General features: G+C 47.1%; 5 protein-coding genes and 1 pseudogene across 9 annotated transcripts in view; 2 read left to right on the top strand and 4 right to left on the bottom strand.

The window, feature by feature from the left end:
• Window positions 1-1,162, top strand: part of CDC20 (cell division cycle 20) — a 3,963-nt gene extending 2,801 nt beyond the window's left edge. Inside the window, exons 10-11 of the mRNA XM_059689837.1 lie at window positions 401-518; window positions 909-1,162. Coding sequence (XP_059545820.1) covers window positions 401-518; window positions 909-1,087 — 297 coding nt within the window. The 3' untranslated portion in view covers window positions 1,088-1,162. The remainder of the gene's footprint in view (window positions 1-400; window positions 519-908) is intronic.
• Window positions 1,163-1,307: 145 nt separating this feature from the next.
• ELOVL1 (ELOVL fatty acid elongase 1) lies at window positions 1,308-3,582 on the bottom strand. 2 transcript variants are annotated; one of them, XM_059689839.1, is made up of 7 exons: window positions 3,452-3,582; window positions 3,083-3,273; window positions 2,825-2,905; window positions 2,606-2,662; window positions 2,413-2,518; window positions 2,186-2,322; window positions 1,308-2,012 (listed from the first exon to the last, which is right to left on the bottom strand). In XM_059689839.1, exons 1-7 carry the CDS (start codon window positions 3,495-3,497, stop codon window positions 1,791-1,793), a joined length of 840 nt encoding a protein of 279 aa, XP_059545822.1. In that variant the 5' UTR covers window positions 3,498-3,582; the 3' UTR covers window positions 1,308-1,790. The 2 variants fall into 2 exon arrangements, with proteins under 2 accessions (XP_059545822.1, XP_059545823.1); XM_059689840.1 differs by lacking the exon at window positions 3,083-3,273 and having other exon boundaries at window positions 3,452-3,525.
• Window positions 3,583-17,170: 13,588 nt separating this feature from the next.
• Window positions 17,171-23,459, bottom strand: MED8 (mediator complex subunit 8). The gene is made up of 7 exons (XM_059689841.1): window positions 23,380-23,459; window positions 21,439-21,557; window positions 20,247-20,391; window positions 19,607-19,747; window positions 19,335-19,416; window positions 18,327-18,575; window positions 17,171-17,501 (listed from the first exon to the last, which is right to left on the bottom strand). The coding sequence occupies exons 1-7, from the start codon at window positions 23,383-23,385 to the stop codon at window positions 17,437-17,439; spliced, it is 807 nt and encodes a 268-aa protein (XP_059545824.1). The 5' UTR covers window positions 23,386-23,459; the 3' UTR covers window positions 17,171-17,436.
• A 52-nt stretch (window positions 23,460-23,511) lies between these two features.
• Window positions 23,512-80,978, top strand: SZT2 (SZT2 subunit of KICSTOR complex). Of its 4 annotated transcripts, none has more exons than XM_059689843.1 (72): window positions 23,512-23,617; window positions 37,464-37,589; window positions 37,888-38,061; window positions 38,362-38,532; window positions 42,865-42,996; window positions 43,766-43,907; window positions 44,553-44,659; window positions 48,296-48,506; window positions 48,724-48,894; window positions 49,338-49,572; window positions 49,757-49,886; window positions 50,580-50,722; window positions 50,955-51,107; window positions 51,250-51,364; window positions 51,546-51,763; window positions 51,864-52,079; window positions 52,459-52,537; window positions 52,753-52,847; window positions 53,121-53,289; window positions 53,487-53,601; window positions 53,705-53,818; window positions 54,031-54,201; window positions 54,367-54,461; window positions 54,688-54,811; window positions 54,916-55,080; window positions 55,169-55,373; window positions 55,636-55,751; window positions 55,866-56,112; window positions 56,588-56,729; window positions 56,870-56,962; window positions 57,329-57,407; window positions 57,511-57,804; window positions 57,967-58,108; window positions 58,266-58,373; window positions 58,460-58,523; window positions 58,756-58,941; window positions 59,247-59,414; window positions 59,501-59,588; window positions 59,728-59,799; window positions 59,895-60,096; window positions 60,984-61,083; window positions 62,558-62,687; window positions 64,704-64,856; window positions 64,939-65,041; window positions 65,131-65,236; window positions 65,322-65,433; window positions 66,068-66,186; window positions 66,295-66,459; window positions 66,723-66,807; window positions 66,959-67,123; window positions 67,210-67,377; window positions 67,736-67,869; window positions 68,294-68,460; window positions 68,579-68,676; window positions 68,764-68,896; window positions 69,015-69,145; window positions 69,274-69,374; window positions 69,448-69,624; window positions 69,817-70,084; window positions 70,185-70,264; window positions 70,351-70,476; window positions 70,593-70,792; window positions 72,747-72,837; window positions 73,079-73,159; window positions 73,240-73,314; window positions 77,185-77,398; window positions 77,788-77,941; window positions 78,091-78,213; window positions 78,317-78,722; window positions 78,842-78,958; window positions 79,945-80,013; window positions 80,147-80,978. In XM_059689843.1, the coding sequence occupies exons 1-72, from the start codon at window positions 23,591-23,593 to the stop codon at window positions 80,288-80,290; spliced, it is 10,299 nt and encodes a 3,432-aa protein (XP_059545826.1). In that variant the 5' UTR covers window positions 23,512-23,590; the 3' UTR covers window positions 80,291-80,978. The 4 variants fall into 4 exon arrangements, with proteins under 4 accessions (XP_059545826.1, XP_059545825.1, XP_059545827.1 ...); XM_059689842.1 differs by lacking the exon at window positions 23,512-23,617 and adding an exon at window positions 30,503-30,583; XM_059689844.1 differs by lacking the exon at window positions 23,512-23,617 and adding an exon at window positions 30,503-30,583 and having other exon boundaries at window positions 80,124-80,248.
• On the bottom strand, window positions 31,500-32,291 carry LOC132231926 (DNA replication complex GINS protein PSF1-like; annotated as a pseudogene).
• On the bottom strand, window positions 80,967-83,666 carry HYI (hydroxypyruvate isomerase (putative)). The gene is made up of 8 exons (XM_059689846.1): window positions 83,422-83,666; window positions 83,234-83,345; window positions 82,110-82,224; window positions 81,829-81,907; window positions 81,690-81,739; window positions 81,522-81,591; window positions 81,252-81,386; window positions 80,967-81,133 (listed from the first exon to the last, which is right to left on the bottom strand). Exons 1-8 carry the CDS (start codon window positions 83,618-83,620, stop codon window positions 81,060-81,062), a joined length of 834 nt encoding a protein of 277 aa, XP_059545829.1. The 5' UTR covers window positions 83,621-83,666; the 3' UTR covers window positions 80,967-81,059.
• Between the last annotated feature and the right edge of the window lie 57,465 nt (window positions 83,667-141,131).

Consider the following 141,131-nt stretch of genomic DNA (forward strand, 5'->3'; position numbering starts at 1 on the left):
CTTAAATCCTGCAATGGTCCCCCATCACCTACAGCATATAACCCAAATCCATTAGAATTTGATGACTTGCTGGCGAGTCTCCCTGCAACGACTCCAGCTTCTCCTTCCATTCAACACCCATTCTGCCCACCTTCATTCTAGATTTGGGCTTTTGAGCCAGAGTTCAAATTCTGGCTGTCACCTACTAACTTAACTTGCTTGTAATCTTGGGCAACTTGCTGAACTTCCTTCTGCTCGATTACTCATCTGTAAATGGATAACAGTTATAATTCTCAAAAGGCTTTTGTTAGGATCATCGCCACTCAAGTCTCAGTGACCTGGCAATGTTCCTAACTCTAGAATGGACTTCTGATTTGAGTAGTCGGCTCTATGCTGTATCTACACCATCCCCTCTCCACAGGTGTGCTCCATCCTCTGGTCTTCCCACTACAAGGAACTTATCTCAGGTCATGGCTTTGCCCAGAACCAGCTGGTTATTTGGAAGTACCCAACCATGGTCAAGGTGGCTGAGCTCAAAGGTATGTGCTAAATGACAGAAGCCAGACACAAAAGACTACATATTGTATGATTATTTATATGGACTATCCAGAAGAGGCAAATGCAGAAAGATAAAACAGACTAATGGTTACCAGGGGCTGGAGGGAAAGGGTAATGTGTGCTTTTCTTTATGGAGTGATGAAAATGGTCTGGAATTATAGTTGTGATGATTACACAACTTTGTGACTATACTAAAAAGCAATGAATTGTACAATTTAAAAGAATAAATTTTATGGCATGTAAATTATTATTATCTCAAAGCTGTTACAAAAAACAAAACCCCAAAAAAGGTAGGTTTGCTCTTAAAATTGGAGAGTTGTAGTATGTCTCCATTCATGTGCTGCTCTTACTTTTTCCTTTCTCATGCCCAGGTCACACAGCCCGGGTCCTAAGTTTGGCCATGAGTCCAGATGGAGCCACGGTGGCATCAGCAGCAGCAGATGAGACCCTACGCATGTGGCGCTGCTTTGAGTTGGACCCTGCACGGCGGCGGGAGCGGGAAAAGGCTAGTGCAACCAAGAGCAGCCTTATCCATCAAGGCATCCGTTGAGGACCAACTCATCACTTCAGTTTTTATGTTTGCTTTTTTTATTTTTCTAATAAAGTCATGTCTCTCTTCTCCTTGCATGACCTCTGTCTCTGGCTTTCTCAAGGGGCTCCTCTCCTGTGTTTGAGAGCTAGAAATGTCCATCCTGTGGGAGCCTTGACAGAGATAGCAGGCTCTGTACCCCACCTCCTCCACCTACATATACGTACACACACAGCCTCAGTAGTTTCCTCTGTCACTTTTAATGAAGACATGAGTGAGCAGCCTCCACAGGCTATATTCTCAGGCCTCCCACCCACTCGGACGTATGGGTGGGAAGGAGGGAGCCTGGGTCCGTAGTGACAGATTATTGCTGACCTCTTCAGTGTGAGGAAAAAGGCCACAAGACCCTGGTGGGGGCCAGTCCTGAGTGCTTCTCTCCCAAGTTTAAGGCAGGGAGGGGGAAGTAAGCGTCCAGCCCTTTCAGCCCCCAGCTCGAGTGGCAGAGGGCAACGAGGCCACGTCCCTGGGGCTGGCTGGGACAAGTGGGTGAGGAACGGAAGCTGTGGTCCCTGTGTACCAGCTGTGGGGAGGGGAAGGCTTGTCCCCTGCTCAGTCCTGACCACACAATCCCTGGTCACAGGTGTAGTTGGGGAGGACAATGATGGATGCTGCCCAAGGTGCAGTCCTGAGGCACTTAGGTGGGCGCCTAGCAAGAGCATGGTTCTCAGTTGGCCTTGACTTTGGCAGTACCTGGAGCTCCATTTTGCTGAACTACACGGGGCAGCCGTTTGCCTTTGGTGTAAGAATGATACCAGAAATTGGAGAAGAGCACGAAGAAGATGGTGCCGTACATCCAGATGAGGTGGATGATGACTGGGTACTGGTAGTTACAGCTGGGCATGAAGTAGTACTGGGAGATGTGCAGCGAGACCAGGACAAACTGGATCTAGGATAGAGAAAGGCAAGGGTCAGAGGGAATACTGAGAGGGCTGGAGGGAAGGGGTAGAGAAAGACTGAACACTGAGTGGGGGGATAGTGTCAAAGGTGAGACAGGTTGGATAAAGGAAGGATCCAGACTAGGAGTATTGGGATGGTACAGACCAGGTCCAGGCCCCTCACCAGCTGGATGGCTGTCATGTGCTTTTTCCACCAAAGGTAGGGCTGAGCCACAGGGCCAAGGGCAGATAGTCCATAGTACAGGTACATGATGACATGCACAGAGGAGTTTATCATGGCATGGAAAGAGCCCATTCCTCCTGTGGACGGACAATGAACAGGGTCAGGAGAGTCGAGCCTCTAATCCCCAGTGCCTGCCCCTTTTTCCCCCAAAGGCGTTCACCACTCACCTGGGGCAATTTTCACTCCCCACCACCAGCTCCAGGGAAGCACTGAGTGATGGAAGACATGTAGGAAGGTCACCTGTCCATCTTTTTTCCGGAGAATAAAGATCACCTGAGCAGAGTAGGGAAAGGAGTTTCAGAGTCAGGGCCTCTCACTCCTTTCTCCCCCACCTCAAGTTCTCATTTCATACACTCTCACCGTGTCCATGAGTTCAATGAACTTGGAGAAGAGGAAGAGCCAGGCCACTCGAACCATCTGCAAGAAGTCAGGGCAGCCTTAGGACCCCGCCCCTCACTACTAACTAGAGCCTCCCTAAACTGGCCCATGAACACAGGTCACACCCAAATGGCTATCCCCAGGTTGTTTACGATGTAGGCACCCCCCAACACCCCCACCCCCCAACTCCCTCCTACTTACCCTCAGTGCCTCTGGGTTGTTGGAAAAGTCCACAGGGTCACAGCGCCAGGTGTAGCTACTCAGCCAGCCAGACATCAGGAACTAGAAATGGGATGTGGATTAGACCACCAGAATGCCCTCCCTCCCCCCATTCCCTCCCGTTTTCTAGTTGAAGAGATGGATCTGAGCCTTTCTGGAAAGGAGATGCATGCTCTGGCTCTAAGGCCTGCCCCTTACCCTGCCAGCAGAAATTAAGGCCTAGGCATCCCAGGGTCCCACCTCATAGACAATGTAGAGGGAGAGCGCCACCAGTGAGAAGTTGTAGACAACCATGAAACCACGCAGTTGGAAGGGCTTCCGATTGGCCATGATTCGAGGCCCAAGTGAGAGAACGAAGTACACATAAGTCAGGAGAATGGAGGTCATTAGCAAGGGGGACCCCATCAAAGGGTAGCCCTGTATCCGGGGATCTGCAAATAAGGATCAAAGGAGTCAGGAAGTGCCACAGGGTTCAAAGGGTCCCAATCAGGTGTACAGATATGAGTGAGGTCAGGTCACAAGGGTCAAAGGGGTTGGGAGGGCTTTCCATTAGGTGGCAGCCCTAGACCTCAGGACAGGAGGGAGGTAGGCAGGTGGAGAGCATCTTACCCCCATGCTTCATCATGCTCTGGTACACGTTCACAAGAGCTTCCATCCTAGTTGACTCTGGGGAGGTATGGAAGGCGGGTGTCAGCCAGGGCTGTGTTCTCCCATCTTACCCCTGACCCACAGACAGGACAGAGACCAGACAACCCCCGATACTCATTGCAAAAGGATATAACAGAGAGAGGAAGGAATTGCTGGGGACTAGGGGTAGGAGGAGACAGTCTGGCGGGGGCATCTGCTTCCCACACATCCTGCCTGCCTGGGAAGGGCTGTTCCACCCTTCCTCTCCACACCTTCCTCTCTTCCCTTCACTCTCTGCTCTTCTCTGGTGGTTTTTACTTCATGACCTCCCCTCCCCTCTTCCTCCACAAGAAAACTCTCAATTTTGATCTCTTTCTAGAAAGTCTTACCTCTCACTTACAGAAAATTCATCTCCCGAATAAACTGCCTCTCCCTTCCTCACCAAAGTCTCTGGCCTCTCCAGCTCTGGGTCGTTCTTCTCTCCAGGGATCCTCCCCTTCAACCTCTCCTGGCCCATTTCGGGATGCCCTTCTCCTGGGATTGTCCTTTCCAGGACTCTCCTCTCCCGAGGGTCCCTCCTTTGCCCTGCCGGGACTCTCATTTCCCAGCCCTTCCTGCCCACCCTGTCCCTTCTTGGTTGGTCCCTCCTGTCCCTTCCGGGACTCTCACCTCCCAATCCCCGCCTGCCCCTTCCTCCTCTCCCCTGCTGAGACATTCCCAGGCTCTTCTGGGCCCTCCAGAGCTCTCACCTCCAGCCTCTCGGCTCCTCTCCGGTGCTCTCCTCTTGCCCTTCCTCTCTGGGAGCCTGGCTCTTTGAGACTCCTGCCCTGGCAGCTCCACCTGTCTGACTAGATCTGGCGGCAGCCCCGCCCTCCACCCACCCCCGCTGCACTGCACATGGGGTGGAGGGTGGGTCCAGGCCACAGGTCAGTGCCTGGAGGAGCAGGACCCACGAGGATTGAGAAAGCCAAGTAAAGCTGGGACTCACTGTCTACCCACCCTCTCTAGATCAGCCAGATGGTCTAAGGTTTTAGGTTTTGAATCACAAACCTGCTGAGGCTCCAGTCCCAGCCCAAACCTTGGAGCAAAGAAAACTGCAGAAAACTCACACCCAGCATCTGCTAAACTAGCCATAAATTCTCAGTTTGTCCTACTTTAAATGGGTACTATCACCCTTCTCTCCCAGGGAGGGGCAGGGAAGCCAGTGGCATGTGAGGAGGTGGGGACGTGGGGGAGGTCTCAGGAATCTTCCCCTCCCTCAGGGAGGAGTCTAATGATCTAGGCCCTCTCCCCCTCAGGACCTCAAGGAATGACGGAGGAGGGCTCACTGGGACACAAAAGCCAGACCCAGGGGAGCCTGGGGCTCTGAAGAAGTCCCGGAGGGATAATGCAGTCCCTGAACAGCCCGGGCAGCAGATGCTCTGAGAGCAACCTGCGCAGGTACTGAGTGAAGAACACACCTGGCACATCCACCGAGGCTGCACACGCACCCCTCACACACACATACTGGGCCCCCACCCCACAGACGCTCCCCCAACCTCCATGTCAACCCCCAACTGCCCCACCGTCAGGCCCAAGTCCTTCCATACACACATGGTCTCACACACACCTGCCTCTCACACAGCTCTCCCCTCACCCACCCAAGGACCATATCACCAAGGGCTAGCACACATATGCACACATGGAGCCTACACAACTCCTGCCGGCAACAACTGCCCTCCTCTGACACACCAGCCAAACAAGCCTCCGTGGATGCTGACATGCATAGTTTCTAATACTCAGACCTGCTCCAAAAATACATTCACTCTAGTGAACACACCCTAAGCACTCACACATCCTCCTAGGTCCTGCATTACCATGTGCAAATGCTTATGCTCACACATACATGAGTCACAGATAAATGTGGTCACATCCATAAGCTCATACAGCCCACTTAGCAGGGAATGCATATAAAATCACCCATACCACATGCTGACACACACCTGTCCTCGGCAAGCATACAGATCTCTTTTCACAGATGACGATCATTCATTCATCCATTCATTCACAACCATATTTTTGCAGTTTGCCTATTCTGTGGGAGGGCCGACCAGGAGAGGATCACATGTGCTCTAACACACAGTTCCTTCCTGACCCGTGAGTTTGCCAGCTTGTTATCTCTCTCAACCACCACGCTCGCATGCACCCTGGAGGTCAGGAGTGGCTCAAGGTTCTGGAAAGGACCTCTCTCCAAGCGAGAGAGGAATCTGGGTGTGTCCCCGCAGGGGAACTCGGTCCTTCCTTTTAAGATGGATGGAAGGGAAAAGGAAACAGGCAGAGGAAGGGGGAGGGGAAAAGAGGAGGGAAGAGAAGGGAGGAGGGAGGGAGGGGACAAGAGGGAAGAGGGCTAAGACCTAGAGGTGGTGGAGGAAGGCCTAGGTTTGAGTAAATGGGGTCCACGCACGGGAGGGCGGTTGCTGGAGAGGCCCAGCCCCAGAGAGCTGGGACCTCCCACTCACTCTCCCCAGGAACAGCCTCGCCCACAGCCAGGGCAGGGCAGGGCTGGGCCGGGCGAGCCAGGCAGGGGGCCCGGGCACGTGGAGCGCCCGCCCAGGAAAGGTCCAGACTCACCAGTGGGGGGCCAGGCAGGCAGCAGTGGAGGGCTCGGAGGGAGCAGGGCCAGAGAGAAGTCCCCAGGGCCAGCCTGCCTGCCACTTCCTCATCTGCTGGGCCGACTTTCTGTCACCAGAGGGGAAGGGGGCGGGCCGGGTGGGGGGCGCTTGCTGATTGGGTCTTCGGCTGAGGCAGGAGGGGCAGTCCAGCCTCAACTGGGCTCGGCCCGCAGGGCGGGAGCAGGGGCGGGCCGCCCGATCCCGGGCAGGAAGCACGCCCAGCCCCGACTCCCCACCCCTTCCCTCGGCATCACTCAGCCCGCCGCTGTCAGCTCGCGCGGCCTGGGTAGGGCCGCCAGAGTCGTAACCTGCTTCTGCCTGACATTCAGCCCATGAATGGCCTTATTCTGGGCCTTCGGGTGATTAATCCGCCAACACGACCAACACATCTGCGTGGGCAGGTGGGCCCACCCAGCTTAGGACCCTGGGAAAAGTTCCAGGGCTCAGCCCTTCCTCAAAGAGCCCCCTCTAGAAAGGGGGAGACCTGGGCGGCCATGAGCCACAGTAGCAGGGAGGGCTCTGTAGGAGGGAGCAGCTGGGCATGCAAGCCTTCCCTCCGAGCCCATACGTCTGGATGAGCCCTAGCATTAGGAGTCGCTGAGGATGTCCTGTCATGGAGGTGGGAAAATACAAGTGGCTGGGGTACAGCCCCTCTGCCCTGTACCGGCCCGGCGGCAGGTGGTGTGGTCGGAAATGCATCGAGTGAAACCCTTGTGACATGCTATGCACATGTGTGTTTTGTGCCTCACAGTGTTTGATATTATATGATATTTATTTAAGAAAGCACTAAACTGTAATAAAGCATTTAATTTGCTTTTTATTTAAACACACACACACACATACACACACACAAGTGGCCTGGGGCAGGAACAGGGAGTGAGTCACTGGCCGGCTACACTGGCCGCCAGGCAGTGAAAGGGAAAGGAAAGTGAAGCTGGCTGTGGCTGTGGCTGAGTGTAGATCTTGAAGGTCGAACCGGGCACTTTGACTTTATTCTGGAAGCAGTGGAGAAACAGTGAAGATTTTTGAGGAGGCTATAATCAAATAATTCATCAAATGTTTATAGACAACCTGCCATCTGCAAGGTGCTGGTGACACATCCGAGAATAAGGCAGAGCTGTCCCTGCAGGGGTTTACCATCCAGTTGAATCACTTCACTCTGGCAGCCAGTATGAAGAGGGCATTGGAGAGACCAGTGAGAGATACAGCCTGACCTAAGAAGATCTGGAAATTGATGGGAATGGAGAGGCAGACACCTTGAGATTTCCCCGAGTCAACTGTCTATCCAGCTTTCCCTCTTCCACCCTCAACTGGACTGAATTCTTGGGGGTGACTAGGTTTTAGTGAAATGAAATCTTTATCTTCAGTAGCTCCTGGAATAGTGCCTTGCATATAATGATCTAATAACTGCTTACAGGATTGGATGGTGCAAATGCAGATAGAATAAGGAATTCAGAGGAGACAGTGGTTTGGAAGAAATAATATGTTCCTAAATGGTTGGATGTAGCTATACAGTGGGGCCTTGACTTACGAGTTTAATTCGTTCCGAGACCGAGCTCGTTAAGGAGCTCATTAACTCAAATTACTCTATCAACTCAATGCAAAAAATCAGCCGAGACACAGCTGGCATCTCAAAAAACTCGTTAGTCGGGACACTCGTAAGTCAAGGCCCCACTGTATAGAAGTTCAGTCTTAGAGGGAAGAGGTCAGAACCAAAGTATACCTATGACCCAGCCCATTAGTACCTGCCCTTAACAGGAAATGGCAGAAGAATTCAACTATTCAAAAGGCTCAAACTTCAAATTGTACACTAAGGCATAACTGATCTGGCTCTCAGTCTCCCGTTCCACCTATGCCATTCTCCTGGGCCACATCCTATGCTTTAACCATTCCCCAAAGATGTCAGCATCTTTCATACTCCCCACTTCTCCAAGCCTTGTTGCCTGGCTCAACACAAGATACAAGGAGTCTCCTAGGCAATAAATCATTCCTCTCCCCTTTCTCATAACCTTACCGCAATGGAATTATTTGTATCACCCTTCCCCCACCCCAAGTTCTTCTCAGCAGGGGCTATGTTTTAGTTGTCTCTGTCTCCAGCCTCCAGTCCAGCACGTGGCTCATTTGACCCTCCATGTTTGTTGAGTGAATATTAGAGTGAATGAAACAATGTGAGAAAGGGAAGGAGGTCGAGGGACCAAGAGTCAAGGAGGGGAGGATAGTAAGAATTCGAAAGCCTTTCTACTTCCTTGGAGTAGCGGTATTCATTGAGTCAATAAATGTTTATTGAAATCCTAATGTGTTCCAGGCATACTTCAGTGGCTTCAGGATCAGAACTGTCTCCAAAGGCTTGAGTTAAAATCTTCCAGTTAGTACCTGTGTGACTTTCTGTAAGCTGCTGACCTTCTAGAAAATGGGGACAACAGTACCTGTCTCATTGGATTGTTGTGAAGATTAAAGAGCCCGGCCAGTGTGGCTCAGTGGTTGAGCATCGACCTATGAACCAGAAGATTACGGTTTGATTCCCAGTCCGGGCATATGCTCGAGTTGCAGGCTCAATCCCTAGCTGGGGGCATGCAGGAGGCAGCTGATCAATGATTATCTCTAATCATTGATGTTTCTCTCTCTCCTTCTCCCTCTCTGAAATAAAAAATATATATATTAAAAAAAATAAGATTAAAGGAGATAACCCACGTGAAGTGCTTAGCATTGTTCCTATCTCAACATTTAGTAGACAAGGTGGGGGGTAACCAGTATATCAAGAAGGTATACATGTGTATGTAGATTCATGAGCATTCATTTAACAAATATTTCCTAAATGCTTACTGTACAAAGCACTTTTCTGAGAGTGCTATTGAGAGGTTTTGGATTAAGTGTCCATCTAGAGATGAACTAGAGAAGAACAAAGCAGACCATTATTGACAACGAAACTATCCCAGAGGCCAATCATGGTAATAGGGAACTTCAACTACCCATGTATTCACCTGGACCACATTGGCAAAAAGACCATGGTAAGCCCTCAGTAAATGCTGATTTATTACATGAATGAACATGCTGAAAGACTCACTTCATTTGATTTTTGTCCTCATCCTGGGAGAAAGTATCTTCAAATATCTGATATGGACCACTTAACCCCAAGTTCTACCAAATGGCATCCCCATGGCTGTGGGATTCCTGTAAAATACTCACAGTCTAGTGGGGAAGAAAGACACATAAATGAATAATTTGAGTAGCAAGTGTTACGTATTCCCACAGAGATAAATCCAGAGATTATGAAAGCACACGGGTAGGGGTGGGGGACACTGTACTCTAAGGTGGGAGTTAGTTCTTGAAGGTTTCACAGAAATGACACCTTTGCTGAGCATTAAAGGACACTTTATAGAAGGGAGGGAAAGACATTACAGGCAGAGGGAAGCAGGTGTTTAAAGGCATAGAAGCTAGACATGTGGCAGGTTTGGGGAGCTCTAGGTAGTTTGGTGTGGCTCTAGCTCAGAGGGCATATGGGTAAGGGCAGGAAATCTAAGCTGGAGTCAGTTTACGAAGAGCCCTATATTCCATGGTTTGAATTTTATTGTTTCTCTTTTTCAGTCCTAGAATCACCTGGGGAGCTTTTAAAATAGCAATGCCTGGCTCTCGCCTCCAGATCGATTCTGATGATTTTTTCATGGGAAGAGGCTTGAGTGTGTTTATGTACTGTGTGGAAGGAAACAATGGGCTCCAGCATACACCTCACAGACTGAGATGTGTGAAAAAGAAGAGTAAGTTTGTCAATGGACCGGGAGGAAATGGAAGAGTTTGGGACCTGTGGGGAGGTGGAAGGCCTAGGTGGAAGGCCTTGGAGGTCAGAGGTTTCAGTGAAGGTTCCCACACCAGGGCAGGCTGATAAACTGGAGGGGTCTAGGAACTCACAGTTTTGTTTTGTTTTTTTAATTTTAAAAATTTATTGATTGATTTGAGAGAGAGAGGGAGAAAAAAGAAAGGCAGAAAAATCAATCTATTGTTCCACTTATTTATGCATCCATTGATTGATTCTTGTATATGCCCTAACCAAAGATAGAACCTGCAACCTTGGCATATCAGGACAACACTAACCAACTGAGCGACCCAGCCAAGGCCAGGAACTCACAATATTGATAAGGATGACAGGAAATCGGGTGACAATTTCCCCTGGGTCCCATCCTGTCTGACTGCCTCCTCACTCACTGCTCTCTAAGGGGCCCTTCTCCATCCTCTTTCCCCAGAAAGCATGGATTTACTTTCTCCATGGGTTTAGTCTGAAAACTGTCACCTGTATAAACTCTAACAACTCTATCATTATTTTAGGCTTTATATTTCAGCAGAAAAATTAAAGGAAAGTGGAATCAAACAAACAGGAATGGCAATAAGTAAAAAATAAGGTATATCTATATGGGAGTGAGTGAGTGAGTGAGCAGGTGGAGCAGTGGAATAGAGTATGGGAGAGGCAGAGGGGGTGCGGGGGAGTAGTGGTGGTGGCGGCGATGGGGCTGTTGTCATGTAAGAACAATAGAAACTAAGGGTCACTCTAGGCTGAGGGACAACAGGAGTGTCAGGTAGCCTCCTAGGGGCTGTGTCAAGCTTCCCCATGCCCATCTTGTAAAGGACAAAGGGCACTTTCCACACAGCACTCACACGGGGGAGTTGAGGGGAGTGCTGAGTCTGTGAGGACAAGGGAGCCAAGATGAGGGTGAAGGGTTTGTAGGTTAATCATTCTACATGTCCCTGGGCCTTAGCCAGATAGAAGGTATACACTGCCTAAGGCTGGGACCTTGGCTGAGGAAAATGGAGCTGGAAAGACATCTGGCTGGCAGAAGGGAGAGGCTGTTTACAAACACTCATATCATCTGGAATTTGGGGGTTTGCCTGGACTCTTGAGAGGTCAGGGACAAGAGTAGGTAGCCAATGCCATGGGTATCAAAGAGTGTTCCCTGAACTGATCATTGAAAAAGAAACTCAGAAGGAAGAGGGCTGTGATAAAACCTGCAGGAAGAGCTCTGGAAAGAGAAAAGGGGAAGCTTTGGGGTAGGAGACAAACTCGGGGAGATTCTTAAAATGGAAGAGTTAGCAAGATCTGGAAGATGTGTGAGAAGAGCCAAGAGGGTAAAAGAGAAAATGTAGCTTACTATTCAGTACTTTCTCTGGCAAGCATGGGGCCAGTTGCTTTCCAGGTGTTCTTATGGTTCAGCCTTGTAAGGTACTGTTATCACTGCTTACCAGATGAAAAGAATGGGATCAGAAAGGGTGAAGGATCTTTTCAAGGTCACATAGCAAGGTGGAAGCAAATAGGTATTCTAGGCTGAGGAAAAGTGCGGATGAAGGGATGGATGGAGGAAAGCACAGTGATTCTGTTTGGTTAAAGAATAAGGTGAATGAAAGGCCTACTTATGATGGAAGGTTGAAAAGTCGGGTGGCCCCCTATCATGAAGTGTTTTGAATGAAAGAATGAGGCCTTTTTCCTGGCCAGTGTGGCTCAGTGGTTGAATATCGAACTATGAAACAGGAAGTCACGGTTCAATTACTGGTTGGAGGAGGCAGCCAATCGATGATTCTCTCTCATCACTGATGTTTCTATCTCTCTCTCCCTCTCCCTTCCTCTCTGAAATCAATAACAATACAAAAAAATTTTTTTAAAGAATGAGGAGTTTCATTTGTATTGGGTGTGTCCCTGATTTTTAAGAAAGGGGGTTGGTATGATCCCCATTGCTCTTTACGAAGATAAACCTGATGACAGTAAGCTATATTATCAAGAGAAAAATGAGGAATGGAGACCATCTGAGAGAACAGCTGAGAGGCACAGATGTGACACAATGAAGGCCTGAACCAGAGCAATCAGAGTGAGAAGGAAGAAGAGAGAGGAACCAGAACTGACAGCAATGCTAAGCTGATAACCCAGGTGAAGCAGGATGGAGGCCAGGGCAAATAAGTAAGGACAATCAAGGAGAGAACTGATCATAGCTGCAGAGAGATCTCTGAGTGACGCAGGCCCTGTTTAAAAACAGAATGTAGGCAGACAATGGAACTAAGTCTTTACCTGGTTTGGACAGGGAAGAGACATAGTGTAGGAGGGATGAAATAGAACATTTCAGGTGAGGGAGTTTGTCATTTGGTCTCAAATAAAAATGATGCAATTTAAGAGACCAAACTGGGCTCATTAGGAAGAGTATAGATGACAACTAAGTAGGAGAAAAAAAATTCACAAAACTAGATTTGAAAATGTCTTATCACATCAGATAAGTCAGTGATTTGTCTGCATGAGGTGCTAAGGAGACACCATGGGAAATGAAATGAGCATAAAGGGTGTCTCTGAGGCCAAACTCCTGAGATGTGAGCACAGACAAGCTGCAGTGGAAAGAAAAGGTTACTTCCTCAGAAATATTGGTCAATCATTGATTTAAGCAACAAATACTGAGAGCAGAGTTCTAGACACTACCTTGAGGATAGGTAATATTTATGGAACTTCTACTATTGTCAGGCACTATTCTAAGCACTCTCTCTATATTAATCTATTTAAACTTCATAGCAAACCAATGAAATAGCCACTATTATTATCATCCCCATGGATTTAAAAAAAACTGAGGCAGAGAAGTAAATTAACTTGCCCAAAACCACACAGTGTCACAGCTGGGATTCAAACCCAAGCAGTCTGGCACTAGAACCCACTCTTAACCCAAATGCTACATTACAGATGCTGTAATACAAGACACATTGTCTTGCCAAAGATCACACAATTCCTAGGTGGAAAAACTGGGATTCAAACCCTGAAAGTTTAATGTGCTTGAACTTGGGGGACAGTAAAGGACAGCAAGAGCTAGACTTAGTATGTACAAGGTACAAATGTGGAGCATAAAAGAGGAGGTAATTGACCTTACCAGTGGGAGTGGCAAGGAATTGAGAACAGATTGGGTTGTTGGAAAGGTTCACAGAGGAATGACTCATGAGCTGAATTTTGAAGGATCATTGGGTATTCATCAGACAGAATGATGGGGCAAAGTGTTTCATGCAGAGGGACCAGTGGGAATAAAGAAATGAAGGCTGGACCGGCCAGTGTCGCTCAGTGGTTGAGCATTGACCCATGAACCAGGAGGTCAAAATTCGATTGCCAGTCAGGGCACGTGCTGGGGTTGCAGGCTTGATCCTCAGTAGGGGGCATGCAGGAAGCAGCCGATGGATGATTCTCTCTCAATACTGATGTTTCTCTCTCTCCCTCCCTCTCTCTGATATCAATAAAGACATTTTAATTTTAAAGAAATGGAGGCTGAAAAAAGTCTGTATACCTGGGGAATAGAGTGAGTGATAGGATAATATAGAAAATAAGTCAGGGGCTAGATCACACAGAATCTTATTTGCCTTTCCAAGAAATTTGAGCTGTTTTCCAAACTTTTCCAGTGAAGTAAATGTAATGGCAAAAAAATAAAAATAAAATAAAGATCCCTAGGGAATCCGGTGGCTTACTCCGAAGCCCTTCAGACTACAGTCATGCGCCACACGGCATTTTGGTAAACAGACTGCATAGACAACGATGGTCCCATAAGATTAATAGCGCTGAAAACCTCCCTCTGCCTAGTAATGTCACAGCCATCATGTCGTGGTGCAATGCATTACTCGTGTGCTTGTGGTGATGCTGGTGTCGTGTTGGTAAAGTCTACAGTAGTGCAGTCATGTCCTAGGCCTTCACATTCACTCGCCACGCACTCACTGACTCACTCAGCAAATCCAAGCTCCATTCATGGTAAGTGCCCTATACATTTTTTATACTATTTTTACTGTGCCTTTTCTATGTTTAGATACAAGTGCCTACCATATTTAGTATAGTAACATGCTGTACAGGCTTGTAGCCATACAGGGTGGCAAATCCCTTCCAAATGTTAGCCCCTATGTGTTCAAGGCTGTAAGGCCAGAGTCATATCAAGCCTCCCCAGTTAGGCACAATGAACTGTGAGGACTGATTAAAAAAAGGGGGGGGGGGGGCAAAGCCCCTGGCCCTACTTCTGGCCTGTTGCTAAAATTCAGTAAGTTATCCCCGCAAATCTGAAGCAGATGAAAGAAAATGTACATCCCTCAGTAGTTTCTCTGGACAGTAATCAGGAGTTGACCCAGGGTGGGCGTTTGGAAGGATTCAGCCTCCGTCCTGCCTGGTGCTGGGATCAGCTCATACGGCTCCTGTGTCCACAGGGCACAGAGAACACATTGTCCATAGGAGGATTATTCCGGACAAGAAGCTCAGACAAAGGGAGAAGTTGTTCCCAGCTGCCTGGGGGAGGTGAAATGGGGGTGGGAAAAGGGACCAGCCTTGCACTAGGGCATTCCTACAGAGTTCAGCTTCTTCCCCCAGCAGCAGGATAGGAGGTGGGCACTACACAACCTCTCCATCTCAGTTCTAATGCCAGGACCCCTTATGGAGTTGGAAGGAGCACTTAGCTACAACCTACCTATCTTGGCTGTTTCCCAAGAAAGTACAAGGTTAACTAAAGTAAGCTAGCTAGGTAAGACAACAATAAACATCAGAAGGGGAAGAAAATGGGGTGACTGGGGCAAAGATCAAAAGGGAGGCTCAACAATGACCCAATCCCAACCTTAGGACAGAGCTGGAGAAGGAGAGGTCCTAGGCAATGGGTGTCAGACAGTGATTCAGTGAGCTCCCACCTTCAGGATGAACTCAGTGCTGAGTAAGATCTTGAGATTTCACAGCTGCTGTTTTCTCCATGCTAGATATAAACCTGGAATACAATCTCATTCGCCAGGGGCCCCAAAGAGGAGAAAGCAGAGCAGTCAGAACCTGAGGAATATTACCAGAGTAGGGCAAGAGAGCCATCTTTTGCAAATCCTAAATTTGAGCACATCATGTCCTCTTCTTTTTTTTAAAAAAAAATATATTTTATTGATTTCAGAGAGGAAGGGAGAGGGAGAGATAGAATCATCAATGATGAGAGAGAATCATTGATCGGCTGCCTCCGCCACACACACACACACACACACACACACACACACACACACACTGGGTATTGAGCCCACAACCTAGGCATGTGCCCTTGACTAGAATCAAACCTGGAACCCTTCAGTTCACAGGCAGTTGCTCTACCCACTAGGATCATCATGGCCTCTTCTTCAAAGGAAGCTCCATATATATTACCCCCTGAGGGAATGAGTATGTTAGGAGTGGGAGATACATACCCTCCACTGAGGTGGTTACTGGGTTATATGTGCCCCATAGTTGGCGATGCTACATAGGTTGTGCGCTCCAGAGGATTTGGAGGTGGGAGCGGGCTTGGAAATGAGAGCATGTGCTTTCAAAGTTTAGAAGTTGGAGATGTGAATGCCTCCAGAATAAGGAGTATTTGTTTATGGGCACAAGATACAGGTCAGGTTACTGCATATGTTCCTGTTGGGGTAGAATATTTCCATTCTTGGAGGACAAGGAATCCATTTCAAATAGTAGAGTGGGAATAAAGTCAGTATTAACCATAGACAACGAAGAAACGTGGCTCTGGTGCCTTTCAGCAGGAAGGAATCTTTTGGTGGAATAAAGAATAGCAGTTACCAAAAGTTTGCTTCAGGGATTTTACAGAAGCACAGCATAAACCCTAGGCCGGTGATGGCGAACCTTTTGAGCTCGGCGTGTCAGCATTTTGAAAAACCCTAACTTAACTCTGGTGCCATGTCACATATAGAAATTTTTTGATATTTGCAACCATAGTAAAACAAAGACTTATATTTTTGATATTTATTTTATATATTTAAATGCCATTTAACAAAGAAAAATCAACCAAAAAATGAGTTCGCGTGTCACCTCTGACACGCGTGTCATAGGTTTGCCATCACTGCCCTAGGCAATATGAGAGTTAGCTTCGACAACACCAGTAGGAAGGGAAGGGATAAGAAGATAAAGAACACCTGAGTGAGCTGACAGAGTAGTAAGTGGGAGAAAGGTCTGGCTTTGCCTCAGAGCTAATGACATGACTCCCTGTGCTGCTGTGTGATATGGTCAGTGTACTTTGTGGATACCATTTCTTGTCTTGATGGAACAGAAATGAATGTGACATCTGGGACCACTTTTCCAGTCCTCTGCTGCCACAGCCTGGCAGAATTCTGCCTGGCACCGAACAAATGCCAAAGTACTAGATGTGACGAAAGAGAACAGAAAAAAGGCAGCTAGAAGGCTGTCCTCAAAACTCAGGACTTTTAGATCAAAGCTAATCAAAGATAAAACTTCTTAGGGAGAACAAATTACAATTACCTTGAAGCAACCTTGAAAGTCTCATAAATTGCTGTCAGATATGCCTGACATATGACCATCAAAATTTAAGTAACTTTATTCAGAGAAACCCTTTGGTCCACTTCTGCTGACCCAACCCTTGCCCTTGCCCAAAAGGAGTGAGAAAGGCAACTTAGACTAGAGACTCAAAATCACTCTGCTCTTCAACTTAAAAACGCAGGCAAAGGTACTGGTGGCTACCCATTCCCATGATTGATCCGGCTCTTCCTTGAAGCACAGGCTCATGGAGAGCAGAGCAGGCCCAAGCTTTACCAAAGCTTTAGGGAGATCGTTCACCCCAGCCCAGAAGCCTCACCGCCTAGCTTGAAGACATGGCCAGGAAGGAGCCGGGCAGAGACGTTGTGCCTCTAAGAACATAGAGGCTGCCACAGTGTCTAGCAGCACAAAATAAGCAGACTTTCCAACAGAACAGAGTGGTCCGTGATCCTGTGTTCATCAGCTCACCACTGACATGAAGCAGTATCAGATCAGGGTCAGTTCTGGATCAAGGACTGAGGAGGGCAGTAGGGAGAAGTGGCTGTAGAAACTATCATTTATTAAATACCAATTATTTCATACTAGAGGCCCGGTGCAAGAAATTCAGGCATAGGTAGGGTCCCTAGGCCTGGCTGGCAATCAGGGCCAATCGGGGCCTTCCTTCATTCCCTGCTACCCCCTGGTGGTCAGCGCATTTCATAGCGAGTGATCGAACTCCCAGTCTCTCGGTCGAACTCCCAAGGGGACACTTTATATATTAGCCTTTTATAGATATAGACACTGTGCTAAGTGTTTTACATTCATTTTCTCATTTAATCCTCACAACAGTCTTATGATGTAGAGATTACTATCGTTTACAAATAAGAAAACAGGCTCAGAAAAATTAGGTCACTTGCCCAAGGTCACACAGTTAGTCAGTGGCAAAGCTGGGATTTGTCTGTTGTTGAAAGCCATGTCCTTTTATTGTACCCATCTAGGTCAGTTTGGGCAAAAGGCAATTTCACTGCCTAGCTCTACAAAGAGCATCTGGGAGTCGAGGTCGCTGGCCACACTCACCGCTGGTAGGGATGCATTGAAGCTGACTTGATGTTGGTTTTTATTCCACTTGGCATTTTCCCTAAAAGGAACATAAAGAAAGACACTTGATGCATGGTAAGACTTTTATGATAATTCAGAAATGTGGTCTCTTAGGTTTCCTTCTGCCACCCTCTCTATCAACTCAGAACCTCTGTAGCATCTGAACCTGGACGCCAAAGCTCAGAGGCGTGGTTGCACACCAGCTCTCTCCCTAACGCTATCAAGGAGGAACGGGCTGTTTGTGGGGAGATGACGTGGTGGGAGGGATCAGACTCCTGCTCACCTATTCCTAGAAAAGATAGCTAAATCCGTGTGATCCCCATTCACAGGTAGAAGAATATACTTTTATTTTAATTGTCCCTTTTCTCAGACAGTGTAGAAAAAAATATCTCTTCTAGTTACTTGCATCTGAACTCCTCCAGACTGTTCTCATCATCACTAAAAGTGAGCAGGAGACAGAATATGGAGAAAAGAATACATGTAGCACTGGGAAACTTACTGCTTATCAATTCTCAACCCACCTATCAAATGGTCTTAATTAAGGTCTGACCATCGGTTTCTCTAAGAAAAAAACCCTACCATACCTGATATCCAGAGTAAATGGAACAGAAGGGTAGCTGAGAGACAGGTTTGAGATAGGGGTTGGAGGTGAGAGCAGTTTCTGCTATTCAAAGTTATTCTTCATTCTCTGGAGTTTGTTAGCGTCTCAAATGAGATTTTTACTCTCAAAAATTGTTTTCTGGATCACAATCCAGGAGAATGGGAGAAAATCTCCAGCTCTGGGGAGCCTGAAGGCTCAGACAACTCAGCTTATTCCCACTTCCTTGCTCAAGGTCTGTCACCATGTCAATCCCTGCCACCTTACCTGGTTGACCTGCCTGGGCCATTTGTACCCCACTGAGAATTGACTGCTGCTGGCTTGGAGCACCTGTCATCTGCACCTGCTGCAATCCTGAGGCTCCTGCAAGGATTGTTCCCGTTCCTGGCTGGCCTGGCTGGCCAGATCCACTGGTGCCTGAAGGTCTCCAATTGGACAGCCCCTTTCCAAAGGCAACAGCTGCCACCAAGGCACTGGTGTCTGCAGGGTTAAAGGTCTGCTTGTTTGGCCGGAGACCTGAAGAAAAAGGTGAGTGAGGACCCTGAAGTATTCCGCTGACCCTGGACGGAACCTAGCAGTAGGAAGACCAGTATGAGTACCAGGGCTTAGCGTTCTGACTTTAGCAGCATCTAGACTCCCTGGTAGCCCAGAGGAAGAGTCAAAGAACCTCCACAACTATCTCAGAATTCTCCCTTTTCACTTTGCCCATTTTCTCCATCTGTTCTAGGGCTGGACTTAAACAAAAAGCTAACAAAATGGATGTATACCCTTTCCTAAGCAGCTCATTCTTATATGTCCTCACTTCGCTACTAACCACCATTCCTACAAAAGTGATCTTATCCCTCTTTCCTTCTCCATTTTTTAAAAAATTTATTTTTATTTTAAATCCTCACCTGAGGATATTTTTTCCATTGATTTTTAGAGAGAGTGGAAGGGAAGGAGGGGGAGAAAAGAGGAAAAAGTGAGAAAAACGTCGATGTGAAAGAGACATCAATTGGTTGCCTCCCACATGTGCCCCGGTAGGGGCTGGTGATGAACCTGAAACCCAGGCACATGCCCTTGACTGGGAGTCGAACCTTCGACCCTTCAGTGATAGGGACTGATGTGCTAACCACTTAGCAACACCAGCTAGGGCACTCCACTACTTATTAGTATGGCTGGTGCCTTTGGGCAAGTTTCTAACCTTTTTCTATAAGAGGAAAGAGATCTGACTTATGGAAGTAAGGATTAAACTCAGGGCTTTCCTTCTCCATTTTGCCACCGATCCCTCCATACCTCCACTCTCTGATTCTCGTTCCTCTTTGCTGATTTTCTCCAAAAGGTTTGAGCACATTTTATTTAAACTCTGGATCTGCTTCTGTAACACACAAATTGGTAGAGAGATTAGGGCAAGCAAGAAATGATTGTGGGGAAGCTGCTTTCTTGTGCTCTTTCAGGGGCAACTTATATGCAATCAACTGTGCATCCTATGAAACAGCAATAGTAAAGCCTAGCTTCTCATGTGGGACTTGGGGGTGGGGGGCAGCAGGGCAGTGAATCAGTCCAACCTGAGCTACATCAGCACCGATGCGGGCAGCATCTGTTGTCAGTTGCTTCTCTTGCTCTTCAACCTCAGGGTCAGGCTTGGTTCTCAGATGGTCAGGGACTACCTCATGGCTGAAAACAGGTACTCGTCCTTCCGTCTGCCGCTGTTAAACACAGCTTTTATTAATCATCCTAGGCATTCCAAGAAGAGTCAATCTGGACCGATATATAGGTCCTGTCACAGGCAAACAGTGCATTTTCAGGAAAAACACAGCCTAAGATGTATGATACTTTGCTTCCTAGGACACCATACCCCTCACTCTATCATTCATCTCTGTTTCCTCACACTCCTATCTGTACTAGACACAGGGGCAAATCTCTCTGCTACATTTTAATCAAAGACTAAAATATACAAAGTTACAATAGAAAATGCATTTTGCTCCAGACAGGTGTTGGATGAGAAAGGCCTTTGCCTTGGTGGCAAGGTCTTCAGGTTTATTTGGGAGCAGCTCCCCAACTCCAGGACAAAAAGCAAGGCCTCCAAAATGCAGCCTCACTTATTGCTCCACATTCAGAACCTCTACAATAACCAGCCAACGACTGTGCTCTAGGCCCTTACCAAAGAACTTAATTTCCCAAGTTGTACCCTTCTCCTCCTCTTACCATAAGATCTTCATCACGGTCTGGGGACAACACCAGAGGGATGATGACCTGGTTACGGAACAGTGGTGTCTTTTCATGCTTCAAGACCTTGTTCAGAGTGTTCAACTGTCCAGAGAGCAAGGCAAAGTTGTCCAGGACAGAGGGCCTGGTGGTAGTAAGAAGGTGTCAGAATATTCCCAGTACAGTAGCCTCAAAGGGGTCCTTCAGCCCTGACTGGTTTGGCTCAGTGGATAGAGCGTCGGTCTGCAGACCGAGAGGTCCCGGGTTCGATTCCGGTCAAGGGCATGTACCTTGGTTGCGGGCACATCCCAGTAGGAGGTGTGCAGGAGGCAGCTGATCGATGTTTCTCTCTCATCGGTGTTTCTAGCTCTCTGTCCCTCTCCCTTCCTCTCTGTAAAAAAAAAAATCAATAAAATATATATTTAAAAAAAAAAAAAAAAGGGGTCCTTCAGATTAGGAATACTCAGACTCACCCCCAAAAGACTCCTAGCCCTAGAGCTGGACTAGGTAGGAACCAGCGTGTCTTATAGGGATTGTGGGGTTAGAAAAGAGGGACACACTTTCAGTTTCTGACACAGATGGAGAAAAAAGTTCATTTCTTGAATGGGGTGAGGAACAGTGGCAAAATAGGAACCATGGGGGGGAGGTTGGGGGTTAATGGGGGGATGAGAACACATTTGTAATACCTTAACTAATAATAAAAAAAAAATCAATAATATATATATATATATATATATATATATATATTTAAAAAAAAAAAAAAGGAACCATGCCTACACTGTTATCACCAAAAGTTCAGAAACGGAGTAAAAGCCTCTTTTCTGGCCTGGAAATAAGATCTATATTTCCAGAGTAGGTTGGATTTAAAAGGCTCACCAATATCTATGGCAAGAGATCCAGTATGACCTTTGTGTTCCTACTGTAGTGGGAGGATTTCTTTTCAAAGAAGTCAAAGGGTGAGAATCAAAGCTAGAAAGAGCCTAGATTGGGAAACTGGGCATTTCTCTACTTCCTTGTCATGGAGGCCCTATATTATACTTCATTCGTTAAATGTTGGGAAACCTAGCTCTTACCAAATCATAAGATGTTTGCAAACTGATAAATGGTTCTATCACTGGAGGTGCCCTATTCACCAGGAGGCTTGGCCCCCCCACCCATGCAGCCCTCCCCAGATTACCCTGGCCATCCTTACCAGGTCAACCGGTCATACTCGTTCTCTAATTTGTAAATGAAACTCCCCAGTGAGTTCTTCAGATCAGCCACTTGACTCAGCAGTGCATCTAATGACGCTTCAAGCTGCTTCTCCTCCCTCTGCACCAATAGGAACAGGTTGGTTACTCAGATGAGGGTGAGTATGACGCATACAAAGGAAGGCTGAAAAGCCAGGATGACAGTATGCAACACTATTAAGTAACACAGGATCTCACTGGCATACGAGAGCCAGGTTGTTTTCTATCTTTGGTATTTGGGTTACAGACAGCATCAACTCTTAGACCTTTCAACTCATGCACCTGACCTCGATTCTTTCTACAACTGATTCCTTTCTCCATCATTTCCTAATTCATGCCTGGTTTTTCTCTGTACTAAGTATACTCTATTCCAGTGATGGCGAACCTTTTGAGCTCGGCATGTCAGCATTTTGAAAAACCCTAACTTAACTCTGGTGCCGTGTCACATATAGAAATTTTTTGATATTTGCAACCATAGTAAAACAAAGATTTATATTTATTTTATATATTTAAATGCCATTTAACAAAGAAAAATCAACCAAAAAAATGAGTTCGCGTGTCAGAGGTTCGCCATCACTGCTCTATTCTCTCATTGAGAACTTTTCTCGAGACCTAATGTCTGGGTTTATTCACTTTTGTGTACCTCTGCAGCATCGGTACGACTCTGTTCTAGAGCTTGCCTTGTGAGCCAGGCTGTTCTTGCCAATGGCACACAATCTCTGAGAAATCTACCTATACAGGAAGGTTTCTCTGACCACTGGCTGGCCTTGGACCACCACCGCAGCCCCTGCCTCAGCTCTTCATTTGCCCTCAGCACTTGATGTTTCAACCTTCTCCTTGCTGAATTAATCTGCACTCATTTTATCTCTGTGCCAACATTCCTGTGCCCCTTTCACAGGCTTATAAACATTTACTGACAGACGTCCAGGTGCAAGAAACTATGACAAATGAACAAAACAACATAATGAATGGGGAAGGCTTGGGGTGGGGGTTGGGCAAAAAGGGAGAAAATGGGAGACATCTGTAATACTGTCAGCAATTAAATAAAAATAAATTTTAAAAATGCAAATGTCGCCCCAGCTGGTTTGGTTCAGTGGACAGAGCATCGGCCCGCGGACTGAAGGGTCTCGGGATGATTCCAGTCAAGGGCACATGCCTGGGTTGCAAGCTTGATCCTCAGTAGGGGGCGTGCAGGAGGCAGCAGATCAATGATTCTCTCTCATCATTGATGTTTCTATCTCTCTCCCTCTCCCTTCCTCTCTGAAATCAATAAAACTATATTTTTAAAAAATGCACACGTCCTAAGCACCAGACAAAAAACTGTAAATGCTGGGGGGTGGGGGGAGTCCTGCAAAATAATTTTTTTTCTATCTATAGCCTCCGGTTTTACTTTGGGCACAGGTTGGGAAATCGTCTTGCAAACTCGCCAATGTGCAGGGCAGGAGCCACCCACGGCCTCAGATTATAATTAGTTTAGCTTTTGGCCACAGGGGTTCCACAATTTCTTCATCCCTCGGGCTTCTCTCCGATTGCAAATTCCCTGTTATTTCGGCATCCAACAGCCGGCCACCCCGGCACTTTCTTGAGTCGTCTTCCTTAAGATGCAGCTCAACCTTCCCAAATTACAACCTGGTCCTTTCCCATAACCTAGCAAATCAGTGATGCTTCCTCCCTCCCGATTTAGCCGTGGTTTCTCTCTGGTCAGCCGGGCTCCCAACCCATGTCATCTCCGCCTCTCTCCCCCGTAGGCCTCGCCCCTCCACCCCACGTTCCCTTAAGTGTCAGCCTCGGGCTCTGCCCCCTACTCTCAGCTTCAACTCCTCATTCTCTCCTCGGTCGGCCTACTCTCGGGCCGGTTAACCGAAACTAAGTGGCTATACCGATCGCCCCAACCAAATACTCACCTGCATAGCGGGGGCACTGTCTGCGGCAACCACCTCCTCTTCCGGTTTTCAAGTCAACGAGTCACGCGGAGAGGGTTGCTTCCACCAATCAGAGAGCGCATAAGTTGTCCCGCCTACTCACTTCCTGTTCCTGCCAGGTGCGCGGCAGCCGGGTCAGGGGTCACAAGCGGAACATCTTCCCTGGCCCGGGCCGGCGCGGGAGCGCTGTGTGATGGCTTCGGAACGCCCGGAGCCGGAGGTGAGGGGCGGGCGGGCGCAGCTCTGGGCCCCGAGATCCGAGGGCCCGGCGGCCTGGTCCGGCCGTGGCCTCCTCCGGGTCTTGGGGCGACCGGGCTGGCCCCGAAAGCCTGTCAGTTGAGCCTCCTCCCCGAGGTCCGCAATTTCCTCGAGGGGAAACTCGCTGCTTTGTGTTGTTTACTGAAATTTCATCCACGTCGCCGACTCTAAGGCTCTTGGGTGCTTTGACCTAATAATAGTATTAAACCCTTTATTTTGATTTTCTGTTGCAGTTTCAGGGGGCAACAGGGCGATGGACTTCCTTTTCCGATTTCTGCATTTCTTCAAACATTGGAATCCCATAAACAGCATGAGATAATTTATTTCTAGCGTTCATGCTTAGGGAAAGCAGTTTTGGTTTCGTGAAAATATTTTTGACTCGGAGTGAAACCTCGTTCCACTGTTGAGCTAACTTGGGGCAAGTTTTGACATCCCAGATGTTGTTTCCTTCATAAAATACCTATCTCATGGTGTGTTGTGAGGATCACAAGTATTAAACCAGAAAAAATGCATTTGAGGTATCAATTAGGTGGTAAGGACCTCGAAAGGAACGTCATATACCTTGTGTTATTCAAACTCGTGCGAGGAAGGTGGCAACACCCATTCTCGTTTACAGATAAAGGAAATTGGGACGTGAGGGAGGTTAAGTACCTTACCCAAGTGCCACTCAGCTGGCGGGTAGCAGAATTCTGCAGTTAGAAGCTCCCCGCATAAATCGCTCAGATCTGGAAGGAACAACATCACTCGGGGCGGTGTCCAATATCACAAGAGAATATGAGTAGGTGGGAAGGGTGAGGGGTGTGTATGATGACACAGATAGTAGTCATTACTAAATGGTTACTGCATACCAGGCATCATCCTAAGCACTTTACCAATACCAATGAATGCTCTCAACCCTATGAAGTCGACACTATTACCATCCCCATTTTTCAGTTGTGGAAACAGGCACAGAGAAATTCAGAGAAACAGTTGCACAGCTAGTAAGTAGTAGAGCCAGGACTCCAAAAACAGGGGGCCTGGCTCCAGATCTTACGTTCTTAACCATTATGTTTAATAATAATAAATACTTATAAATAATAAAGCAGCCATGGGATGGTAAATCTCCAGTTCACTGGGATTGGATGTGATGAGACTCAGGATTAAGTAGGAAATTATGCCTTATTTAAAATAATCAGACATATTCACAGGAAGAGCCCATGCATCAGAAATACCAGTATTGAGAAAAACCATGAAATAATTTATAGTCTATTTTGTTATGGATTAAAACAAGGAAATAAAATGGGGAAATACAACATACTTTCTAGGCAGATAGTCTTAAACAGCATTGTCCAGTAGAAACCTAATGCAAACCATCTATGTAAATTTCCTAGTAGCCACATTTAAAAAGGTAAAAAGAAATGGAGAAAAATTAGTCATATATTTATTTAATCCTATATTTCCAAAATATTACTTTAACTTATAATAAATATTTTTAAATTATGAGATATTAATATTCTTTTTTTGTACCAAATCTTTTTATATATATATATATATTTTATTGATTTTTTACAGAGAGGAAGGGAGAGGGATAGAGAGTTAGAAACATCGATGAGAGAGAAACATCAATCAGCTGCCTCCTGCACACACTCCCACTGGGGATGTGCCTGCAACCAAGGTACATGCCCTTGACTGGAATCGAACCTGGGACCCTTCAGTCCAAAGGCCGATGCTCTATCCACTGAGCCAAACCAGTTAGGGCTGTACTAAATCTTTAAAGTCTAGCATGCATTTTACACTTCAGCACATATCATTTTATACTAGCAATAATACTTCAAGTGCTTAGTAGCCCCATGCAGTAGCAGCTACCATATTGAACAGTGCAGATCTAAAGTAAGAGTCAAAACACACTCCTGGGAATCTCATTCAGCCAAAGATTAAGCATTTGTTAAGTTCTTGATTTGCATTTCTGAAAATGTTATCTCAGGAAGTAAAGGGGGTAAAGAATTCTTCCGCCACTGGGCAGAAAAGTGACTGACCTTTAGGGTTGATACCACGCCTAGAGAGAGCGTTTGGGCATAGGCAGATTTAAGAAATCATTCGTTCATCAAATACTTAAAATATTTTGAGTGCTGTTATGGATCCAGAATTGTACTAATTATCAGGGTGGATATGGGGCAGTGTAAGACATGTTCCTTATTTTAATGGCGTAAGCAAACATTGAATTATGATAATTAAGTGCTGCAAAGGAAAAATACAGAGCGAATGAGTATTTAACAGCAGTTTTTTGTTGTTTTTTTTTTTTTTGGAGGGACTGGTTCTTTATTTTAAAAAGATACTTGTTCAATTTTCAGTATCAAAACGTTGCACTATGGGTTTCTCTTTCTCCCAATTGGCCCCCAAAGGGACCACACCAAAAAAGAGTACATTTAAGCCAATAAGCTTTAACAACAGTTCTTAACCTACTTTGTTAAGAAATGGTGGGAGCTGAGGTGGATCAGGAAGTTGCTTCAGAGGAATAACATTTAAGCCTTAAGCATGAGAAGACTAAAGGAATAGTGAGAATTCTGAAGTGAGAAGGTTGAGCCTTTGGAGAACTGAGAGGAAGCAGCTGCTAGTGGCTACAGTGTGACAATGAGAATAGCTAACACAGGTGCTTGCTCAAGTCATATAATACTTCTAACCCCCCCCCCCCCCGAAATAGGTACTTTTATTATTCCCCTTTCACAGATAAGGAAACTAAGGCACAGAGAGTTTACATAACTTCACCAAGACCTTCCACCGATAAGCAGCAGAACAAGCATTTGATCCTAGGGACTCTAACTCAGGGGGAGATGGGTGAGAGATGAGGCTGGAGAAGATTCAGGTTGAGGCCATACTAGAGTTTCAGGACTATGTCATATGTATAGTGGTAAGGAGGCTTCAGACAGCTCAAGGCGGGGAGGTGGGGGGGAAAGTCTACATTTTTCATGGGACTCTTAACAGAAAACAGCACAAAGCTTGAATTATATCTCAACTACAAAGAGCCAGGTGCAAAAACAAGTTAATGAGATGGGAATGTTTCCTTTATACTGATATACATGATATGCAGTGCAGTATCTGATGATTTATTCATCTTGTTATAAATGGTATGTAGGCCTCAATAATTGTTCCAAAGAATGATAGGCTTCCTCTATCATTGTTCTGACTCTCGTGTTTAATTACAACAATATCTTTATGAAATAGATATTCTTATCCACGTTATCAATGAAGAAACTGAGGCCTGGAAAAATTATGTAACTTGTCCAAGCTCACCTAGATAGTAAGTAGTAGAACCAGATTTAATTTCAGATCGATCTCTTGACTCCAAAACCCTGCTTTCTCTTTGCCAGACTCCTCTAAGTATAATGCACTTTAGACTCAGGAGGATTAAGTATTAGGGACTTGAAGCTCTGTATGAGTGTAGGCACTGTGAGAACATCACAGATTCATGGATTCTCAAACATTAAAGTGGAAGAATCACTTGGGGAGCTTGTTAAGCGTAGATTCCTGAACCCTATCCACTCTAATTCAGTTGGTTTGGGGTGGTGCCCAGGAGTCTGCATTCTGATAAGAACCTCAGGTAATCCTGATGCAGCTGGCCCTTGGATCACACTTTGAAAAATACCATTGGAGCTGCTTAAATCTTTTTTTAAAATAAATATGCTTTTAGAGGGAGAGAAACATCATGGATAGGCTGCCTCCTGCACGCCCCCTACTGGGGATCGAGCCTGAAACCCAGGCATTTGCCCTGACTGTGAATCTAACCAGTAACCTCTTGGTTCATGGGTTGATACCCAACCGCTGAGTCACATGGCCGGACTGCCTAAATCTTTTTAAGTCCTCCGGTTCTGATAAATTACACCTTGAAAGTGAAGAAAACATAAGGATGTTTTGAAAACATGTTTGTTGACTTTGAAGGATCACATATAAGGGGGAATGTGAGAAAAATTGTTCCTGGTTTCAAGCTAGTGGATTCTGTAAGAACTGATTGATGAACTAGACTCCAGCTTGGCCTTGGACAGTCAGTCCATCATCCTAAATGACTTTAGAGACAAGGTGGAAAAATGGAAGCTGTATAGTAGTGTAATTAAGCAGCCTACTAACTAATAATCTAAAGGAAGTTTTCTAATAGCACAGTGATCATACCCTCCATCTGGTTTATCCCCCTATCCCTCCTCACTTAACAAACCCTGTTAACCTTCAGTGTCTCTTTCTCCTAAGATCCTAGCCTGGGACAGATTACTTAGTTACATGTTATCATAGAACCCCATTCTTATCCTTTGGTGAATATACTCAGTTTATATAATAAAATTATTAGAGTAGTGACTTGATTTTTTTTTCCATTGGGTAAATTTTGTGAGAATAGAGAATGCCAGTTTTTGCTTTCCATTGTATACTTAGGACCTAGTGCTGGTATGTGGCAGGCTTTTCATAAATTTGTTGGCTGATAAATGAATGCATGCTCACCTTGCCTTTGTCCTCTTTGGACTTGGATGAGGACAATGGCATCCTGATCAAATTAGCAGGGAAATTAAGCTGTAAAGCAGTGGTTCTCAACCTTCCTAATGCCGCAACCCTTTAATTTAATACAGTTCCTCATGTTGTGGTGACCCCCAACCATAAAATTATTTTCGTTGCTACTTCATAACTGTAATTTTGCAACTGTTATGAATCATAATGTAAATATCTGATATGCAGGATGTATTTTCATTGTTACAAATTGAACATAATTAAAGCATAGTGATTAATCACAAAAACAATATGTAATTATTTATGTGTTTACCTATGGTCTTAGGCGACCCCTGTGAAAAGGTCATTCGACCCCAAAGGGGTTGCAACCCACAGGTTGAGAACCGCTGCTGTAAAGAGACTTATTAGAAGAAAAAGGAGCCCTCTCCTAACTTCACAATAGAATAATAGACTGAATTTATCGAATATAATAGGACTAATTGAATAATTGTATGTGTCCCAAAACGCCAGCTACATGAGGACAGATCTGAACAGCAGCACAAGAGAGAAAGTCATGGAGGTTCCTGAGTATGGGATGATAAAGCTTTTAAATATGTAAATAGAACCTCGAGGGCTCTGAATGTGTGACCTCACCTGGGTATTGTGTTCCATATCAGCCTCCACATTTTAGGTTGAGAAGTTGATCAACCAGAGTTCATTCATAGGCATATGATATAAAATAAAATAATGAGGAAATTTGAAGTCATTCTGTTGGAGATGCACTTAGAGAACCTGGAGATACTTATTACGGAAAAGCAAAGACTCCAGGCGGTCATCAGATGTTTGATAGACTCAGAAGCAACTGATGTTGACTGACTTGTTATTGTACTGATGTGTGCGTTTATATTTTCATATTCATATTTTCATATTTATATTTTCATATTTGGGGTAGCTGGTGGTATTTTATAGAAGAGGACTAAAGCTGAAGCCCATAGTCTCGGCTATCAAATCACACTTTCTTTCAAAACAAATCTATTAGAATGCACACCAAAACCTTCTCCCCAGATTCCAAGAACAGCAAAAAAGAAGATAATACTGAAAAAGAACAGACTAGTAAAAAACTGGCTTAAAACAAACAAACAAAAAATACCACAGCTTTCATGAAAGCAAAGGAAAACCCCAAACAATAGATTTGCTAGTTTTTCCATAAAGTGGGTGATGAGGAAGGATGGAAACTCTTGAACAACAAAGAGCAGATGTTGATAAAAGTGGAAAAACTAAGAATAACTGGTAAATCGATTGTGAGAGCAATTTCTCTTTCATGCTTTTATTCAACAAACATTTCAATACTTAGTGTGCTTTGGCACTGTGCTAGTTTCTTAGGATACAGCAAAGAACAATATATAGACAAAGCCCTACTTCCCTGGAGCTTCTAGACCTGTAGGAGAAACAAACATTAAAAAGTACATAAAGCCCTGGCCAGTTTGGCTCAGTTGGTTGAATATCCTCCCATGTACTCAGAGGTTGTCTGTTCCACTCCTGGTCAGGACACATGCCCAGGTTGCTAGGTTGATCTCCAGTAGGGGGTATGTAGGAGGCAGCTAAAGGATGTTTTCTCCTCTCTCCCTCTCCCTTCCTCTCTCTAAAAAAAAATCAATTAAAAAATATTTTTAAAAGTGCATAAATAGCTTGCTCAGCACCTTTCCCTTCCCCCACTACCCTCCAGGCATGTTACCTTTGCCCTTCTCTCTCCGAGGCTCCAAGGGCCCTTCTTTTGCTTCTGCAACTTGTTTCCTGAGCCTACGCAGCCCAGCTGGCTCACCTCTACTACCTCTGTGACTCTCTAAATAAACTTTCTCGTATAACTTGAATAAATAAATAAGTAAAATAAAAAGTACATAAATTCTTTTATTGTAAATTGTGGTGGGTGCTATGAAGAATTATAGACTGCTTTGTGAATACCCAACAGAGATACCTAACAGTGCAGGAAATCATTGCCAAGATTTTAGTTCTAGAAGATAGAGTGACCAAATGTCCCGACTGTCCTTATAGTGTTGGCCCTTGGACATGTGCTCTGACTACCAAAGAACAAAAGGAAAATAGTATGGAGGCTAGTGTTAAGATTTTCTCACCCTGAGAACAATTGTACTGATTATGGTTAGTTTTAAATGTTAAGTTTACTTTGCTGAGAACATAGCGTGAATTCACTTACTTAGCAAAATTGTTTTGAGCATCTTATATGCCAGGCACTGCACTAGACCCTGGGGATAGGGTGATAAACATGAAGGACTGCTAAATTGGGATATTCTTCCTATTTTGTGTGTGTGTTTTTAATTTATTTCTCTATTTAAGGGGGAGAGAGACACATCTAGATTTGTTGCTCCACCCATCCATGCGTTCATTTGTTGATTCTTGTATGTGCCCCTACCAGGGATCAAACCTGCAACCTTGGTGCTCCAACCAACTAAGCTACTCAGCCAGGGTGGGATATTCTTCCTGTTCTGATAATACCCTGAGCCCCAGCCTATCCTTTTTCAGATAAGAAGCCTGGCAGGGATCCAGCATAGTCAACTCAAACACAAGCATGGTTACTAATATCACACCCACACCAGCTCGGTCAATCCTGAGGGAAAGGTTGCCCTTTCATGAGAGTCTCCCACTCTGAGACCGTGGATCAGAGAAAGAGAGGGCAAGTAATTGCTGCAGGTTCTTTCGTTGCCAGTAGACTCCTTTTCTGACTTTAGGGGCTTGGCAATAAGACTAATTTGATGGGACTTTTTTAGGAGGTTGTGCTTAGAAAGTGATGGTAAATATATTAATTTTTCCTAGCTAACTTGGAAATCTTTCTGCCACTTACTGGTTTCTGATGCTACCTTAGTCAACCTTGACACCTTCCTTTTTATCACTTTCTTTCTCACTTCCAATTAATCACCAGTTCTTGTCTGTCTTATTCTAAAAATATCTTAAAGTACAACTAAGCTCACTTGTCTCAAAGGTTAATTGAAGCTGACTTTTGTTTGTTTTTTCATAGCAAGGCTTTCTCAATGAAAGGCAGTGGTGATTTCACGTGGTACACAACTCCTTGTCTCCCCTGGAACATAGAATGGCTACTTTGAGTAGCTCTGGTCTAGATGACTGTCATTTCCCATGGTCATTAAGGAAACTTTCTGAATCACATGGTATCCAGAGGGAATTTTTTTTTTTTTGTAATTGTAGGAATGTTATAATTATAGATACAGATTACAAAAAAGAGAAGGAATCTTGTACAATAGGAGAACAAACCATCCTCAGCCAAGTATTGCTGGTTATATTAAAGAATGTCTGTAACTTTTAAAACCAAAGAGGCGTGGGGGCAAGGGAGGGTGGAGAAGGAAGTATAGAAGTTTGTGTAGATGGGTTCACCCTCGTGCCACAGGGAAGCTTGGCAGTGCCTCAGTATGAGGTTGCCACAGGACATGCTCCAGAATGCCTTGTCTAATCAGCTGCTTGCACTTCCACCCAGGTAGAAAGTGCTGTAGTTTTTTAAATAGGACTGAAGTGCCATCATCAACTGCAAATTCTTCAGTCTTTTAGACATCGTACTTCAGTATATAGGCATTGGGGAGGTTCATATTCCATGTAATATCCAAATCTTCATCTCCTCCCAATGACCTCACATAAGTAGCAAAGAACTTTTTATAATGATTGAGCCATGCTATTTCTTTAGCAGACATGTGAAATCGTAAAACATTTGGCAAAACACTGCTGTATTCCCACCTGAGTGGGTCATACAGGTATGCTGTCAATTTCCTAGCAAAGTACAGTGTTGAAATTTGGTGGTTGGTATCAAATTACTTCGTCCACCTAACTTCACTTCATTGGTTTTGTTCATATAAAGCTTTCATCTCCTCCAGAACTTGCCTGAGTTCATCCTCCTTTTTTTCTTATAAACCTTTTTAAGGACATTTCCAGGGAGTGATCCAGATTGGATTTCAAGCCTCAGAGGAAGGTCAGAAAGCCTAGGGTGGGAGTGGAGGGAACTTTCTGCTGCAATTCTGGCTTGGTGGGTGTTCCCTTTCTGGCCAGTGTCCTCTCCCCTCTCTAGTTGAGGCCACTGACCTGTGGGAAGGTGCCAGGAGAAGCCCCACTCCTGGGACCAAGCCCAGACCCCAGCGCAGTAAGCGTCAGCCACTCAGCCTCACTCTGACCATGACACAGTGCGGTGCTTCTTTCTCCAAGACCCAGAGGAATTTGTTTTATTAATCTTCACCCAAGGATATTTTTCCCATTGATTTTTTAGAGAGAGTGCGAAGGAGGGAAGGAGGGAGAGAGGGAGGGAAGGTAGATAGCTAGGGAGGGAAAGACAGAAACATCATTATGGAAGAGATACCTTGATCACTCGCCCTGGGGATCAAACCTGCAACCCAGGTATGTGACCTGGAATCGAACCCGTGACCCTTCAGTGTTCAGGCCAATGTTCAGTCCTCAGGCCAAGGTTAAATCCTCTGGCTAGGGCAGAAGGAACTTTTAAAATGTAGATATGTTTCTGCCCTGTTGGAAGAAAAGAGTTGGATAGCTTGGCCTAATTCAGGACAAAAGCCAGAGTCCTAGCCAGTGTCTACCTCAGCCCAGAGTAGAGAAGCAGTATAATAGAGAGTAGAATTTCCCAGACCTGTGATCCTAGATGGTATAGAGACAATACAAAATAATGCTGAATCACATAAAATCACTGTGTAAATTAGCATTTGTCTTTCTGATTATGTTAGAGTATCCTTTCTGCTTGTAAACTCCCATTTCCTTCATATAACCACTTTAAATCTTTTCTGCTCATAAGTTGCTACTTTAATCCATTTATCATTCTCAATAGAAGGGCTTTGCAGCTCATCAGGCCTGGGTTTGACTTCTGGCCCTGTACCTAAGCCACTTAACTTTTTTTGATCTCCGTTTTCTTCTGTTAAATGTTTTGTGTGAAGACTGAATGAGATTATCTATGTAAAGATCCTAGTGTGCATCTAGTAATAACTGCAATAGTTAAATTTTTAAAAAATATATTTTTATTGATTTCAGAGAGAAAGGAGAGGGAGAGAAACAGAGAAACAGAGAAACATCAATGATGAGAGAGAATCATTGACCGGCTGTCTCCTGCACGCCCCACACTGGGGATCTCAAGCCCAAAACTTGGACATGTGCCCTGACCAGGGAAATTGAATCGTGACCTCCTGGTTCATAGTTCGACACTCAACCACTGAGCCACACGGGCCGGGCGCAATAGTTAAATTTTATTCTTGCTAAGTGCTAGGCACTGTGTTGAGTATTTCATATGCACGATGTCACTTAATCTGCATAACAGAATTATTAGATTAGTATTAGGATTACCTCCATTTTACAAATGAGGCCACTGAAGTTTAAAGAGGTTAACTAATAAGGGGAAAATTGGGATTCAGTCCTAAGCTGTCTAAATCTGAAATTCTTGCACTTAACCTCTATAGTTTTATTATTGAATATATTTTAGGTCCTCAATATGAGTTTCTGTCTTCTTTTTGCCTTCTACTTTCATCTCTGCCATTTCCCAGTATCTGTTTCTATAGCTTTTGATGCTTGCCCTCTGTCTTAGAGAAGACTTTCTTCATCTTTAGTCATTGCACCTCTACTCTCCATGCTCTTCTCTGACTTTAGGCACCCTCTATTATTGCTTCTCCAGAACTATTTTGATCTATACTCCATTCATATTTCCCAATTTTAGAGGGACAAAAATCACTTCCTTTCAACACCACAGTTCTCAACAGGCAGTCATTGGCTTCTTTCTGTTCATTTCTCTACCACCTTCAATCCTCACAGCCTGGCATTTCCCCTTCACTAGTCAGGGACACAGGAAGAGAAATTTGCAATTTGTCTAGAACAGGAGAGTAATCTTTTCATCTGAGGCAAGAGTAAGGGAGTAAAGCAAGCATGTCAAACTCAAAGGCTAACACGGGCCAAATAAACAAGGTTTAAGTTTAGGTGGGCTGCAAAAAAACAAAAGCTTCAATTTTCATAGAAATGGAGGTTTATTTCGATAGAATCATGCTGAATACAAAAGCCTGAAATAAATGAGTAATCGTTAACATAAAATAATAGAACATTTTAATAAAAATTGATTTTTTTTCTTGAACATTAACTTACCAGACACTGAATAACTACACAAACTAATAAGTGTAACGCAAATAAACCTATTTTTCTTGTTCTCTGAAAGCGAAGTATTTCCTGTTGCGCACACCAAACAAGTCAGTCCAAGACTAATGACGTGGCAATTGGCTGCTAAAATATTCGCTGCTAATATTAGTGGAGAGAAATGGTGCGCCTGCGCATAAGGCAAGTAAGGGAAATGAATGCAACACTATTATAGTAATCCGTCGTTAGCGTTGTAGTTTATTATTAATAATTATGTATAACAGGATATTGTAAAACTTAAGTTACGAAATTTTTATTAACACATTTCTTACATACCGTCATATTGGCTGGGCTGCATGCGGCCTGTGGGCTGAGAGTTTGACATGCTTGGAGTAAAAGGAGTATTACATACCTAAAAGGATTAGTCAGGGAGAAATGTTTGGGGATTGACCCTATTTTCTCTGTGACACCGTAGGCACATTTATCTGTCAGGACTATGGTGGTGAGGGATTGGAAAACCCTCGAAGTGCTGACCAGGGAGAAGGAAAAGGATTGGTAAAGGCCTGCCAGAGGTGGCAACTTTCTTTCTGTCAAAGGGCAGGTGGTGTGGTACATGTATGGATGAGGGAGAATGTCAATACAGCCTGAGTCAGCATTTGGCAGGGCTTAGGTAGTAAGGACAAGGACATGGGCAAGGGAACTGATGCTTGTCAGGACATTGGACCAACTGTCCATAAGGCAATGGAGGGAAGGAACTAGAGCAGCCGTGGGCAAACTACGGCCCGCGGGCCAGATACGGCCCATTTGAAATGAATAAAACTAAAAAAAAAAAAAAAAAGACCGTACCCTTTTATGTAATGACTAGAGGCCCGGTGCACAAAAATTTGTGCACTGGAGGGGTGGGGTGGGGGGGGTCCCTCAGCTCGGCCTGTGCCCTCTCGCAGTCTGGGACCCCTCGGGAGATAACGACCTGCTGGCTTAGGCCTGCTCCCAGGTGGCAGAGGGCAGGCCCAATCCCTAGGTGCAGCCCCTGGTTGGGCTCAGAGCAGGGCTGATTGGGGAGTTGGAGTGCCGCCCCCTGTCATGCACAGAGCTGCAGGGGGATCAGGGGTTTGGTCGCTGCCCCCTGTCACGCTGATCCCGGTGCTGGGAGGTCTCCTTGCTCCGCTGATCCCGGGGCCAGGATCCCTCTCGCTTCACTGATCCCCGGCCAGGAGGCCTCTCGGCTCCGCTGATCCTGGGGTCCTGAGGCCTCGCGGCTCCACTGATCCCGGGCCGGGAGGCCTCTCGGCTCCGCTGATAACCGGGGCCAGGAGGCCTCTTGGCTCTGCTGATCCTGGGGTCCTGAGACCTCGCAGCTCAGCTGATCCCAGGCCTGGAGGCCTCTCGGCTCCGCTGATAACCGAGGCCAGGAGGCCTCTCGGCTCTGCTGATCCCCGGGCCAGGATGCCTCTCTGGCTCCGCTGATCCCGGGGTCCTGAGGCCTCCCGGCTCCACTGATCCCGGGGTCGGGAGGCCTCTAGGTTCTGCTGATCCTGGGGTCCTGAGGCCTCGCAGCTCCGCTGATCCTAGGCCAGGAGGCCTGTCTGCTCCACTGTTCCCGGGGCCCTGAGGCCTCTCTGCCCTGCCGCTTTAGGGCTGTTTGGCTTCGCTCCTTGGAGCCTGAGTATGCAAATTAACCGCCATCTTTTAGCTTCTATAATTGAAACATTGTATCTTTTGGAGTTGTTGCTTCAGGAGCTCAGAGCCCCCCCAGCTGCAGACGGGGAACCTTGGCTTCCTCATGCTGAGGCAAGCAAGCCTCCCTGTTCGCATCAGCTGCCTGGCTGCCGGCCGCCATCTTGGCTGCCAGTTAATTTGCATATCTCGCTGATTAGCCAATGGGAAGGGTAGCGGTCGTACGCCAATTACCATGTTTCTCTTTTATTATTGTAGATGTTTACTTTGAATTTATATTAGTTCACACAAACACTCCATCCATGCTTTTGTTCCGGCCCTCCGGTCCAGTTTAAGAACCCATTGTGGCCCTTGAGTCAAAAAGTTTGCCCACCCCTGAACTAGAGTGTTAATAACTGGCAGGTGTGGGGGTAGGAGATCGTGACCCACAGAGGTTTGATTTTGAGGTATTCAACAGGCTTACCATTTACCCAGTGATGATTTCATTAGTTCAGGGCTGGGAAACCTTTTTTTCTGCCAAGGGCCATTTGGATATTTATAACATCATTCACAGGCCATACAAAATTATCAACTTAAAAATTAGCCTGCTTGCCCTAGCCAGTTTGGCTCAGTGGATAGAGCGTCGGCCTGTGAACTGAAAGGGTTTGATTCTGGTCAAGGGTACATCCCCCGGTTGTGGGCTCGATCCCCAGTGGGGGACTTGCAGGAGGCAGCCGATCAATGATCTCTCCCATCATGGATGTTTCTGTCTTTCTCTCCTTCTTCCTTCCTCTCTGAAATCAATTAAAATATATATTTTTAAAAATTAGCCTGCTACATTTGGTCAAACATTTAATTAACTCATCCCTAATGCATTGGCAGGGCCAGACCAAATGATTTTTAGGGCCTTATACGGCCTGAGGGCTAGACGTTCCCCATCCCTGTTTTAGTTTCTGCTGTCATTGGGGTTATTAGGAGGAACTATCTGGCATTATTGAGCATCTGTTCTGTTTTAAGCAATTTGCCAAGCACAGGGACACCAAGCTCGAACAAGATACAATCCCTGCTTTCAAGGAGCTTATAGTTTATAGGAGAAACTCACATGAACATTTGATAATGTGTAAAGGTCACTTCATCTATATAGAGATCTGCAGGGGGAATGGGAGCAGAGAGCTGAGAATTGAATCTTTGGGTACACCTTGCATGGAGGTGGGAGTAAACTTTTCACCTCTGCTGACTTGCCTCTCCCTTATGCATTGTGAGATCCTCAAATTACGTGCACAGTGCCCTAGCCAGTTTGGCTCAGTGGTTAGAGTGTCAGCCTGTGGACTCAAGGGTCCCAGGTTCGATTCCAGTCAAGGGCATGTACCTTGGTTGTGGGCACATCCCCAGTAAGGAGCGTGCAGGAGGCAGCTGATCGATGTTTCTCTCTCATTGATGTTTCTAACTATCCCTCTCCTTTCCTCTCTGTAAAAATTGAATAAAATATATTTTTAATAAATTACTTGCACAGTGACCTGTATATAGGAGGAATACAGTGAATTTTTATAAATTTATTAATGTCTCTTTGTCCCCAGGTGGAAGAAGCTGGGCAGGTGTTTCTGTTGATGAAAAAAGATTATCGAATCTCCCGAAATGTTCGCCTGGCGTGGTTCCTCAATCACCTGCATCAAACTGTGCAGGCCACACCCCAGGAAATGTTGGTGAGGCCCAGAGACATACAGGATTTGAGGGGCCGGCTCAGAAAATCTGTTTTATTTAAGAGGGTACTGGAAAGAGGCAGGAGGGGAGACTAACTCTGGGAGGGGCAAGTGACTTTGCCCACAAGATGATTCTTCAGGGAAAATTTTGTTTCATAATTTTCCAGATAGGAAAAGTATGTGTTGGGTTGTGGGAGGTGGAGCCAGTGTTGTGTCATTTTGGCTCTAGAAGTTCAGGCCCTGGGACAAAAGGTGTGCCTCTTTCCTGACACTTTTCTTTCCTCTTCATCCTAATGGTCAGCTTCAATCTGAGCAGGAGTTGGAAGTCCTCAGTGTCTTGCCCCCTGGGTGGCAGCCAGATGAACCAGTGGTCCCAAGGCCATTCCTCCTCGTACCTTCCACTCAGGTCACCTTCTTGGCTTGGCAGTATCGATTTGTCATTGAGCTGGACCTTAGCCCATCTACTGGCATTGTGGTAAGGAGCTGGGGGAGATAGTGGAAGAAAGGATGGGGTGGGGGTGAGGAGGAGAGGGAAAGGCTTGGGAGAAATGAACAGTGGTCTCAGCCTACCATTGTGGAAGGAGACCGGCTAGGCTGTAAGGGAACGGTGGGTAAAGACAGATCCCATTCCAGTGGTGGCACTGTGTTTGGGGGTGCGATCAACCTGAAGATAAGAGGCCCACTGACCCATGAAAGCTCCTTGTCTCTGCCCTCCGTCCAGGGCTGCCTTTGCCCCCCGCCCCCCTTGAGAGATCTTTGTGTGCATTGCCCTCAGGATGATTCCACGGGGGAGATCTTGTTTGATGAAGTTTTCCACGCCCTCTCCCGCTGCCTCCGAGGGCTGCTTCGGCCCTTCCGAGTGCCTGGATCTTGCATCGACTTCCAGCCTGAGATCTACGTAACTATCCAGGCCTACTCCTCAATTATTGGCCTACAGTCCCACCAGGTATTGCATCCTTTCTCCAAGTTTGTACCCTCAGACCTCATTTCTGGTCGTCCTGTGACCAAGTCCTTATCCTGAGTCTACTACCTGTGCCCAAGTCCCCAGCTCTGCTAGCTTCTTAAACCTGTTTCTTAGTCATCTCTATGACTCTCTCTCCTCTTGGAAAGAATCCGTTTCCCTGGTCTTAAAGAGCCTTCCCATGCCCAGCCGGGTGTAGCTCAGCGGTAGAGCGTCGACCTAGGAGCCAGGAGGTCACCGGTTCGATTCCCAGTTAGGGCAGATGCCCAGGTTGCAGGCTCGATCCCCAGTGGGGGGCGTGCGGGTAGAGCAGCCGATCAGTGATTCTCTCTCATCATTGGTGTTCCTATCTCTTTCTCCCTTTCCCTTCCTCTCTGAAATCAATAAAATATATATTTTTTTAAAAAAAGAGCCATCCCATAAGCTTTAGGTCAGTTGGCATTGATTGGACAAATTTCTCTCTCACTCCTGTAAGTCTCTGGTCTGGCCACTGGAGTCTGTTTTTTCTGTGTGTCCTGACTCCTGGCATTAACCTTTGAAGATGGTCTTCAGGAATAGTTTTATGATTTTGAAATATAACCAATACTCAGAAACATAATTTCTTCCAAGGACAGAAGCGAGTCATTTTCTCAGAGCCCTGTAAAGGGTTGGGTGTAATGCTGACCAGATAATTACAGGGCTTATCCAACACCCAAGCAGGCTATCACAAGACACTCCTTTTGGAGAATGGTCAAGTCTGTTACTGGAATATCTGTTTTTGGCTTAGATAAGCATGACCCAGTTTCCCCTCATCTGCTCTTAACTACCCTCTCAACTCACTGGTAGGGGCTTACCCTGAAACTGTGCCTGATGGCTACATCGTCACCTTAGCTGGTTTTGAAAGACAGGGATGCAAGGAACAGCATCTGAGGGTTTTGAAATACGCAAAGCTTGCCTTAGCTGGTTTGCTCAGTGGATAGAGTGTCAGCCTAGGACTGAAGGGTCCCGGGTTCAATTCTGGTCAGGGCACATGCCCAGGTTGCAGGCTCAGTCCCCACTCGGAGGTGTGCAGGAGGCAGCCAATCAATGATTCTCTCTCATCATTGATGTTTCTCTCTCTCTCCCTCTCCCTTCCTCTCTGAAATCAATAAAAATATATTTAGAAAAAAAAAGAAATATGCAAGGCCATTGGTACACACCTGAATCCCAGCTCTCTGCCCTGGATTAAAGTGCTCTCCTAGTGCAGCTGTTAGGACTGTTGGTTGTGGGCTCCATCCCCAGAGGCCAGACTTGGTAGGTGTTGAAAGCCAAGGCAGGAAAAGCATAGGTATTAGGTAATCACTCAACACTTGGTTGGGTTTGGCAAACACTTACTGAAGCCTGTTCTATTCCAGGTCTGGATTGGGTCCTGAATACATAGCTGAATCAGACACTGTCCTTATCCTGATGGGAGGAGATAGGGTTAGGGTTTAATGGAGCATACTGATATTGAAGGAGATAATTTCAGTTGAATGTGATAAGGGCACTACTAAGTTATGATTCGGGGGCAATGAGAGCAAGGTAGGGGAGCATCCAACAAAGCCTGGATGTGTCTGCAGGAGTTAGAAGTCCTCATCTTGGGACAAAGAGGCATTTGAACTGTGTCATGAAGGAAGGATTGAAATTAACCATTCAAGAACAGGGAAACAGGCTTTCCAGACAGAGTGACCTGTGGAGCAAAGATATAGCTAGGAAACTGCTCTCATTACATGTTACTTAGTTTGACACAGTAAAGTTTGAATGTGGAGGTGAGGAGTTAAGGAGGAGACTGGTGAGATAAGGGCAGGATTATGAAAACCTTTGAATGTCATAGCTAAGAACTAGTACTTATTCTATTGGGGACTTTAGTGTGGTGGGTGGTGGTGAAGGGTGCTGGGTCTTGAATCACATTGCCTGTATTTGCTTCCTGACTGTACCACGTACTGGCTGTGTGCCCTTAGGCAAGTTACTTAACCTCTTTATGAATCTGGATCTTTTCTCCAAAATGGGGAGAAAAGAGCCTGGAAGGAAGCACAAGAACACAGATAAAAACATCTAGCAAAATTTGAGGTGTATTAATATTATGTGGTGATTAAATTAATACATGTCAAGCAGTGCCTGCCACATAGAAAACATGCAAATGAAAACTATTAGCCATAGGTAATAGGGAACCTGAGAAGGTTTTAAATGGATGGTAATAAAATCAGATTTGTGCTCTAGGAAGATCACACTTGTTTGTGGCCAATGAGGAAGATGGATTAGGGGACAAATTCTGGACTGGGGAGAACAGAAGATTATTATAGCATGGGAGAGGAGATGAGGCCTGAACAAGGGCAGCAACCGTGGAGAGGAGAGGACATATTTGAGCCCCAAGGGTCCCTGGGCCCTGAGCCAGCTTCCTCACCATCTCTACAGCTCTCTCAAGATGTATCCTGATATTCTTAAAAAAAAAAAAAAAAAATTAACTCACTTTACAATACATGTCCATTGAAGGAGAATTGAAAAATAATAGAATTAAAAAGAAAAACAAAACTCACCCATAATATACCACTCAAAAATAACTACTATTAGCATTTTATGGAGTTTCCTTCTTGACTTTGAGTATGTGTTTACCCTTCCTCACCACCAACCCTCATCCAAATAGAGGAGAAACATCAGGCTCATTCCAGACACACAATTTTACGTCCTGTTTTTTTTAAGTATAATATCGGTGTTTTTCTTCCTTTTTTTTTTTTTTTAAAAGATTTTTTATTGAGTTCAGAGAGGAAGGGAAAGACAGAGATAGAAACATCAATGATGAGGGAGTATCATTGATCAGCTGCCTCCTGCACACCCCCTACTGGGGATCGCGCCCGCAACCCAGGCATGTGCCCTTGACCAGAATTGAACCTGAGACCCTTCAATCCTCAGGCCGGTGCTCTATCCACTGAGCCAAACCAGCGAGGGCGGGTGTTTTTCCACATTACTAAATATTCTTTAGAAACATGACTTTTAATGGCTGCTTGACTTAATCATATTTTATCATTATGTATTTAGCCAAACCTTTATTGTTGGACCCTTAGGTTGACCCAATTTTCACTCTTCTAAACAATACAGCTGTGAGCATCTTTCTCATCTTTTTATATCCCCCTGATTCTATTTTGCTTCTCACAGTCTGGCGTGTAGAGTGGTATAGAGTGCCCCTCTCCCCTCTTTGGGCTGTGCTCACACACTTCCCAGTTCTGAATAGGGAACGAAGAGGGAGTTGTTGCACAGGAGAGCAGGGTTGGGGTATGTGAGACAGGTTGAAGGAGTCTGATAGGGAGAGAAAAAGGAGAGACCCAGGGCCACCAGGGGTCAACAGCCCGATGTAACATTTTTAGGATGGGGGCTTTTTTTTCTTTTTCTTTTTTCAAATTATAAGAGAAAGTTTATTTAGAAAGTTACAGAGGTAGTAGAAATAACCCAGTTGGGCTGTGTAGGCTCAGGAAACAAGTTACAGAAGCAAAAGAAGGGCCCTTTGGAGCTTAGGAGAGAGAAAGGGGGGAATAAAAGAGGTATGGGAAAAGCAGGGAGAGCCCTGGATGGGAGCACTTATTTATGTTGGAAGTAGAAGAAAAGAAACCCCATGGAGAGAAAATGAAGGTATTAGAAGGAGGACCCAAGATTAGATGGAGAGATTAGCTTTAGGGAAAAAGAGGAGGAGAAGAAATCTTTCCTTCAGAGCCTGGAAGGAAGCACAAGAACACAGATATAAACATCTAGCAAAATTTGAGGTGTTTTCTGTGGGTTGGAGAGTAGTATACCTTCATGGTTAGGGTAAGCTGGGAATTCCTATTGAGGGGGGAAGTTATTGAGAGTAAAGGGAAGGAAGGAGCATTCATTGGGGGAATAAGAAGATTTTTAACTTAAAAAGAAAATTTTCAGACAGCCTCTGTGTGCAGTGCTTAGGAATCAACAAGAATAAAAAATATATGAGGTAGAATGAAAAAGGCGTTGCTAAGCTGAGGTGGGGCAGTTTATGGACAAAGATGGAAGGAGTTGGAAGATCTTTTGTCGCCCCCATGCGGGGATATGGGGAAACCCAGTGTGGAGGACCTAAAGCGGAGGAAGGTTGTGAACCTAGATTAAGGTGACATGACCTGGGGGCAGTGAGCAGGAATACCTGGGCTGAGGAGTGATGGAGTAGATGATCCGGTGAGGGAGGAACTGGCTGTGGAATTAGCTTGCTTGGGTGGGAAGTCAGGGTTGCCTAGAGGGAAAGTAAATAGGGAGGTCAGGAGGGGTACTGCCCGGTATCCCCTGACCTTCATGTCTTGGTCTTTCCCTCATGCTTCTCAGGTACTGATCCAGGGCTGCCTTTTGGACCCTTCCCAGCAGGAAGTGTTCCTGCAGCAGGTATATGCACAGCTCTGTCTCTTTGAGGATAAGGTGGCCACCATGCTGCAGCAGCAGTATGACCCCCAGAGCCAGGTATGTGGGAGACAAAGTATGTGGGAGACAAAGCAATTGCCATTTAGAAAGAGCAGCTGTTAAGGAACAGAGGCGGGGGGGCGGGGGTAAGCCTAATACAGAGGGGACAGAGAGTAGAAAAAAAGAGCCAGAGGCAGAGTGAGCCAGGATTAGAAGTGCTAGTGAGTACCCATGACAGGTTCCCTATTGGGAGGAGGGCTCGGATACTCTTTCCAGGACACAGATTCTTGCTGGGAGAAAATGTGAAGGCTCTTTGCTATGTTTTTTTTTAGTCCTGGATCTTCTCCCTTGATGGATCTGAGAAGGTGATCATGGATAGCTTTGACTTCTAGTTAGTACTTTATACAGTCAAGGACAAAGCTCTTTGGGCTCACTAGAATGCATTTTCATTCCATTCAATGTCCTAGAAGTAGTCAGACAGTTGGCAGTTCTGTGTGTCTGAAACATGGTGTCAATTGATATATAAAATATTTCATAATGACAGTAGAAAAATATGGAAAGAGGGCCGTATTGGCAAAAGGTGAGGAAGCCCTGCTCCAGTACAATCTAGTGCTACATTTGGTGCTGGACTCCCTGTCCATCTGAGGGTTAGTATCTGAACACAGCTCGGGGAGGAAGCACTGTCAGGGTTTGGCTGCAGAGTTGGGGGTTTGGGGTCTTCATACGATTGGGCCTATATTGGCTTGGGCAGTGCTGCTGTAAATTCGGGCTTTGCTATGGATGTGGCAATGCTATCTGCCCCATTCTGTATTTTCTGTTACTGGGCCAGGCAGAGGACCAGTCCCCAGACTCAGGGGAGCTCCCTGGCCGGAAGATGGGAGTCTCCATGGTGACAGCTGATCTTGGACTGGTCAGTATGATTCGTCAGGGCATCTTGGCGCTGCAGTTGCTCCCCTCAAACTCTAGTGCAGGTCAGTAGAAGGAATGTTGGTGGGATTGGGGAAATAGAATTGAGGAAGGATTTGGGGGGAGCATTATCAGCAAAGCTAGTTTCCAGGGAATCAGTGGGCCCCAGAGGAGAGGGTCTGTTTCTTGTTTGTAAGAGTTAAGTGTGTGGCCGAAACCGGTTTGGCTCAGTGGATAGAGCGTTGGCCTGCGGACTGAAGGGTCCCGGGTTCGATTCCGGTCAAGGGCATGTACCTTGGTTGCGGGCACATCCCCAATAGGAGATGTGCAGGAGGCAGCTGATCGATGTTTCTCTCTCATCTGTTTCTAACTCTCTATCTCTCTCCCTTCCTCTCTGTAAAAAATCAATAAAATATATTAAAAAAAAAAAAAGAGTTAAGTGTGTGTTAGTGGATATCTCAGTACCCACAGCTCTGACAACCATCAGGGATCCTGTGGGAAGGAGTAGCACTCCAAGGACATCATTCAGGAAGAGACTGGGATCCAGCACTCACGAGAAAAAAGCAGGAGTGAAAGGGAAAAGAAAGGTGTTTGAATCTTATAAAACACATTTGTTGGCAGACACCAAGGTCTTCAGGGCTTCATCAGTTGAGTGCCTGGTTTTGACGGGTCAGTGTCCCTGGGCCTGAGTCTGATGTTTCCTGCTCCAGGTATCATTGTGATCACAGATGGGGTGACCAGCGTCCCTGATGTTGCTGTCTGTGAGACCTTGCTGAACCAGCTTCGCAGTGGCACTGTGGCGTGTTCCTTTGTACAGGTGAGGACTTTCTAGGATGACGGAGGGGGAAGTATGGCATCTCACAAAGTGGGATGTGATTAGTTACTTTCTTTGCAGGCGATGATTTCCCTAGGTAAAGCCAATAGCATAATTACATGTGTGTGGTGGGAAGAGGTGCCATGTCTAGAAAGAGGTAGGTGGCAGTGGTGGGAGAGGACTCTTGTCTTTGTCCTCTTTCCTTAGGATGTGGGAAACAGCATTTTATAGTAAAAAGAATGCAGAATTTGAACTCTGGCAGTCAGCACCAGCCTCATTAGATTAGTTACTACTGTTTTGTTTGTCAGGGTCAGAAAGCCCAGCTCTAACCAGCTTAGGAGAAAGTGGTATATTCAGGGAACTGCAGTCGATTTGGATTGATGAACTGTGGGGCAGGGGCAAAGAGCTATGGGAAACAAGGCTGGAGGCCAGAGCATGAAAAGCTGGTTCTGCTGTATTGAGTGTCAGCAAAATTCTGTGGGTGACACAGATAAATAGAAGGAAAGTCACTAGTTGGGTTTGTGTTTTATTAAGGTCACTCTTGATGCTGGGTAAAGGGCAGGGATGGAGGAAAGACCACTATTAATTGCAATGGTCAGGTGAGAGGATTAGGGCTTAAGTTAGGGGAATTAGGGTAAGAGAGAAAAGAATAGGATTGAGAAAACGAAAAGGTAGAATCAACATGAAATGATTAACAAGTGGTAAGGGGTGAGGGAGAAAGAAGTTAAGGATATCTTCAATGTACTGACTTCAGTGATGAATGTGTAGCTGGCAGAGCAAACAAAGAGAAGCAGTTGGGGTGTAGTGAGGACAAGATGATGAATCCAGGTTTGAGCATGCTGCATTTGATGGTTCAACAGGATGGCCTTTGGAGTTAGGCATGCCTGGCCTGAATCCTGGCTCCACTTACTAGCCTTGTGACCCTGGGCACATCACTTCTTGGTTGGATTTATTTGTAAATAGAGATTATAATAGTACCTTCCTCATTGGATGAGAGGATGCATTTAAAGTGCTTAATGTAAAAAAAAATAAATAAATAAAGTACTTAATGTTGAACATAACCTATGTATATCAAAGCCAAGTGACTGTCCGACTGGTAGCTATGAAGCACAATGACCACCAGGGGGCAGGCGCTCTGGCTGGTAGCTATGATGCACACTGACCATCAGAGAGCAGACATTCAATGCAGGAGCTGCCAAGCTGTGGTGACTTGGTAGCTGTGGTTCTCGGGTGATACACCGGGAACCAGAGAGGAGAAAGTCTGATTCCAGGGTGCGTTGCCCTCTCGCAATCCGGGACTCCTCGGGGGATGTTGGAGAGCCAGTTTTGCCCGATCCCCACAGGCCAGGCTGAGGGACCCCACCAGTGCATGAATCCGTGCACCAGGCTTCTAGTTACTTAAATAATGGCTGCTATTCATAGCAGTTAGCAGTTGGATATGTATATCTGATACTCAGGAGACTGCACTAGTTGAGAGATAGAGAGTGAAGAACCTGGGGAAACACTAATGTTTAAAGGTCCTTCATAGGTAGAGGGCTGGGCATACAATGAAGGGAAATAATCAGGTGAGAACCAGGAGATTCTGATGTCAGAGAATTTAGAGTTTGGGAAAGAAGAGACTAGTTAACAGTGTGAGATGCAGCAGAAAGATTATGTAAAATGAGGAATGAAAAGTGCCTTTTGGATTTGGTGATTAGGAGGTCATGGGGATCTTTTTCAGGCCATTTCAGTGAAGAGATGTTGAGGGAAATGATTGCAGTGGGTTGAAGAGTGGATAGACTAGAACAGCCGTGGGCAAACTACGGCCCGCGGGCTGGATTTGAAATGAATAAAACTATTGAAAAAAAAGACCGTACCCTTTTATGTAATGATGTTTACTTTGAATTTATATTAGTTCACACAAACACTCCATCCATGCTTTTGTTCCGGCCCTCCAGTCCAGTTTAAGAACCCATTGTGGCCCTCAAGTCAAAAAGTTTGCCCACCTCTGGACTAGAAGGAAGTAGAGACAAGTGTTGACATAAAGAATTTGGCTATTCGGATCAAGTGGAGAGTGAGACAAGAATAGCCAGAGGGAAGTACAGGGTGGAAGAAGAGGGGTGTTTTACTATTTTGTTTTGTTTGCTTTTTAAGCTAGAGGCTTAAGCATGTTCTAAGGATCCATGGTGAAACAACTTGAAACTAAAGGAAAGAAAAGGAAGCCTGATAGAGTAAATACCCTAAACTGACAGGAGGGCAATTGACTTAAGAAACATTTGAGGAGCAGAAGCTCAAGTCTTTCTTTGAAACCGGGAGGATAGAAGTGAAGACGTAGATAAATTCTACCAAGGGCCTGTGATTGATTTCTCTCTGAAATAGAAGGTGAAGATGAATACTGTAAGGGAAAGGAGGCCAGGGTGTGAGGAAGGAACAATATTGAGGACAGCATTGAAGGACTAGCTGGGTTGGGTGTCATATGTTTTGAGGTGGTATCAACCAACACAACTATGTGTTTTTCTCCATTTGGGATCCATTGGCATCCAACTTGGGTTTTTGAGGTAGAAGCAGAAAAAAAGTACAGAGGGCCAAGGAATTGAAAATTATGCTGATGAAGTTGCTTGAACATAGGGACCCGACTGGGTTGAGAAAGGAGGATGAGGAGGCTGGTGAACACTTGGAGAGAGCAGAGGTTCAAGGCCTTGCAGTCTTAGTAAAGTCAAAGAGCAGCAGGAGAAGGAGGATGGAAGATAAAGGGATAAGGTTGTGCCCTGCTGACTCAGTGGATGAGTGTCGACCTATGAACCAGAAGGTCACTATTCGAATCCCAGTTAGGTCACATGCCGGGGTTGCAGGCTCGATCCCCAGTGTGGGGCGTGCAGGAGGCAGCCAGTCAGTGATTCTCTCTTTTTTTTATATATATATTTTATTGATTTTTTTTAACAGAGAGGAAGGGAGAGGGATAGAGAGTTAGAAACATCGATGAGAGCGAAACATCGACCAGCTGCCTCCTGCACACCTCCTACTGGGCATGTGCCCGCAACCAAGGTACATGCCCCTGACCGGAATCGAACCCGGGACCCTTCAGTCCACAGGCCGACGCTCTATCCACTGAGACAAACCGGTTTTGGCTCTCTTTCATCATTGATGTTTCTGTCTCCCTCTCCCTTCCTCTCTGAAATCAATAAAAATATTTTTTAAAACAAAGTATGGCCTAGCAGCATTGGCTAGCCAGTAGCATTGGCATCACCAGGGAGCTTGTTAGAAATGCAGAATCTCAGGCCCCACCCCAGACCTACTGCATTTCAAGAAAATCCTCGGGTATTTTGTAGCACCCTAAAGTTTGAGGAGCACTTTGTTAAAGAGAGATTGAAGTCTCTCAGGATGGTGACAGAAGCCAGTGAGCCAGTTGCCAAAATCTTTAATGAATGGGGGCAGGCTGGTATTTGATTGAGGAAGAAGGGTATGACCTGATGGCACAGGCTTCAGGCAGAAGGGCTCAGGGAAGGAAAGTAACAGCCGTCTGTCCTGGGAGAACACTGGCCCACTCTCCACACCGTGGTCCAGGGGATGGGAGCAGCCACCAACCCATTTTCTTCCGCTTATACTTCATTCTCTGGTGCCTCTTTTTGAGCGAGGTCTCCAATTGTTTACTTTCTCCAGGTGGGAGGAGTTTACTCCTATGACTGCAGTTTTGGCCACGTGCCCAATGTGGAATTGATGAAGTTCATTGCAATGGCAACATTTGGCTCTTACCTGTCCACTTGTCCGGAGCCTGAGCCAGGCAACCTGGGTCTGACTGTCTACCACCGGGCATTTCTCCTCTACTCCTTCCTGCGCAGTGGGGAAGCCCTGAACCCTGAATATTATTGCGGTGAGAGGCCGACTGGGGCAGGTGCGGGAATGGGGAAGTGTAAGATGGGCTGAGATGATATGGGACTCTATCTAGGGTGTGGGTTTCTGGGGGACTGAAAATATAACTGGGGCTAACTACTCTGGTACTTTTCTCTCCCCATGATTTCAGCATAGCCCCTCTCCCATATCTCTCTCCACTAACTGGTAACCACTGTACCCTTCTCCATCCTCACTAGGCTCTCAGCACCGACTATTTAATGAGCACCTGGTCTCTGCCAGCAGCAACCCTGCCTTGGCCCTTCGACGGAAGAAGCACACTGAGAAGGAGGTGCCAGCCGACCTGGTCAGCACCGTGTCTGTACGGCTTCGAGAGGGCTACAGTGTTCGAGAGGTCACACTAGCCAAAGGTAAGTGTTACTAGGCCCTGCTGTACCCACAAGTCTCTCAGACTTTGAGTGTGAGAAGACCTGCCCAACAAAGCAGAGGACACACGTATCACACACGGAAGTGTCATATGAAGATTCTGCTTGTCATTTGAGACAAGTAGGTTCAGAACTGCCTTCAGGGCTTGGTTCTCTTAACATTTATCTGCCCAGCTCCATCTCCTTTTGCCCCAGGCGAGTCACCTGAGAGTGGTGTGATATCCTGAACTTGGCTTTGTTTCAGATTAATGCAAAATTTTGTTTGTGTCAGTTGGCAGGCTGTGGGGCCTGAAATTAGGGAACCATGCTTGGAACCTTTGGCCAGGCTAGAGTTCCATGAGGTAGGTGGGAGTTTCAGATAGGAATCAGTCCCAGGCCCGGAGTCCTGTGCCTGCTTCTCCTAAGTAGCCCTCCTGCTTCCCCTGCAGGAGGGTCCCAGCTGGAGGTGAAGCTGGTGCTCCTGTGGAAACACAACATGCGCATTGAGTACGTGGCTGTGGCGCCCTGGCCCCTGGAGCCTGAGGGCCCTCGAGGAACACGGGTAGAAGTCACAATGGAAGGTGGCTATGACATTTTACATGATGTGTCCTGTGCGCTGAGGCAACCCATTCGCTCACTGTATCGCACCCACGTTATTCGGCGGTTCTGGAACACGCTGCAGAGGTGAGTGAGGTCATTGCACCCTAAGTGATGCAATTTGTTGTGTGGAGGGGCAGATGTGTGAGCTTGAGGGGTGAAGAGAGATACCCTGAGCACCAGGCTTGTGTCCAGGGTCCCCTGTCCCTTGGGGCTCCCCTCTGTACCCACCAGAGTCAGTTGTGGCTCAGAATTGGCCCTTGACCTGCAGCATTAACCAGACGGACCAGATGCTGGCCCACCTCCAGTCCTTCTCTTCAGTCCCAGAACACTTCACGCTTCCGGACAGCACCAAGAGCGGAGTGCCACTCTTCTACATCCCTCCTGGCTCCACCACCCCGGTGAGTGCCTCTGATCTCATTACCCTCATTTTGTGCCCACCCTCTCAAGTCCGAGGCACCCAAACCAGAACCTCTTAAGCTTGAGAGCAATTCTCCTTCTTCCTTCCAAGCCCCTGGGGAAGGAGGAGGATCCGTAGAGAGAGACTGGTTGTCTAGGTGGTGGTATCCCAGGACTGCGAGCCCTCTTGCCCCACCTCCCTCTGGCTCCATCTGGCATACTCTAGCCTCCCCCTGCCGCCCATTTTTCACCATTAACAACTACTGTGAACTGTGCACTTCGTGAAGACCGTAGCCTCTTTGTCCTGTGCTTTCCTCACACTCGGCCCCGGGTGTCAGCCTGACACGGCTAGGCCAGGGGCCTTATGCTAGTGAGCAATTGCTTCATCTCAGGTCCTGCCAACACTCAGTGGCTTTGCTCCAGAGTCAGTGAGAGAAGCGTGGCAGGACTCATCTTTTGCCTGGAATTAGCTTTAAAAGGCTACATAGTCTGAACCTGGGCTCATTCATCCTAACCTAGCCTTCACATTAGAGGCAGTTTTTACATCCAGCCCAGGCTGGGTTATGTATGAGTCCCTTTAGCCTTAAACCACTGCTATCTCTGACCCTCTGAACTCCATGGTTCTGTGCACTGTGTGGAGGCTGTACCCTGGTTTTCTATGAATACTCACATAGGGCTTTCCTTCCCACCCCCAGGTGCTCTCCCTTCAACACAGTGGGTCCGACTCATCCCATGCTCAGTTTGCTGCCTACTGGAAGCCAGTGCTGTCTATGGATGCAAATTCATGGCAGCGCTGGCTGCACATGCATCGCCTAGTGCTAATCCTGGAGCATGACACGTGAGTAACCTCTTAGGCCCGTAGTTGGGATGGAGGAGCAGGGGTGAGGGAATAGGGAAGATGGGGAAGGGGAGCAGCAGCCGAGCCCTTACCAACCGAGGCCAAGAAAAACTATGGCCTTTCTTCCTGCTCATTAGCCCCATATACTCAAATAGGTCCTAGAAGAGAGAGGTAGTAATCTGTTCAGATTGGAGCTGGGGGGTCTGACCTCAACACTAACCCCTCTTCTCAGACCAATCCCCAAGCACTTGCACACCCCGGGCAGCAACGGCCGCTACAGCACTGTCCAGTGCAGGATCTCTCACTCCTCGCTGACCTCTCTGCTTCGGGACTGGAGCAGCTTCGTGCTAGTTGAGGGCTATTCCTATGTGAAGCTGCTCTCCAGGTGGGCAAAGTGATGTCCCTTCACTCCTCCCCAACCATCTCAACTCATGTCTCTTCCTCTAACCCCAGACTGTATCCCTACTTCCTCCTAAACTCAATTACAGCCAACCTAGGGCTGCCCACTGACTCCCATTTCTCCTCAGTGCCCCAGACCAGCCCCCCTCCTCCTTCTACATGGTCCGCATCATTTCCAAGGCCCCATGTATGGTTCTTCGCCTGGGTTTTCCCATCGGCACACCAGCACAGGCCCGGCACAAGGTGAGCTGGCCCCAAGGAGTCTGGAGTTTAGACTGGCTCCTTCTCCCCAAACCCACAGGGCCAGGGCATAGCGAGAGGAACCCCCAGATTGAGTAAGGTTCTCTCACCTTGTCTGTGGGCCCCTTCTACCAGATTTGTAGGATTTGGGAGTAGGAAAATCTAATTGCATTTTTTCCTCAAGATTGTGTCAGGCTTGCAAGAAGAGATCCTACGGCTGCGTTTCCCCCACCGAGTGCAAAGTAAGGAACCAACACCCAAGGTGAAACGAAAAGGGCTGGGGGGCATAGGTGGGGGCAACTCTCCCTCCAAGTCTCCCCCCTTGCTGGGGCCACAGCAGGCCCTCTCTGACCGGCCCTGCCTTGTGGTCCTGCATAAGCCACTGGACAAACTACTTATCAGGTTGGTACCGAGGGTGGGGTTGGGGCCTGGAGTACATGGGAAGGCTGTGGCTTAGCTGGGTATATGCAGCAATCGACTGAGAGTTGCCCCTTCTTCCCAGGTATGAGAAGCTTCCCCTGGACTACCGGGCACCCTTCTTGCTGACACTGGAGCCACCAGGCCCACTGCCCTTGGTGTCAGGCCGCTCAGCCTCTTCTAGCCTAGCTTCGCTGTCCCGCTACCTCTACCATCAGCGCTGGCTCTGGAGCGTCCCGTCAGGACTGGCCCCCGCACTGCCGCTCAGCGCCATTGCCCAGCTCCTCTCCATCCTCACTGAGTATGTCACCTGAACCTGCCAAACAACTGGGGGCAAGGGAGAGAGCCAGTGTAGACTCTGGGTCAGGACACTGGCAGAAAGTCTATGCCAGACACTGCCCATCTCTAAGCCTCAATCTCTTTGCTGCTGCTGTTATGCAGAGCATCCAGCACAGAGCAGGGCTTGCCACTGCCCTCCATCCGCCTCCTTCCACTCTTATTTAGGCCTAATTGGACTTCTTACATTAGAAGGACAACTAGTGTTAGCAAGGCCACCAGCACTGAAGTCTACCTAGATGGCTGCTAGAAAGTGGGTGCATAAGTGGCATGGGGTTGGGATGTATACTCTGACTGTGTCTCCCATCTCATCCTGTCCTGCCCCCACCTTTATGGGGCTTCAGAGTCCGACTCTCCGAAGGGTTCCACTTCGCCTGCAGTGGGGAAGGAATCATCAACATGGTGCTGGAGCTTCCCATTCAGGTAGGTGCTGTCCCTCATCATACCTCCCACCTAGGCTTGTCACCATCCCAGGGGCCCTGACCTCTGATCTGGGTTGGGACCGCTGGACCAGACCCGAGGCCAGTCCCAGGACAGTGTGGCAAGGGGCCTAAAGTTCTGAGGGCCAGAGCTGGGTGGGGCCAGATCTCTCTCTGGGCTGGGGTTTGCCCAGGATCTCCCATCCTATCTACCCTCAGAACGAGCCTCCGGGGCAGGCTGCAGTGGAAGAGAGGCACACATGTGTGGTCCAGTACATCCTCTTCCCCCCACACTCCACCTCCACCAAGGACAGGTGAGACCTGGCCCCTCAGAGGGTTGCCTCTCTCCACATTCCTCCTCCTCCCTGCTGTCCCCTGAAGTTCTGCCTCCCATACCTGAGGGAGTTGGGGCAGAGGGTGCTGTTTTTAGATGCTTCATCAGGCAGGCGCAGGTCTGGTAAGGCCACATGTGACTTGTGGCTGCCCTGTGTTTGCACCACCTTCCTGCCCTCTGTGGACTGACTCCAACCATGGGGTTGTGGATTGGACTCTCCTCAATCACAGGCTCAGGCCCCTTCCTCCTTTAGTTTCTCAACAGATGATGACAACGATGTGGAGGTGGAGGCCCTGGAGGGAGACTCGGAGCTCAATCTGGTCACCGAGGTGTGGGTGGAGCCTCAGTGTGGGCGAGTGGGACCCGGCCCTGATTGCTGGAAGCATCTCCAGGACTTGACATACTCTGAGATCCCAAGAGCTGTGAGTGACCTTAGCAATACCCCCACCCCTTATAGGTGGGGTGTCCTCCCTTTGGGAGCACCACAGCCATTGGGCTTTCTGATCCCTCTGAAACTGTGTGTTCTGAGTGTCTGACCGTGTGGGCTTCCTTGGGAGCTGGAGGCCCAGGTCTCTGGGACCAGAGGGGCTACCCCTGACCTCTGCTGTTCCTCCCCTAGCTCCATCCTCGGGATGCTGCCTGCATAGGCTCAATGCTGAGCTTTGAATACCTGATACAGCTGTGCCAGAGCAAGGAATGGAGTCCCCTGCCCCCAGAGCCAAGGGTCTCTGATGGTCAGTAGGGAAGGGGCTCCTGAGGGGAGTAGGTAGGGCGAAGGCAGCACAGACAGAAAATCTGGTCTCAACGTGGGTCTTGTCTTTCTTCCCTCCTCCTTAGGATTGGACCAGCGAGGAGATGCCTGTATCCATGAAATACCTTTCCATTTTGACCTAATGGGACTGTTGCCTCGGTGCCAGCAGCTCCAGATGTTCTTCCTTTTGCTTTCTAGAGGTGGGTGAACTTTGTACCACTCACCCACACCTTGAGGGCTAGCAAGCCTGGGTGAATCAGAGCATAGAGAGCAGATGAGTCTGCGAACCAGCAGATGAGTAATAGGGCCAGAGGAGGCTTGGGAACTGCTGGGGGGGTGTGCTGGTCGGGGCTGAGCTGGGGCACTGGGCAGCAGGAGGCTCTTGGTGCTGAGTGGAGTGTGTGTCGGGCAGAGCCAGAGGGCGTCCCTCTCGCCGAGGGGCCTTGTCCCGCCAACGACATGGTGCTGTGCCTGCTGCACAGCTGCCTGGGGCAGGAGCTGAGTGACCGGGAGATCCCCCTGAGCGCCGCTGACCAGGCTACCTTCTTGAGTGAGGTGCTGCGGCGGACCCGCTACAGTCCCGGTAAGTTCCCCACCTCTTCCCAAATATGACTCTGGCCCTGCCCCTTTACCCCCATCCCACAAGGTGGTTTCTGTCTTTGGGTTTTGGTCTCCGGCTCTCCTCACCTCAGAGCCTTGCCTCTCCGCTGGTACTGCCTTCTTCCACTCATCTCTGTCCTCATTGCAGGTCCAGAGGGGCCACCAGTGGGGGACCGCGGGATCCTGAAGGAACAGTCAGTCAGCAGCACTCAGACAACTGGAGACTTGGTGCTTCCTGCCATGGTCAGCACTGGTTCATGTCCTTGAGCCGTTTTCATACTGACCTCCTTCCATCACCACATATTCATCCCCCACTTTCTATCACGGGACAGTAGGCCTCCTGCCGATGACAGGATGCCGTCATTCAGCTTTGTTCTGGATCTTGCAAGCTATACCCTCCAGGGTGGAGGAAGGAAGAGGGGTTGTTTGCTCCCTGACAGGTTGCTCTAATTTTGTTTCTGTCTTACAGAATGTGGGCCCTCCTGAAACTCTCAAGCCTCTCATCTCGGCCCAGCCCCCTCAGTGGCGCTGCTATGCAAGGCTTGTGACCCCCCAACATGTATTTCTGACATTCCTCCCAGCTACCTTCTCAGGTACCAACCACTGACCTTCCTCACTAGCCCCTCAGATACAAACCCTGAGCTCCCTCACTGGGCCACCAGGCAGCTCTGATTGATACCCCTCTTTTACTTCTCAGATGTCCAGCATCTGGCCACCTATGGCCTAGAGGGGCCCTCTCAAGAAGAGACAAAGCCCAAGTTCGGGGATTGGAGTGGGGTCTCCAGTCTGAAAGTTCTGGGAGGGACTGGGGTCAGGGCTCCAAAGGCCCAGGTCCCTGTCCTCAGTGTCACCCCAGCCTATGGTAAGGTGCTGCCTCTTAAGTCAGTTAAGCTGGAGCAGAAGTGGGAACAAATAGAGGGCTTGAAGTCATGTGACACCTCTTCCCATAGACAGTACCTCAAATCCAGGAGAGCTGAGCCCGCCCTTCCATCGGGACTTCCAGGCTTACACTGGGCGTCAGGCTCCACAGACGGAGGGTGCCGATGGGCCCCGGGCCCGATGTCCTGTCTTCATCTATAGCTGTGCCCTGGAAGCGCTGAGGGAGCAAATGGTTGGCATGCAGCCCCCTCAGGCGCCCCGAGACCTCATCTTTCAGTGAGTGCCCTTAGCGTTGACCTAGGTCATCCCCAGTCAGGGCTCAGCTACACTCGGGTCTGGACAGGCAGGGTGGTGGTCAGCGGCAGGAGCTCGGCTGCTTAGCCACGTCCTGCCCGCTCCTTGCTGGGCTTCCTTCAGCAAATCGGTTGAACTTGCGGGGCCATGGGTACATTTGGCGGGGCCCGGTGGGTGACCCCCTGGAATGTGGGTGGACGGTGAGTCTGAAGTGGACAAACTCCCACTTCCCTCTCATTCTTAGGACTCAGTTTCTCGACCAGACCTCCCCCTCCTCAGCCTGGATGGAGCCCAGATACAAGGAGGCAGCCAACCATTGTGCCTTGTTGCAGGAGCATGCTCAGCGATGCTACGTCCGTGGTGAGCAGGAGGCCACTGGAGGGAGCATCAGGGAGGAGACATGAGGATTACAGGGCTTGGGACTGGGGAGGCGGTTCCAGAGCTTGACCCTCAAGGGCCCTTCCACTCTGTCAGGGCTGTTCCGGAGCTTGCAGCAAGCGCAGAGTGTGACCTCCCAGGACTTGCTGATGGCAGTGGATGCCTGTGAGGAGCTGCTACAGGAAGTAGACATCACCCCTTTTCTGCTTGCTCTCTGTGGACACACTCAGGGTTTGCCTCACGCACCCCCAAGTCCTGGTCCTCTCAGTCCTGGTCCCTTCAGCAGCAGCATGGAGGAGGCCCCTGAGCCTCGGGAACGAGCTATCCTGGCTTCTGAGTCCAGGTTAGGATTGTCCTGGAATAACGTGGAAGGGGGCACACAAAGTCCCAATAAACTGGGACCTATCGATCCCAGGGAATGGCCGAGCACCTGAGTGAGAGGCAGTAGTGCTTTGTTGCTGGTGTCCTGCCTCCTGCCCAGTCTTTCTCCCATTTGGCTTGGGGAGCATCCTCCCTTTTGGCTCTCCTGTCTCCTGTTCTGGGGTGGAGTGTTGAGCTGGGTTGGGGTAGGGAGTTGACAGTTGCTATCAGTGAAAGTAGAGGCTGTTCCGAGAACATTCATATAATAGCAGTGATCCCCGTGAACTACTTTGAGATTCCCAGGGGCAAAAACTTTATTGTGCCCACTGCTGAGTCCCCAGCTCACCCTTCCTAGAGACAGGCCGACACGTGTGTGCTGCTCCCAGTTGGGAAGGAGGCTCCTCCAGGAGATGGTTCTTAAAACTTCAATGCCCCCACCCCCCACCCCACCCGCTCAGCATAGAGACCGAGGACCTGAGTGAGCCTGAGTTTCAGAGCACCCGTGTGCCTGGCAATCCAGACCCTGGCCTGGAGATCTCTCTGACAGACGTCTGCCAGCTCAGAGGAGAGGCACATGATGTCCTTCATAGCCTCATCCAGGTAAGGGTAGAGGAGCGGAGTCCTGCCTGTGCAGCAGGTTAATACTCTCTCCTGCGTTGAGGGTGTGGGTGTCTGTTGTAGGGTAGGGCTGTGTTCTGAGGGATGGCTGACATTCTAGCCTCCTTCTAACCCCCAAACAGGAGAAGTTCCTGGAGATTAGTGGTCTCCACTTCCGCACAGTGCCCTCCAATCCCCACTACTTCTTCTACTGCCCTCCATCCAGCAGGCGAGAGGTGAGCAGCTTTCTCCTTTACCTTTCTCCTACCCCCAACCTCTAGCCCCAGAGGTTCTACTTGGCCCACTCAGATTCTCTCTTTTTAAAAAAATATGCTCTTATTGATTTTTTAGAGAGAGAGGAAGTGAGGAGAGAGGGATAGAAACATCAATGATGAGAATCGTTGATTGGCTGCCTCCTGCTCGTGCCCTGACCAGGAATCGAACCAGTGACCTCTTGGTTCTTGGGTTGATGCTCAACACTGAGCCACACAAGCCGGGCCCATTCAGATCCTCTTGACTCTGGGTTCCCTGAGTCCTGGATGTGGCGCTTGCTCTGCCTTGGATCAAGCTGTCTCTTCCTTTTTTTTTTTTTTTTGGCCCAGGATGAGGGACCCCGGGACACAATAGACAGAAAAGTCAGTGACCTGGAGTTTTCAGAGGCTGAACTCATGGGAGAAGAAGGTGTGTGGGGAAGTGGATCAAGGTGGGGAAGGCTGCTTCAAGCCAGGATTCAGGGGCCTCCACGGCTAGCCTTTCCTATTGACCATGAGACCTGCATCTCTAGGAGACACATCTGCCTGCTGTGTGGTCACCGAGAGCGACCCAGAGCTGGAGGTGGAATACTGCGAGAGCCGGGAGCCGGACCTGGGGCCTGCTGGGCTAGACTCCACCTCGCTGTCAGATGCAGACACCATGAACCCTGATGAAGACTCCTTCAGTATCCTTGGGGGCGACTCGCCCACTGGGCCTGAGAGCCTTGTGCATGACCTGCCACCGCTCTTCCTGCACCTCACGTGCTCTGTGCGGCTGCGTGGGCAGCACAGCTCAGTACCCGTGTGCAGCCTGCCCACCTGCCTGGGTGAGATGGGGGTGCCCAGGGGAGGGCCACAGGTCCCGGGACAGCCTGCCTGCCTGCCTGCTTGGGGAGAGTCTTTGGCTATAACTCTTTAGCACTGAGAATTTGGAATCTATGCTTGTCCTAGGGTTCTCAGTAACCCCTATCTTTCCCCCCCTCTCCCAGGCCAGGTGCTTTCCAGTCTGGAGGGCCCCCCAATTGGGGGCCGAGTACCCCTGAGGGACCTCAGTGTCACTTTGGATGTCTTTGTGCTGACTTTGCCGCTGGAAATAGAGCTCCCCCCGACCTCGGACCCTCAGCACCACCGGTGTGGCAGCATGTTTGGTGGGGGGGGGCCTGGGCCTTAGGGGAGGGGGACCATTACGGAATCTAGGGACACTTGAAATATTTCAAGAAAGGAGTGCTGAGGAGGTCTTGGGAGGATATTAGTTACTGACCTTTGACCTTTGCTCCTACCTGTTCAGGTCAACATCTGAGAGTAGTGTTTCATTCCCACGGTCCCCAGGGCAACCATCATCTTTAAGATCGGATGATGGCCTGGGGCCCCCACTGCCACCCCCAGAAGAAGATAGGTATTTCTTTTTCTCCTTTAAGAGTTTCTTGCTCCCCTTCAGTTTTATTTTCTGGAAACCAGTGTCTAACCCTTTCTTCCAATTAGGCACCCAGGACTATCCAATTTGGCCGCACCCCACAGATTGGCTATTGAGACCACTATGAGTGAGGTGAGGGCCTTCCCTCCCCCAACCTAAGGGACAGCCCCTCAACACTATGACTGATACCCTCTCCATCATGTCAGTGGGGTAAGGCACCCCCTTATCCTGGGATTGAAGTGAGAACGTCCTCCGTCTGTGAGGCAGAGTGTCTTCTGGGTATCTTCTAGTCTGGGAATGAGGTGATTTCCAGTCAGCAAGGGAGGTGCCCTTTGCCACTTCCGGGATTGTCCTCTTACTCTAGATCCGCTGGTTGCTGGAGGATGAGATGGTGGGGGCACTCCGAAGAGGGGGCATCCCCCAGAGCCCTGCCCTGCACCGAGCGGCTGCCCACATCCGCAGCTCTCCTGGACGCTCCACTTGCCTTCGCCAGACTCTGCCGCTGAGTTTTGTGTTTGGGCCAGAGCGCTCCCTCACACAGTTCAAGGAGGCATGTTACCCTCCGAATAGGCCCTGGACCCCAGAGACAGGACTGGAAAGCCCTCTCTTCGTTTGGTCCATTGACTTACCCTTCTGCCCACCTCCTCACCGCATTGTCTGTCCTTTACCCCATGCCTGGCAGCCCCAGTGGGACGAGACCTAGCTCCCAACCTTGCCACTGGCCCACTGGACTTTAAGCGAGTCATTGAACCTTTCATAGAGAGGTAGTTGTGAGGGTCTGGTAAGGAAGCGTGGGTGCCATGAAGAAGCAGGGCTGCGCCTGTCTAGATTGTAACTGTGGCTCCTGTTCCTCAGGAGTTCCGCCGCCTCCACCTTCCTGGTCATGTTCTTCTCGAGGACCCTGGCAGCGGCTTCTTCTTCGTGGCAGCTGGCCAACAGCCAGGTGGACCCCATGGGGTGCCCCCTTCTGTGGCCTGGGCTTGGCACAGCCATGAGGATAAGGCTGACAACAACGAAGGAGAGGTGAGTCTTTCCTGGGATGACCTGGGAATGGCAGGGGTGGTGGTGGTGTGTGGGGCCTGGACTCAGTCCTGACTTCCTCCCCTCAGGCCCTGACAGCTAACCCCCAAGCCCCTGGCTCCCCAGAGGATTCTGAGGGACCCTCCCTCATCAGTCTGCCCAGCCTGCCACAGGGAGGTAAGAAAAGACTTGGGCAGCTCAGTCTGAGGCCGGGACACAGGGCTTGTACATCCCTGGACCTGTTTCCATTTTTGGAAGGTGGTCCTAGGTGGGATTGAGGAGGTGCTCCAGGCCTTTCTTTTCCTTCTCTTCCCAGGGAGCCAGCCTGGGCCCAGCCAGGGACTAAGCCTCATGTCCAGTCAGGGCAGTGTGGACTCAGACCACCTAGGTAAGCGGGGGCAGGGGGATGGACTCTAGGCTGATGGGAAGCGGAGGCTCAGATGAGCATAAGGATGGGGTTGAACTTCAGCACATTTGACACAGGTTATGATGGTGGCAGCAGTGGCTCTGACAGTGAGGGTCCCAATGAGACCCTGGGTGAGAAGGCCCCCTTCACATTGCGGACCGCACCTGAGCCAACACCTGCACAGCCTTCGCTCTCAAGCCTCCCTGGGCCCTGCCTGCCTGACTTCTGGCTCATCGTCCGGATACTGCAGGACCGTGTGGAAGTGTATGCACATGCACGGTAAGGAGGAGCCAGGGCCGCACCCTGACTCTGATGGTAGCCTCTTCTGCCTGGTCCCACTTCACCCTTCTTGAATGTTATTAAAGGGTAAGACATGGGACTGAGAGTTTGGGTAGGGATCTGACTTTCATTCTAAGGTTGGGTGCTCCTGACCACTTCCCACATCTAATAGCAAAGCATGTCACTCTGCTTTCCTAAAGGAGTTGAAAAGCTGATGGAGATTTTGGCTCCTCGCTGAGCATTAAGAGCATCTACAGTTCAGAGGAGTTTCAGAAGTTGATCTATAAAAATAAGGAATAATAGACAATATTTAACAAGTGCTTACTAAGTGGCATGCACTGTTTAAGCTTATTTAATCTAGATAACATCCCTACAAAGTATTATTATTATAAGTGAAGAAACTCAAGCACAGATAAGTTAAGTACTTCCCTAAGGTCACAGTTAGTGGCAGAGCCAGGATTCACACCTAGGCCTCTGGTTAAATAAGTACTGCTCTAATCACAGAGGTGGAGGTGAGAGAAGGGAAGGCCAGCATTCGGATAAAGTGTTTCTAACTTCCCAAGGGACAAGTGTTCCTAGCTGGGGTCCATGCTCAGAACCCTGAGCCCAGTGACTTAGACACCATCTCTGACCTGCCAGTGATAAAAGGAGAGCTGTATGATAGAAGCCTCAGTGTGGTACCCATATGGAGGCTGGTGAGGCAAGCATGGAGCCTAGGCTTCCAGAATTGCCACTGAGAATTCCATCTTTCCCATTTCCCATCATGTTTCCTTTCCTTTGTTCAACCTACTTCCTTTTCATGGTTCCTCTTGGCCCAGCTCCCATGACGCTTCCCCACAATTTTCTCCCCACTGCAATTCTGTGTCTGATCCACCCCTCCTTGCTAGGAGCCTGATTCGGGAAGATGGGGGGCCAGGCACTGAGTGCCGCCACCTGCAGCAGCTCTTGGTGAGGCGAGTTGGGGAGATCTGCAGGGAGGTCAACCAGGTAAGGGCAACCAGGGACAGGGCTCTCCAGGCGTGGTCACAGCCCCAGTGAGGAAGGAATTTCCAAGACCTTGACTTTCAGAGGCTGCTGATCCATCTTGGATGTTTTCTTTGATACCTACTCATTTATTAGGATGACCCCCTCCCCAGACTCCCCACAAACTAGGGAGCTCTCCCTAACCCATCCCCAATACTGTGGGTTCCTCTCATCCCTCCAGGGACTATGAGATGTTCCTACTCATTGCACTGTGCTAGCATCTATACCAGTGTGGTTTTCAACCTTCCTAATGCCGCGACCCTTTAATACAGTTCCTCATGTTGTGGTGACCCCCAATTTCATTGTTACAAATTGAACATAATTAAAGCATAGTGATTAATCACAAAAACAATATGTAATTATATATGTGTTTTCCGATGGTCTTAGGTGACCCGTGTGAAAGAGTCATTCGACCCCCAAAGGGGTCGCGACCCACAGGTTGAGAACCGATGATCTATACTAATAAAAGGGTAATATGCTAATTAGACCTGGAGACCTTCCGGACAAAGCCATGGTGGTGGTGCCGAGGCAGAGGCTGTTAGGGTGATCAGGCTGGCAGGGGAGGGCAGTTGAGGGTGAGCAGGCCAGCAGGGGTGGCATTTGGGGGTGATCAGGCCGGCAGGCAGCGTGGTTAGGGGTGATTGGGCAGGCAGGCAGGTGAGCAGTTAGGAGCCAGCAGTCCCAGATTGCAAGAGGGATTTCCGACTGCCGGTTTAGTCGGACATTCCCTGAGGGGTCCCAGATTGGAGAGGGTGCAGACCAGACTGAGGGACACCGCCCCTCCATCCCTCCCCGCCCCCCCACTCATGCACAAATCTTGTGCACCGGCCACTATTAGGGATATAATGGTGAACAAGAGGGAAAGCGTGACTCTCTCGGGCTTGTGTTGAGTGGGGGAGATAAACATTGAACAACTAAATCACACAAATTATTTTCATTACAATTGTGAAGACCTCTACAGAGGAAAAGTAGAGACTGTTATGAGAGCATATAACTGGATCTGACCCTCTAAAGCAGTGGTTCTCAACCTTGGCTGCACATTAGAATCACCTGGGATGAGGCCCAGAAATCAGGATTTTAAAAAGATTCCCAGGTGATTCTAATGTGCAGCCAAGGTTGAGAACCACTGCTCTAAAGTGTCAAGGAAAGCTTCTTAGAAGAACTGATTTTTAAGCTGAGACCTGAAGGATGGTGAACAGACTCTGGCAATGAAGAAGGACAAGTATTTCTAACTGGGGACCAGTGCTCAGAGCCCTGAGCCCAGTGACTTAGATACCATCTCTGACCTGCCAGTGATCACTGATGCTCTTTTTGACCTCTGACCCTCCAACCCCTGAGATAATGGGCATTCTCTCTGGCCTTTGATTACCTCTCAGTACCACCACCGGTTTATGAGGGAATCCATTCCAGTTCCTTGATACCTTGCTCCCTCTCCTAGCGGCTGCTGCTTCAGGACCTTCATGACAGTCACGTGTGTAACTCTCTCCTGGTGGCTGAGAGTGAAGAGGATCTGTGGCGCAGCGAGACCCCCTTCCACTCCCGTCAGCGGGCACCCCTGCCCAGCGATGGTAAGGTCCCACCCAGGAGCCTTCCTTTCCTTTATCAAAGACTGGGAGAAGCCGGGGGCAGTCACCATTGCTTGCTCATTGGTGGCAAGTAGTACAGTGAGAGCGAGGAGAGGACACAAAGGATCACTAGACTTGGGTATTTCAGGTTCATCAGAGACTTCAGTGGAAGTACTTTCAGTGGAGAGACGGGAATAGAAACTAGAGGAAATTGAAAAGTGAAAGGATGTTAGGTCGAGCAGAGAGTAACTCATCTTTCAAGTGGCTTGGTAGTGAAGGGAGAGAGGAAATGGATGTGGCAGGAACTAACGGAAATGGAGGTCAAGGCAGCAATTTTAAACTATGGCAGAGACTGGAGCACACTTATGTTCCACAGCAAAAGAGCCAGGAGAGGGGGAAAGGTTGAAGAATACTGGAGAGGGGTCATTGAAGGGGCACTAGCTGTCACCTGTCTTCCTAAGGGCCTGGTCCTGTCTTGTTTTCCAAAATGATCGTCTTTCTCCTACAGGGTAATAGACTGGGCAAGCGGTGGGTGTGGGGGACAAGTAGGCCAGTTGACAGGTGAGAGAAGGTCAGCGGAGTGGAGCCTGAGACCCGGTAGGAGGTCTTTCTGATTGGCTGTCCCTCCAAACAGGCAGGCACAGGACCCCCTGGGGATTTCTGGTCATGGTTAAGGAACATGGTAATCTACTTGAGATGGTAATTGAGGTCTCCACACTTTTGCTCCCTTCCTTTATTCCTGATGACCTCTCACCCCAACTCAGAGCAGTGAGTTTTCAACCAGTGTGCCACAAGAATTTTTAAAACATGCAATACCTAAAAAGAGATTAGGACCACTAACCTCTTCTCCCTTAAATTGTCAAATTAATAAATGACAACAGCCAACACAATAGCTGTCCAGTGTGAATGAGTCAAAACTATACCTTTTTTGTTTTTTGATTTTTTGGTCAGGTCGGCAAAAAATATATTTTTTGGTGTGCTGCAGAATTTTAGCAATTAGTTTATGTGTCATGAGATGAAATGCCATTCCTTTGTAGTTCTCCCTTCTGGTTTAGAAGTAAAATCAGACCACTCCTTATTTTTAACATTCTCAGCAAGTCTGTAGACGAACCTTCCTGGCAGCTCCAGAGAGTGCATCTCTCGGCACTTCCTGGGATGTGTTCCATATCAAAGCAGAATCCCTGTAATTAGCGGGCTTCCCGGGGTTGTGATGGCATCTTCTGCAAATTGAGCGTGAGCGAGGACAGCCCAGCACTTTCACTTCACAATGACTCCCAGCAGCCTGAGGTGTAAGACCAGGCAGAAGCCAGACAGAGCCCTTCCTCATTTTAGTCTCTCCATGTGGTTTTGCTGAAACCCTTAGCAACCAGCATTCCATTCCAGACTCTGCAGCCTCCTGGGTTTTCTCTAACTGCTCACATCTGACAGCAGCTTCTCTGGGAAACCAAATTGCCACCTTTGGGCTACTGTAAGGTTCCACGTCAACCAGGAAAGGGTCAGACAAGGCATTGGACTGTGGCTGTGGACTCTCGCATATGTCACGCCACCCTCTGGGTTCTTTGGGATAGCTATCCACCAAAGCACAGGAGACAGCTCTCCCCACTCTGCAGTGGGTGTGTACAAGTAGTCTATCTTTTGTTTAAATGGGGTTATTGTTGTAACTCCCAGTGAGTACACAAATGGGGTGCATATTGCATCATGAGGTATATCGGGACAGGGTCAGGGTGCTGTGGCATTAACTTCAGGATTTTCTCATGCTTTGCCTCCCCTGACACCTCTTCTTGGCTCCTTTCCCACATCTCCCTAAGAGAGTTCTGAAAACCTTTGTGCTATGACCTGTCTTCCTAGGAGCATGGTCCTGCCTTATTTCCCAAAATGACCCTCTTTGCCCTGCAGAGTCATAGACAGGGCTGAGGAGCCTGGGGAGGGGGGATGGGTGGACCAGTTCACAGGTGAGAAGTCTGTGAGGGCAGAGGGCTGTGTGCCATTTCTGATCCACGTCTCCGTTCCCCCCATCAGATTATGCTGCTGATGAGAGCTGTGCACCCCGAGGATACCTAGCAGCCACAATGCAGTTTGTCCCTGGCCACTTCTCCTGTGACGTTGTGTGGGGAACCGTGATTCGAGTCCATTCACGCCTCAAAATGGGGCCCAGCATGGGGGTCTCTCGTGGTACATGATGGCATGAGAGGGCAGGTGGAGTGTGTAGGGGGTCTGGAGAAGGGAGTTCCCTGAGCCCCCGTCACTCCTACAGCCATCCAGGCCCTGCGCTCTGTGCTCAATGCCTTCTCCGTGGTGAACCGGAAGAATATGTTTGTTTATCAGGAGCGAGCAACGAAGGCTGTGTATTATCTTCGGTTCGTGAGTCCTGCAAAGATGGGGTAAAGCGTGGTCCCTGGATGGTGCAGGAGGCGGCATGTCCAAAGACCTTGCCACTCTTTCCCAGGCTCCTGGAGACGTCCTGCAGCGAGCGGCCGCCAGAAGGCGATGCTATGCCCCCCTCCCTCGCTCTGTCCCGAAGCCAGGAGCCCATCTACTCTGAGGAAGCCTCGGCATGTATCACCTTCACTCCCTGAGGCCCTGTTCTCCATCAGACTTTGCTCTCTAAAGCCGGGCCCTGACAGGGTTTTCTTACAGGGTCCTCGTTCTCCCCTCGACTTGGCTTCCAGCCGCAGTGCAGATGCTGCTCGTCCTGTGGGCCAAGTGGACAGACATATCCAGTTGCTGGTGCATGGTGTAGGGCAGGCTGGTAAGGACTGCAGGGAGAGGGTAGGGAGTGGCCAGATGAGGTTCCAGAATTCTCTGGGACTTCTCATGGAGCCTTCCTACTCCAGCTCATGCTATGCTCTGGGCTTCCTTCGAGTAGGGGCTGGGTGGAAAAGGACAGACTGCTGTGATATTTAGGGGCCAGGACCTAGAGCTGATTGAAATGCAGCTTGGGGAAGGGGTCATTAAAGTTGACATCAGGTATCTGTCCCAGGTAACTATGGGTAGATAGTGGTTCCACTGGCTGGATATCAGGGGTGAGTTGGGGTGAAGGTGATTGGTTCAATTTGAGATATGTTGAGCCTGAGGTGTCTATTGGGCAAATGGATTTTCCAGCTAAAGTTTATGGCCCAATTACTGTGTGTACTAGGTCTTCAGCTAAGATTGTTACATATGAGGTAGATACTGTTGCTATCCCCATTTTATGGCTAAGGGCACTGCGGCTTTGAGAGGTAAAACTCACTTGTCCACAGTCACACAGTGAGTAGCTTGGCAGAACTAAAACCTAGTGCTGGCTGCCTCTGGTGTGTGGGAGGATGTGAGTCGGGGGTTAAGGGCTGGTTGGGGTAGCTGGGTCCTCCGCAGGGTCTCCACCTTCCCACCACGGCTGTATCAAGGTCCCGAGATCACAGATGAGCTAGTGCGGGTTCTGCGTCGGCGCCTGGATGAGGCCACTCTGGACGTCATCACAGTCATGCTTGTTCGGAACTGCAAGCTGACGCCAGCTGATGTAGAGGTCAGCTCCCTCCCAGACTCCAACATCCTCCATGGCAGCCGCAGATCCAGGACAGTCTCGGCCACAACCTCTTCGTCCAGCTCTGACTCCCCTTCCCACTCTCTGCAGTTCATCCAGCCCCCTGGAAGTCTCCCCTCAGAGGTGTTGCATCTGGCCTTACCCCCCTCCTGCAGGCCCTGGCTTCCGGCCTTGGCCTGGTACCTACGGCAAAACCTGCTTATCTTCCTGCACTCTCCCAAGTACACAGACAGCAATGGCCGGAACCACTTCCAGGTGAGGTTTCACCCACCCCATTCAACACCCACACGCACCCAAATACCCCCCTCCCCCCCACACACACCCTTCCTGTATAATTTTTATACAGATGCCCCATGTATACCTTGTCCCATGGACCTGTGTACACCCCCTACCCCCACATATACCTTTATGATCCACCTGTGTCTTCCTGTGCTTCCCATTCCACACTGTGGACACCCATTCCCTGATGGCTTTTGTCCATTTGCCTAGTCTTAGTTCTCTGGCTCTTCTCTCTCCAGCATCCACTCCCACCACAGGGCAGCCTCCCCGACTTGGACATTTACTTGTATAACAAGCCTGGTGGACAGGGCACCGGTGGCAAAGGTACAGGATAGGGCACTGCCAGGTGTGGGAAAGCCTTTTCTGTGGTGGCTGCAAGGGCCTTTCCCAGCCTTGCAGCTAAGGGGGGTTTGGGGAGGTGAGGAAAGGGGATCTGGAAGTCCCAGACCTGAGTTTTCCTATGGATTCTATCTAGGAGTTGCCTGCATCACTCTATCCTTTGTGGATGAGGGAGGGGCCCCCATCTCACTGGCATCATGGCCCCCCTCTTCTCCGGGGCCCCCAGATCTACTGCGAGAGGAGGAATTTGAGCAGCTGACCACGGTCACTCGCTGCCCAGTCCTGCCGGACAGTTCTTCAGGTGGGGCAGCTTGGTGAGAGGAGGGGTGTTCGGTTATGCTGTAGGAATTAGGGGCACCCTTAAGTGACCCTCATTCTTTCCTCCAGCTCAGAGTGGGGCCCCACGGCTTCGACTAGATGTGTGGGAAAAAGGGAATATCAGTATCGTGCAACTGGAAGAGAAGCTCCGAGGAGCAGCTCGTCAGGCCTTGGCTGATGCTGTCATGGAGCTGCAGCTACTGCCAGCCCCCCTGTGCACAGAGGACATGTCCCCAGGTAGGTGGGGGCCAGAGAGCCTCACAGGTCCAGGCAAGATGGTGTTTCGGGTGAGGGTGCAAAGGTGGGATTCTGGAAGACCTCACAGAGGCCCCGTCTGAAATACACATTCTTAATTGTCCCTTACCTTCCTTGCATCGGCAAGTCCCTAGCAGAAATGTGCCCAGGCTTAGGGTCACCCGCCTAGAGTGGGAAATACAGCAACTCCACACAAAATCTGCAGCCACACTCAATTGCATATGCTGTCATTCACTAACCCACAGAGAAAGTGTGAAGTCACTGTCATACCCTGGGGCTAGGGTTTCTGGAATGGGGATTGATGGCCAGTGACAAAATTTGTATTGTCTGGTGTCCACAGGAAGTCTCAGGAGTGGGTCCTTGGAAACCAAGAGCCCTGCAGGCCGAGCTAGCACCTTTCCCCCTGGGCCTGCCCCTGGGGAGCCTGTGACTCCCCCCAGCAAAGCTGGCCGGCGTAGCTTCTGGGATATGCTGGTAAGGGGGGAATGGGAGGAGGTGATGAAGTTGGCATCTACTTTCCTGCCTGCCTCCTAGTTCTACCTGCACTCCCCTGCAGGCCTTGCCTCACATCTCCTGTTATATAAAACTACCCTGTCCCTTGGGTAGGAGCTTGCAGAATGTAGCAAGTTCTCACTGACAGAGAGAGCTTCAGCTTATTAAGTGCCCTCCCTTCCACTTTTCTTACCCTATCCTTACAACCTGCAGGATAAGCAGGGCTTTGACCAGTGAGACAACTGGGCTAGAAAGTTGAGTCGCTTGTCCGAGGCTGCTTAGTCAGCCTGCAGTGAAACCAGGGCCTGAACCTGAGCCTCCAAATCCTCCAGGCTCTTGTTACCATTCCATCCTCTACCCTGTTCCCCTTCCCAATAGCCCTCCTCATTCACTGCATTGCCTCCAGAATAAAACAGAATCTGGGGACTTGGGTTCCCCCAAAACAACTGATGACATTGTCCTGGATCGGCCGGAAGACACTCGGGGCCGGAGACGTCACAAAACTGAAAATGTTCGAACTCCAGGTGGAACCGAGCGGGCATCAGGCCCGGATTCTGGAGCCCAGAGACAGAGGTGTGTATGTGTGACGTGTCAGGAGGGTGTGGTGTGAAATCATAGTTGATAACGGATTTATGTAAACACATACATATCAAGTATCAGTGTGCAGTTCTTACTCCTGCTGTGTCTTCAGACGCCGGACCACGCAGCTGGAGGAGGGCGAGGTGGGGACCCTGCAGCCTGTGTTCGCTCGGGTTACTCAGCGCTGGATGGAATTCATGGTTCAGACTGGTGAGACCCCAGCCCCCCGCTCCTCTCCTTAACCTGCCCCCCCTTATACACACACACACACACCAGGACTTCTTTGCCCCGATCCAGGTTGCACCTCAGTGTCCAGGAGCTCCACCCACATGGTGTCCCGGTTCCTCCTTTCATCCATCTTGTCTGAGTTCACCACTCTGGTCACCTCAATGGCTGGAGACACCAGTGTCCGCATCTTTGAGCAGCATTTGTGAGTTTGGGGTCTCATAGAGGCTGACTAGGAGAGCTGGGGGCCTAGGCTCAGGAGGTGATGGCCGGAGATGAGGCCATGGATGGTCTGCCTTCTGAGCGTCCCTCCCTCCCAATAGGAGTTCAGAGCCAGACATCTTCAGTCCTTGTTCCCTGGGACAACTGGGCCCAACGCCCCGCCCTGCAGCTGAGCGGCATCTGCTGCTTCTGGGAAGGAACTTCTCGCAGTGGAGGAGACCCACCCAGCAGGGTGAGGGCATGGCCTAGGGGGGCTGGGTTTGCAGTGACTGAAGGTAGTCTCTGATCTTGCGGGGGACAGGATGGGATTGAGGGGGACCTGCCTCCAGGCCCCCGTTATGACCCTCCCCCACCCTGTAGCTCCCAAAGCCTTGCAGCGCTTCGAGCCTGGAAGCGATGGGAGCTCTGGACGAAATGCTCCCCGGCAGAGGTTCTTGCTACTGGAGGTCGTGGATAAGAAGGTAGATGTGGGGTCAGGGGCTGGGTCGGGGAAGAGGTTCTGTGATCTCACTAACCCTGACCCCTGACTTCCAGCTGCAGCTGCTGACTTACAACTGGGCTCCAGACCTAGGGGCAGCATTGGGCCGAGCGCTGGTTCGCCTCGTGCAGTGGCAGAACGCTCGTGCCCACCTCATCTTCTGCCTCCTCAGCCAGAAGCTTGGCCTCTTCCATCATTATGGCCAGTTGGACTTCCCAGTGCGGGATGAAAAGGTGCCTGCTGCTCCGCTCCCTCCTCTAGTTCTGGCTCCCAGGGTTTTAAGGAAGTACTGGCTCGGAAGCAGGGGAAGGGGACAGACTAAAAGCAGAGGTAGTGGGGAAGGAGAGACAGAGAGGAGGCCAGGGCAGGAGAGAAGGTCTGAGGACAAAAGCCAGGCACCCATTGTGAGGCTCCATCTTTCTCAGGAGCCAAACCCATTCCTAGTGCCGACCGTGGAAGCAGAGACCCTCATCCGGAGTGCCAGCCCTCCACTGAGCCGTGAGCAAGGCCGGCTGAGTGGGTCCTCTCGGGGCGGGGGCCCCCTGCCCCTGGACACATTCCCCTTTGATGAGGCCCTGAGGGATATCTCAGCTGCCCGCCCCAGCTCCTCACTTGGCCCTGTGCCCAGACCCCCTGATCCCGTCACCTACCATGGACAACAGTTCCTGGAGATCAAGATGACAGAGCGCAGAGGTGAGGGCACTGGGCGTTCAGTGGGCAGGGGCAGACTGGAATCCGGGAGGGAGAGGGGCAGCAGGTCCTGGTGGCCACTGCCGATGCTTCCCATCCCCAGAGCTGGAGCGGCAGATGAAGATGGAGAACCTGTTTGTGACCTGGCAGCAGCGCTCCACCCCCGCCAGCATGCCCATCAGTGTGAGCGGCCCGACCCCCATCCTCCAGGAGCATCCTCTGACCCTTCCCTGGCCACCACTCCAGTGCTCACTGCCCCGTTTCCTCAGGCCGGGGAGCTGGAGACCCTGAAGCAGTCATCCCGCCTGGTGCATTACTGTGCAACAGCCCTGCTCTTCGACCCGGCTGCCTGGCTGCATGGGCCGCCGGAGACCTGTGGGCCCCCTGAGGGGCAGGTGAGGCTCAAAACTCCTGGATTTCTCCCCTGGGATCTCCCTTTACAGTGACCTCCATTCCTCCACCCCTGGTGGTTGACAGTGGGTAGAGCCTTCCTTAATATCCACTCCTGCAGCGGCGCCATCGCCCCGAGGCAGGGCCTGGGAGCCGAGAGGCCCCCATAAGCTGTGAGGCCTCGGATGTGCCCCCGCCGGGTGCGCGTGAGGAGCCTTGGCTGAAGGAGCTGAGCCTGGCCTTCCTGCAGCAGTACGTGCAGTATCTGCAGAGCATGGGCTTTGTGCTGGTGCCACTGCGGCCCCCCTCGCCTGCCCGAAGGTGAGCCCATCTCTTCCTTTCCTCCTCCTCCTTCTCTTCCCCTCCCCTCCTCCACTGCAGGTGAGGCTCCACCTGTCCTTCCTGTCTTCACATAGGTCCCGTGAGGACAGTTCGGGCCTTATGCATGTTCACCCCTCTAGGCCAGCACACACACACGAGGATCTTGGACACTTCATGCAGCCCTCGCTCACATCCTTAAACCTCTCACTCTCGGGGAACTCACAGAACTGTGTACATTCTCTCAGAGCTTATGCCCAGGTACATTACATCTCATGTGCTTACACGCTGGTGTACAGCCATGCACATGGACCTGGTACCACTCCTAAGCCTCTGGACCTGGGCCTTAATGATGGCTGTCCTGATCACCCACTGTCCTCTCCTGAGATTTTACATGGTTCATGACCTAGGAAGTCCCTTACTCACCAAGGGTAGTGTCTTTCTCACCTAGGACCCCTGCACTGGACCTGCTTGCATCACTGCACTCTGGCCTGTTCTTGGTCATGTTCTTTCACTGGCTACTAGAGTCTTGGAAAGTCACCACCGTCCTTCTCCCCAGAGCTCAGTGACAAGTTCACAACCACCTTTTCCTCTGTATTGAATCTCAAATCCCCATTTCTGTGGCCCTGCTCTGTGTTCTTCTCAACATCTGAGCCTCCAGATTCTGTGTTCCCACCTCTTCCCAGTGGCTGATGGGAAAGTATCTGTTCATGTTACAGTTACTTTCGTGTCTCTGGATTTGTGAGTTTATTTTCTCCCTCCTCTTACTTCAAGTTTGATGCACTTTAAAGTTAATAAATATAATTGTGTCCTTAATCAAGATCCCACCTTGGACCAGAAAGCCAGTTCCAACTCCTAAGTGTTTGTAACCAGCTCTCCACCTCCCAGGCTGCCCCTCTTTTCCAGGCCTTAGGTAGAGAGAGAGGACAGGCCTGTGCCACCGGGACCCTGCCCCTCATTGCTCAGTGACAACCGGAGGAGTAGCTGCTCAGCTTGCTGCCCTCGGCCAGGTCCCAGCTGTAGGAGCTTCTCTGAGAGACTTGTTTGCTTTCTATTAATTTATCAAAAATCTAAATTCCCTTTTATTTTTTTTAATCTTTAATTTCTTTATTGGTTAAGGTATTACAAGTGCGTCCTCTCCCCCTCCCCCCATAAATTTCCTTTTAAACAAAAGATACACTAGCTTAAAAAATATGTGTCTAGAGCAAAATGTAAAGTCAGGCCTTGCTTTGTCACCAGTCTTTAAGTATCACCAGTCACTAGCTGGTCTTGTCCCTGTTTTCTTAAGGATGAAATGGCACATTTCTTTTCACCAAAGGCTTAGGCACCCCTTCCCCACCTCTAGCAAGAGTTCTGGTGGTTTGTACCTCATAAGTATAATAATTGGGTCCCCTTGGCCCTTTCTGTTTTGTCCTTGTTCACAGTCCTGTCCCTGCTTCTCTTCTCCCCTGGCCTCTGAGTCGAGAAATGAAGAACAGTGGGCCTGTGGAATGCTGGGAGTACCATTCCCCAGTCAAGAGAGAACTTGACTGCTTTTCCCTCTCAGAGGAAAGTTCCTAACCAGGGCTTCAAGCATCTCCTTGAATTTTCCTGATGAAATCTTAGACATCCAGTCCCGTGGCCCCTCCTGCCTCCCCTGCTGCCTCCAGTAAACAGATCTCCCTGCCCTCATGGGTGTCTCCCCACATTCTCAGCAGCCTCTCTGGCTCTACCCTCATCCTCTCACTGGTAGAGAAAGGCCTGGCATCCATCTCTGCACTGAGCACTGCTCACTGCCCCTTAAAGCAGCAGTTACTGGAGAGCCTTGCCACTTCCTCACCGTGGTGTCCAGAGCAGGCCCTCTCTGGGCTGTCTCCTCTCCTACAGACAAGCCCACATAAAATGGACTGAGTCAGATAGCTGTAATCCTTCACCCACTGGCTGGCTGCATCTTCTTGTCCCTCTTCCTTTCCTACAGCACCAGCCGGCCGCGGGCCATGGCCATCCTTGGAACAGACGGTCGGAGCTCCTTCTCCTGCCCCAAAAGCAAGACTGATGGGAGCCCAAAGGTAACATGTCATTACATACCTTCCCCGATAGTGAAATCAGTGATGTCCCAGATACCGGTGTCACTAAGCCTGAATTATTTTCCCAAGGCCAGAGTCAGTGACCCTGGGTGATGACTAAGGTTGTTGATCCCAGCCTGACACCATTAAAGTCACCCCCCCACCAGAGACTTCTTCCCTGCTGATCTGCAGCCGGTGAACCTCCAACTCTTGCCCCTGAAGCCGTCTGTTTTTCTTTCTTCAGAACACTGGCTCTCCGGTCACCACCTACCACCTACAGCGGGCACTGCCCGGAGGCATCATCCTCATGGAGCTGGCTTTCCAGGTGAGCAGGGGGAGCACTGAGTGAGGAGAGCCAGACCCACCTGTCTTACCCTCCTGACCTCACCTTCACCCTCTCTCCAGGGCTGTTACTTCTGTGTCAAACAGTTTGCCCTAGAGTGTTCCCGAATCCCCATGGGGCAAGCCGTCAATTCTCAGGTATGTGGCGGGGGCAGGAATATGGGGTCTCAGGTATGGTCCGTGCATCCCTGGTATGCTGTGGCCAATAAGAATAATGCCTGGGCAGTCTGGCTGATCTGGTGCTGTGGGCTGGCTAGGTCAGTGGTCCTTCTGGTGACTGGACCATCGACCAGTGTCACTCTGCAGGTAGTCCAGAGTTGTCTTCAGCTGTAACAAGAGGGCAGAAGGCAGTCCAGCACAGTGGCTGAGCTAGCCGTGGTCATTGGGCACTGACAGCCTGGCACTGTGTCAATCCATAACCATAGATCAGCCGTGGGCAAACTACGGCCCACGGGCCGGATCCGGCCCATTTGAAATGAATAAAACTAAAAAAAAAAAAGACCGTTCCCTTTTATGTAATGATGTTTACTTTGAATTTATATTAGTTCACACAAACACTCCATCCATGCTTTTGTTCCGGCCCTCCGGTCCAGTTTAAGAACCCATTGTGGCCCTCGAGTCAGAAAGTTTGCCCACCCCTGCCATAGATGGTTAGTGCAGACATTTGAGCATAGGGGCTAATCTGACACATGGGTAGGTCAGTGCCATGGGCAGTCCTGGCCTGATCTAGAGCTGCCAATAGCCTTTGCGTCGCATAGAGCCACTTACACTTAGAATGTGGGCTGGAGTTCCCACCCACACAGCATACCCGCCAGTTACTATTCAGGCCTGTCAGTCTGCCTCAAGGCAGGGCCTCTGCACCCCATGAGGGCCGAGCATGAGGAGCGCTCAGTGAGTGAGCGGTTCAGTGAGGTCAGGGCCCTGGAGCCCTCAGTACTTCCATGATTCAGCTTCGTCAGGGTGCCCATGTCATGCGAAGGCCCAGACCTTCCTCGTGCCTCCCATTTAGTTTCCAAGAGATCGGGATCTGCCTGGGTCCAGTCTGTTGCCTTCCAGCACAGACAACACAGATTCCTCTCCTGTCTGGATAGCTCCTATCAGCCCATAGATGGTTGCCTTTGACTTGCTGTGGATACCAGTCCAATCATCACAGGATAATGTGATCCAGGAAAGCTTGGCGACTGTGCAGGAACCTCCTGGAGCCTGTATGCTCAGAAGGGAGCTGTGGGCCGCAGGGATTTTCACATTGGGCTGTTGTATTAATGGGAAGGACCCTCCCCCCACCATTACTATCAAGCTTTCTGAAGTTCTGGCTTCCCTGCTCCCTGGTCTCTATCCAGCTTGGCTCTCTGCCTCCACATATCTAATCGCTAACCCTACTTGGGTTTCTAAATTACTGTATTATTGTTATTGTTTAAGTGCTTAGTATATATACTAAAGTGGAGTTTTATTTCTCTGGTACAGATCAGGAAACTGAGGCTCATGGACGTTCATTAATTTGCCCCAGGTACAGAGCTAGTTGGGGGCAGTACTGACTCTGAGGCTCCTCCCTGGCTGTAGAAGTTGTTCACACTGCCTCTAGCTTTAGGGAGACCTTTACTTCATCTCCATGGTAGATAGGAAACTGAAGCAGATAATGTGACTTCCCCAGCATCGTGCAGCTACTCTGACTCCTAGGCTATTGCTTCTTCTACAGTCATTTCTCCTTTCCTATTAACTCCTATGCCCAGGGCCCCCAAGGAAGTGCTCATGTAGATCCTGCCATTCCGGCACCATTGATCCAATTGTTAACACTTTCACTAATGGTGATTTCCACCAAGAGAAGCTCAGCTCAGTCTCTCTACCACCCTTCGTTCACTCATTCACAGGTCAGTTAGAGGAGGCCCACCCTGGCCTAGTCATGGCAGGATGCCCTAGACCAGTGATGGCGAACCTTTTGAGCTCGGCGTGTCAGCATTTTGAAAAACCCTAACTTAACTCTGGTGCCATGTCACATATAGAAATGTTTTGATATTTGCAACCATAGTAAAACAAAGATGTATATTTTTGATAATAATTTTATATATTTAAATGCCATTTAACAAAGAAACATCAACCAAAAAAATGAGTTCGCGTGTCACCTCTGACACGTGTGTCATAGGTTCGCCATCACTGTCCTAGACAAAGCTTTATCCAAGAGAAGTTAGCCAGGTTTGAGGACCAGGGAGGGCAGCATCCAGGCAGAGAACAGCAGCAGGTATAAAAGTGTAGAGAGAATGTGATGTACTTGGGAAGAATGAGTATTTTGATGGGAAAATAAAGCTGGAGAAATGGGAAGGTGACAGCAAAAACTTTCGAATAATAATTACACACCTGGCCTACCCTGACCACCTTGTTTAAAATGGCAACTGCTTTACTTCTTGATTTTCCATAACACCATCTTCTAGCCTACTGTGTACTCATTTTCTCTGTCTACTGTTTATTGTATTATCTCCCCACCACTCAAATGTAAGCTTCCTGAGGGCTTGGGTTTGTTGGCCAATGTATCCCCAGCACCTAGAATGGACCAGGTAGGCACTCAGCAAGTATTTGTTGCATCAGTGAATCAGTGCCAGACTTTAGCAGACTCTGGGCTTCAGAATAAAAAGTCATCTCTCAAAAGGGTCAGTTTCATGTCCACAGGGTTACAATCTACACTAATAAAAGAGAAACATGGTAATTGGCGTACGACCGCTACCCTTTTCATTGGCTAATCAGCGAGATATGCAAATTAACTGTCAGCCAAGATGGCGGCCAGCAGCCAGGCAGCTTGAAACTAACATGAGGCTTGCTTGCCTCAGTGATGGAGGATCGGAGGATCATTGGAGGAAACCAACGTTCCCCGCCTGGGGCTGTAGGCCTCTGAGCAGGCAGTTTAAGAAACATTGTAACAAATACCGCCAGGCTTCAGCCAGCAGATTCGCAACATTGTAAGCAAAGGCCAGAAACCTACTTTCAGCCGCGGAGGCCTAAGAGCTGGAGCCAAGCCTCAAGGTAAAGCTGGCCCAGAATAAAAAATAAATAAATAAAAAAAGGAGCGGTTGGGAACTTCAGTCACTCCCAGCCTGAAAACAGCCCTCAGCCCCTCACCCAGACTGGCCAGGCACCCCAGTGGGGACCCCCACCCTGATCCAGGACACCCTTCAGGGCAAACCAGCCAGCCCCACCCATGCACCTGGCCTCTACCCTATACAGTAAAAGGGTAATATGCCTCCCGGCACCGGGATCATCGTGACAGGGGCCAGCGCCCAAACCCCCTGATCGCCCTGCGGCTCTGTGTGTGACAGGGGGCGGGGCCTCAACAACCTGAGCAGCCCTGCTCTGTGCCTGATAGGGGGGAGCTCCTCAAACCCCCCCCCCCCCACACGGGCCCTGCTCTGTGTGTGATGGGGTAGAGCCATAACCTCCCCATAGGCCCTGCCCTGAGTGTGAGAGTGGCGGCGCCCCAACCCCCTGATCGGCCCTGCTCTGTGCGTGACGGGGTGGCGCCGCAACCTCCCCATCGACCCTGCCTTGAGTGTGACGGGACGGTGCCCCAACCCCCCAATTGGCCCTACCCTGAGTGTGACTGAGGGTGGCATCACAACCTCCCAATCTGCCCTGCTCTGTGCATGACAGGGCTGCGCCCCAACTCCCCAATCAGCCCTGCTCTGAGCCCGACCAGGGGCTGCACCTAGGGATTGGGCCTGCCCTCTGCCACCCGGGAGCAGGCCTAAGCCAGCAGGTCGTTATCTCCCGAGGGGTCCCAGACTGCGAGAGGGCATAGGCCGGGCTGAGGGACCCCCTCTCCCCCCCCTCCCCCGAGTGCACAAATTTTTGTGCACTGGGCCTCTAGTACGGTATAAAAGAGAATATAATGAGGAGGGCGTCCCTGAGCTGTTTGGGCAATAGGGTGAGTCCTGAGCTGTCCTCTCCCATGGAAGAGGAGGAAATGGGAATGTGCTGGGCAGCCTGTGCTACCATTTCCTAACCCAGCCCGTGCCTCCCCAGCTGTCCATGCTGTTCACCGAGGAGTGCGACAAGGTGCGGGACCTGATGCACGTGCACTCATTCAGCTATGACTTCCACCTGCGCCTCGTGCACCAGCACGTGCTGGGCGCCCACCTGGTGCTGCGGCACGGCTACCACCTCACCACCTTCCTGAGGCACTTCCTGGCCCACCACCCTGATGGGCCCCACTTTGGTCGCAATCACATTTACCAAGGTTGGTTGGTGCCCAAGGGCAAGCCAGTGAAGCTGAAAAAGAACAGGCCGCAAAGGTGTGGGCCGATGGATCGCTTCCTAGGGCCAGACTTCGACTTTCTGTCCCATGTTGTTAGTTGCCTCATATGGCTTGGACCCTGCCCCCACGTCTCTGTCTTAACTTCTTCACAGTCTGTTTCCTATCAAAGTTTATATCCTGTGTTGTATACCCTGCCCTGCCTGTCCTGAGCCACTTTGTCCCATCTTGATGTTCTACAGGATCTTAGGAGCTCCCCAGAAAAGCAGGGCCAGCCTGCTTGTCAATCAGAGCCTTAGGACCTCCAAATCCCCCAGCCCATCCGATCGGTGTGTCTATCCCAGGCTCACTGTCTCCTGTAACTTGCCCCTTAGGGACCCTGGAGCTTCCCACACCGCTCATTGCTGCCCACCAGCTGTACAACTACGTGGCTGACCATGCTAGCTCCTACCACATGAAGCCGTTGCGGATGGCTCGGCCAGGGGGCCCAGAACATAATGAATACGCCCTGGTGTCAGCATGGCACAGGTATGGAGGAGAGGGGACACCAGCATGTTCTCTGGTGTAGCTGCGGTCAGAACCGTCCTTACAGTTGGGAGACCTGTGTTTTCTTGGGCAGAAGGGGTGAGGTTGACTTCATTAGGACCTCAGGCTGAGATCTCATCCCCACCGCACAGCTCCGGCTCCTACCTGGACTCTGAGGGGCTTCGTCATCAGGATGACTTTGATGTGTCTCTGCTTGTCTGTCACTGTGCTGCACCCTTTGAGGAGCAAGGAGAGGCTGAGCGGCATGTTCTGCGGTCAGCAGATCCCCTATCTTGAATGTGCCCATTGTCCAGCCTGCCCCCTGCCCTTTCCCTGTTTCCTGCTGTAACCGCCACTCTGGCCCCCTCCCCATTCCAGGCTGAAGTTCTTCGTGGTGCTCACCAGCCAACGAGAGCTCTTTCCCAGACTAACTGCTGACATGCGCAGGTTCCGGAAGCCACCCAGACTTCCCCCTGAGCCAGAGGCTTCTGGGAGCTCCACTGGTAGCCCTAGGGAGGCCTCAGGGGTCGGTCCGGTGCCTGGCCCAGCTCCTCTGTTCCCTCCGCTGGCTACAGAGGTGGGCGTGGCACGGGCGCGACTGGCTCAGCTGGTACGGCTAGCTGGAGGGCACTGCCGCAGGGACACCCTCTGGAAGCGCCTCTTCTTGCTGGAGCCACCAGGGCCTGATCGGCTGCGGCTAGGGGGGCGCTTGGCCCTGGCTGAGCTGGAGGAGCTCCTAGAGGCGGTCCATGCCAAATCCATTGCAGACATTGACCCCCAGCTGGTAAGGAACTGTGGGTTCCAAAGGGGCTGGGCTGGACGTTAGGAATTCCATGGGCAGCCAGGGTGGAGGGTGCAGGGTGGCTCTGGGACAGCAGGGCCAGGCCTGTGGACCTCCCCCAGGACTGCTTCCTGTCCATGACGGTCTCCTGGTACCAGAGCCTGATCAAGGTTCTCCTGAGCCGCTTTCCCCAGAGCTGCCGCCACTTCCAGAGCCCAGACTTGGGAACGCAGTACCTGGTAAGTCTTCTTGACCCGCCTCAAAAACAAACCTTCCTTGGCTAGAGATCCTCAGGGCCAACTTCTGGAACCTCATCGGGGGTTGGTCTTAGAGGCTGCAGTCCCAGAAAGGACCTCTTGGGCTTTAAGCCGTCTTTTTCTCCCCAAAATGTGGCCCTCGCACCAGCAACACCTGGGAGCTTGCCAAAATGCACTCACCCCTGACTGAGAATCCACCTCTCAGCCAGATCCCCAGGGAACTGTGTGCACTGAAGCTGAAAGCACTGCCAGGGAGGCCAGGGAGAGAAGAGCTGTGGTGATAGGCGCACACACGGGGGCAGTAAAAGGTTAGAGATGAGCCAATGAGAGCAGTGGTCCAGGAAAGGACACTTAAGAGAAGACTTCACAAGAAAAAGTAGGAGTTGGTTCGTGGTGATGGGTCCTGCAACCTGGTACCTGTGGGGAAGATTAGTTTCAAGGTGTTCTGAAGGGACATCGGGGATTGGCACTCAGGAGAGAGATCTGGGCAGCATCTGTATGGACAGGGCGTCCCTGCAGCCCTGGGAGTGGAAGAGATTGCCCAGGGACAGACAGACAGGAGAGGACAGTCCAGGGCAGTCAGAGAGATATAAAACCTGGGATAGCACAGGAGGCAAGGAGGGGCCTGTCAAGGGTAGAGAACTCCCCGTGGTGGTTGGGCTGCGGTGCCAGCTCTGTGCAGCGCCTCCAGATAGATGACTTCAGGAACCTCCCAGTCAAGCCCCCTCCCCTTCACTCTGATGAAGCTGGACAGGCTGACCAGGGGCCAGTGAGGATGAGGACTGAGGTTGCGTTTGAAGGGGAGGTTCTAGGTGACGGTGGAGTGAGTGCAGGTGGGTTCGGGTGTGGTGATGGAAGCAGCCCTTCTTCAGACTGGTCCCCCCACGTCCAGGAGGCCCTCAGGAGGGTCTGTGCTTCCTCAGGTGAGACAAACCTCCCTCCTCATCTCATTTTGTCTTCTGCTGCAGGTTGTGTTAAATCAGAAGTTCACTGACTGTTTTGTGCTAGTGTTTCTGGATTCCCACTTGGGAAAGACGGTGAGAACGGGGGGTGTGGGACTCTGTGTCAGCCTGGTGGGAAGCTGTACCCCAAATGCTGCACCCGAGCCTGCTGAGGTTGGGATGCCTACCTGCCCTTCTCTCACCAGTGGACCCCCACTGTGTTCCCCAGTCTCTGACAGTGGTTTTCCGAGAGCCCTTCCCAGTACAGCCCCACGACAGCGAGAGCCCCCCTGCCCAGCTGGTCTCCACCTACCATCACCTTGAGTCTGTCATCAACACAGCCTGTTTCACCCTCTGGACCCGTCTCCTCTGAGGAATGGACCGCCGAATGTCACTGTTCCTCGAATCATGATCTATAAGATTACCCACTTGAAGCAGGACTGACCAGCCCTGTGTTCCCCAGCACAAGCCTGGACACTGAGGGATACCAACAGCTTTGTGCATCTCTCTGCGGGGTCTGTAGCCTCAGCCTGGCAGCAGGGACTACCCTCTCTAAAGACTCACAGGGCTCTAGCAGGTCAGGTCACCTCCCTGAGGTTCCCATCTCTCAGGCCCCTGGGCCCTTCCAGGGGGGGACTCCTTCCTGCTTACCTGGTGGAGTCCAGGACTTCTTCACACCAGGTGGCAAGTGCTCACCCGAGGGCTCCTCTGCCTGAATCCCGCCTCCAAGTCACCCACCTCCCACCTTGAGCTCTCTGGTCCACACTACCCACTGAGACATCACTGATGGACATTGCCATTGAGATAAGACACCTGGGCTCCAATCCCAGCTCTGTCTTTGGAGCACCTGAGCCTGAGAAAGTCCCTTTGCTTCTGACCCCTGGGGTCTCAAATGTACGTGAGGAGGTGGACTCAAAGCTCTCCCTTCTCCACAGCAACACTGCAGACTGGAGGACTCAGACGTGAGCTGTGTGTCCCTTCCCAACAGGAGGGAAGCGATCAGGGAAAGCGAAGGGTTAGACACTGTGTGTCCCAATAACATACATGTATGAAAACGTTCAGCAAGTTGTCTTTAATTCCAGAGGATACTCAGGATGCTCAATTCACTGTCCCAGAGAGGCCAGTTGGTGGACTGCAGGACCTCACTGGCCAGCCTGTGAGCGGCCCCGCCTATCCCAGTAGGAACGTAGCCAACTCAAGCCCTCCACTGTGTCTCCTGAGGGGAGAGGGGGGCAGCAGCATCTCAACCCATGAGGAGGAAACAGCTCCTGTCCAATACCTGTCCCCCAGTTCCGTTCCCAGGGCCAAGCCTGGAGCCTCAGCCCGCCCCTCACCTTGAGGCTGGTACTCGCAGCCTACAAAGCCGTTGTAGCCTTCGTCTTCCAGCAGTTGGAATAGATAGGAGAAGTTCAGCTCTCCAGGGCTGCCAGGGTCCCCCCGGCCCGGGACCTGTGCCACCTGCACATGCCCTGGGGACAGATATGGGCAGATGTGAGGCTCAGGCCTGAAGGACAGGTGTGGGGGGGGGGGCGGATTGGAAGAGTGGGAGAACAAAGGAAGCAGCACAGCAGATGAGGAAGGAGCAAAGAGAGGGACCCTCTCACCAACGATGGGCAGGAACTCGCGGATGTTTCCTGTCAGATTCCCATCCATGATCTGCCAGTGGAATATGTCCTGGGTGGAGATTACTACAGTCAGAACTGCCTCAGGCCCCACCATGCTGCCCAGCTGGAGAGCATGGGCCCTGAGCAGCACTCCTTTTCTTCACGTACCATTTGTAACTGGAGGTTGGGCCTTCCGACCTTCTGTAAGATGGCTGCCGCTGGAGAGAAACCAGGAGGGGGGGGGGGGACACTCAAGGAGGGCACAAGAATCAAAGGGACAGGAGGCAGCACAGGGCGGGGGTCCTACCCTGCTGGGGCGAATCCAGGAAGTACTGGGGGTCAGTGATGCGGGTGTTAATGGGCTCCAGCAGTCCCACGAGGTTCTCCTAGCACCGTGTTGGATCTGTGAATAGAGCTCTTCCCCCCAGGTTTGGCCTCTATTTTTGTCACTGACCAACCCCCTCACCAGTCCCTCTGACCTCGGCCAGTGCCCAGCCTTATGCCGGGCTGCTCTCCACACTGTGCACCCTTCCCTGCACTCGGACACATTCGTGTGAGTATGTGTGTCTATCTTCACTGTCATCTCACCTGAGCCAAAACCCCGGCTGCGTGCCTCAGGTTTTCCAGAAAAACTGTCTCCATTTCACCCCTGACTGCTGCTCGGTCGGCACCCCGGGGTACTCGGCCGGCCATCAGGTGAATCCTGTGGGGAAAATGGGGCCGGAAGGGGCTGTGGAGTCCATCCCAGAGCAGGCCTTTGCTCCCTCAGCTCCTCTTCCAGCTGCCCTCCTCCCATCCCCCAAAGGTCTCTGGTCCATACCACTTGGCCCTGATGCTCAGGCCTCGGACACACCTGTGTCGGCTTTGGCCAAGCCTTTTCCCACAATCCTGAGGGTCAATCCTCCTGCCTCAGAGTCCAGTTCCTCACTTAGCCCCTCCTGTACTTTCAGCCTCCTTTCCAGTGGCCCTTCTCAGCCTTGAAACATGCTGAAGTCCCATTTTTAGACATTTTGACCCAAACCCTTCTTGAGAATTCCATGCTGCTTTGTCTCTATTTCCTGAATGTCTTTTAGCTGCTTCTCGTCTGATTTCTGACCCCAGCCCACCCCTACCAATAGCGACCCCTTACTGCCAGTTCCTTCTCGGCCTATTTAGACCCGCAGGATTTGACATTTGATCAGCCCCACCTCCCATCACCACCTGATCTTTCTCAGCCACATCCAGCCTCTTGAACTTTGCTGAACACACCAGGCCGCCTCTTGCCTCTGGCCGCAGCATCCCTGCCTGGAATGCTCCTACATCAAGCAAATGCCCACTCCTTACGACCCAGTTCAACATCACACCTGTAGGAAGCTTCCTCTAATCCCAGACAGGTGCCTACTCTGCTCCCACTGCCTCCGCCTCCGTGCATTGACCTGTTCTCAAATGTATCCCTCCTCCGTTTTCTGTTTACTTTGCTATCTCCCTGGTCGGACTGAGCTCCCAGCATGGGATCCCAGCAGGGGAGAAGCATGAAAGAGTTGCCAACTGAGAATGACACACAACAAATATGAAAGGCAATTTACAAAGCACCAGGACTGCTGGAGTGTAGAAGCGCCAGCGCGCTCAGACTTCTGAGCCTCTCTCAAAACCTGGCGTCCTCATGCGCCACCCCCCAAACACGTGCGGTAGGGTCTTGGGTCTTAGAAGGGGAAGAGGTTGGGGTAGGATACCTGGGACAGCCCAGAGCCTTAGCGTACAGCACCGCCTGCTCCAGGCCCTCGCGGAAGGCCGCCTGCCTCCCGGGAACGGCCCCCAGCCCCATTTCCCCCTTCTCTCGGTCTCCTGCAGAGAGAACGGACCTCAGCGCCCGGCTCAGGCGCCCGGCCCCCACCTCCCGGGCCCGGGCCCCACGGCGCACCCGGAGGCGTGTTGATCAGCACCAGCTGCAGCCCCGCTTCTTGCGCCGCGCGCGCCAGCGCCTCCGGCGGCTCCGCGTACGGCCAGGCGACCTCGGCGGCCTCGAAGCCCGAGCTGCCCGCTGCCCGCAAACGTGCGGGGAGGCCGGGGAGCTCGGGGAACAGCCAGGACACATTGGCCGAGAAGCGCAGCGGAGCCATGACCGGCTGGGAGCGCGGGGCAGAGTCCGCGGCGCCCGAAGGCGGAAGCGGGTGGGGCGCTGGCGAGGGCGCGTCCGGAGCTCTCGGAGGTGCACTGCCCCGGCTGACCGACAGGGGGCGCGCTGGAGCCGCGAGTCAGGGTCGTGAGCTCTGTGGGCAGTTTTTGGTAAGAAAAGCAATGTGTTGTAAAAACCGTGGACAGTGCAGAAAAGTGAAATATTTCAAAATAGGAGAAAGGGAAGCGCAGGGAGTGGAGAGAGGGCAGAGCGAGGGAAGCGCGGCCAGGAGGCAGGCAGAGAGAAGGTGGGGTGCCCAGTGGCCCTTGAGATTGCAGTGGCAAGTAAGAAGCCAGCCTGCCTCCAAGGCCATTAAAATGAAGGAATGAGACTTTAGCAAACACTTACTAGTAAGTATTTTTCCTCATTGTAAAAATGGCACCTGTTCATTACAGAACATTTGAAAGCTTATAACCAAGTAAGAACATTTAAACCACCAGTTATCACACCAATCACCCATTAACTTTCCCTTACAGATTAAAAAAATTAAAGTGCAGGTTTTTCTTAGAAAATTTTGATCATGTTTTATATGTGGTTTTATAGTCTGCTTTTCATTTATTATTATTAATTATTATTATTATTATTTTAAATCTTCACCGGAGAAGTAAGGATATTTTTTTCCATTGAATTTCAGAGAGATTGGAAGTGAGAAGGGGAGTGGGAGACAGGGAGGCAGGAGAGAAACATCAATGTGAGGGAGACACATCAATTGGTTGCCTCCCACACGTGCCCCAACTGGAAGCAGGCATCAAACCTGCAACCCAGTTATGTGCCCTTAACTGGGAATCAAACTAGGACCCTTCCAGGTGCAGGCCAAGGCTCTAACCACTGAGCATGCTGGCTAGAGTGTCATTTAATATTATTTTGTGAGCATTTGTCATGCCATAAAATAAAAATCATCTTAGTAAATTTGAAGAACTAATTGGCTTTATTAAACAATTCATGGATCAGGCAACATCTCATCTAGCAAGGAGAGAGACCGACAGGAGTGACACAAGATGAAAGACTTTCTTAGAAAGGAGGGTGGGGCAAGAAAGTGTTAACCCTGAGAAAAATATACTTGCCAAAAAGGATTCATCGTAATTGGGCTCAAATTCATAACCAGAGTCTAGTAGTCACTGTTTCTACTGCATTTCAGGGAAAACCACGCACCTCACTGCCAAGCATTGGTTGACTCTCAGCTGAGTCAACCCCTATAAAAGAGCTTCTAGGATCAAACTCAACCAATAGAACTGAGATTTCCCCCATCCAATCTTCACTAACCAATTAGAGGGGCTCCATTCCATCCAATCAAGACAGTGCTCTTGGGACAAATCAAACTGTGATGATTTGGAGTCCTCATTTTCATGAGAAGAACCAATCCCAGACTGAGGTGGGAACTCTTCTCTTTATAAGCCAGCTTCCCCCGTCTCCATTGAGCACACTACCAGTTTCCACTGAAGACTACGCCTTCCCCTGCTGAAACGCAACCCAGGATTGTAACACCAAGGCAGGCTCACAGTCATGCTGTTTCATGACTGAGCTGTCACTGAGTTCTTTCACAATTGAGCTGTTTTCATTGCATAAAGCCTCTCCCTTCACCACACCCCAAATTGGAAACTCCTGTTGGCGTTGATGACAACCTGCTGTTGACAAAAGTCACTAGCAGAAGAAAAATGAAAGTTTATTGGAGGAAAGTACAAGTTCAGGGTAACCATGAATTATTGGCTGAGTTGTAGTGTTTTCCATTGGTTGGGTTTGTTGCTGGGCGAGAAGAAAATCTTCCTCCTTCGTGGGTGGTAGATACAGCTTCCTCTTGGAGACACAGGTATGTCTTTTCCTGTTTGGGATAATTGATGAGGAGTGGTAAGGGGTGAGATATCCCTCTCCACACAAGTTTTAGCTGAGGTTTCCTTCATTTTCATGCCTGTGTTCTTCAATGGTCTTCAAAAGCATTGCATTAGCTGCTCATTGTTCCACGCCCAGACAGCCCGGAATTTATCATACTACTCTGTTGATGGACATTAGGGTTTTTCGATGTGTGTGTGCACACTGTAAAAGCCCTTTAATGCATCTCTCAATCTCATCTCTGAATTGTTCTCTTGGGTTCCTTGTGTGCAGATGCTCATTACAGTGTTTGCCTGCCCAGAGTACTTTACAGTCTTGTGCACATAAAGGTGTTTAGGTCAACAAGGAACCACATATATGACAGTGGTCCCATCCTAGATAATAAAAGGCTACTGTGCAAATTGACCAAATGGCTGAACAGCCGGTCGCTATGACATGCGCTGACCACCAGGGGTCGCGTGCGGAACATGGTGGGCATTGGCAGTGGGTGGCAGAGCATGGAACATGCAGGTGGCAGTTGTGGTGGGATGGTGGAGCAGGTGAGCAGGGGTGCCAGACCAAGGCGGGGCACAGGTCACTGAGATCTGTGAGCCTCTGGTGGTTACTGAAAATTCTTTGCTCCTGTGTGCCACAGTCCTGCCCGGTGCTTACACCTGCTGCTGGTGCTGGCCCCAATCGCTCTGTGCAGTCAGTGGGTAAGATCAGGGCCAGCTCCGTCAGCACTTGGGACCAGGGCCGGCAGTGGGAGCAGGACTGCCAGCAGACAGGGGACAGGGTGCTGCCATGTGAGGGGCCTGGCAGAGGCCCTTGCGCCCATGCAGCCTCACAGCCCACAGTTCCTTTCAAGGTGCACGAATTCGTGCACTGGGCCCCTAGTAAAATTATAATGGACTATAGGCAAAAAGTTAGTTTGTGATGTTGAAAGAAAGTGCTGGACCCAGCTATAATGTTGAAGTTACTACTAGCTCTCTGTGATATGAGGAGGCTCAGCATGCTGTCCACCCACCATGTGCCTTCTTGAAGCTGGGGCAGGCAGTTGGCAAGGGAGTAAGTAGGGAGGGCTAAGGAGGAGGGGGAACTGGGAGCCTGCTGTCCATCCACACTTGTTCACACCATCATTGCACTCACACACACAAATACTTGTGTGCACAAACTCCCCACCCTCCATTTCTCCTTCTCTCTCTTTCCTCCCAGTATGAGTCCTTTTTGCCCTGCCTCTACTCTCCCTCTCTGATTGGGCAGATTCCTAAGGTTGGAATTACATGGTCAAAAAATAGTAATACGTTTAAATTCTTCATGGCTGAGCTAAATTGCATTTCAAAAACACTGTACATTCATTCCCCAACAACACATGAGTAGAAATCATCTTGTCTATTTTCTGTGCTAGCCTTGACAGACGGAAGCTCAAAGTGCAACATTAGGAACACCCAATACCCAGCCTCCAAACCAAGGCAGGCCCAGGCTGATCAAAAGTGGTTGGCAGTTTCCATTTCAGTTCTGCCTGTAAGAACAGGCTGCCACCAGCTATTACAGATCACCTGACTTCTTGCCCGTTTGCAGCTGGCATTATACTTGGCACTTTGACTTGTCCTGGAACATGTTTCTTGGGTGTGGTCCAATCAGGATGTGACCTCACGGAGCCTAACAATTTAATCAATCCGAACTTCAGCACGTTTACAATCCAATGTTGACCAAACAGAGGAACGTCTAAAGGAAGTAATTTCTTTATTAATCCTTCACTGTAAATCTCTGAGCATGAAAATTCTAAGACTTTAGAAAAGCACCATCATCTGCTGGGGTTTGTAACAGGAACAAAATTTGTCCCATTCTCAGTGGTCCACTCCTTCCTTACTGTATACCCTTTAGGGCAGCAGAGATGGTGTCTGAACGAGATAGGCATGACTCACTTTCCCCCTTAATTCCCGTAAAAACATCTTCACTTAATATACCAAAATAAATACAAAAGGAGAACAATGCACATGAAAATTATTTTCTTTATTCATCGTTTGACTATTTATACCTTATACCACTTTGTAACGTAGGCATCACACTAAATTATTATTACAAATCTTCTTTTAAAAATACATATTTTATTGATTTTTTTTACAGAGAAGAAGGGAGAAAGAGAGTTAGAAACATCAATGAGAGAGAAACATCAATCAGCCGCCTCCTGCACACCCCCGACTGGGGATGTGCCCGCATCCAAGGTACATGCCCTTGACCAGAATCGAACCTGAGACCCTTCAGTCCACAGGCCGATGCTCTGTCCACTGAGCCAAACCAGTCAGGGCTATTATTACAAATCTTGATTCTTTGAAGTTAACTCCTAACCAAAGAATTTGTACCGGTATGACAATTAGTTAAGGTAGCAATAATTTGTAAATAGTTACATGGATAATGGCTAAACCTTGAGTGTACAACTGAGTCTCATTTGATCATTGGATTGCACCTGCCAATGTGGAAAAAAATATTATAACCCAAGTGAAAAGGAAATAAAAATCTCAATGAAATTCCATTTTATACCTCCCAGATTGGCAAACATTTAAAAGACAGACACTATCAAATACTGGGTAGGATTGGAAACAACTAGAACATTTATTTATTGGAGATAGGAGTATAAATCACTTCAACCACTCTGGAAAACAATGCACATTGTCTGTTAAAGCTGGACATTCATATGCCCTTGATCAGCAGTTTCTCTCCTCGGTGTATTCCCCGGATACACTTTTGCACAAGTATATCAGGAAATAAGTTCAGTGATGTTCATTGCAGCACTATTTATGTAGCAAAAATATGGAACTAACCCAAACCATATATAGATGACTTGTGGTATAGCCATACATGGTTGTTTATAAACGTGAAGAGACAGCTGGTGGCTCAAAGGATAAAATTGAGTTTGCTTTGTATTAAAGTAATATACGAAGAGCTTAGTGAAGCTTCGGCCAAATTGAAAATATCGGTGTGAACACATCAAATGGATAAATCTCAGAAGCATAATCTTGAATGAAAGAAGCAAATCACAGAGAAATATATACAGTATGATTCCATTTCTATTCAGTCAAGCAAGGAAAACCAAACTATTTTGTGTAAGACACATCTGTAAAACTATGAAAAAGAGCAGGTGAATAATGGTCACATAATTCAGGATGATGGTGACCTCTGCAGGGGGAGGGATGGGGGTGGACATTGGAAACTTCAAAGGTACTGCTCATCCCCTTTCTCTTCCACTGGATGGTGTGGTCCTGTATCTTTATTTTATCACTATTTTTTATATCTTCTATTTTATAAATATCATTTTATATCTGTTTCATATTTTATAAAAACAAAATGTAAAACGTCTATATGCATTACTACCACCTGTTAGCACATTTTATCGTAACATCTTTTTTGTAATGCTTTTCATCTTGAAATATTTATTTATTGATTTCTTTTCAAAAATATGTTTTTATTGATTTTTAGAGAGAGAGGAAGGGACAGGGATAGAGAGATAGAAACATCATCAATTGACTGCCTCCTGCACGCCTTCTTCTGAGGATCAAACCCACAACCCAGGCATGTGCCCTGACCGGAAACTGAACCTCAATCTCTTGGTTCCTGGGTCGATGCTCAACCACTGAGCCACACCAGCCAGGCTTAACATCTTTCTTGTTGTAGTATCATCATAATCTCAAGGTGTTTCTACAGACTCAGCTTATTTGTATTCAACTATAATTACCACTTTTTAGATTCAACGTGTCACTGCTCAATTTAGTGGTCTTTTATTGCATTACCTGCTCAGAACCTATGGTTGGCAGCCTGTAAAATGTACCAATGATCTCTACCTCCTGCAAATCCCCTCCTCTTGAACCTAGCAACTCATTTCTAATAAATAGAATACAGCAAAAGTGGTACAGTGTCACCTGAGAGATTAGTTACAAAAAGGCTGTAGCTGCCGAAACCGGTTTGGCTCAGTGGATAGAGCGTCGGCTTGCGTACTGAAAGGTCCCAGGTTCGATTCCGGTCAAGGGCATGTACCTGGGTTGCGGGCACATCCCCAGTGGGGGATGTGCAGGAGGCAGCTGATCGGTGTTTCTCTCTCATCGATGTTTCTAACTCTCTATCTCTCTCCCTTCCTCTCTGTAAAAAATCAATAAAATATATTTAAAAAAAAAAAAAAAAAAAAAAGGCTGTAGCTTTGGCCTTGGGCGCCCTCTCTCACTCCGATCATTTGCTCTGAGAAAAACCAGCTGCCATGTTGTGAGCTACCGACCCTATTGTCAGACCTGCATGTCAAGGGACTGATGTCTCTGGCCAACAGCCAGCAAGGACCTGAGGCTGCCAACAGCCATGTGAGTGAGCTTGGAAGCAAGTCTGCTCCTATTGAGCCTCAAGATGATTGTACCCTGGCCAGCACCTTGATTGCAGCCTGTGACAGACGAGGTTTGAGTCAGAGACAGCTGAGCCACACCCAATTCCTGACCTGTGGAAACTCTTGGATAATAAATGTTTGTTGTTTCAAGCCACTGAGTTTTGGGGTAATTTTTAGCAGCAATAGGTAACTAATAGAGGACCTCTTTCTTCTTCTGGGTACAGTTCCCTTGTTTGAGGGAACTATGTCACTTTCATTACTTGTTCAACTTAAGGTGTAAATGAGTGGTGCCATCTCCTTACATGGTTCTCTCTTCGAAGACACAATGATTGGTCAATGAGTGGACACCTGACCCATGATGGACCAACCACGGCACCTGTTGTAGACATTGTAGGTTGCCTACCCAACACCTGTTCCCTCCTCTCTCCTTCCTGATAGAACCATATCTCATGGGGACAGTCAGCCAGAGAGAATAAAGCTCATGTACAAGCGAAGTGGCAAAGAAAACTCAAGGGAGGCACTGTGTTCAGCACTTGGAACCTCTGCAAGGGAACCAACAAGGCTGGCCTTCATTGCTTCATTTTTTTAAAAAATAATCCTTTCTATTCTCTTGTTTTGTTTTTAAATATATTTTTATTGATTTCAGAGAAGAAGGAAGAGAGACAGAGAGATAGAAACATCAATGATGAGAGAGCATCATGGATCAGCTGCCTCCTACAAGTCCTCCACTGGGGATCGAGCCCACAACCCGGGCATGTGCCCTTGACTGGAATCAAACCTGGGATCTTTCAGTTCGTAGGTCAACGCTCTATCCATTGAGCCGAACCAGCTAGGGCTGCTTCATCTTAACTCTTTCCAAAAACAAGATGGGCCAAAACTAACTTGCTATTCCCATCCCAAGATCCAGCATTGTGAACATTCAAGAAACACTTGGTTCTCTTAGTTAAAACACACACACACACGAACAATTTAAAATCTGAACCCTGAACACTGAGGCTATGTATTTATATCATTTCATTAATTTATATAATTTCTTATAGCTTGTAGGAATAGGCTAGATGACCCCACAACATCTTAGGGACTTCAGTGTCTAAGAGGGAGTCTTTTTAAAATATATGTATTTTTATTGATTTCAGAGAGGAAGGAAAGGAAAGGAGAGATAGAAACATCAATGGTGAGAGAGAATCATTGATTGGCTGCCTCCTGCACACTTCCTACTAGGGATTGAGCCCGCAATTGGGCCTGGCATATGCCCTGATCAGGAATCTAACCATAACCTCCTGGTTCATAGGTCAATGCTCAAACACTGAGCAACACCAGCCAGGATAAAGGGGTCTTTATCTTTCAAAGTCATGAGTTTCTGATGATGTTTTTTTATTTCATCCAATCTTCATTAAGTGCTTTTCTATCTTGCTCTAATACAAGAGCATTTTCCTTTCTTTTCACTTTCTTTTTTGAGCTACCAGTCTTTTTATCATTTCTCTATAGCTTGCTCAAATCAGATTTTATATATCATGTTATATATTTTCACATCCAACCATGTGTTCAGTTGCCTAGATTTAAGAATATCAACATTCAAGTGTCACTCTATTATGTATTTTTTTGAGCCATTGAGCCTGCATTTCTAAGGCTTTGGATTTTAACTCTCCTACTTCACTCAGTTTTACCAGTAATAGTCCATATCGCATGGATTCATGAGAGCTTGTAACTGTGTCAAGAAGGAAACTAAATCTTTGGTTAAATTTTTCTTTCATAGGTTTCTATTGTATTCAAGCATGTCAGAGGAATATCTGCGGTACATCTACATTAGGACTCTATAACTAAAATTTCAGCAATTCAAAGAGAATCATCTAACACACAGTGTATTGAATAACGTCATTATACAAAACGGCATTGAATCACTCTACAAAATTTGTGCTTGCGTGAGCGATCATCTATATTCTTGGAAGAATATTATAATATTTTCCCTTCTATGTTATACACCCTTATCTTTAAAAGGAAGTGGAACTTTATCTTTAGGTTCTATTCTATTACTGGGTGGTTGGATCACATCCAGAGACTCTTCTTGCGCGCCTCCCTTCTATATGCATGCTGTCAGTAACACAAGATGCTCTTGCAGCCTTAACTAATGGAGTGTTAACTAATTACACACCCATCCACATGCAAACTTTAAACTTAGTTAAGTACAACCAGTGTGGACTCAAAGGGCACAAGTGTGAATATTCAAAAAGTTAGATTTTTTTCTTTTACATTTGGAATTTTGAATAATCTCAGTAACCCTGACTATGGAATCTTCTTCTCTTATTTAATTATTACACTTATGAATTCTTTTGATGATGTTACATATACACTTTTTGCAACTTACTTTTTCCATATAGCTATATATTTATATAGGAAGTCTTTCCTGGGGGGGGAAATATATGTAAACTCAATCTACCTTACTGTGTTTCTCCCTTTCTTTGGCCATTCTTTTAACTGCATTTTATTCCACATTATGCAGATTTTGTCGTTCCCTATTGATAGACAGCAAGATGGTTTCCAATTTATCACTATTACAAACAGTAAGCACCCTTATATATGCCATTTTGTGTGTGTACAGATATGGGTATTTCTCCAATACAGATCCTTAGAAGTGGACTTGCCAGGCCAAAGAATCTGTACGAAGTTCTAACTCACTGTCATATTGCCCTTCAAAAGGCTTTGTCAATTTATATTTCTACTAACAGTCTATGAGTGCCTGCTTCCCTACATCTTTTTTTTTTTAAGGTATCTTTATTGATTTCATAGAGGAAGGGAGAGGGAGAGAGAGATAGAAACAGCATTGATGAGAGAGAATCATCGATCACCTGCCTCCTGCACGCCCCCCATGGGGGATGGAGCCTGCAACTGGGGCATGGGCCCTGATGGGGAATGGAACCGTGGCCGCCTGGCTCATAGGTCAGCGCTCAATCACTGAGCCACACTACCTGGGCTGCTCCCCCACATCTTCATCAACACTGGATAACATCAGCCTTTAAGATTTTTGCCAATCCGAAGGGGTAAAAACATTTCAAAAAGCAAATTCTTGATCATTACTGAGGTTGAACATTTTTCCAGATGTTTATTTGCCATTAATATTCCCTCTTTTGTAACTTATCTGTAGCAAATGTCCTCAACTGTACTGTTAGTGTTTTAATTAATAAGTTTGTAGGTGTTCTGGAGAGAAATTCTGGAGATTAAGTCTTTGGCTGTTTTACTTATCTTCGACTTTATTTCAAGTATTACTTGCTGTTCAAGTATTGGAATGCCGCCTTCCTGAAGGAGTGTGCCCTTCCGTGTGGAGGGCTCCTGGCCTCCTGCTCCACCTTTTCCGTCTTCCCCGAGGGAAGGAGAACGCCTCAACTTGTTGGCAAGTTTGGCAAAAAGAAGGAACCAAGCCCTGACCGGTTTGGCTCAGTGGATAGAGCGTCGGCCTGCGGACTGGGGGGGTCCTGGGTTCGATTCCGATTCCGGTCAAGGGCATGTATCTGGGTTTCGGGCACATCCCCAGTGGGGGGTGTGCAGGAGGCAGCTGATCGATGTTTCTCTCTCATCGATGTTTCTAACTCTCTATCCCTCTCCCTTCCTCTCCGTAAAAAAATCAATAAAATATATTTTAATAAATAAATAAACAAACAAACAAACAAACAAAGAGAAGGAGCCAAAATGCTCGGCTCTGCCCCATGGTCCGTCCCCTGTGAAAAAGCACACATCCTCTCCGTTCCTCCGGACCAGGAGTGTCACAGGGGAAAGCCTCGCCCGGCTGACCTGGGGGTGAGATATCAGCAAACCTGCTTGCCTAGCAGACTGCAGCCATGTGGTCCAGTCTCCGTTGTGGTGGTAATAAGAGTAATATTTCTATCTCCATCTGCCACACTCCTGCGTCTCTCTCTTAGTAGGTTCTTGTGTCAGTTAGAGTCCAAACAGAAAACAGAAGGCACATTCAAATTAGAATAATTCAGGAGATTTAATAAAGGGACTATTTACGAAGGTGTGGGCAGGGTGTAGGAGAGATAAGCAGGATAGTGCCGCAACCGAGGGCTAAGAACAGCAAGCAGAGCTTTTGCCACTCCTAGGCCTAAAAGAGTGCGGGGGCGGGGGTGGAGGGGGAGGTGGCGGGGGTTGTGGCTACTGAAATCCAGGAGAAGAGGGTCCCGTAGAGCTAGCTGCCCTCAGCTGGAGGACACAGGCAGCCCGAGGCAGCCTGCAGGGCGGAAGCCTGAGAAATAAATACCCTGCCGGTTCCCTCCTTCCCCTCTCTAATCTCCTCCTCCCCACTAGACACACCAACCAGAGCCAGAGGACAAGGGAGGCCATTGCTGTAATCAGCACAGATCTTTCTACAGAGAGCAAGGAGGAAACGCGTTCTGGAGGGACAAACAGACTATCCCTGGCACAGTTCACCTCTCTCCTCCCTCAGGGTACACTGTCATCCTTCATCTGGGTGAAAAGCGGATGTTTCCATCAACAGGATGCACAAAGCCTCCTTGGCTACCATTTTATCACTAGGCGATCTGGCATCATCCCTCCTGAAACCTAAAGGGTTACTCCCACTGGTGTTCTTCCAGTAAAGAATTGAGCAAAAGTGAGGAGAGGTGTGGTAGGCAGAATTCAGAGATGGCTTCCCAAAATTCCCGCCCACCAGGTGTACACACACCCTCTCTCAGTTATTCGATCCAACACCACTCTAGGTACTGAAGGAATTTTGCAAATGTAACTAAAGTCCCAGCTTTGAAAGGGAGATTACCCTGGGTGAGCCTGACCTAATCAGGTGAGCCCTTAAAAGGGCCAGGGCTCTTCCTGATGAAAGAGATTTGAATGTGATGCACGAGAAATTCTCCATTGGTCGCTCTGAAGATGGGGAAGGAATGTGACCGACAACCAGCAGGAAGATGGAGGCCTCAATTCTATGGCCACAGGGAACTGAATTCTGCCACAACCATGTGAGCTGAGAAAGGACCCTGAACTCCAGATGAGAAGGCAGCCCTTGATTTCAGCCTTTTGAAACTTTTGAGTAGAGAACCCAGCCATGTGCACCGTGCCTGGACTTCTGACCTGCAGAACTGTGAGCTAGTACATGGATGTGGTTTTAAGCTGCTAGATTTGTGATATTTTGTCAATACCTGGGACGAGAAGTAGCACAGCTGTTAAGGCCCCGTTTTGTAGCTGGGAATAGGGCCTAAGTTGGTAATCAGAGCTGTCTTCTTTCATCACTCAATGCAAGTTCTCGTCCTCATGCAGCACCTCGGCTGGATAAGTTTCTTGACCTGGTGGACTGACTCAGACCTTCATTCCTACAGGATCTGAGTCTTTGGTGGTCTTGACATTGAGTTGTCAAATTTCCATTGACCAGAACTTTAGAGCAAGAGAGGACTCAGAGGTGCCCTGAACAAAGTCCTCCCCATTCTCATTGTGTAGCAGCCACACAATTTCCCAGGGGTGATCAGGGTCAGTTACCAGCCACCCTAGAGAACCTCGTCTCTGTTTGTTTGTTTGTGTGTTTAGTGGCATGAGAAGCCTATAATGAACGCGGTGAATCTCAGCTTCTAGTTTATTTTTGAACCATGACCATGTTTCCTGGTGCAGAATTACTACCGTGGACACTAGAAACTCCAGCTCCAGCGAGCCTGAAATTTCAAGGATGGAAACAAAAAAGTCTTCTAGGGAATGACTCGGTGTAACAGGGAGAGGGGCCACTCCTAGCGCTAGCCCTTGTTCTGGGACACATGCATCCTGGCCTGTGGGGAGATGCCCTATGTATTGACCTCAGGTTTAAAGCTTGAACTATTTGGAGGGTGTTGTCTTCCCACTGGCACTGTAACTGAGCCTTTAGCAATCCACTTCACCATTCTCTCAAGCTAATTAATTCTGGGCAATAAGCCACATGGTCACACCAGCGAATTTAACGGGGATGAACCCTCTGCCACATTTCTATCCATTGAGCCAAACCAGCTAGGGCTCTCTGCCACATTTCTTACGCTGTAGAATATGTCCCGTTGTCAGAGGTGATGTTGAGTTTAATACCATGATGAAGGATAAGGCATTCTGTAAGTTTAAAAATGATGCTGAAAGAAGCACTTCAAGCAGAAAAGACAAATAATTGATTATGTATTTATCCTATGAGAACAAAGCTTGGCTCCCTCCGAGATGGAGGGGTTCAAGATGCCTTCCCTCCAACCCCAGTTTGTTTGTTTCTTCATGGTGGGAAACTCTAAAGGCAGAAACTTGTCTCTCACTTCAGAAGGATGCCCCAGCCCTGGCTGGTGTGGCTCAGTTAGTTCATTGGGCAACAGCCTATGCACCAAAGGTTGCCAGTTCGATTCCCAGTCAGGGCACATGGCCAGTAGGGAGCATGCAGGAGGCAGCCAATCAGCAGACTGATGTTTTATTCTCACATTGATATCTCTCTCCCTCTCCCTTTCCCTTCCTGTCTTTCTAAAAATAAAATAAAATAAAATAACATAAATAAAATAAAATAAAATAAAATAAAATAAAATAAAATAAAATAAAATAAAATAAAATGAAGGATGCCTCAGACCCCTAGAAATTTTATCTACATGGTAGGCTCCTCAGCCTCAGGCACATATATCTTACAAAGGCATCTAGTGGTCTTAACATTGAGTTGTTAAATTTCCCTTGACCAGAACTTTAGAGCAAGAGAGGACTCAGAGGTGCCCTGAACAAAGTCCTCCCCATTCCCATTGTGTAGCAGCCACACAATTTCCACTCACCAGGTTGAGTTATTGTAACACCACCCATGTAGTGAACTAGGATGTTCTATAGGATATCAAACTGACCGAGTTTCCCTCACATCATATTATGACAGTGAGGAGGAGACTTGATATTATCCTGTTGCAAGATGGTAAAGACATTCTATTTGCCCTGCTGTGCAAATGCAAACTGCCTCAGGTTTTCATGCAAAGAAAATGGTTTCCAGGTCAAAAGCTGGATGCCAGGTGCCACGGGCTGTGTTGAATGGCCACAGTAAAAATTCCACAGCTTGGTGCTTTAGTGGTGATTGGCATCACTACCTGACTAAGCTTGCAAAGATTTACTATCTTTCTCCATGCCCCATCCAGCTTCTGCACTAGCCAGATAAGCGAGTTAAAGGTGGATATGTTGGGAATCACCACCCTTGCATATCTCAAGTTTTCGATGGTAGCACTAATCTCTGTAATTTTCCCCATGATTGAAGTATTACTGCTCTTGACTTACTTGCTTGGTGTGGTGGGGCTGGGAGTGAGGGGGGTTGTTTCAGGAGCTTTCCCTTTGCCCTTCTCATCATGATAGCCTTCATTTCATGGGTGAGAGAATCAATATAAGAATTCTGCCAGTTATCAAGTATCTTTCTTTTCACTGTATATTCTGGGAACGGAGGAAAACTACAGGGTAGGTACATGAGCTCAGGAGACTGTATTAGACAGACTTTGGCTAGGTTTACTTACGTGACCTGACTTTCATAAGCGCCCAGTCTCACTGGCAGATCACGGTGTCACCTTAGGGCCCCAGGGACAGAGTGAATTCAGAGCCAACATCTGTTAACCTCGGGAAGATCTCGCCTTTCCCTTTCACCAGTGCATGGTTACCCTGTAAATGGCTGCAGGTCGTTCAGGGAAGACGCACAGTACCTGTGGCCCCATGGCAGGACACGTGCTCAGTTGAGGACCTCTGGGTCTGCGAACTGACAACTGGGTCTGGGAATTGGGTAAGAGGCCACGAATACCCCCTCCAGTTTCTACCCAGAAACTCTGAATTTTTTATTTGTGCTTGGCAATCAGCACCTTCATAGGCTGCCCAACTATTTCATTTCTAGAAATCTTTGCCACAGTTTCCTACAGATCAGAGCACCCAACTGTCCTTCTGTTTCTGTGGCTTATTGTTGACCTGCCTCATCTCTGACTTTTCTACTCTGGCATCCCGTATTCCCACTGAGATCAAGGAACCCAGTTCCTCTGCATCATCCCCAACTGTGGTCTCCAGTCGATAGATGACAGTCACCACAAGCTTTTCAAGCACTTCTTAATGCCTCGCGGGGGGTGGGGGGATCCTCTAGGCCTTCCTGAGGGCTTTGGTTAGGGAGAAGTGAGCAGGACTACACAGTACAGTCATTCTCACAGAGTGGTGATTCTGATACATGCTAGAGTTTGAGAACCACTGTGTAGAGCAGGGCTTCTCAAACTTTTAAGAGGATTTTTTTTTATTCTTTTTTCTCACCCAAGGATATGCTTTTTATTGATTTTGGAGAGAAGAAGGGAGAGAGAGAGAGAGAGAGAGAGAGAGAGAGAAACATTAATTGGGTGCCTCCCACATGCACCCTGACTGGGGATCATACCAGCAACCTGGACATGTGCCTTCACCTGAAATGGAACCTACCACCTTTCAGTGCATGGGACACGCTCCAACCAACCAAGCCGCACTGACTAGGGCTGCCTTCTCAACCTTTAATGTGCATACAAATCACATGGGAATTTGTTCTGTTTGTTAATTCTCACCCGAAGATATTTTTCCATTGATTTCCAAGGAGAGTGGAAGAGAGGGGGAAAGACAGAGAAACATCGATGTAGAGAAACACATTGATTGGTTGCCTCCTGCATGAGCCCCAACCAGGGCCCGGGGCTGAGGAGGAGCCTGCAACCAAGGTACAAGCCCTTGATCGGAATTCAATCCAGGACCCTTTGGTCTGCAGGCCAACGCCCTATCCACTGAGCCAAACCAACTAGGATCATGGGGATTTTTTTAAAACATAAAATCTGATTTAGTTCAGTTTGGGGAAGGGCCCAAGATTCTGCATTTTCTAACAAGCTCTTAGGTGATGCCAGTGCTTCTGATCGGAGACCACAAGCTTGAGCAATAATGCTGGAGAGGTGGGCGTAGACTCAGGACATGGAATATAATGAATCTATTATATCAGTGGTTCTCAACTTCAGGGTGTGTCAGAATCACCCGGAGAGCTTGTTACACATAGATTTCTGAGTCTTCTTCCCAGAGTTTATGATTCCATAGATCTGAGGTGAGGCCCAGGAATTTGAATTTCCAACATGTTTACAGGTGATGCTGATGTTATGGGTCCAAGGACCACAACTTGAGAACCTCTCATCTATCATCCTTATAGTCCACCCCCACACATTTCCCTTCGATTCTTGACTCTGCACCGTGCAAGGTTCTGCGATTCTTTAAATGCACAGGCCATGCTTTTCTGCAGCAGATCTTTTAGTGATAGGAGGCAAGGAGATGGGGCCTGAGGAGACGTGGCCTCAGCTTATGAGGCAACGGCCCCGAGTGAAATTATTGTTAGGCTTTTATGCAAAGGAGAGCACACTCCTTCAGCCAGCAGAAGAGGTCTGGGGGAATATGAAGGGTCCAAATTCTCAGCCCATCTCCTGGCATTTAGGCATCATGTATCCCCTTCCCATGTCTCAGAGCTCCCTGTTCCCACCAGGAACGTTGCCTGGGTGTTAGAGGCTTGGCAGAGTTCAGCATTTCACTGACGCTACAACCCTTACAATCAGACTCTATCTAGGCTTGGTTCTTAGCCACATTTGTGCCACAATTACTGAAAACGAGACTCCTTCAGTGCCACCGTGGAGGTATCCTGGTTTTTCGTGTGTCTTTTACATTGTATCTCCATAGCTTTATTTTCTCTTTTTCCCTTTGTATACGTTCCCTCTGCGGTAAAAAGAATCCAGTTGGTTCAACTATTTTATAACCACTGTTGTTGCCATAGCAATTAAGTGTCAGAGCCACTGATTTCTTACTGCCTTACCCTCCACCTGCATTTCATCACACGCTGCCGCCATTGATAATTTGGGCAATGATGAAGCCACCACATGCCACAATGGATTACCCATTTCCACATTCTCCCCAGCAAGGTTATCACTGTGCTCCTCGAACATATGAGCAACTGAATTCTAGGATCCCATGTTGAGAGAGTATTTTCTGATTCCACAATTACTGCATTAGTCCGAGTCCAAATAGGAAACAGATGGCACACTGAAATTAGTAGAACTCAAGGAGGGCGTCATGAAGAGACTATTTATTAAGGCTTGGGCAGTGTATAGGGGACGCACAAGAGATAATGCATGAATCCAGAACTAATGAAAGCAGAACTATTAGTACCCCTAGGTCTGAAGAGATGAAGAGAGGGAGTGGTTTCTGGAATCCAAAAGGAAATTCCTATAGAGTGGGCCCATTGGAGAGAAAGTAATGGTTTTTGGTCGAGTGACATGGCCAACCCAAGTGGACTTCTAAGGGAGATGTCTCGCTGGGAATCTTCATTGGCTGAGCCCAAGAAGAAGCCAGGAAGGGAGGCATCCACTGACATAGTCCATGCCGGTCAGCCCTGAGGCAGAGAGCAGGGTGGGAAAGGGCAGGCGGTGGCTCTGGAGAGGCGAATGTCCTTCTGTTTTTGTTCTGACCCTCTCACAGTTTATTTTTCTTTATATATAAATCTACCATTTTGTTCTTTGTTTTCTACTCGGCTCATCAAGTTTTTGTTCCTTTGTGTCTCCTTTCTTGCCTTCTTTGGGAGGAATTATTTTTTATTTTTTCTATTCCTTTTTTAGTTTCACATTCTTTTCTATTTCTTTCAGTGGTTATTATAGAGATTGAATACATCTCCTTACATCAGTATAAACTCATGTTTAGCTTGATATAGATACAGATGGTTACATATACAAATATATATTTATAAATATATAGACACATACATATGTGTGTCCGCACAGGCTAGTATACACACGTATATATATTTTTTGCTCCGTCAGCTGAGAGGAGTGACACCCCATTAGCAAGAAGCACACCTAGCACCAGACTCTGGTTTCTAATACCATTCTAAAATCAAAGAGGCTGGGACTCCTTGGAGAGATGGCTGACTAAAATTGGTAAAAAAAATATACAAGATGAGCCTATATCACCTTTTGTAAAAAGATATATATTTTATTGATTTTTTTTTTACAGTGGGGAAGGGAGAAAGAGTTAGAAACATCGATGAGAGAGAAACATCGATCAGCTGCCTCTTGCATACCCCCTACTGGGGATGTGCCTGCAACCAAGGTACATGCCCTTGACTGGAATCGAACCTGGGACTCCTCAGTCCACAGGCTGACGCTCTATCCACTGAGCCAAACCAGTGAAGGTAAGCCTATATCATCTTATAGTTCCAGAAAGTGAAGAGGTGCTTTCTAAAAAAAGATGAGCGGATGTCAGAAGGACACAGGGATCAAATGAAGAGCTTTCAGCGGCCAACGGTGGAACAATTTGAGCAAAATAATAACAAGCAAAATGGTACTACATTATAACCGAAAGTATAAAATAATGACCCATGAGTCCATACTGATGTAAATAAACGAATACATAAATTGGCGAGAAGCAAGAAATCTCCCTTGCACAAAAATTCCAAGTAATTTATATAAATATTTCACCTCCAAGGAGATAGAAGATAATTCCCACTCCTTAAATACATACAGAGTTATCTCCTTCCAAAAAACACAGTGTAGAAAGGAGGAAAAGAATACTTTTACAGCAAAGCAATCTGATAAACACTCTCTTAGCCAAGTGATCCTAATTAACATCAACAGTGATGTCATGTTGATAGTGGGTGCCCTTTGGTATGTGAAAAAAATGAGACTTTACCATTGGGTTTTTCACTCTGAAACAGACAATCCGATCTAATCATGAGAAAAAAATCAACAAATCTCCATTGAGGGTCATTTTATAAAATACTGACCAAGTGCTCCTCCGAACTGTCAAGGTCATGAAAAACAAGGAAAGTCAGAAACTGTGACAGGCAAGGGTTGCCTAAAGACACATAAAGGCAATGTGGTATCATAGGTTGAATCCTGGACAGAAGAAGGATATTAGGTCAAAACTAAAAAAAAAAAAAAAGTAAATAAAATGTGAACTCTAGTTAATAATAATGTGTCCATATTGGTTCATTAATTGTGACAAATGTACCAGAATAACATAAGATGTTGATAATAGCCCTAACTGGTTTGGCTCAGTGGATGAGAGCATCAGCCTGCAGACTGAAAGGTCCCAGGTTCGATTCCGGTCAAGGGCATGTACCTTTGTTGCGGGCACATCCCAGTAGGAGGTGTGCAGGAGGCAGCTGATCGATGTTTCTCTCTCATTGGTGTTTCTAGCTCTCTATCCCTCTCCCTTCCTCTCTGTAAAAAATCAATAAAATGTATTTTTTTAAAAAGATGTTGATAATAGAGGAGACTGAGTGAAGGGTATATGGGAACTCTCTGTACTATCTTCTCAACTTTTATGTAAACCTAAAAGTATTTTAAATTAAGAAGTGTATTTTAAAAATATGATTCCAACACTAAGTGTTTTTCATTGTTAGAACATTTATTATTCATCTTTGTCCTTGTGTGTACTTTTATAATTCTCAAGTATGCATTCATTTGTTTTTCTATCAGAAAAACAATAAATTCTGCTTTAAAAAATAAAACAAAATAAAATAAAAAAATTGGCTCCTTGGCTGAGTAAAGTCTACCTTAAATTAGTACTTTTGTTACTTACCAAAACTCCTCCTCCCCACTTTTGGTGCAATGTTTTGTCACTTGTTTTATTTCTGATAGAAATAAAGAGGGATGGAGGAGCAATTTAAATAAACAATCACTGTTTATTTAAACACGCACACACACACATATATGTTTCTGTGTGTTTTTTTCGCCCTTTCTAGTGTTTTACATTCCTTCCTGCAATGCTATGTTTCCACTCTGGACCATTTTCCTTCAGCCTGACACTCTCTTAACTTTTAGTGTGGATCAGATGGTCTTGATTGTGGTGATGGTGATATCAGAATGTATCAAATCATACACTTTATTTAAAGCCCTAAAAATGTTTCCTTATGTTCATTGATGATCACTTCCTCCAGCCCCTCCCTGCTCCTGCCCCATCCTTAGCAACCACTGGTCTGTTTTCCCGTCACTAAACATCTTTTTGCATAGTCTAGGATTTTCTATAAAAGGAATGATATTGTGTATTCTCTTAGGTCTGTTTTTCCCCCCAGAATCATGTTGTGTGCATCCGTCCTGTGTGTGGCAACAGCTCATCCTTTTTCATTGCTAAATAGTGTTCCATTGTATGGCTATCCATCGTTCATTTATTTGTTCACCTCTTTATGGACTTTGGATTGTTTGCAGTTTTTTGCTATTGCAAACAAAGCTTCTGTAAACAGTAGTACAAGTCTTTGTATGGACATATATTTGCCTTTCTCTTATGTAAATATCAAAGAGTGGAATGGCTGGATTATATGGTTGGTGTGTGTTTAACTTTTTATAAAACTGCCAAGCTGTTCTTTGAGGAGGTTGGGCATTTTCCATCAGCAGTGTATGAGAGCTTCATTTGATCCGCTTTCTCACTAACACTTGATGTGGTTGGTCAGTCTTTTCACATTTTAGCCCTTCCAGGGGGTGTGTAGTGCTGTCATTGTGGCTTTAATTTATGTCCCTAATGACTATTGAAAATGAGTATTTCATGTGCTTAACCTTTGGCAGCATTTTTAGTCACTTGAAATTACTTTGTTTTTGTTTGTCCAGAAATGCCTTTATTTTGCCCTTACTTTTGAAAGAAAATTTTGCTAAGCATATAATTAAACAACAGTCACTTTCTCCCAGCACTTTGCAGATAATATTCTCCCATTTTTTAATTTCCATTGTGGCTGCTGAAAAGACAGCTTTTAGTCTAAATCTTATCCCCTTGTCATGATTTCTTTTTAAATCTTTCATATACATAATAGAGGCCTAGTGCACGACATTCATGCACTGGGGTGGGCGGGGGGAGTGCCTCAGCCTGGCCTGTGCCCTCTCGAAGTTTGGGACCCCTCAAGGGATGTCCACCTGCTGGCTTAGTCCCACTCCTTAGTGCTGCCTCAGAGATGGGAGAGGCTCCCACCATCACCGCTGCACTCGCCAGCCATGAGCCCGGCTTCTGGCTGAGTGGTGCTCGCCCTGTGGGAGTGCACTGACCACCAGGGGGCAGCTCCTGCATTAAGCATCTGCCCCCTGGTGGTCAGTGTGCATCATAGCGACCAGTCGTTCAGCCATTTGGTTGATTTGCATATTAGGGTTTTATTATATAGGACTAGAGGCCCAGTGCACAAAATTTATGCACGGGGGGGAGGGGTCCCTCAGCCATGCCTGCACCCTCTCCAATCAGGGACATCCCTCTCACAATCCAGGACCACTGGCTCCTAACCGCTCACCTGCCTGCAGGCCTGATCCCCCTAACTGCTCTCCCCTGCAGGCCTGATCGCCCCTATCCACCTCTGCCTCGGCCCTGCCAGCATGACTTTATCTGGAAGGACATCCAGAAGGTCGTCTGGAAGATGTCTGGTCTAATTAGCATATTACCCTTTTATTAGTATAGATATTATTTTTATTAATCCTGTTTGGGAATTATTTGTCTTTCTGAATCTCATACTGATCATTAGCTTCTCTGATCTGTTTTAGAAATTCTCGCCACCATCTCTGAATATTGCAGCTCCCATTCTTTCTAGAACTCCTAATAAGGTTTATGTTAGATCTTCTCAATTGCTCCTCTGTCCCTCTTAATCTTTCACATTTCCACTATATTTGTCTCTTCTTAATGCAGTCTGGGTAATTTCCTAGATTTATCTTCTCCTTCCACCTGTGTACAATCTACCCATTAAGCCTTCTATTTTTCTACTTTATTTTTAATTCCCAGAAGTTCTGTTTGCTTCTTTTTCAACTCTGCCTAATTCCTCTTGAAGGTCTGTTACTCCCATGTCAAGTTTTTGATGTCTTTTGTATTTATTTAAACACTAGGGGCCTGGTGCACGAAGATTCGTGCATGGGGGGTGGGACCCTCAGCCCGACTTGCACCCTCTCCAATCTGGGAGTTTCTGTCTGTCTTTGCAATCATGTGAGTGAATTGTCTGAGACCCCAGCTCAGTTTGGTTTTGTGTTCACAGAATAGTAGAAGTGTTTTTTTTTTCTTTGCTCCATTGGTGGAGATTTCTTAGAAGTTGCAGGATATCTTCCTTTTAATTTTTCCTAGACACTCTGACTTTACTTATGTCTCTCACCTTTGCTCTCCCTCCATCCCCCACCTGCAACAATAACTTGCTCCAGGCTCACTTTGCTCTAGTGTCTAGGACCATGGTTGGCAAACTGTGGCTCGCAAGCCACATGCAGCTCTTTGGCCCCTTGAGTGTGGCTCTTCCAAGCCTTAGGAGTACCCTAATTAAATTAATAACAATGTACCTACCTATATAGTTTAAGTTTAAAAAATTTGGCTCTCAAAAGAAATTTCAGCCAAGTCGGTTTGGCTCAGTGGATGGAGCGTTGGCCTGCAGACTGAAAGGTCCCAGGTTCGATTCCGGTCAAGGGCATGTGCCTTGGTTGCGGGCACATCCCCAGTAGGGAGTGTGCAGGAGGCAGCTGGTTGATGTTTCTCTCTCATCGATGTTTCTAACTCTCTGTCCCTCTCCCTTCCTCTTTGTAAAAATCAATAAAATATATTTAAAAAAAAAAAGAAATTTCAATCATTGTACTGTTGATATTTGGCACTGTTGACTAATGAGTTTGCTGACCACTGGTCTAGGAGATCCCACAATGAGTCTGCCACCAGAACTACGATTCCCAGCATTCCTGGTGCTCCCCACACTCTTGGTTTTTTCACTGTCACACCCTGCCCCCGGGCCACTCCACATGTGTGCACTGTCCACAGGCCCGCCACGGTGACACAGAGGGCATTCCTGCCCTGCCCCCGGCTGCTTGGTGCCTGTGTGCATAGGCCCGAAGTGGCCGGGGGTCTTTCTGGGACCCCGGCTGTTCCAGACCTATTCACAGGCCTATAGGCTCAGAGTGGCCTGGGTCCTGAGGACACCCATCCCCGGGACCCAGGCTGCTTGGCGCCCACGTATACAAATTAACCTGCCATCTTTGTTGGGTTAATTTGCATACTCACTCCTGATTGGCTGGTGGGCATCACAAAGGTACAGTCAATTTGAACCTTTCTCTTTTATTAGTGTAGATATTAAATGTATATTTTGTATCCTGTATCTGATAATTCTGGTAACTATCATATGTATGGGCCTGATTCTGCTGTGTATCCTTTCTGCTGATTTACATACATCATGTTTTATTACCTCCTATGTTTAAGGAAGAAGAGAGAGAGAGAGAGAGAGAGAGAGAGAGAGAGAGAGAGAAGACTCAAGTGCTTTGGACGTATATGTGTGGGAACTGAGGCCTAGGGGAAAATGTGTTCATCCTTGAAAAACAATCCTTCATGTTTGCTAGGCAGTTGGGGGCACTACAAACCCAGAAGTACTTTAACCAAGTTTTAGGCTTAAGATTTTTTTTTCTTGAGGATATGTTTTCATTGATTTTTAGAGAGGAAGGAAGAGAGGGAGAGGGAGAAACATCTATCAGTTGCCTTTTGTCCATGCCCCAACTGGGGATCAAACCCACAACCTAGGTATGTGCCTTGACTAGGAATGGAACCCACACCTTTCAGTGTACAGGATGATGCTCCAACTAACTGAGCCACCCAGCCAGGGCGAGAATTTTTTTTTTTTTTTTTTTAACACGCAGTTATGTGTCATCACTTTCAAGCGACCACAGGCCCAGGTTTGGAGACGAGTATCCTCATTGTCTTTCTCTGTTGGTGGTATATTTCCAGTTCAATTGCTTTTCTACTTCATCCACAGGGAATCCCAGCTTTCTCTGGAAGTTCCCAATGCAAACTCCTTGCCCTTAGGCCTCAAGCTTAAGCTACTGTTCTCTGCATTTGGCTAAGCCTACCAGAAATGGACTGATGTCCCCACGCACACAGCAGCTCCAGTTAGAATTTTTCTGGAGTGGAACTTTCTTCTTATTTTTGATAATTTCCCTTTCTTTTCTGACAGCATTGCCATGCCTTTAAAAAAAAAAGATGCTTTTTGTATTTCATCCAGCATTTTAAATGCTCTGCACTAGGAAGTTTTCTCCAGACAGCTATTCTGGAAAGAAACTATTTACATTTTTACCCATCTGGAATTTATTTTTATATATAGTGTAAAGCAGAGGTCTAAAACCTCTGCCATCATTTTAACTTCCCCCTCAAAAGTAGTACCTTTTTATTTTATTTTATTTTATTTTATTTTATTTTATTTTATTTACTTTAGAGAGAAAGGGGAAAGGGATGGAGGGAGGCAGGGAGGGTGAGAGGGAGAGAGAGAGAGAGAGAGAGATATCAATTTGTTGTTCCACTTATTTATGCATTCATTGGTTGATTCTTGTATGTGCCCTGACCAGAGATGGAACCCACAGCCTTGGCATATGGGTAGGACACTAACCAACTGAGCTACCTGGCCAGGGCAGAAGTGGTATCTTTAAATCAACTTTTAAAACATTTCTCCCTATTTTCTGTTTCTCATTACCAGCTGGATATCTAAAAGAGTCATAGAAACCTACTTTTAAGGGAAATATCCCTAAAATAAAAATTATAATACTATTGCCTACTTTAGTGGCACTGGGCTTCTTACTCCTGTGCATTGCTTTATGAATAAATAAAAAATCACCCTAGCCGGTTTGGCTCAGTGGATAAAGCGTGACTCCTCATACTGAAAGGTCCCAGGTTCGATTCTGGTCAAGGGCATGTAGCTGGGTTGCAGGCTCTATCCCTGGCCTTGGTCCCAGAGCTTCTAGGAGGCAATCAATCGATGTGTCTCACATCAATGTTTCTCTTTCTCTATCTCTCCCCCTCCCTTCCACTCTCTCTAAAAATCAATGGAAAAATATCGTCAGGCCCTAGTTCAGCGGTTCTCAACCTGTGGGTCACGACCCCTTTGGGGGTCGAACGACCCTTTCACAGGGGTCACCTAAGACCATCGGAAAACACATATATAATTACATATTGTTTTTGTGATTAATCACTATGCTTTAATTATGTTCAATTTGTAACAATGAAAATATATCCTTCATATCAGATATTTACCTTACGATTAATAACAGTAGCAAAATTACAGTTATAAAGTAGCAATGAAAATAATTTTATGGTTGGGGGTCACCACAACATGATGAACTGTATTAAAGGGTCACGGCATTAGGAAGGTTGAGAGCCACTGCCCTAGCTGGTTTTGCTCAGTGGATAGAGCATCGGCCTGCAGACTGCAGGGTCCCAGGTTTGGTACCGACCAAGGGCACATGCCCAGGTTGTAGGCTCTATCCCCAGTGTGGGGTGTGCAGGAGGCGGCGGATTGATGATTCTCTCTCATCATTGATGTTTCTATATCTCTCTCCCTCTCCCTTCCTCTCTGAAATCAATAAAAAAATATATTTTTTTAAAAAAAGAAAAACATCCTCAGGTGAGGATTAACAAAAGAAACAAAAAAATCTCTCAGAATCCATATAATGAAGTCCTTTTCTAACAATCCAATTTTATCACCTGATCAGAGGCCAAAGGGAACTAGGTTTTCTGACATATAGATGAAGCAAAAACAGGCCAACAGCATTTTGCATTAAACATCATAAATTTGAAAGAGGGAAGAATTCTTTTTCTTTTCTTTCTTTCTTTCTTTTTTTTTTGGTTAATCCTCACCCAAGGATACTTTCTCATTGATTCCTAGGGAGAGTGGAAGAGCGAGGGGAAGATGGAGAGAAACATTGATGTGAGAGAAACACATTGATTGGTTGCCTCCTGCACACAACCCAATCAGGGAGAAGTCTGCAACCAAGGCATGTACCCTTGACTGGAATTGAACCTGGGGCCCTTCAGTCCGCAGGCCAACACTATCCGCTGAGCCAAACAGCTAGGACAGAAGGAAGTATTCTTAACTTTGGATTCTCAAAACTAAAAATCATACTGGGATATAATTTAAAATCAGTTTAAAGACCAAGTTAATTTACTATCAGCCAAATTCGCATCGGTGGACGGAAAACAGAACGTGATGCAAAATGTTCTACCCTATGTTTTTCATGAGTGTTCACGTAAGTGGAGATAATACGCTGCTCAGGCCTATTCACTTACAGACAGACAAACATCAGAGCATCTGTTGCAGTTTTCACAACATAAATTTATATTTTCAATCGCGTTAAACTGTTACTTGGGAAGCACAATCCCAAGGAAACAATAATTTCTGAAGCTCTGTAAACACTGGTTTTTATTTGATTAGCTTTCAATCAAGCTAAAAATATCAAAGAAGACTTCTAAAACAAAGCTCCTTATTGAAAATATCAATTCTACTTAAAAGGAAAGCTATGGAGAGGGGAGTGAAACATATATTCTTAATGCTTTTTTAATCTTAATCAGTGAATACAACTCATGGAGGGGAAAAAGACCTCCTGGTTCTTCTATTAAGGTAAAATTTATGTACAATAAAATGTGTTTTTTTATTTTTTTATCCTCACTCAAAGATATGTTTATTAATTTTAGAAAGAGGGGGAGGGAGAGAGAGAGAGAGAGAGAGAGAGATCAATAGGTTGTCTCCCATCGTGCCCCAACCTGGGATGGAACTTACAACCTAGGTATGTGCACTTAACTGGGAATCGAACCTGCAACCTTTCGGTGTACAGGGGGATACTCCAACCAACTGAGCCAACCGGCCAGGGCATATTTTAATGTTTTGACAAGAATATATATCCAAGTAACCATCATGATCAAAATATTAAACATTTTCATTACACAGAGCATTCCTTGGTGTCCTGATCCAATTTCCTCCCACCCTTCCTCCTCCCACCTTTCCTGCCAGAGGTAACCACTACTTTCATTTCTTTCTTTTTTTTAATTAAATCTTTATTGTTCAGATTTTTACATTTGTTCCTCTTTTTTCCCCCCATAACTCCCCTCCTCCCAGTTCCTGCCCCACCCTCCGCCCTCACTCCCCACCCACTGTCCTCATCCATAGGTGCACGATTTTTGTCCAGTCTCTTCCCACATCTCCCACACCCCTTTCCCCCCCAAGAATAGTCAGTCCATTCCCTTTCTATGTCCCTGATTCCATTATGATCACCAGATTATTTATTCACCCGATTCTTAGATTCACTTGTTGATAGATGCATGTTTGTTGTTCATAATTTGTATCTTTACCTTTTTCTTCTTCCTCTTCTTAAAGGATACCTTTCAGCATTTCATATAATACTGGTTTGGCGGTGATGAACTCCTTTAGCTTTTTCTTATCTGTGAAGCTCTTTATCTGACCTTCAGTTCTGAATGATAGCTTTGCTGGATAAAGTAATCTTGGTTGTAGGTTCTTGCTATTCATCACTTTGAATATTTCTTGCCATTCCCTTCTGGCCTGCAAAGTTTCTGTTGAGAAATCAGCTGACAGTCGTATGGGTATTCCCTTGTAGGTAACTGAGTTTCTTTCTCTTGCTGCTTTTAAGATTCTCTCTTTGTCTTTTGCTCTTGGCATTTTAATTATGATGTGTCTTGGTGTGGTCCCATTAGATTTCTTATTCATTTATTTTGATTTTTAGATTCTAATTGTTGATAGGTATGTATTTGTTGCCATTTTGTTGTTCATATTTTTTATCTTCTTTTTCTTCTTCTTCCTCTTCTTAAAGAATAGGTGGTGAACTACTTTAGCTTTTTTTTGTCTGTGAAGCTCTTTATCTGCCCTTCAATTCTAAATGATAGTTTTGCTGGGTAGAGTAATCTTGGTTGTAGGTCCTTGCTATTCATCACTTTGAATATTTCTTGCCACTCTCTTCTGGCCTGCATAATTTCTGTTGAGAAATCATCTGACAGTCATATGGGCATTCCCTTGTAGGTAACTAACTGCTTTTCTCTTGTTGCTTTTAAGATTCTCTCTTTGTCTTTAGCCCTTGGCATTTTAATTATGATGTGTCTCAGTGTGGTCCTCTTTGGGTTCCTCTTGCTTGAGACTCTCTGTGCTTCTTGGACTTGTAAGTCTATTTCTTTCACTGGGTATGCAAAGTTTTCTGTCATTATTTCTTTAAATAGGTTTTCAATATCTTGCTCTCTCTCTTCTTCTGGCACCCCCATAATTCGGATGCTGGTATGCTCAAAGTTGTCCCAGAGGCTCCTTACATTATCTTCATCTTTTTGGATTCTTATTTCTTTTTGCTCTTCTGGTTGGGTGTTCTTTGCTTCCTCATATTTCAAATTGTTGATTTGAGTCTCAGAATCCTTACTCTACTATTGAATCCCTGTATATCATTCTTTATTTCAATCAGTGTATACTTAATTTCTGACTGGTCCTTTTTCATGTGTTTAGCATTCTCACTAAGATCCTTAAAAGTCTTACTAAGTCCCTTGGAGGTTTCTATAAATTCTTGAGTACCCTTATAACTGTGGCTTTGAACTCTATATCCAGTAGTTTGCTTTCTTCCATTTCTTTCATTTGTGACATGTTTCTTTGTCTCCACATTTTGGCTGCTTCCCTGTGTTTGTTTCTATGTATTGGGTAGAGCTGCTATGTCTCCTTGAGTTGGTAGAGTGGCCTTGTGTAGTAGGTATCCTACAGGGCCCAGTGTCTCAGCCTCCCCAGTCACCTGAGCTGGGAACTCTAGGTGCATCCCTTTGTGGGCTGTGAGCAGTCTTGTTGTAGTTGAGACTTGATTGCTATTGGTATCACTGGGAGTAATTGACTTCCAGGCCAATTTGCTATGAGAACCAGCTGCGACTATAGTGGGAGAGCTGCTATGCAGGAGACACCCCTATAGAGCAGGACTTGCTTCAGTGGTGCTTTGGTGCTCACTGAGTCTGCTCCTTGCGTGTGTCGCTTATGGATGTGTAGAGTTGTAATCTTGACACTGACCACTGGGTACACTGGCTCTTAGGTCTCCAGGGAGGTGCAAAGTCAGCCACTGACTGGGTCCACCCAGCAGGAGCTACAGAGAGGTCTGCAGATTCCTCCTCTTTGTATCGGTTTGGAAGTGAGCAGATGAGGCCCAGCTGTGAAGCAAGGTAGGCTGGTGCTGGTGCCAGGTCTTGGCCTGTTATTGATAGGTTTGGGGCTCTCTGACCCAGCTGCAGCTTGTTTGAGATTTTCAAGGACAAGCCATTCATATGCAAAAGCCACTGCAGGCAGCTTGGGTGGGTTTGTAAATTGGAGGAGGCGGGGTCTTAGGGAATCATCAGGCAGATGGAGCAAACAGAAATGGCTGCCAGTCAGCCCTGCAACCGGGGAAGTCCCAGCATAGGAACAATGAACGCTGTGAGTAACTCTGTCTGGGAGAAAGCCGCCCCCAAGTTCCTGCTCCAATGCCAGGCAAATGTGTCCCCCAGAGCCTCGCACTGATGCTGGAGCTCAGAGGAAGCAGGACCTTGTAAGTTCAGTTCATGATGCTGGCTTTTTAAGAGGAACAGCTGGCTCTCCAGCAGCCTCTGTGTCACTGAGATCCAATCCGCACTGGTTTTTATAGCCGTTAGTTATGGGGACTTCTTTTCCCAAATCTGGGTCCCTGGGCTGGGGGTCTGATGTGGGGCTGGGATCCCTTGTTCCTCCAGGTGGCCTCTGCAGAGACAATCTCTCTCCTGATTAAAAAAGCGGTGCACCTGGGTGCCGGTCCAGCCATTCTGCACCTCTGCACCTCCTACCGGTCTCTGTGCTTTCGTCTTTACTTCTCTACTTGTAGGACTTCCATTCAACCAACTTTCCGGCGGTTCTGGGTGACGGTTGTTCTGTATTTTAGTTGTAATTTAGATGTGGTTGTGGGAGGCATTGAGAACAGGTGTTTACCTACACTGCCATCTTTCTCATACCTTGTAATTTCTTATTGCCTTCAGGTTAAAAATGTGTTTTTTAATATCCAAATATTTGGGGATTTTCTGATTTTTTAAATTTATGTTTGTTTGTTCCTATTTTAATACAATGGTATTCAGAGAACATACTCTGTATGGTTTCAGTCCTTTGAAATTTACTGAGGCTTGTCTTATTGCCCAGTATATGGTCTACCTTGGTAAATGCCCCTTGTGCACTTAAAAAAAAGTGTATTCTGAAGTTGTTGAATCAGCGTTCTATGAGTGTCAATTAGGTCAAATTGGTTGATAATGTTGTTCAAATTTATTGTGTCCTTACTATTTTAAGTGTACTTGTTTTATCGATTGCTGAGAAGATATAACAATTTAAAATATGTCCTAGTATATACACCTGCATCAGTCAGCAGGCTGCCATAACAAATAGCACAGACGGGGTGGTTTAAACAACAGATGTTTATTTCTCACAGTCTGCAGGCTGAGGAGCCTGATATCAAAGTGCCAGCAGATTCCGTTCAGAGGAATAGCCCTCTCCCAGCTTGCAGACCGGCCGTCTTCTTGCTGTATCCTAACATGGTGGGGAGAGAAAGAGTTCTGGTCTCTTCCTCTTCTTATACGGACACTAATCCCATCATGGGGCCCACCCTCAGGGTCTCATTTTAACCTAGTTACCTCCCAAAGGCCCTACCTCCAAATACCATCATTTTGGGGGTTGTCCTCAACATATACATTTGGGGGAGGACACAAATATGCAGTCCATAATAGAACTTTATAACAGAGCTTCGAAATACATAAAGCAAAAATGGGCAGGTTATTGGGCGAACTAGTCAAATTCACAATCATTGGTGATTTCAGCACCCTCTCTTGAATAGTTGATCCTTGTATCACTAAGAAATGACATCTTTAGCTCTAATAATACACCTTATCTTTAAGTCTATTTTTTCTAATATTAATATTAATATTAATATCTTGGCTTTCTTACACTTCTAGCCAAGATAGAATAACAGGGACCAGATTTACCTAAAAAAACAAAAACAGACACAATTCATGAAACAGAAGTTTTAAAGACACTGGACATCAGGGGAAGGAAGGAAGGAAGGAAGGAAGGAAGGAAGGAAGGAAGGAAGGGAGGGAGGGAGGGAGGGAGGGAGGGAGGGCGGGCGGGAGGGAGGAAGGAAAACAGAGACCCCTAAGAGATGGGAAACAAATGAGGTAAGCCCTATGATTACCCAAACTTACTGTCTTCAGAGAGTTTCTAGGACATGGCATAAGTAGAGGAACTTTGACAGAACTCAGAGATGCCCTGAGTTGAGAAGATGGAACTGAGAGTCTGGAGATGAGGCATTTAGAGTTTTTAGGAGAGAGTGAAAGAGAGTGGAGAGCTGCAGACAGAGAGGATCCTGGGGGTTTACAGAGGATCCCACTCCAGTGTTCAGCAGAGTACTAGTCAACAGATGTGTGCGAAGAAACTTTCTGAGACTGGAAAAATAACCATCCAAAAGTATTAGAAGGAACAATGCCTGGCCCTCACACAAAGCCAGACTGGAAAATTCTAAATTTACCAGGCATTGGACAGAGCATTCAGGCAATGCATAGAATGACTCAGAGTGGGGAATATTTAGCCTTAGCATGAGCACTTCTGCAGACCTACATAGCACATCATAAAAGCAAGATCTGCAAGGATCACGCTATTTAAAAGTTAGTTGCATCTCAGAAAAAAGTTTAAGAAGAATTAAAGGTTCCTCCTTTTTTAAAAATAAAGTTTGTCTGTTTACACATTCTAATCAAGATATTTAGTCCATTTGCAGTTAATATAATTACAGATAGGGTTGGGTTTTAGTTGACTGTCCTGTTATTTGTTTGCCATTTATTCCCTATGTTCTTTTCCCCTTGTTCTTTTTCTGACTTCTTTTGGATTCATCAAGTATTTTTAGTATTTCATTTTCATCTTCTGCACTGGTATTTTAAAAATACAGTTTTATTGATATGTAATTCACATGCCGTGCAATTCACCTATTTAAAGTATACAAGTCAATGGTTTTTTGTATATTCAAAGAGTTGTGCAACCATCACCACAGTCAATTTTAGAACATTTTCATCACTCCTTCAAAGCACCTCATACCCTTTAATTCCTTTTCCCTCTGCTACCAGCCCTCTCCCAACCCTAGTCAACCACTGATCTACCTTCTGTGTCTATAGAATTGCCTCTTCTGGACATCTAGATACATAAAAGCATAATATGTAATTAGACCAGACGTCCTCCCGGACAACCTTCCGGACAACCTTCCGGACAACCTTCCTGACGAAGCTGGGGCTGCGAGGGAAGCCCGGGTCCCGCGCGCCAGAGGGAACTGGTGCTGGCAGCCGGGGGAAGGAAGGCCTACCCTTGCACAAATTTCGTGCATTGGAACTCTAGTTTCATATAAACGGAGTCATAGAATATGTGGCCTTTTGTGTGCTGCTTCTTTCATTTAGCATAATATTCTCAAGGTTCATCCACATTGTAGCGTGCATCAGTACTTCATTTTTTATTGTCAGATAATATTCCATTGTATGAATATACCAAATTTTATTTGTTCATTTGTTGATTGACACCAAATTGTCTCAATCTTTTGGCTACAGTGAATGATATGCTATAGACTTTTGTGGGTAAGTTTTGTGTGAACATATGTTTTCATTTCTCTTGGGTATATATCTAGGAGTTTAAGTGTTAGGTCATATGGTAATTCTGTGTTTAAACTTTTGGTGAACTGCCAGATTGTTTTTCAAAGTGACCCATTTTACATTCCACCAGCAATGTATAAGGATTCTGATTTCCCTTATCCTTGCCAATATTTATTATCTGTCTTTTCAATGATAGCAATCCCAGTGAGTGTGAAATGATATCTCAATGTGGTTTTGATTTGCATTTCCCTGATGCTGAATGATGTTGAGATCGCTCCATGTGCTTATTGGCCATTTATATATCTTCTTTGGATTCTATAGGCTTTTTACCTATACCTCTTTATATTTTTATTTAGTGGTTTCTCTAGGAATTAAAATATTCATCTATAACTTACCATAACCTTTGCTGAATGTATGTTATACCACATTATATATAAGACTAGAGGCCCGGTGCATGAATTCATGCACCAGTGGGAGTCCCTCGGCCTGGCCTGCAGGATCAGGCCAAAACCGGCTCTCCGACATCCCCCGAGAGGTCCCGGATTGTGAGAGGGTGCAGGCCAGGCTGAGGAACCCCACCGGTGCACAATCAGGGCTGGGGAAGGACGCGGGAGGTTGGCCAGCTGGGAAGGGACCGCAGGAGGGCTCCAGGGCATGTCTGGCCCGTCTCGCTCAGTCCTGATCAGCAGGACCCCAGCAGCAAGCTAACCTACCAGTTTGAGCATCTGCCCCCTGGTGGTCAGTGCATGTCATAGCGAGCAGTTGAGTGGCCTTAGCATATGATTAGCATATTACACTTTGATTGGTTAAACGGACAACTGGACACTTAGCACATTAGGCTTTTATTATATAGGATAATATACATGATTTAATTACATTTATACCCTATCCTATCTTTTATGCTATTGATGCCATATGTTTTACCTCTGCATATTATAAACACCACAATATATTATTACTGTTAACAATTGACTTTAAAATATTTTTTAAATAAAAATAGTCATTTTACATTTAAATGTATATACTGTATATCCTTTCCAGTACTCTTTATTCCTTCCATAGATCCATCTGATAACACTTCCCTTCCACCTGAAGAACTTCCTTTGGTAGTTCTTGTGTAGTTTGTGAACAATGAATACTTTCAGCTTTTGCTTACCTAAAAATGTCCTTATTTCCCTCAATATAGAATTTGAGGTTAACAATCTTCCCTGCCCAGCGCACCCCCCCCCCCCCCCCCGCCAACACTTACAGATGTCATTCCATTGTCTTCTGGGCTCTGCTTTTTCTGATGAGGAGTCAGCCGACATTTTCATCATTGTTCTCCTGTATATAATGTGTCTTTTTCTCTGATAGCTTTTAAGATTTTTCTTTGTTATATTTGATTTTCAACAGTTTTACTATGATGTGCACAGGTGTGATTTTTTTTGTATTTATCTGAGCTTCCTGGATCTGGATTTGCTATGTATTTCTAATAAAATCTGGAGTATATTCAGGCAAAACTTCTCCAAATAGAATTCAAACATGTTTTCTGCTCCATTCTATTTCTCTTCTTCTTATGGGACACCAATTACATGGGTGCTACCCCTTGATTCTATCTCACATGTTACTAATAAGCTGTTTTCTTTCTTTTCAAGCTTTTTAAATCTCTCTGCTTCAGTTTAGATTATGTGAATCAAGTTCCCTAATCTTTGATTCTGTTTTGTCCATTCTGCTCATTTTTAATTGAGATGGAATTTACATACCATAAAATTCACCATTTTAAAGTGTATAGTTAGGGGGGTTTTAAGTATATTTGCAAAGCTGTGCAACTACTATCACTATCTAATTCCAGAATATTTTCATCACTTTAAAAAGAAATCCCATAGTCATTAGTAGTCACTTATTTTTCTTTTTTAATCCTCATCCAAGGATATGATTTTATTGATTTTGAGAGAGAGAGAGAGAGAGAGAGAGAGAGAGAGAGAGAGAGAGAGTAACATCGATGTGAGTGAGAAACATCGATTGGTTGCCTCCCGTACATGCCCTGACCGAGGGTCGAACCTAGGTAAGTGCTGGGATCAGGAATTGAACCCACAACATTTTGATGTCACGGGACGACACTCCAACCAACTGAGCCACCCAGCCAGGGCAGCAGTCACTTCTTATTCTCCCCTTCTCTCTGGGAAACTAATCTATTCTCAGTCTCTATGAATTTGCCGGCAAGTTTGGGACATTTCATATCAATGAAATCATAAAATATTTGACTTTGTGGCTGGCTCCTTTCACATAATTATTACTTTTCAAGGCTCATTCATGTTGTAACATGAATCAGCACTTCATTCCTTTTCATGCCCAAACACTATTTTATTGTGTGGATCTGCCAGTTTGTTTATCTGTTCATTAGTTGATGAACATTTGGGTTGTTTCCATTTTGGGTTGTATTATGAATAATGCAGCTATTCATGTACACATTTTCATGTGGACATATGTTTTCATTTCTCTTGAATATATACTTAGGAGTGGAATTGCTGGGTCCTATTGTAACTCTGTGTTTAACGTTTTAATGAACGACCAAACTGTTTTCTACAGCAGCAGCGCCATTTTACCTTCCCACCAACATTGCAGGAGGGTTCCAGTTTCCCCACAGCTGCAGCATTTGTTATTATCCTGTTAAAATCATTATTATTATAACCAACCTAGTGGGTGTACCATGGTACCTCATTGTGGTCTTGATTTGCGTTTCCCTGATGACTATGATATCAAACATTTTTTCATGTGCTTTTGGCCATTTATAGATCTTCTTCAGAGAAGTATTTATTCAGGTCTTTTTGATTATTTTGGGTTAACAATAACCTAATTTTAAAACTGAGCCCTAACCGGTTTGGCTCAGTGGATAGAGCGTCGGCCTGCGGACTGAAGGGTCCCGGGTTCAATTCTGGTCAAGGGCATGTACCTTGGTTGCGGGCACATCCCCAGTAGGGAGCGTGCAGGAGGCAGCTGATCAATGTTTCTCTCTCATCGATGTTTCTAACTCTCTATCCCTCTCCCTTCCTCTCTGTAAAAAATCAATAAAATATAAAAAATATTTAAAAAACTGGGTTATTTGTCCTTTTTATCATTGAGTTGTCAGAGTTCTTTATATATTCTAGGCACAAGTCCTTGGTCAGATGTGATTCATAAAGATTTTCTCCCATTCTGTTGTTTGTCTTTTCATTTTCTTGATAATGTCCTTTGATGCACAAAAGGTTTTAATTTTGATGAAGTCCAATTTACCTGTTTTTTTTTTCCTTTGGTTGCTTGTGATTTGGGTGTAATATTTAAGAAACCATTGCCTAGCCCTGGCTGGTTTGGCTCACTGGATAGAGCGTCCGCCTGCGGACTGAAGGGTCCCAGGTTCAATTCCGGTCAAGGTCATGTGCCTTGGTTGCGGGCACATCAGTAGGGGGTGTGCAGGAGGCAGTCGATTGATGCTTCTCTCTCATTGATGTTTCTAACTCTCTATCCCTCTCCCTTCCTCTCTGTAAAAAAAATCAATAAAATATACTTTTTTTAAAAAAGAAACCATTGCCTAATCCATGGTTATGAAAATTTACCTCCTATATTTTCTTTCAAGAGTTAGATCCATTTTGAGTTAATTTTTGTATAGGATGTGAGGAGGGGTCTAAATTCATTCTTTTGCATGTGGAGAATCAGTTGTCCGGCCACCATTTGTTGAAAAGACTGTTTTTCCCCCTGTTGAATGATCTTGGCATCCTTGTCAAAAATCAATCTACCATAGACTTTCCAATTCTATTCCATTTGTCTATATGGCACTCCTTATATCAGAACAACACTGTCTTGATTACTGTAGCTTTGAAGTTTTGAAATTAGGAAGTGTAAGTTCTCTAACTTTGTTCTATTTTTTCAAGATTTTTCTTGGCTATTCTGGGTCCCTTGCAGTTCTATGTGAATTTTAGGATCATTTTATCTATTTATACAAAAGAGGTGGTTGAAATTTTGACAGGGGTTGTATTGAATCTCTAGATCAACTAGAGAGTATTGCCATCTTAATATATTGTCTTCCAAACCATGAAAATGGGATTTTTAAATTGAGACCTTCTTTAATTTTCTTCAACAATGTTTTGTAGTCTTTGGTGTAGAAGCCTTGCAAATATTTTATTAAATTTATATCTAAGTACTATATTCATTTTGATGCTACTGTAGATAGAATTGTTTTTTCATTTCCAGAGTTCATTGCTAGTGTATAGAAATACAATTGATTTTTGTGTATGATTTGAATCCTGTACCCTTACTTAACCCATTTATTAGTTCTAACAGGTTTTTAGTGAATTCCTTAGAATTTTCTGCATACAACATCATGTTGTCTACTGACAGAGATGTTTACATCTTCCTTAACAATCTTGATGCCTTTTATTTCTTTTCTTGTGCTCAACTGTCCTGACTAGAACCTCTAGTACAATGTTGGATAGAAGCAGCAAGAGTGAACATTGTCTTGTTTCCGATTTTAGGGGAAAACATCCTGTCTTTCACCATTAGGTTGGATATCAGCTGTGGGTTTTTCAGAGTTGTTCCCATATAATACTGAGGAAGTTCTCTTCTATTCCTAGTGTGTTGAGTACTTTATCATGAAAAGAGGTTGGATTTTGTCACGTGTGTTTTTTGTGCCTGTTGAGATGCTCATGTAGTTTTAGGTTGTGTGTGTGTGTGTGTGTGTGTGTGTGTGTGTGTGTGTGTGTGTTTATATGGTATATCACATTAATTGGTTTGGAGGTATTAAATTAACATTTTAATTGCATTCCTGGAAAAAATTCCCACTTGGTCAAAGTGTATAATTCTTTTTATATGCTGTGGATTCAGATTGTTAATATTTTGTTGAGGATTCTTGCATCCATATTTATAATAGATATTAGTCTCTGCTAAGCTCTTTCATGTTCACAGCTGTTATTTTTCTCCTAATCTCTTTGGAGTCTCCCCATTCATGTAGTTTAGGGGTCAGCCAAAGATTCAAGCAATATTTATATATAGATTTGGTGCATCCCCTTTTGTAGCTCCCTCCTTTGGGGTTTTTCCTCCTTAATTTCCTGCTGCTCTGACAGCCCCAAACTCTGTCCTATGCCTCCTTAGGGCGCAGCTCTTTCTTTCTTCGCTAGCCTCATGCTCTGCAAAGAGAAACCACATAAATATGGATCTCACCCAGCATGGCTCCCTTCTTTCAAGAATCGAATTCCCTCATGTTTCTGCCTGCTCTTTGGCATTCTCTAGTAGCTTCAAATCATTTCACAAAAATATTTTGGCCAGCCCTGGTCGGTATGGCTCAGCTGGTTGAGTGTCATCCCATGCACTAAGAGGTCACCAGTTCTATTCCCAGTCAGGGCACATGCCCGGGTTGTGGGCTTGATCCCTAGACCAGCATGTGCAGGAGACAGATGGTTGTTGTTTCTCTCATCGACATTTTTCTCTCTCCTTCTCCCTTCCTCTCTCTCTAAAAATCAATAAAAACATTTAAAAATATTTTTGCCAGAGTTTATAACATTTATCTGTAAGAGGACTAATCTGATATCAACTACTCTCCAATACCAAAGATCAGGACCTTGTTCCAGAACTGTTACCCTTTAATATTAGTAATAAGAAGTATTCATTGATTATCTATTTTATTATATAACTAATAAATATTCATATTTTAAATTGCCAAATGATACAGAAGCATACAAAGGGAAAATTAATTTTAACTAATTAAAAATAAAGCACTTAATTACTCCCATCCTACTCTCCTCTTCATAACAGTTTTCTATTTATCCTTTAAACACACACATACACACACACACACACACACACTATTTTTACACAAATGGTGTGATACTACTTACATGTTGTTTGGCAATCTGCTTTTTATCACTTATTACATATTTTAGAATTTTCTATGCATACCTGTTTATTGTTTCATCAAATACTCATAAAGTATTTGCTATGTATCAAGCACTGTTCTAGGTCCTGGGGATGGATCAGCGAACCAAACATAAAAAAATGTGACTCATGGAGCTTACATTCTTGGGAAGGTAGGAAGTGGTGGATCTGAAATAAACAAAATTAATAAGTAAAGTGTTAAGTACTTTGAAGAAAATTTAAGTAAGAAAGGTCAAATACAACTTAACAATAGGAAGATAAACGATCCAATCAAAAAATGGGCAAAGTTCCTAAATAGACACTTTTCAAAAGAGGACATACAGAAGGCCAAGAGACATATGAAAACATGCTCAGAGTCACTAATCATCTGAGAGATGCAACTCAAAACAACAATGAGCCCTAACCAGTTTGGCTCAGTGGATAGAGCGTCGGCCTGTGGACTGAGGGGTCCTGGGTTCGATTCCGGTCAAGGGCATGTGCCTTGGCTGTGGGCACATCCCCAGTGGGGGGGGGGGAGGGCCGTGCAGGAGGCAGCTGATCAATGTTTCTCTCTCATTGATGTTTCTGGCTCTCTATCTCTCTCCCTTCCTCTCTGTAAAAAATCAATAAAATATATTTTAAAAAAACAAAAACAAAAAAACAACAACAACAATGAGATACCATCTCACACCTGTCAAAATGGCTACTATAACAAATCCACAAAGGACAAGTGCTGGCAAGGATGTGGAGAAAACGGAATTCTCATGCATGCTGGTGGGAGTGCAGACTGGTGCAGACAATGTGGAGAACAGTATGGCGTTTCCTCAAAAAACTAAAAATGGAACTCCCATTTGACCTAGTGATCCCACTTCTAGGAATATATCCCAAGAAAACAGAAACACCAATCAGAAAGGTATATGCACCCCTATGTCCATAGCAGCACAATTTACAATAGCGAAGATTTGACAACAACCTAAGTGCCCATCAGCAGATGAGCAGCTTAAAAAACTGTGGTACATCTACATAATGGAATACTATGCTGCTATAAAAAAGAAGGAACTTTTACCATTTGCAACAGCATGGATGGAACTGAAGAGCATTATGCTAAGCGAAATAAGCCAGTCGGAGAAAGATAAATATCACATGATTTCACTCATATGTGGGATATAATGATCAACATAATTTGATGAACAAAAATAGATCCAGAGATAAATGGCAGGGGAGGTGGGAGTGGGGAGTGGTTAGAGAGCAACCAAAGGACTTGTATGCATGCATATTAGCATAGCCAATGGACACAGACACTGGGGCCGTGGGGGCTTCCCTGGGGTGGGAATGGCTGGAAGGGTGAGGGTCAATGGGCTTGGGGAGGGGGGGGCGGAAAGAGGAGACATATGTAAAACTTTAGACAATAATAATAATAATAATAATAATAAAAGGTCAAAGGGAGTACTAGCTATCTGGGAGAGAAAGGAGTTTGCAATGTTTCAAAGGGTGGAAATGGAAAACCTGACTCAAAAGGTGATGTTTAAGCAGACCTGTAGGAAGTGAGGTGATGAGAAAGAACCTTCCAGGCAGTGGCAAGAGCAAGAACAAAAACGCAGCAGGAAAATGCTGGCATGTTTGGGGAACAATAAAGAGATGATGTGTCTGAAGCAGAGGGAGTGAGGGGGACAGTAATTGGAGATAAGGTCATATTGCTATAGGGGGCCATGTAACAACGGGCCTTGCAGGCCACCATCGTTACCTATCTTCACACGCTATTTCATTTCTTCAGTTAATACCACATGGTGTTTCTATTGCATCTGGTCCCCACAATCAGTGAATGCTTTTCTACTGTGGTAATGACCTTGTTGGCCCAGGTCTTTCTTAGTAGAGCTACCATTCAACTGTAGTTTCTCTCAAACAATACCATGCCAAGGTACTTGGCCTAAAGGCATAGCTTCCCCTAAAATCTCTTAGATACTTGTTTTGGGGCCAGATTCTTTCTTCCTTCATGGCAATTTCTTCATTGGGAACCCTGGTGTTATTCCTACCAGCAGGCCTGCACCCAGACTTTAGCACTCCCCTGATCATCAAATATCAGAGAGGAGGGGCTACACTCACCATGCCTTCCTTCTCAAGCTGTGGCCTTCTGATGGAAATCAGGTTCCCTTCTCCCCAGGTCCAAGCCTCACATGCTAAGGGCGTATGTAAGGGGAGCCTATGTAACACACCCTGCCATACACAATGGCTCCCACCAAGGCTATCCTTCCTGAATAGAGAAGGTTTGTTTCAAGGTGAAGTATTAAGTCCACCTAAGCGGGAAAGAGGCAGCTGCTTGCTACTTTCTTACATATGGGTATATTGTAGGTTAATTGATCATTCCTCCACTTTTAGGCATTTGTTTCCTTCCTTTATTATTATTATAAGTTATTTTCTGTAAAATAGGCTCTTGAAAGCAGAATTGCTGGGTCAAAAGACATTTAAATTTAAAACATTGCAAAATTGCCCTACAAAAATGATTTACTGCTTTTTATTCCTATGAGAATGTCTGCTTCCCCACTCCATCACCATCACTAAGCATTAAGTGAACCATTTTTCACTTTTGATATTAATATTGTTTCAATTTCCATATCTCTGATTACTAGTGAAATTGAACATGTTTTTATGTTTATTGACCATCTTTCTTTTTCTGTGAACTGACTGTTTATAGACTTTGCTTATATTTCTATTGGGTAGTTTGCTATTTCCTTATCCTGAACACATTGTTTTAAGTTTATTCCTAGGTGTTTTGAAGTTGTTGTTGTTGTTAATCGATTACTACAGACAAATAGAAAAGCTATTGATTTTGGTATTTTTGGCATCCTTCCTGAACATTTTTCTTGGTTTTAATAGTTTTTCAGTTGAATATCATTTCTTTCCTAGGGAGACCATCATATTATTTGCAAATAATGGTGTATTGTGATGTATTTGGACTTTTGCCTACTATTTTATTCTATATTTTCTAGCAATCATGCTTTCTGGCTTCCTGCTTTTCGAGGGCTTAATAGTATATCTTTGCTCCTTTTGTGGTCTGGAAGTTCTGCATTCTGTGTCTACACGTTGTTCTTGCATATTTTGTTGAATATTGAAACAAATTTTTCTATCAGTGTCAAAAGTCCAATCAATTAATAACTCCCCCCAAACAAGATAAGATCATTAGAACACCTGAAATCTACTCCTCACCTGTCATTTTCCCTGTTTTATTGAAGTCACTTGAAATCTTAGTACCAGATAATTTTTTAAATATTTTTTCATATTTCATCTCTATTATTTAGGAATCCTTTATTTTCTGCGTTTTTCCTTATAGAATGTTGTTTTCTTTTTGTCATCTATCATCATTTAAAAGGTAGGAATCCTATTTTTTTTAATTTTACTAGTGATTGACTTTTACATTTACCACATATATTATTAAACCTCAATTTCTCTGATTAGGAAAGTTAAGAACAGCCAGTATTTCCTAACTCCTTTACTTTATGTCAAGGGAAGATTTTAGTAGATCTTTACTTGCCTTACTCCTCACTCATTTTCTAGTCTTTTAAAATGTACTGTGAGTTTATAAATGCAACTTGCATTCCAATCATATTTTTAAGAATAGTTTTTTTGTTCAGTTCTTCTGATAGATGAGATTAGTGTTAAAACTTGCAACCAAATCTTTTATAATATCTCATTTTCAAGTGTTTAATTTTAATTCATCTCTTGAGCAACTGAAGTGTAGCTTCAAGTTGTTTACTTGAGTGGTACATTTTCTACATCCTGCTCTGTGAATCTGGAATACAGTTCTGCTGTTTTGCACATGAGTGACAATTTTCTGGGTACAGAATTCTTGTGTCACAATCTTTCTCACTCAAAACTATAACCACGGCTCCCTGTTTTCTAGCATTTAGAAATGCTGAGGCAAAGCCTAAGACCAACCTAAACTTTCCCCTTTGCAGCCCAGCCTAATTTACAGATCTGTGTCATGTTTTTCCTTCATTTTAGGAAAAAAAGAAGTTTTTCATTGCCAGGATACATCCTAGTATGTAATTTTTTATTAATTTTTCCTGGAAGTCATTGATTTATTTACCCAATCATTTTTCAGCTCAGGAAATCAGTTCCTATCGACTATGTGAGTATTACTTCCCTTCCTTTAATTGTAATGATTATAAATATCTCTTGGCTATGCCCTCCTCTCCATCAAGCTTCAAACTAGTCTCTCTGCTCTCACTCAGCCTCCTATTCCTTTTTCATTCTCTACTTCCATTTACAAAACTTGAGGGTGAGGCCCCTGACTGCTTTGTTCCCTGCTGTGGTCACCAGTTTCCCACTGCTCTGCAGATATGACCCAAATCCTGAGTGTGGCCACTGCAGCCCCTGCTGAGTGCCCCACCCACTGCCTCACCTCCCACTGCATCCCGTCTGCTCCCTGCACTCCAGCCATGCTTGCCTCTTCTTCCTCCTTCATGGAGGCCTACTCCAGCTACCCCACCTCCACACTTTCTGCTCTTTCTGCCAACTCCTCTGTGTGTGTGTGTGTGTGTGTGTGTGTAGAGAGAGAGAGAGAGAGAGAAGGAGGGGGAGAGAGAGAGAGAGAGAGAGAGAGAAAGAAACATCAATGATGAAAGAGAATTATTGATTGGCTATCTCCTGCATCCCCCACTCTGGGGATAGAGCCCACAACCCGGGCATGTGCCCTGATTGGGAATCAAACTGTGACCTCCTGGTTCATAGGTCAATGCTTAACCATTGAGCCACACTGGCCAGGCTATTCTGTGTTCTTTAGATCTTGGCTTAAATGTTGCTTCCTGGGGAAACTCCCTGACTCTCACACCTCCTCACTGTTATGTCCAGAACTGTGTCTTCTGTTCATTTTTTCAATCAGTATTGATGGAGTGTCCACTATATGCCAGGCACTGTTCTAGACCCTAGAACACATCAGTGAGCAAAAGAGACAGAGGTTCCTGCCCTCATGGAGCTTAATTCCACAGGTATTTCTTCATAGCACTTCTTAGAATTATTAATTAAAATAACGGATTATGGAATTGTTTTACTCTGCCTCTCCCACAGAATGGTAAGCTCTCTGAGGGCAGGGATCAAATTCACTTGTTTTCTCTTGGAGCTGTAGGATATAGAAGGCAATGCCTGGTATGTGATGAATGAGTTAATGCTATTTGTAGAAGCTAGGACTCTTCTAGTTACAATCCATCTCAAACTAGCTAGAGCAGAAAGAGAAGGGAGGAGGTACGTAGGTGTGGACCCATCAGCTTGTTCCACTGGGAAGTTTGTGGGCAGCCCTGGCATGCTGCACAACTGGATCCAGAGCCTCGCTCAATGCCAACAGGGCTCCCCCTACTTCCCTCTGTGTGTTGAACTGATCCTCTCCAGCTCTAGATGGATATCCTCCATGTTGCCAGGGGAGATGGGTGCTGACAGTTCCAAATTCACATCTTCTCTGCTTAGCCACACCAAGGCCCAGACAACTGGTGATTGGTCCAGCTTAGGTCACATGATCACTGTGTCCCTGAAAACGGGCCCTTCTGATTGGCCAGACATGGACAGCACACCTCTTGCTGAGGATCTGGAGGAAGTCAGGTGGGCAGAACACCAGGCCCTTCACACCAAGATGTCTTCAGAGTCCAGGAGGTATAACCCAGAGGAATAACAGGTGTAACCAACAAGAAGACAGAACTGTGCCGCTCATTCAAATGCAGCATTTGCTCCATCATCGCATGATGGGTTTTCTTGCATTCTTTACTTTTGGCAGCCAGGGCTTTTGCATCTCTTTCCCTCTTAGCCTCTGCCTCTGCCTTCTCCTGAGTACCTGTGTCCTGGGGGGCTGCCCTCTGCTGAAGATAGGTGATGAGGGAACCTTGAGCCTGCTATACTCACAACTACCTTCTGAGGACAGTGCCTTCAAGCCCCTCTTTTATGCACTGGGGAGCTCTGTCCCACATAATATTCCACTGGGGACGTGGCTCAGTCCCAACCAAATCACTTGGCACCTCTGTAATCGGGACCTGATGGCCGGGTTAGGAGAACTTTGGGTCTGATTTCATGTGTTGCGGAGCTGGCTCTTCATCTCAAATGAGGCTGTCCAGATGGCCAGCTCCCCAGCTGTGTTCCAGGCCCAGGCCCAGGTAAGGCTCTCCTTTGTGCGTGTGCTGAGCCCTCAGCGTCCGCTGCCCCCATGTCGAGGCAGCAACTCCCAGGGCCACACTTTTTCGAGGGCGCTGCACACTTTGTTGCCATGTAACACAGAGTGAGGGTCTAGATTCAGGTCATTGTCACCCGGTTATTTACTTGCATGACAGTCCAGGGAGCTGTTCCCAAGTTGGCCAGGCTGTAGGGCAGCTCTTCACTGTGCAGGACTGTCCTGAATTTGCAGAGCATCCAGCATCCCTGGCCCCTGAGCACAAAATGCAAGAACACCCTTCTTCAGTAGGACAACCGAAAACGCCCCCACGAAGTTTCTAAAACCTCCTGAGGGTTGTGTACACACTGTCCCCCATCTTGTGAAGACTTTGAACTGGGGCTTACCTTTCCCCACCCCAACCCCCAGGTCCTGCTAGTATTCTGAGGGACTTGGCTGCCCTCAGGTTACCCCCTGCAGGAATGCACCAACTACAGTGGAGATCCAGGGAAAGTGGACCTTTGTTTTGCTTAGAATCTTTCTAATAGCTGCTCACATTTTGGAAAACTACTAAGAACAAAGCCCCTTGAGGGATTTCCATGCCAAACGCTGCATTTGTAGTCTTGCCGTTCACAGTGACCTCACATTCACGTACAAGCATCTGACCCTCATTATGTGTCAGTGCTGGCTGCCTGCACACTTCCATACTGAGGCACAGAGAGCCTCTCCTTATGTATCACACGCCCTTTATTTCTCCTTCCTATTACTTGGGGGTGGGGGGCTTATTTGGACATTTTTGACTTTTGAACTATTTGAACACTTGGAACTAGGTATATACTGTAGAAGGTAATACTGCCCACGCATTTATTTCAGAATGGTAAGGGGGTGTTACAAAGCATTTATTACAAATGGGCGTTGGGTGTGATGGAGTTGAGAATGACAAGTCTAGAAACTTGGCAGATGTCAGCAACAAGAGGGAATATTTTCTGTTCAGAACTATCTTACTTTCTTTCATAAGAGATCCATAGTAAAGGCATAACCTGCCTTTCCCCAGGCTTCTCAGCCTCTCATACTATTGGGGTCCCGATGGGACCATAGTTCCGATTTCTCCACTTGCTCGTCTCACAAACATCACACCCGGACGTTCCTGTCCCCTGCGTGGCCAGCCTGGAGAGAGTGATAGTGACAGACTCACATCGAGGGGAGATAGAGCTCCTCCTTCACTCACCAGTGGCCTGAATGACTCGCTCAAGCCCGCTGCCAAATCCTTCCATTTTGCCCCCTAAAGCCTTTATAGTTCTGAAGGACACTTCGTGGACCTAGAGTCAAATTCAAGGCAGACGCTATGGGAGCCCCAGTCCCCTTTGCCCCAGGTCTGTGGTGACACTCCGAAATGTCACCAGCCAGGTCTGTCTGATGCAGCCAGGGCTGCAGCCAGAACCAGGCAGGCTGGAGGTGAGAGGGGATATAGTGCTCCCCACTCCAAGCAGCAAAGCCCCCCTCTAGGCCTAGCTGGGGCCCTTCCCCAGCCCCCAAACCGTTGTTCTTCCACACTGACACCCCCGCGGGCTGCGTGGAGTACTGTTTGTCCCGGGAAAAGGGGAAAGAGAAACAGGAGGTCCTCCTTTGAATTCCAGACACGGGGCCTCTCTCAGGCCCCCACTTGAACCTCGATTTCACTGGCTCATGTCACTTCCGTGTAAGCGGGCCGCCTGGGACTGTGCCTGCTCTCCCTCTGACAGCCTTGAGGCCAGTCCCTGCATCTCGGATAAACCATTTCCAACTCCACACGCAGAGATGGGGGATGTGGTTTTTCCTGAGGGTTTGTGAGATGAGAGGGGTTATAATGCTCCCCACGTGCTCCTTCCCCCAAATCCGCCTGCTCACAGTGGCTGCCCATCCCTCTGCGCTCTCTGCAACCTTTCTTTCTTATTCTCTCTCCCTCCGTGGTGCCTCCAGCCTCCTCCCCAACTCGCTTTCAAAGTCAGAGTGTAAAATCCCAGTACCCTTAGCCTGACTGAGGCCACCGGCCACTCACCCAGCGTTCCCTGGAGGCCTTGGTTCATTGCCCCACCCTCTCCTGCTCAGGAAATGAGGTCTTCAGCAAAGAGAAGTGGGTGTGTTATTTGCTTGTGTCCTGGTGTCCCTCCTGGCTCATTCCCAGCCTCCTGCCCCTCCTCCCTTCCCACATTAGCCGTGCCTTCATTCCTGAAGCTTCCATTAGGGACGTGCTTGCTGCCCAGACTGGCTCTTCAGTTACTCTCTCCTCCAGGGCCTCCTCGCAGACCCCCGCTGGCCCGCAGGGGACCCTGAGCAGTCACCACGCGGCGGTGACGCCCCGGCGTTGAGGAACGTGTGACTGCTGTGGAAGCAAACACACATGACAAACGTCCGGGCTCCACTGGGCACTGAGCCTTCTGCGCGGCTCCAGTGCCCTTGGTCCAGGCCCCGGTCCACGTTCTCTTCCCCAGTCCAAAGGAGCAGCCGGCGTCCCTCTGCCCCTCAGCCTCCCCTCCCCAAGAAAAGCCCTTCTCCCACGGCACCGTCTGCTAGAAGATACCCTTCGCCGCCACAGTCCATGTGCTAGGATGTTTACAGAGCAGGAGAGGGTGGAGGGTTTCATGCCACGGAGCCCTGGGCTGTTCCGAGTGGGCCCGAGGCTGTCTCGCCTTTGCTGAGGCCTGTGGGGGGCCTGTGAAGATGCCCAGTAGTTCCCAAGGACCGAACTGGCCACCCCAAAGACAATCTAGAGGGGTCTCTAGCCAGGTCCAGGGCCAGTCTCCAGGGCACGCAGACTAGGAGCTTCTCTCTCCCCTCCCCAGGCCTCATCTACTGAGAATTTCACCTCCGTCACCTCCGGCTCCCCATGTCTGTCCTCCTCTGACCCAGCCCCATCCCGATCCCCTCTCCGCCTCCCTTCACTAAGAGCCAGATTCTTGAGGGGCTAAGATTGTTCAGGAAAACCTGGCCAGAGTGTTCCCACAGTGACTGGCTTCAGCCTCCCCCGCTTCTCCGAGCTGTAGATGTTTCTGGAGCCCATGTACCCTGTGAGAGCACCTCGCCACTCCCCGTGAGCTGGGGTTACTCACAGCGTCCTCACAGGGCCGCAGAAATGCGATTGGGTCTCCAGAAGCAACCGAGGATTAGTATGCAGGTGATTTAAGAGTTCTGGGGTCCGAAGGGAGAGGGTCGAGTGAGGTGGGGTATTGAGCAGAGTCTCAGGAGGGTAATCCCCCAGCACAGCTTTGAGGCCACTCCGCAGGGTCACCTGGCCCAGGGAGCAGGGGAGCACTTGGTGGCTGGTACAGGCTGCTGCTGCCCCGTGTCAATCCCCAGGCCCTCGCCTGAGCTCAGTCTCTGACAAAGATGGAGTGCAGGCTGCTGGACTGAAAGCACTTGGGGAGCTGGTGTGCAAAAAACAATCCAGGGGAACGTGGGCAGAGCACCGACAACATCGGCTGCGGTCTCTGTAATTACTTCTGAATGCAAACTCTTCATATCTGAGACCCGCCACGCTGTCACATTCTCTGACGGGTTCTAGCCACCACCCTAAGTCATCTTGCATCCCAGAGCAGAGGGCCTCTTTGGTCCATAGCCTGTCCTGGGCACCTGCTCAGCCAGCAGGTGAAACGGCATTGGACCCCATATCAGTCCAGGTATCTTCTCTCAGCTCCTCTCCCCTCCATGAAAAGATTCAACCCCTTAAGGCAGCGGTTCTCAACCTGTGGGTCACGACCTCTTTGGCGGTCGAACGACCCTTTCACAGGGGTCGCCTAAGACCATCCTGCATATCAGATAGTTACATTACGATTCATAACAGTAGCAACGAAAATAATTTTATGGTTGGGTCACAACATGAGGAACTGTATTTAAAGGGCCAGAAGGTTGAGAACCACTGCCTTAAGGGATTGTTAGTCTGTTGAGGCTGGAGTTTCCGATTTTCTCACAGAGGGGGATGCAGATCCCTTCCATGTGAAGAGTAGCAAGGGCCTGGCCATACCACATGCCCACAGAGCAGGCAGCCTCTAGATAGCTGGGGGTGTTGGTCTTGGGCAAAATGGTCCTTATTCATCAATTAAGTGACTGTGGATTTCCTGGTGCCCCATGGAGGCTAAACTTGCCCTCCGCTCTTTTCTCCTCCCTTATTCTCTGCTGTCTCCAGATTGTTGGGGAGTGGGCTCCCCACATCCTCATTGAAAAGAGAGGGTATCTCACCTCCCCACCTGGAATCAAGGCACCACTGGGCTCCATTCCAAAGGTTCTCCGGGCACCACCCCTCCCCGCCATTCACCATCCTTCTTCTCCCACCCATCTCCCACCAAGTCCTCACAGACAGAGGCCTGGCTTCTCCTTGGCCTCCTTGGGGCATTTCCGGTTCAGCTGCTCATGGGGGTTAGATCGATGTCCTCAGGCAGGTGTTTGCCCACCCCTCGGCGTCTCCCATGGGTGGAAGGTGGTTTGGCTTCTGGCTGCAGGTTACAAACTCTCAGGTACCCTGAGCAGTCCCCGGTCAGATATGGTTTCCTTTGTGCTAAGTTGTCTCCTGTCTCCCCAGGGCCGCCAGATCCATTGTGAAACCCCACCTCCTGCCTGTACCTTGGTGAGTCCATAAGAAACTTCTCCATTGTGTTGACAAAAACACCCACTCCGATTGCTTTCAGTAAAAGATGAATGCACTGGTTTATCAACTGGAAAGGCACAAGGGCGGTTAGCTTCGGGCTCAGCTGGATCCAGGTGCTTAAACCAAGGGTTGGTAAACGACAGCCTGTAGGCCACGTGGAGCTTGCCACCTGGGTTATATACGTAACTGTTTATTGGAACACAGCCAGGCGTTTTACTTCCATGTTGTTTACGGCTGCTGCCACTCTGCGACTGCAGTTGAGACGTAGCAACAGAGACCGACCGTATGGCCCACCGAGCTGAGAATATTTGCTACCGATCCTGCATAGAACAGCTCTGCCAACGCCAGTGTCATCAGAAAGCCCCTTGATTTTCTGCCTGAAGATTGTCAGTTCCCCTCACCCCTGGCCCCTAAACTCCACAGACTGAGAGTGGCTTAGGTGTGGTTCCCCCAGTGAAAATTGGGGTGTGGTCACCAGGGGAAGGCTACACAGCTTCCAAACAGCTGTCTGCCCTCCAGGCTCTGATCTTGTTTTCTGTGCAGCGAAGCCACCATGGAGCCTATCCTTCAGCTTGGTGGCATCCTGAGTGAGACAGTCTCTGTGTCCCCTTGTTGTCAAGCCCCAAACCAGATGAACACGTGGCCGAGGTGGAGAACACATCAGCAGCAGAGTTCCCAGGGTGTAGCATGAATTAGAGCGTCTGTGTACTGGCCCACTGCGACTTCTGATCTGGACGGAGCATTCCACACACGTTGCATAAAGTTCTGTGAAATCCTTTGGGTGGGGGGAGGGGGGGTCCCTTGGGGAAGCAGTCCTAGCTTTGCCAATTACAATTCTGCTGGAAAAACACTTCTCAAAATCTCAGAGAACCCATACACTGGGAACTTCTCCCACTACACCCCTGACACAGAGGACGCTTCTTGATCCCTGGTGGGTTTGAGCCCAGGCACGGGAGGAACTGTGCCACCCAATTTTGACTGTCCGCTTTCAGAAGACAATGCTCGAAGCACACGGTCTCTAAGAACGTGCCACGTGAGTCATCCCCACACAGGCTGGTTGGTGAGCAGGGCTGTCCACGTCATGCACTGGGCGCAGGTGTCCCATTTCATTTGGATGTCCCCTGTCTTGGGCCAGAGGAACCATGCCCTAATTAGCCCCAGCATCTGTTCCCTCCCCAAGGCCCAGAGTCATCACGCATGGACCTCAGTGCCATGGGGCAGCCTTTTTGAAACAGTACCAACTGCTTCCACAATCCGTTTATGAGGCACGTGGAATCCTGTGCTATACGCAATAATCAGAGCGATCCCTGTCGTCCATAGAGTAGCACGTTCAGGCCATAAGAGGAGCTCTGTGCCCTCCCTGGGCCACTGTCTTCCCCTTCACTATCAACCACTGCTCATTTCCTATGAAAGCCCCGTGCTGACTCCCCACCTCCATCGGGGCCAGGGAGATAGATCTGGGTTATGTAATTCAAGGTTGTAAGTACAGCTTCTGAGGGTTGCCCCGGGCTGTCAGCCAAGCCTCTTTTCCAGACCGATTTGCCATTCCAAATGGCCTTCACTCCCTCATTAAAAATGGTCTCGGTGACCTGAGGATGTGACCTTCCTCACACAGCAGCTGCCCCTTCAGAGCAGACGATAACAGTGCTGGGATTACAGGCCACGGGAGCTTCTATCCAGCATGTCTCCTAATATCCAATTCAGCGCCAGTACGTGAGGCAGGTGGCAGCCCACACCTGGAAGGGTGCTCCGCACTCATCTTCCTTAAATGTGTTCTTGATCATCCACTTCACCAGGCAAAGCTGTAGTCTGTTGATGGGGTATCGGGCCTCACTGCCAGATGGGCCTTGATGAGCAAACGTCAGTTACTTTTTATCTCCATTGACCTAATAGAACACCACTTTTCATCCTTTTGTCTTAGACCAAGGTTATTTGTCTGTCTGGCATCCTTTCCTTTGGGGAAAGAACCCTAATTCTATGTGGTTTAGGTAACACTGATCTCCGCTCAGCCCCCATTCCCCAGAGCCCAAAGGTGGGTAGGTGGAACCAGCTTACAGATTACTCCATTTTTCTAGTCATCATGATTAGTTCAGGGATGGGCCAACCTGAGAGTTTCTGTCAGACCTGCCAAGAGAATGTTGTCCCAGTCTCTAGGAGTGCAGCTGGACTCCCTGTGGCCATTTCACTGTCCCACAGAGGAAAACTCTACAACCGAAGGGAATGAGGCCACAGCCCGACTGGATCGGAGATAAAGGAGAAATGAGAGATGGAAAGAGAGACAGAGACAAAGAGATAACTTTGATCACCATTTGAGCCCCTGGACCCAGCCATTTTTCAGGAAATAAAAATATTATAAGCTCCTAATCTCTTACTTTATCTGTTTAAAACTGTAGTTGAAACCAGAGGCTTCAACAACCATAAATAAGGAAGCTTGAGAGAATGAAAAGTTACTGGCATGAAGGCCTTTGAGATGGGAAAGCATTGGGCTGGATATAATTTTTTGTGTGGTAAAGATTAGGAATAAGTTGAAAGGTACAAGGAAGAGAGAGAGCAAGACAGAGTTAACCAGACAGAGTTTAAATCTTATTTCAAACTTGTTCTTTTATATCTTGTGACGATGAGATTGAGTCATTTGTATGCAAGAAGCTCTCCTATAATACTCTACTCTAACTACAATGGTTTATTGTTTTATAACCCTTAACCTTAAGACTGTGATGCCTGTTTATTGTAGAAAATTGTATTTACTCATTGTAAGGTTGTTATAGGAAATTGAACTTTCTATCTAATATTTAACCTGACGAGTATGATGTCAGTGCTCTTGTTTTATTTAAAGCAACTGGCAGGACAAGAATGATAGAGTTTCTGGGCATTTGGGAAAAGTATTTTATTTTATTTAACTTTATTTTTATTGTTGCCATGATTACAGTTGTCCCCATTTTCCCTCCCTTTGCCCACTTCCACCCAGCCCCCATGGAAGAAGTATTTTTAAGTTTTTTCTCTTTTGCAGAAGTTATAGAAGAAAAACAAATACTTGTTATAGCAGAAAAGGTTTTTTAAATCTTTATTTATTAAATTGTTTGGGGTGATGTTGGTCAGCATGAACATATAGGTTTTGGGTGTGGATCTCTATGTGACAAGATCTGTGTATTGCAGTGGTGCCCACTGACCAAAGTCAAATCTTTTCCTGTCACCTTATATTAGTACCCCCTCGCCACCCCCACCCCGAAAACATTTTAAAAACACAACGGAGCCCTGGCCGGTGTGGCTCAGTTGATGGGGTGTCATCTCATGCACTGAAAGGTTGCAGGCTCAGGGCACATGCCCGCGCTGTGAGGCTCGATCTGGTATGGGGCATGAATGAGGCAGCCTATCACTTTCACATTGATGTTTCTCTCTCTCCCTCTCTCCCTCTCTCCAAAGGCAATAAAAAATCTTTTTTAAAAAACACAATGGAGAATTTAAACATTTTCTTGTATATCCTGGACTTTTACACTTTCTCTGCCATGTGCCATTGAAAAAGTCCTGACTAATACACCTTCCAAGGTGAAGTGGTGAGAGAGGCCAAGGCCAGGTGAATCCGCTGAGTCAGCACAGGAGCACAGACAGGCTGACCCCTGGGGTCTGAATACTCTGCCCTCGTTCAGGGCCTGTGGTACCCAGGCATTTCAGAGGCACTGGGCACTGGCACTGACCCAACATTGATTCCTAGAGCTCTGGATGCCACTGGGGTCCACTAGCCAGGGTGGGAGTGCATGGGGTTCGGAGCAAATGGAGAGCTGAACTGAGTCCGCCTCACAGAAGGCCCAGTGAGGCCCCAACCCCATCCCGCAGTCACTCTCCTAGCTCCCGAAGGTGCCACCAGAGCCCACAGAGCAGCAGCTCCTGATCCCCACCTAGATCCCTGACCTGTATGGATTCAGAGCTTTTGTCATAGAAAAGACCTACTGTGAGCTTCTGGATCCTCCCTCTCCATCTAAATACAATAAAAGGCGTAATTATATTAGTAAAACCACAAACAACTTGAAATATACAAAATTAGTGATTCCCATCACACACCAGCTAATTCTTCAATTCGTTTGGCCGCAGCCAGAGGAGGCCGGGCTTGGAGAATGGCAGTGGGGCATCACACATTTCCTTAGTGAAGACTGTTAGCAGCTGTTGCTCCAGACTTGGTCAGATCATTTGTGTCCTCACAGCTCCCTGCAGGAGCCGCCTCCCCTCCGTGTTGCCTGTGGCTGTCGGGTTTCACACCCCCCCCACCCCGCCCGTTCTCACCAACTGCACCCTCTGTTCTCACCTACTGCACCCTCCAGCAGCTCCAGAGGCAGGTATGACAGTGGCCCCCACCTCCTCTCTTCTCATTCCTTCAGGCCAGATGCCCCTTGCTCCTCAGTACACCCCTTCCCTCTCCCCAGAGGCCACAGCGGGGCACACTGGCTCAAATCGCTGGGATGGTGGGGTCTCGTCACAGCAGACACTGGCCTTGGTCAGTACTTCTGGGTGGTTTTCACTCCAACACTACACTCTCAACGTGAAAGGGAGGAAGAAGCACAGTTTCCTCGGAACAACTGTACTCTGAGCCAGAAAAACATGCACCCAAAGCACAGGAAAATGGGCAAAGCCGATGTTGACTTCTGGCTTGCGTTTGCTTCCACCCAGCAGGAATATGCAGAGAACCGTTTTCAGGGACGGCCGCACCCTAACAGTGCCTCAGTAAGAAGGGCCTATTCATGCAGGATTGCACTGTCCCCAAAATGACCACCCTCTCGACACTGGGAGGAAAAACAGCCCCTCCAGCCCTCTCACTCTCTTCCTTGGCTCCACCAGTTTTTGTCCTATAAGCCCTTTCCTTCCCTCCTGCAGGAGCCTGCCTCCCTGGACTCTGGTACAAGCGGTCAGCTGTTCAGTCTGTCTGGTTTCACTCTGGATAAGAAAGGGTGGGAATAGGAATGGGGCCGTTGGTTGGTAAAATATCTGCAAGAAAGACAGACTTTTCATATTACTATCTCAATCTCCTCTCGGCACCTGGCCTGCATGTTCTCTTGTGTCCAGGCCTCTGATGGGCCTCAGTTTACCCCACCATTCCATGTGCAGATGTTAGAAAAAGTATGTCAACCCTCGTCCTATTTTTTAAATGAAATTTCCACTCCTATCCCCAACCCATCTTTCTGCCCCTGTACTAAGTGTGTGAAGGTATGAAAGTAGGTTGAAAGTTCTGTCCTTGCCAAGGTTGGAACAGAATCACTTTCACCAGCATTCCAAACTCCAAACTTTTATTTGTTTTTACTGAACTATGCTCTAACCTAGTGCTACCCAGAAGAACTTTCTGCAGTGACGGGAATGTCCTATAGATGCACCGTCCATTGTAGCAGCCACTGGCCCGAGTGGCTATTGAGCACCTGGAATGTGGTGAGGGTAACTACATTTCTAAAATTATGTAATTTTAATTATTTTATTGGGCATCCATATAGAGTAGCACAACTCTACCAATGACAATGAAGGACATTATGTGAAACTGTTCAAAAAACCTGGAAATGAAATGAGTGTAGGATAGTAAGGAGGATATTAACTAGTTCATATATTGTCCTCTCACTAGGAAAACATTTTCTCAGGTCTAAGGACTGAAAAAAAGCAAAGCTCTTAAAGCACTAGTTTCGTTTTGTTTTGAATTTGAAAGACACTATGGATTGCATGCCCAATTAGGTTTCCTTTTTTCCTTTGGCTGTCAGGAAGCTCAGCCAAAATTAGAGCCCGCCTCTAACATGTGTACCCTTGTATACTAGCATCACCCTCAGTTCCATTTATCTCTTTCCTGTCCTATTGTCTTTTTTTTTAGTGTATTAGTTAATGATTTTTAGTAAATTTACAACATTGTGCAACTACCATCACAAAACATGTCCATCAGCCCCAAAGGCATCCTTGTGCCCGGCCAGTGTGACTCCGTGGTTGAGTGTGGGCCTACGAACCAGGAGGTGGTGGTTTGACTCTGCCAGTCAGGACACACGCCCTGGTTGTGGGCTCGATCCCCAGTGTGGGGCATGCAGGAAGCAGCTGGTCAATGATTCTCTTCTCATTGCTGTTTCTGTCTCTCTCTCCCTCTCCCTTCCTTCTGAAATCAATAATATATATATATATATATATATATACATATATATATATATGTATGTGTGTGTGTGTGTGTGTGTGTGTTTAAAAGCATCCTTGTACTCATTTCAGTCACTCCATATTCCCATAGGCAACCACTACAATCTACTTTCTGTTTGATGTAGATTTGCTTTTCCTGGATATTTTATATAAATGGAATCATATAATATGTGATCTTTTGTGTTTGGCTTCTTTCACTGAGTATAATGTTTTTGAAGTTCATCTGTAGACTCTATCCGTAGTTTATTCCTTTTTATTGCCAAATAGTATTCTACTATATGGATATACTAGTACTACATTTTATTTATCATCGATTCACCAGTTGATAAACATTTGAGCTCTTTCTATTTTTTGGCTGTTACAAATACTGCTGTTACGAACTTGCACATATAAGTCCTTCTGTAGACATATGTTTTCATTTCTCTTGGGCCGAGACCTAGATGCGAAATTGTTGGGTCACATGGTGAATTTACGTTAAGAATCTGCCAAGCTGTTTTCCCAAGTGCTGCGCCATTTCACGTTCCCACGAGCAATGTGCAAAGGCTCCAGTTCCTCCACATCCTCATCAACACTTGTTATTGCCTGTCTTTTTTATTATAGCCATTCTAGTGGGTGTGTAGTGGTTTCAATTTGCATTTCCCTACAGACTAATGATGAGCCTGTTTTCATGTGCTTATTGGCCATGTATTTGGTGAAATGTCTGTTTAATTCTTTTTCCCATTTTTAAAGTGAGTTATTTGTCTTATTATTGAGTTGTGAGTTCTTTATATATTCTAGATGCAAATCCTTTTATCAGACATACGATTTACAAATATTTTCTCCTCCTCTGTCACTTGTTTTCACTTAATTAGTGGATTTTTTATCAAAAAAATTTTAATTTTTATGCAGTCCAATTTATCATTTTTTTTCTTATATTACTTGTGCTTTTGGTGTCATATCTAATAACTTGCACTAACCCAAAGTCATGAAGATTTACTCCTATGTTTTCTTCTAAGAATTTTATTGTGTTTTTTTCTCTTACATTTAGATCTAACCCATTTTGAGTTAATTTTTGGATATGGCATGGAGTAAGAGTCTAAATTAATATTTTTGCATTTGGATATCCACTTGTACCAGAACCATTTGTTGAAAAAAACAAACTATTTTTTCCCCATTGATGCTTTGGCACCTTTGCCAAAAATCAATTGACAAGGTAGGGGAGGGTAGGGGTAAGGGGGAGAGATCAACCAAAGGACTTGTATGCATGCATATAAGCCTAACCAATGGACACAGACAACAGGGGTGGGGGGGTCAGGGCATTAGTGGGGGGTGGGGGGGGCAATCGGGCAATAAGGACACATATGTAATACCTTAATCAATAAAGAAAAAAATTATTTAAAAAAATTAATTGACCATACGTGTAAGGGTTTATTTCTGGACTCTGAGTTCTGTTCCATTGATCTGTATGTCTATGCAATGCCACTATCACAATGTCTTGATTACTGTCCTTGTTTTTTCTTTTTTTTTTTTCTTTTCAGTTTCTTCATATACTTACCTTTAATTTTATTTAACTGGGAGAATAGGTCATCTCTTTTCTCTCTCCCCATTGATATTAGCTCTTGGCAAGAATGTACTGGTAATGGAGGCTTTCTAAAATCAAGTCATCAAAGCCTCTCCTGTGAGAATCAAGAAGTCATTAAAGGGACTGTGACCATATTCTTATTCAAACACATCCCAAAGGGGATCAAGAAAGGAGTAGGCATTCTATCCTCGCCACAATAATCGGATTTACCCATTCCCAGGGAAAAGGGAATAATTACTGCTAATTATGAGGTAGTTAAGGAATTACTTCCTTTCTCAACATGGCTTTAGAATGTACTAGACCTGAGAAGTGATGTCTGTCTTTGAGCTACGGGTATGAGTGTATTTGTTTAGCAGGCTCAATATTTAAAGACATCAGTGTGGATATTGGATATCGAAAAGAAAGCTGCTGAAACAAAGAAACCCACCTTGAAAGATGGGATGTAGCATGCCAACGCTCTCCCTCACTAGAATGACCTCTGGGAGGAGGTGCCAATTCAAACATTACTGATCGACTTGATGAGCCCTGCAGACATGACTCATGAGTTTTCTTGACTTGGGAACTGAATAGGGGGAGGGAAAGGACCCAGAGAGATACACCCCTTCCTGGTGGGGAACGCAGGGATTTTCTGAAAGTGGATTGCCAGGGGTGTTGATGAAGGATGCCGCCCAGAGAGAAGCTGTATAACGGAGGACAGCAGAGTGAATTTAGCATTTAACTCTTGAAATGCTTTTCTCCTTGGTTCCCGGGAAAACCCTAGTTCTTACCCAGCCGTAATTTTCTCTTTCTGTCCTGTAAGTCCTTTTTAAGCTGCCCAACTCTTCATTAAAGCAAGTCACACATGGCAGCCCAGCCTCATACGATGGTCTTGGGGAGAATAAAAACCTGCTGTGGTGGAGGGGCGGAGGGGATGCTCCATCTCCTACCTCTTTCCTGGGGTCCATGGGGAGAAAACACAGTTTTCTTGAGGTACCTACATCCCAAACTCCGGGTGGTGGCCAGCATTATGAGATGAGATTCCCTGCAGAATTAGAACCTTTAAAATGGTGAACCGGCTCCCAACCGAACAACTCAGAACTCAGGGGGTGCCCAAGACTGAACCTCCTACTTCTCTGTTCATGTTTAATGAGACCTACCTCTGAAGGGGGAACTGCGAAGAGGTGAACAACTGTGTGATCTTTTAAACGTATTCATTTGTTCAAAAAGACAGAGTCCTACTATGTACCAGGCATCTTGTATCGCATGTTTTTTATGTCACCTAAATCCTTTCTGAAAGAAAGTAAAGTGAAGAAAGAGAGGGAAAAGCACTTAATAAATCTTGATTGAATGAATGAATTGCAAGAGCCAGATGGCATGAGCCTTAAATGAGCAGGAATTTTTCCATGAGGCTGAAGGAATAATGATCGGGGAGTGGCTTTTGAGAGCACAGAAGGCTCTGCCCCTCCTCCTCACTCTGCGGTGGGGAGGATGGCAGCTTCCCTGAAAACAGTTGCTGGGTCCTCAGTTAGGCAGGAATTGGAAGAAGGGCCTCTTAAGGGGCTGAATGCTTCTGGAGGGCACCAGGGGAAGATTGGAGAGGGAGCAGTGGGAAGTTGGATCAGGGGAGAGG

This window comes from Myotis daubentonii, chromosome 3 (genome assembly GCF_963259705.1).
Source record: "Myotis daubentonii chromosome 3, mMyoDau2.1, whole genome shotgun sequence".
In the NCBI taxonomy this organism is placed as follows: Eukaryota; Metazoa; Chordata; class Mammalia; order Chiroptera; family Vespertilionidae; genus Myotis; species Myotis daubentonii.

Bases quoted from the DNA above. Each gene is read 5' to 3' on its own strand.
- ELOVL1 (XM_059689839.1), bottom strand. From the start codon at position 3,497: ATGGAAGCTCTTGTGAACGTGTACCAGAGCATGATGAAGCATGGGG. The intron at 2,519-2,605 runs GTGAGAGTGTAT...TACTCTGCTCAG, and splicing joins TCATTGAACTCATGGACACG to GTGATCTTTATTCTCCGGAA. The intron at 2,323-2,412 runs GTGAGTGGTGAA...GTCCGTCCACAG, and splicing joins GGGAGTGAAAATTGCCCCAG to GAGGAATGGGCTCTTTCCAT.
- HYI (XM_059689846.1), bottom strand. From the start codon at position 83,620: ATGGCTCCGCTGCGCTTCTCGGCCAATGTGTCCTGGCTGTTCCCCGAG. The intron at 81,740-81,828 runs GTAGGACCCCCG...GTTTCTCTCCAG, and splicing joins CCTGGATTCGCCCCAGCAGG to CGGCAGCCATCTTACAGAAG. The intron at 81,134-81,251 runs GTGAGGGGCGGG...CTCTCCCCTCAG, and splicing joins CTGCGAGTACCAGCCTCAAG to GAGACACAGTGGAGGGCTTG.
- MED8 (XM_059689841.1), bottom strand. The intron at 18,576-19,334 runs GTATGGAGGGAT...CTTTTTCTTCAG, and splicing joins ACGAGAATCAGAGAGTGGAG to GTCTCCGGCCAAACAAGCAG. The intron at 17,502-18,326 runs GTAAGGTGGCAG...TGTTCCTTTTAG, and splicing joins GGCCCAGGCAGGTCAACCAG to GGAAAATGCCAAGTGGAATA.
- SZT2 (XM_059689842.1), top strand. From the start codon at position 30,518: ATGTGCCCCTACCAGGGATCAAACCTGCAACCTTGGTGCTCCAACCAA. The intron at 44,660-48,295 runs GTGAGGACTTTC...TACTTTCTCCAG, and splicing joins TGGCGTGTTCCTTTGTACAG to GTGGGAGGAGTTTACTCCTA. The intron at 51,108-51,249 runs GTGGGCAAAGTG...ATTTCTCCTCAG, and splicing joins TATGTGAAGCTGCTCTCCAG to TGCCCCAGACCAGCCCCCCT.